Source organism: Equus asinus, chromosome 13 (genome assembly GCF_041296235.1).
Source record: "Equus asinus isolate D_3611 breed Donkey chromosome 13, EquAss-T2T_v2, whole genome shotgun sequence".
NCBI classification, from domain to species: domain Eukaryota; kingdom Metazoa; phylum Chordata; class Mammalia; order Perissodactyla; family Equidae; genus Equus; species Equus asinus.
This window is the reverse complement of record NC_091802.1, coordinates 36,720,738-36,864,916: the sequence shown is the minus strand read 5'-3', so window position 1 is coordinate 36,864,916 and position 144,179 is coordinate 36,720,738. Positions and strand designations below refer to the sequence as shown.

At 46.5% G+C, this 144,179-nt stretch overlaps 3 protein-coding genes across 7 annotated transcripts in view; 2 read left to right on the top strand and 1 right to left on the bottom strand.

Moving 5' to 3' along the window:
• NGFR (nerve growth factor receptor) overlaps positions 1-6,640 on the top strand; it is a 19,023-nt gene extending 12,383 nt beyond the window's left edge. The window contains exons 4-6 of the mRNA XM_044745657.2: positions 2,165-2,417; positions 3,581-3,741; positions 4,403-6,640. Of these exons, the coding sequence (XP_044601592.2) occupies positions 2,165-2,417; positions 3,581-3,741; positions 4,403-4,704 (716 nt within the window). The 3' untranslated portion in view covers positions 4,705-6,640. The remainder of the gene's footprint in view (positions 1-2,164; positions 2,418-3,580; positions 3,742-4,402) is intronic.
• Positions 6,641-49,715: 43,075 nt separating this feature from the next.
• NXPH3 (neurexophilin 3) lies at positions 49,716-54,337 on the top strand. The gene is made up of 2 exons (XM_014833940.3): positions 49,716-50,179; positions 52,540-54,337. Exons 1-2 carry the CDS (start codon positions 50,126-50,128, stop codon positions 53,242-53,244), a joined length of 759 nt encoding a protein of 252 aa, XP_014689426.1. The 5' UTR covers positions 49,716-50,125; the 3' UTR covers positions 53,245-54,337.
• A 15,608-nt stretch (positions 54,338-69,945) lies between these two features.
• SPOP (speckle type BTB/POZ protein) lies at positions 69,946-131,336 on the bottom strand. Of its 5 annotated transcripts, none has more exons than XM_044744574.2 (12): positions 131,117-131,285; positions 99,614-99,670; positions 99,439-99,472; positions 89,584-89,727; positions 88,815-88,936; positions 86,721-86,872; positions 86,460-86,587; positions 80,032-80,209; positions 77,270-77,325; positions 76,203-76,325; positions 72,498-72,640; positions 69,946-71,216 (listed from the first exon to the last, which is right to left on the bottom strand). In XM_044744574.2, exons 4-12 carry the CDS (start codon positions 89,659-89,661, stop codon positions 71,072-71,074), a joined length of 1,125 nt encoding a protein of 374 aa, XP_044600509.1. In that variant the 5' UTR covers positions 89,662-89,727; positions 99,439-99,472; positions 99,614-99,670; positions 131,117-131,285; the 3' UTR covers positions 69,946-71,071. The 5 variants fall into 5 exon arrangements, with proteins under 5 accessions (XP_044600509.1, XP_070339153.1, XP_070339154.1 ...); XM_070483052.1 differs by lacking the exon at positions 131,117-131,285 and adding an exon at positions 123,801-123,856; XM_070483053.1 differs by lacking the exon at positions 131,117-131,285 and adding an exon at positions 123,699-123,728.
• Positions 131,337-144,179: the final 12,843 nt, after the last annotated feature.

Below are 144,179 nucleotides of genomic sequence, written 5' to 3'. Positions count from 1 at the left end.
CATGGTTAGAGCAACGAGAGGTGGTGGCTGGGGGAGGGGTGCGCTCCGCCTTTTGGGGCGTTGGCAGATTCCTCCAGATACCACCCCGCTTTTCCAGCCACCCTGAAGGAGGAGGGTACCCTTGAGGGGTGTGTTGATCCCTGCCCCTCTTCCCCGCTTCACTCTTGCCTGGGAAGGGTTAAATGTCAGCAGGGGCAGAGGGAACATTTCAGGAAATGGAATTTGATTGGCCTTTGGTGGCTCCCCTCCCCTCCAGTGCTTGGTACTTTCTTCCATGTACATTTCAGGTGTCAACATGGTGACTCACCCACCCTTGGGACAGACCAACCCGCCCTGGCCCCCAGTGAAATTTGGGTTTAGGAGGAGTAACCTGGTCCCTCCTTTCATCCCCACATCTGACAGCTCCCATTCCGGAAATGGCTGTCAAGACCCACCAAGGGCTTAGTGGGTTGGAATGCTAGTGGACATGGCCACATCTGGATCTCATCCCCCTTCCCCCCATCAGAGGGGATTGGAGAGACGAAACGAGGGGAAAGCGCCCTGGACAGCACTGTCTTCAGCCTGATCTGTCCCTTACTGCTGTCTCAGCCCTTCCCCACTGCTCCTGAATCTCTGGTAGCCTGACACCCCGCCCCCCTATACCTTCAGCCTCTGGGTTGGGGTCTGTCCCAGCAGAGCTGCATCTCAGCCTCAGGGCTCAGGCTGCCCCTCCAGCTTGCCCAGTCCCCTAGCAGGGCAAGAGAAGACTCTCCCCAGTCCAACGCCTTGTCTGGGGCTCCCAAAACACAGGACTGTATCTCCGCCGCTGCCCACCCCCGCCACCGCCCTGGCCCCCCCGCAGGACTGAGATGGGGGAGGGGTGGCTGGGGCAGCAGATGGCAGCCCCCTTCCCATGCAAACCAGATGGATTCCAGATTCACTTCTGGGGGCCTTACCCCTCAGAAGGTGCTGAAAATGGGGGCCTTTGAACCATCTTTGTCTTGAGCTGAGGAGGCCCAGGAGACGGGTGGGCAGCTTCAACTCCAAATTGGGTGGGCAAATTGGGGGCTTGGTGAGGCAGAAGTGGGGGGCAAAGTGTCCTCCCCTTCACCCCTTTGGCATGTCCCGTCTTCTTTCCCTTCCTGCCCCAGGCCTGGGAAGTGAGGACAGATGGGGTAGACATCTTTGCCCAGACAGGTACCCCCAGGCCATGCAGAGCCCACAACCTCCCCTACTGCTCCTGGCTGGATGGCAGAATGGAAAATACCACCCACTGGTGCCAGGAGGTGCTGGGTCCCCTGCCAGGGAGGCTAGCAATGCCCAGCTGGCATGAGAGGGCCTAGGTAGGTGGCAAGGCACAGGCTTCCTCCCTTGAGGCTGTGGGCAGTCCCTGCTTTGTAAGCCCTCTCTCTGCCAGCAGTCTGCTTCCTGTCCAAGTCGGGTTCGGGCTACCTGACACTGTCTTCTCTGGGTGGCAAGATCAGATGGTGTGGGGGACATGCAGGGCAGGAAACAGAGGCGAGCCACTGTCCAAGGACTGGCTGGAGGGAAACAAGCCAGCTGGGCCTCCCCACTCCCTGTCTGAGCCTAGAGCTGGGACGTCAGAGACCGGAAAGGAGGCTGAGTATCAGCTCTCGGGGAGGTGGTGTGGGAGAAGGTATGTCTCTGTGCAGACCTGAGTACCCAGGTCCCTCCTCAGGACAGGGGTGACTGGGGCCACTGGGGCAACCTGGAGCCAGATAAGTTGCAACATTTCCCCAGAATGACTCCAGCTGGAGGCTCCCTGGGCTCCCTCTCTCCTTTGTGTATTTACCTCCATGGGGTAGAGTAGAATTCGAGGGCCACAGCTATACCCAAGATGGGAGAGAGCTTAAACACCATCTCTCCTAATATCCCCATTTCGCAGATGGGGAAATTGAGGTCCTGAGAGTTGAAGGGACTGGTCCAGAGTCACACAGCAAGTCAGTGACAGAGCCGAAGGGGACCTGGGTGGCCTGATTCTTAGGCCCTTGCTCTTCTCCACCATCATGACATCATACACGCAGTCCCAGCCCTCACCCCTATGTGTAACAGCTGGCGCACAAGCACCTGGAACCGGACCCAGGGAACCGCCTGGGAGTGGGTCAGAACATGGGGAAGGGGCTGGGGGGGAATGGGCCCTCACTCCTGCAGCTCTTTCTCCCAGAGATCCCCAGCCGTTGGATTACACGGGCCACGCCGCCGGAGGGCTCAGACAGCACTGCCCCCAGCACCCAGGAGCCCGAGGGACCTCCAGAGAAAGACCTTGTAGCCAGCACGGTGGCGGATGTGGTGACCACAGTGATGGGCAGCTCTCAGCCCGTGGTGACCCGAGGCACCACGGACAACCTCATCCCCGTCTATTGCTCCATCCTGGCCGCTGTGGTTGTGGGCCTTGTGGCCTACATCGCCTTCAAGAGGTGAGAGGGGCACGGGGAACAGAGGGCGGGACCTTTGCCCTCAGGGTGGGCTCTGCTGTGACCTTGACCTGAAAATTCACACACTCTTTTAAGGCAACCCCAAGCCAAGCTCATCCTCACTTACCATCAGCTGCCCCACTCTGGGGTGTGGCAGGTCAGCAATAGGTAGGGGAGGGGATTGTCCCTGTCCTGTCCTGGCACCAGCACCTCCCCACTCACAGGCTGCTCCCCTCCCGGACTCCCGGAGCCCCCAACTGTGCACAGAGCTTTCTTTACCACTGCCTGTGCTCATCTCCTGAGCCCCATTTACCACACGGTTACCTGTGTATGCATGTGTCTCTTCCTTCCCATGTCACATTTGGGATCCTGTGGCACCCACATCCAGAAATCCAGGATGTGCAAGAACATTCAGAAAGCACTTGAAATGTTTAAGTGCTTTTTCCATTTAATGCAAACAAGACCAACGTCTTATAAAGCGAAAAGTAAAAGCCCCTTTCTCTCTCGCCAAATCCTACCCCCTTCCTCATTGGACTCTGTTTGGAATGGATCCTTTCCAGCCCTTTTCTGTTCGTTTATAAATATGTGTATATAAAACTTTTATAGTTATTCATAAACAGGCAGGGTTTTTTAAAGCATCAACAGCATCACACCATACACATCCTACAACTTACTTTTTTATTTAATCTCCCTCGGGAGAGCTTTCCTCAGGACGTATAGATTATCTGATCATTCGTAACCATCATTCAATAATATGAATGGATCATGATTTATGTACCCCGTCTCCTATGGGTGGACATAGGGTTTTTGTTCAGTTTTATTGCTTATAATAGCAGAGGAAATCCTTGTATGAATCCCTGTATACATGTGGGAGTATTTTAGAAGGTAGACTGGGCAAAGTGGAATTCCTGGAAGTCATTTATTTACACGCCATTCATTCTGTGAACATTTAGTGAACATTTGCTGTGTGCACCAGGCCCTGAGCGCTTTCAGGGTAGGCCAGGGCAGGTATGTAGTGAAACAAGGATGCAGGTACTGGGGTGGGGGGGGTGGTATAGTCGGGACCTACCATCCCTCTGGCCCCCACACGTCAGAGTGCAGACACCTTAGCGCATGGCCAATGTGGCCCCTCACCCCCTGGGACCCGGCCTGTCCTCCGGCTCCAGGTGGAACAGCTGCAAGCAGAACAAGCAAGGAGCCAACAGCCGACCCGTGAACCAGACACCACCACCCGAGGGAGAAAAACTCCACAGCGACAGCGGCATCTCTGTGGACAGCCAGAGCCTGCATGACCAGCAGCCTCACACACAGACAGCCGCAGGCCAGGGTGAGCAGCAAGGCCGGGCAGGGGGGCTGAGGCAGCGAGAACAGGAGTGATTGAGATTAGACTGCAGGAAGGACTGCCAGAGGGGCTGGCTCCCGGTGCCTCTGTGTAGAAGGATGGGAGAGGCAAGGGGAGGGAGGGGAGGAGAGGTCCTTTCCAGTGGAATGACTTGGGAAATGGAGGCTTTGACAAATTGGAGCATCCAGACTCATCAGACTAATTGTCCCCCCTAGGGCTAATTACTCCCCAAAGTGGCTGCAATTAGCCTCCTGCCCTGGACTTCTGGGGAACAAGTAGTAATTATGTACCCTAATTAGTGGCCTGTAGCCCAGCTCCAGGACACTTGCTGCAGCTGAGTCTGGGACTGAGAAGTCCTGTCTCCTCTTCTGCTTTGATTGACGGCTGGGGGGCGGGGAGGAGGGTTAGGCGGTGGGATAGGCTGGAGCTATGGCGAGGAGGGGACATGAGTCAGCATCCTCCAGGCCCCTGCACAGCCCTGCCCCACATCCAGGACCTCATCTTGGCCACCCTCTGCCTCTAAGCCCTCGGGGCCTCCCAAGATTGGGAGGACAAATGCCCTGGCCCTTCTTGGGGCTGACCCATGCTCACTGGGGGGAAAGGGGGTCCAGTGGGCAGTACCTGACTCCCCCTGGGTTCTTGGCAGCCCTCAAGGGAGATGGAGGCCTCTACAGCAGCCTGCCACTGGCCAAGAGGGAAGAGGTGGAGAAGCTACTCAATGGCTCCGCAGGGGACACCTGGCGGCACCTGGCGGGTGAGCTGGGCTACCAGCCCGAGCACATAGACTCCTTCACCCACGAGGCCTGCCCCGTCCGCGCCCTGCTTGCCAGCTGGGCCGCCCAGGACAGTGCGACATTCGATGCCCTTCTGACCGCCCTGCGCCGCATCCAGCGAGCCGACATTGTCGAGAGCCTGTGCAGCGAGTCCACCGCCACATCCCCGGTGTGAGCCAACCCGGGAGCCTCTCCCCTGCCCCCACATTCCGATGACTGATGCTCCAGCCAACCCCTATGGGCCAGCGTCAGAGCTGAGCTCCTCTGGGCAGGGCCTCAGAGCCCGGGCCCCTAAACCACAGCCCTGTCACTGCTCCCGTGTGGCCCCATTGCTTCTGATCATACTCCCTTTCCAGCGCTGAAAGAGCCTCTGCTGCCTTTCCCATCCCACCCCTGCCTCATCACCATCTCAGACTTTCTGCTCCTTCTCCCCACACTTCTCAGTGGGCCAGCTCCTCCCACCTTAGCAGGTGTCATATTTGGGGGGCTGACACCAGGGATGGTGTTGGGGGCGATGACAAGGCCCCAGAGACTCAGAGAGAGAGACTGAGGAACCAGAGCCATGGACTCTGCACTGTGAACTTGGGGAACGCGGGGGCATCAGAGTGGCCCACACCCTCCCTCAGCCAGCCTCACCCCTCCCCTCTGGCCTAAGATGAAGAGGATCAAAGGCTTGTCAGAGCTGGAAGGGGGTTTTGAAATCTAGTTCACCCCCTTTGTTTTACATACAGGACAGTGAGGCCCAAAGAGAGGCAGTGACTTACCCAAAGCCACCCAGCAATGGAAGGCCAAATATGGACTGGCCCCTCCTCTCTGAATGAGGGGCATAGGCCTCAGGTTTGCTTAATGACTGGGAGAGGAGGGCCAGGTGACCCTCTGGGAAATGTCTCAAAGTCAAATCCTGTCTGCCCTCCACCATTTCTAGGCCTGTCCAACCCCTGTGAAGATGGGACACTTTGTCCGAGGTCTGGTTCCTTGATCCATCATGACCCCTAGTCAGGTTTGGGGTTTGAGGGTGCTGCCTCCCTCTGCCTGTCCCCTCAGGCATGTCAGTGTGGCATCCGTGGTGTGGCCCAGTCTGTAGGGGCCCACCATCCTGGCACAGACCCACAGCGAGCACAGGCAGCATCTTCCCCTAGAGTCAACCCTGGGGGTTCAGGAACTAAGGACCCCCCAGCAGCGGCACACAGACTCACAGACACGCACATGCAAGATGAGGAACCTTGCTTTTCTCCGGGAGTTCTTTCTCCTGGGCTGCGACCGGATCCTGCCTGGGGCAGTTGCCAGAGAAGCATCGAAGGGAATGCTGTGCTCGCTGTCTTCCCTCGCCCCCAGGTTTGGTGGGCCAAGGACTGCTGAGACTTGAGCTGGTGTCTGTCTTCCAAGGGCCTGCACGCGGAGGAATGCTCCCCCCATCTACCCCTTCCCTGCAAGCTCGGGTTTGGCTGGGCCCCGAAGGCTGCAGTGAAAAGTGGGACCAGCGTGGGAACGCAGCGAGAAGAGACGGCCTTAGACTGTGGCCCATGGAGGGTCTCTCCCAGGTTTAGCGGACCCTACAGAGGACTATTTTTTCCCTAGCTTGGTGCCAGAAAGGGGCCAGGAGGTCTCCTGAGGTCCTTCCCTGGCCTGTTGTGTTTTGCTTGATGTTGGAATGAGTGTGGCTCCCCTTCTATTTAGCATGAACGTGTGTACTGACAGCCACCCCTCCCCTGCCCAGGGTTCTCCACCCTGTATAAGGGACTGGGAACACTGTATGTACATGGCATTTCTTTGACCTCAAGCTGTGACGGGTGGAGGAAACTCACCTGCTGACCCCTCACCTGTGCACCTGGGGAGTGGGACAGAGTCTGAGTGTATTTATTTTCCTCCCCAGCAGCTGGGGAGGGGGCTGGGGGTTGCAAGTATGTTTTAGCATGTGTTTGGTTCTGGGGCCCCTCCTGCCTCCCTTTGGGCCGAGATGGAACCCTTTTGGCCCCCCAGCTGGGGGCTATGAGCTCCAGACTCCCTGTCGCCTCCCCCTTGCATCCTGTGTAATCATTTCTTGGGCCCTCCTGAAACCTACACATAAAACATAAATGATGAACATTAAATAGCAAAGAAAGAGAAATAGTCCAAAGAGATTTTTCTGGAAATACACATAGTTTGAGTTGGTGGGGCTTGTGTGTGTGTGTCAGGGACCCAGGTATAGTTTCCAACTCACTGAGAGCCTGTCCTATTTTTCCCTCCCACAAAATGGGGAAGTTTTCACAGAAATCCAGCAAATTCACATGTGTAGCCATGGAGTTGATTTAAGTGGGATAGGGAAGGAGTGGGGGCCCTTTGCCCCAGATCTTGGACAGGGAAAGTGAAAATGGCCATGCAGGAAGTCGGCCAGCTGTGAACTTGACCACATGTCAGAAGTAAAGCTGACCACAGGGGAGTCAGAGGCTTGCTAGGAAGGCCAGGTCACAACCCTGCAGCTCCCAGCCACCCACATGGCCTGGGAGACACGTACACCCCACCCACACACATGCACATGCACAGTGTCTGGCTCCAGATGGCCTGGTGGGAGCCTGGCTGCCCCAGCCTGGAGTTAGCCAGGCCCCTCCCTCGTGGCTCTCCCTGGCAGGTTCTGACCCCGGCTCCCGCCAGCTTGGCTTTGAGCTCTGCCTAGCCCAGGCCTGGAAGCTCCTGGAGCTGCAGAGTTCCCAGGCCCAGGCCTGTGCCCCTCTCTGAGGCTGGCAGGGCAGCTGGTCAGGCTGCTTAGCCTCTGCTGGTCGCTGGGCCAGGTCTTCTGGTGGGGCTGGCTTGTGATTGCTGGGGAAGGTCACAGGAGGCTTGCTCTTCCCAGAAAGAACAGCAAACAAGCCTTCCTGGTCTCAAGACCCTGGGACGGGCCAGCTGGGCCCCGGCCAGGAGTTAGGCATGAGGTGGAGGGGAGGCTGTCTTCCATCTCCCACCCCAAGTCTGTGAGGGTTGTGAGGAAGGCGGTGGTGGGGGTGATCCAGAGTAGGTAAGGGAAATGGTCCTGGTACTTGGGTAACCCCAAGCCTGATGGGAGAGACAGTCTTGAGGAAGCCTCCCTTCTGATGTGGAGACACAGTCCCAGACTTCAGGATACTCTCATCTGATAAGGGAGGCACAATTCCTGTTCTAAGGGAGTTCCCATCCTGATGGGGAAAATGCCTCTAATTTGGTGGGAAGAGCCAGATGCCGCCTGTGGGAATAAGGGCGACACAAATCCGTGCCTTCAGTGGTCTTGCATTCTTGAGAGGGAGACAGCAGACGGGCCCTATGTGGTGTGCAGTGCCATGCTAGGGATAAGTGGGGTCCCAGCCCAGGCGCACCCCTCCCAGGGGTTAGGGAAGATTGGTGGGAGAAGGGACTTGGAAGCTGAGCCTGTAAGGATGAGTGGAGTTAACAAGCCGGGGGAGGAGAGTGCTCCTGGCAGAGGAATCAGCTCAGCAAGGCCCCGAGGAGAGAGAACAGAGCCCAGGGGCTGGGGAGGCTCCTGTGCCTGGAGCCCAGAGAGTGAGCGCGAGGTCAGTGGGGCCAGATGGGGAAGAGCTTATGAAGAGACACGCAAGGCATCTGGACAACACTCTGAGAACACTGGGGAGCCAGCGAGGGGTTTCAGCAGGGGAGTAACACAGACAGATCTGCACTGAGAAAGTTCAGGCTCTGGCTGAAGTGTGGAGGGTGGGGGTGGGGGCGGCCCGAAGTGAAGGAGGGGCCACAGCAATGGTGAGAAGAGGGCATTCTGAAGTAGGGGGCAGAGCTTTCAAAACAATGTACCAGAGATTCTCACGTCCTCTCTCTGCCACATTGTGGAGAAACCCTCTTTGTTTCTCCTCCATCCCTCCTTCTTTAATTCCCCTCAAGGATGAAAATGCTTCATTACTTCCCATCTTTAATGTGGCCTCGGAGGGTGTGAGGCCCTGCCAACTCCTCCAGACTCACTGCCTTGCTCCAGCCATCCTCTCCCTCACTCTCTGTGCTTCCCCAAATCAGCGTTCTTACAATTCTTCAACCTTCAATGGTCCATCTAGCCACAGGGACTTTGCACATGCTGACCCTCTGCAACACTCTTTCCCCTTCTTTCCCAAATTAACTCCCAGTTCAGTGCTTCTTTGGGGAAGCCCTTGCCATACTCTGAACACAAATCAAGTTTCTTGATCCCAGGTTCAGAGAACATCATGTTCCACTCCTTTTCTTTAAACCACTTATCTCTCTTTGCAATTAGGCACCCGTCTGAGTGATTATTTGATTACTGTAAACTTCAGGAAACCAGAGACAGGGTCTGGTTTTGCTCACTTTCTAATCCTCAGCACGCTGTCTGGCTTACAGCTAGCGACCAATAAAAATTTGTTGAAGAAATGAATGAATGTGCTCTAAAGCCGCACAGTCCCACAGAAATATAACACCAGTGACAGATGTGATTTTTTATTTTTTAGTAGCCACATTACAAAAGTAAAAAGAAGCAGGAGAGATGAACTTAATAATCTATTTTATTTAGCCCAATATATCCAAAGTATTATTTCAACATAGAATCAATATCTTTAAATTATTAATGAAATATGTTACATTTTTTTCCTACTAAGTTTTTGAAATCCAGTGTGCATTTTCTTCTTACAGCACATCTCAGTTTGGACTAGCCCCATTTCAAGTGTTCAACAGCCGCACATGGCTAGTGGTTATCACAGGGGGCAGCTCACCGCTAGGGATTCACATCTCCAGAGTAGGGCTCATTCGGAGACATAGAGATGCTCTCTTGCTACTTCCTGTGCCATCAGTCTCCTTGGTCCTGAGGCCCATGGTTCTCCCCTCCCACCCCCACCCCCAAGGCCTCTCTCCCCTCCGCTCAGGCTCAGGAGCCTCTGTCTCTTTCACTCTCTGGGCCAGAGCATGAGATCTTTCATCTTTGCCGGCCCATCAGGACCCCTTCCCTCCCCAAGTGCCTGCCTCCCGGCTTTCATCCAGTGCGATCAAGTGAGCTGAGACTTGGAACAAGAAAGGCCTCTTCATCCAGAGGGGAGGGGTATGGTGGGGGCCACTGAGCCTGCAGCCTGGTGTTCCCCAGGAAGAAGGGGCTGGGCCAGAGCTGGGGTCAGGAGAAGACATTTCCCATGATGCTCCGGGCTGTGAGGTCTGCCGACCATATGCCTGGGGGAGGTGGCTCCTCTGATAATGCAAAGCAGGTTCCTCCCTAGCTTTGTGGCAGCTGGTGGGCAGAAGGCTAGGGGACAAGACTGAGCCCCCAGGCATCTGGGTACCAAAGAGCTGAGGCGAGGAGGACTCCTTCAGCCTCCTGCCCCTCCTCTCTGACTACCCCCAACACCCTGCCCTCATGCTGACTCCTCCCAGCTAGAATAGGCTCCCTTCAGGGGTCTGCCTGCCCTGGGCCCCGCCCCAGGCTCCAGATCACCTCTAGCTCCATCAAAGACCCCCAGTTCTCAGTGCACATCCTTAGGGGTCTCTGATGCAACACCCTTCTTCAGACAAGCACCCAGTATTCCTCCCAAGGCAGACGCTGAGCAGCCCTCCTCCTCCCCACACACAGGGCAGTTCCTCCCAGACCTGACAGAAAGTTCGAATTTTCCACAACGGTCCCATTTCCACCCCAGTTCTACCTATTCCCGTCCCCCAACCACATCAGAGGAGAGGCCAGGAACATTTCCCTAAGGCTCTGTCATGGAAGAACATTCAGGAGCATTCCAGCTCTCACCCCTCCATCCCTCCCAGGGCACTCAGTCCTGCCCTCTTCCCACAGCATCCGGGCACTTCCCAATCCCTGTGCTCCCTTCCCAGCAATCCCTGCTCCAGCTATTTCCAACAACATTCCCAAAGGGCTCCAGGGAAAGGTGGGATTGGGTCTCCTCCCTGGGCTGGGACTGCTCCCTTGGGAAAAGTCTGGGAATGCTCCCATCTCCTCCCATATGCTAGTGACTCATAGAATCTGGGGTCCTTCTGCCTCACCCAGTTGGAGGCTGACGCCCCCTGAGAAGCCTCAACACTCCCTGGCCTGGGCCTGGGGCTCAGCATCCACATTCCAGGCGCCCAGCCCTACCCCAGGGCATAAGGCTTCACTCCGCAGTCCAGATGGTTCTCATTCTGCTCCCACGCACCTTGGGATGACAGCCGTCCACAGGGGATGAGCAGGTCAGGGGCACGGAGCAGCCAGGCTTCCACCCGTCAACCTTGGAGCCAAGGGAGGTCACATCATGACCTCTCAGAAGACGATGTCGAGATCCCAGAAAGCAGCCACCTGGGAGCTCCCCTCCCTCATCCGGCGAACCAGTTCCGATTCTTTGTGGTGCAAGAGTGAGAAAACCCAACCCAGGCTGGTTTACGGGAATTTACTGTCCGGCCGAAGTGAAAGGCCCAGGGGTAGGCTCCAGACACAGGCTGATTGAGCGGCTCAAACAACACCCCAGGACCCAGTGTCTCCCTCTCCATCTCTTGCCTCCATTTCCTCCCGTAGACTCTTCCCTTATGGTAGCAAGATGGCTGCACAGCTTCAAGTTCAAGCCAGTAGGAAAGACGGCGCCTCAGTCCTAGAATCCCAGCCAGAGTCTCCAGGCGTCCTGGGTTCTGATTGGCCCATCCCGGGGAATGGCGATCACTGATTGGCTAAGGTGGAGGTCACATGCTCCATACCCGGGGCAGGGATGTCTCTCCACCTGAAGCATGGGGGCCGAAACCAGGAAACTGAGATACAGTTTCCAAAAGAGGGCCCCCAAGAACAAATGTAGTCCTCATTCCACATCAACACTTGGGCTCCTTCCTCCTCACCAGGCAACCTGCGCGTGACTCCGCGCCCAGACCCAAGTGCATCTTTCTAGTAAGAATCTTCGTGAAACAACGCGGCCATCGTGGTACAAGAGCGTCCAGGAGGCACTGGGGTTCCGAAGAGGGAGGACATCCTCGTGGCTGCAGGGACCCAGGGAGGGTCCTGGCGGGGAGGCCTTGCCCTGAGCCTTGAAGGATGGACAGGATTTGGATTGTGGGGATGGAAAATAGGTGGGGAGAATATTTCAGGCAGAGGAAACACTGGAGCAAAGGCACAAGAATGGGGAGCAGGAGGAGTTAACTCTGACTGGAATCCATAGTAATGGGGAGGAGATGAAAATCTGGCCAGGTCTAGCAGGGATTCGAACGCCCCACTGAGGAATTTGGACTAAACGGGGAGCTACTGAGGTTGTCTGAACAGGAGAGTGTTCTGGAAGGAGAGGCAGGAAGACCAGCTGGGAGATTGGTGCTTCAGGCACAGGAACTAGCAGTGGGGAGGAAAAGAGGGAAGCAATTCAGGAAATATTAAGAAGAAAAAACGAAGTCGCCTCGGCACCAGATCAGATGGGAAATAGTAAGGCAGAGAGGGGTCTATGTGACTCCCAGTCTCCTGGCAGCTGAGGGGATGGTGGTGCCGCTCATAGAGATGGGAGCCCTGGCAGAGGAGCAGGCTTCAGTGGAAGATCAAGAATGCCGTGTTGAGGGGGCTGGCCCCGTGGCCGAGTGGTTAAGTTCGCGCGCTCTGCTGCAGGCGGCCCAGTGTTTCGTTGGTTTGAGTCCTGGGCGCGGACATGGCACTGCTCATCAGACCACGCTGAGGCAGTGTCCCACATGCCACAACTAGAAGAACCCACAACGAAGAATACACAACTATGTACTGGGGGGCTTTGGGGAGAAAAAGGAAAAAATAAAATCTTTAAAAAAAAAAAAAAAGAAGGAAACCAAAAAAAAAAAAGAATGCCGTGTTGAGTTTGAGAAGCCTGTGGGACATCCGGAGAAAGTCAGGATGCATTTGGTTGTACATGTCAGGAGCAGGAAAATTCCAGGGCTACAGTGGAACGTTTTTAATCATCTGCCAGCCACTGGGGGAAGTCCCTGTGGGACAGAGGGAAAGAGAGCCCTTGGACTGGTCCTGCTAAGGTGACCAAGACAAATGAGGGCGCAGAGATGATCAAGAAGGGCTGGTCAGTGAGTTGGGAGGCATGGATCTTGCAGCATCAGGGAAGCCTAAGAAAGGAGCAAGTTTCCAGGAGGAGGCAGCAGGTGATCCCCAATGCAGGTACTGCAGAAAGGCCTGAGAGGGAGAGGGCTGGGAGGAGCCACTGGATCCAGGTGTGGAGAGTACAGGAGACGGATGGCAGTGGTGGGAGGAGAGGGAGGTAGATGAGACAGTGGAGCCCCTGTATAACTCTCCTAGAAGCTTTGCTGAGAGGGGGAGGAGATAGGGCTTGCCCTGGGACCAGAAGGGACTTTGATGGGGGGCGGAGGCAGGATGTGAGCATCGTGGTCAGGAGCCTTGAGGTTCACAACCAGCTACCTTGAGTCATCCTTCTCCCCTTGGAAAGCTCCGCAGTCTGGTTCCACCAGCCTTGCTCCTCTGTGTGACATTCCACAGCCTCAAGGGTCCAGGCCAGCAGAAGGAGGTCAGCCTGGTCCTCAGGGTCCCCCTGCCCCAACCGTCTTGCCCTCTACTTCCCACCCATTCTTCAGCCCCCTCACATCCATCTCCCTGCCGCTGATGCAGGATTAATTAGCGAGAACCAGTGCCTTATTCTCCAAGAACGCAAAGTGCAGTTAGAACAAAAAGGGAGATTGTCTGAAATCTAAATGGGATTGGATTCTGCCAGGAGAACCACGACCTAGATCCCATGTCAAAATGTCACCTCTTTGAGACTTTAATAAGCAGCCATTAGGCTCTGTGAGTGAGCTCCTCACTCCGTCCCTTCCAGGAGAGTGATTGGCTGAAAGCCAGGGTAGGACCGAAGAAGCTGCCAGAATCACATGAGGTTCATGCAGAAGCCACCTGGGCAGCTTTGGGCAGCAAGTCCTGTCTCTTCCTGGGGTAACACATGGGCTGGGCACGTGCCCAGAGAGAGCCACATGCCTGTCAGGCTGGGGCCTGCCTCACGCCTCTCCAGGGAGGCTGCTGGAAGCCCTGGGGCAAGGCAAACCCAGAACAGTGACTCAGGTGAGGGGTGGGGGCTGGGGACGGAAGGCTGCAGTCCAGGCCAGACTGTGCCCCACCCCCACCAGGTGCTAGGCTAGTCAAGGGACAAGAGAGGGAGCTTGGGTGCCAGGGGCAGGGGCTTGGCTCGCCCATCTGGGAGCATGGCAATGCCTCCCTTGGCAGGAGGGAGGTCTGCTTGGCAGACCAGGATAGAGGCTGTCGCAGGCAGACCCAAACTCAGAGTTGATGCCCCGACGCCAGGCAACCCTCCATTGATGGAGAGCCTCCATTGAGGACAAAGGGGCAGCTGCAGTCCAGGCCTGGGGGGACATGTCCCTAAGGCCTGCACTGAGGACAGGGGTAGGGGTAGGAGGTGTCAGTGGGAGCCATAGCCTGATTCCTTGGACTCTAGGCCCCGATTCTGGCCTCAAGGTGGGGGAGAGGCCCTGGAGAACCTTGGGGACCCTGGGGAACTAGGGGCTAACCAGAGCCACTGAAGTGACTGAACCAAGTAACACAGCCGCCTGTTAACCGGGGCCTCTGGAGACACTGCTTAATGATAACAGATGACATTTGTCTAGCATTTTAGAGTTTACAAAGCACTTTCACAGCCGTAATTTCATGTGATCATCTCATTAATCCTGGCAGAGAGGTATTATTGGACCCACTTTATAGATGAGACAACGGAAACGCAGAGATTTGCCCAAGGCCACGTGATGGTAAGTGGCAGAGCCAACCTGGGAGCTATGTCTGCCCCCTGCGCCCTCATTTCCTGTTCTTTCCCCATGCTAGGCTGACTGCTGCCAACGGGCTGGGCTGCGGGTGGAGGCGGTTGTGCTGGGGGTGGGTAAGGATGAAGGGCAGGCGCAAGGGGTTGGTCTGGGGAGACAGCAAGGCTGGAGATGGGGCTGGAATTCAGACAGGGGGATGGAGGGTGAAGATAAGCTGACCCCACTCAAATATTTCCAAAGTCTCATTCCCCTTCCAGAACCGCCTGCCCCCTCCCACAGAGAGTGGCAGGGACAGCTGGAGCCCACTATGGGAAGAAGAAAGGGAATCCCAGTTCAGAGCCTGCTGTCTTAACCTTGATGCTGTCAGCATCCCCTCCCCTCTGTTCCCAGCCCCCCACTCAGGCTGCAAGAGGCTCGCGCCACCGGGAGCCTGGCACAGAGCCACACAGGCCAGTCCTGGTGGAAGGAGCAGAAGACCAGCATGGCCACACTGCACCCCGAGTCCCACCTTGGGGGTCCTCTGCCTGGACCCCTCTGCCCATCCCCAATCGCCCACCACTCTGCCAGTCCAAGAGATTCCTCAGGGCCTGAGACCTCAGTGTGGGACTCAGACAAGTCTGCTGTTTCAAGACACCACCCCCCTACCCTGGGCTCTGCTGGGTCCCACTGGGTAGCCCCCCTCCCTGGGTCCCTGAAATGAAGGCTCCAAGGCCCTGCCAGAACACTCTACCCATCCTTGCTCTGGTTATTTTGGCTCCATCACCCAAGGGACACAAGTGGAAAGAATGTGAAGGTGAGAGTCACACAGTCCTGGGTTCAAACCCCAGCCTTGCCACTTACTGGCTCTGGGATTTGGCGCAAGGTAGTCACATATCCTGGCTGAGCCTTTGTTTCTCAGCTGTAAAATGGGAATAAATAGCAGCTACCTTGGAGATTAGCTGTAAAACTTAAAGTTAACAGGCTAGATCTAGCACAACCCTGGGTCAGAGTGGCTATTTGGGTCATCATCACCCCCACCCTGGCATTAGAGGCCCCACAGGAACCCCACCCTGCCCTTCCAAACTATGTCCCACCCTGCGGACAGACTGGGTGACTTGTGTTCCCTGAATACGGCCCAGACTTCCCATTTGGGGCCTGTATTGCTGCGCCTGCTGCCTGGGCGGCCCTCTCCCCACCCTAGCTGCAGCCACGTCCCTTTCCGGGCTCCTCCCAGAAGCCCTCCTGGATCTCCCTCACGTATGGCCTCTGGGGTCTCCTCAGCGCTACGCATAGAAAGGACTCTACTCCATTTTGGGTCCTTGCTTTACATCTTTGATTAAAGTTATATCTTCATTAAATCTTTGTTAAATTGTAAGCTGATTCATCTCTGCAACCCTCCCCATCCCCACTGTGCCCCCCACCTCCAGCACCCTGTGCACAGTAGGTGCTCAAAAGCCCGTGAAATGCTGATTGCGTTCCTCTTCCTGGAGCAAGTCCAGCCCGTCTCCCTCCAACCTGCTTGGACCCACTTGCACACGGAGCCTTCACACCATGCATCGAGGACATTGCCGTTCAAGGAGAGTCTGAATGGTCCCCGGATAGAACGAGAAAGAGAGCTGGAGAGCAGAGAGAGAGGAGCACACTAACCAGGGCCAGCCCTGTGACTTAATCCAGCTTGACATGGTTTGGCAAAAACCATTCACCATTGTCCCTCTGGACCCAGCCAGACCAGCAGCTCGCGCCTTCTCCCCTTCTTAGCCTTCCCCCCTTCTTAGCCAAGGATGTGGAGAAGGAGAAGCCACCCACAGACATCAATTTGCAAGACAGACATAGCCTGGGCCTCCAGGCAGGAGCTGGAGGAAGGTTATGGGCTGGAGGGAAGTAAAGTCAGGGAGGATCGCTGAGCCTGGCTGCAGCCGACACAAGCCTGGAGACCAGTGCATCAGTGTCTGCCTTCTGGGCTGCTGTCCTCCGGCCGCTCCCCCTCTAAACCCTTTTAGATTTTTAGTAAAGTCCCTTCTTCATTTCACCTGAACTGTAAGCTCCTTGAAAACTAGGAAAAGGCTCTTACTAATTATCCCCAAACCCAGCGCTGTACCTCATGAGCAACTATTAGTACAATCACCCCCTTGTACAGGCGAGGAAATTGAGGCTCAGGCATAGTGACTTCTGCAGGATCACACCATGGATGCACAGCAGTGATGGGAACCCATTTGAGACCTTGAGCCTCCAAATACCCTTGTCTCTTCTCACAACCCCCTTGGGGGCGTGGGTCACAAGGGCAAGATATTCTCTGCAAACAAACTGCCAAAGCTCAGCAAGTTCTGGAAGAGTCAGGAGCAGAAAGCAGGCTCCTTCCTCCCCACCCCCATGCACTCCCAGGTCTCCCAAAGTGACCTCCGAGCTTCGAAGGCCCTGAGCAGGGTCACCGGGCCCTGACCAGAGGAGCCTCTCTCCAGGTTTTAGGGCGCAGCCTTCGCTCTCACCGTCCCTTGCTGCCTCGGTTCTATGGGGGAGGATCCAAGGCCCTTGGGGGCAGTGAGCCAGCCAGTGATGCTGCTGGAAGGCGGCTCAGGGGTCTGGCTCCCAGCTGCCAGTCTTTCTCGAACTCTGAGCCTTCCCTGTATAAATAACAAAGCTCTGCACTCTCCCTTCTGCCTGACTTAAGTCTAAGCTGGGGGTGTCTTCTGCTATTTTGAGCAGAAAACAGCTGCTTGGAGCAAGCTTAAGAAGCACCCAGAGGGATGGGAAAGCATGATTCTTGTCTCTCTGATCAACTCCCAGTCTGATGGTGGAAACGGGTCACATTGGAGGATGGCAGAGGGATAAAGAGCAGGGGGCATCTGCAGGGGATTGGGACAGGCAGATGAAGGCGATATGTATGGACGGGGCAGGCAGGCAGAAGGGCTGGGTTGGGGGGAGAGTTTTTGGCCGGAGGAAAGGCCTAGGGGAGAAGGGGGCTGGCGTGGGTGGGGGCAGAGGCCGCCTGCCAGGACTAGCAGAGGGAGCCGAGGGGGCTGCGCGGGTGGGGGGCGTGGGGGGGGCAGGACCCTGGCGCTGGAGGCCCCAGATCCTGGACCCGGCTGCAGCAGAGAAACCTAAGCCTCCGGACCCTACCCCCTCCCAATCCTCCGGTGCTAAAAAGCCCACGACATTTACGACTTCAGGAGGGTAAAGAGCCTGAGAAACGAATCGGAGACCATATGGATTTGTTTCCTGGGTTTAAAAAAAAAAAAAATCCCTCTAATTAGGCCGGGAAAAACCATTGGCCTCTGTCTCGAGGCCCCTGGATTCAATTACCGGCCCGCCTCCCCCACTCGCGCGGCGGCCCTCCCCGCCCCCTCCACGCGCGGGATCGGGGCTGGGTGCCCTGCGCGGGGTGGGCCGGGGAAGGAGGAGAGGGCCGGGCAGGGGCCAGGGGCCGGGGAGGGAGCCGGGAGAGGGACAGTGTTTTTAGTCATTTCTGCTGGATTCGATGTTAAATCCCCTCGAGGGTGCTGTGAGTCCTCAGCGCCCAGCCCCCTCGCCCCCACCCAGCCCCCTCGTCCACTCCTCTCTGGGAAGGCCGGGGTCTTGGGACAGGACCTGCTTGAATTCACTTCCTCTCTCTGCCAGGAAAAACTTCCTGACATCAGGAGAAAATGAAATCGTTGAGCAAGTTGAGAGGTGAAATGGTGGAATTATGGATGTCAAAAAAGATTTTTTTTTTTTGGTTGGCGTAGTACTTTTTCTACAATAAATGGAAACAAGCCATGAAAAAGTCCCTTACTCCTCCACCTGTGCTCTGGATTCCCTTGGAGGAACTCTGTCCCCTCAGTCTATAAACACGCTGCCACTCCCCTCATCCTATAAACACCTTCTCTGAGCCCGGCCACCTTCTCAAACCTCTGTCCTCTCGCCATCCCTGTCTAAGTCCCGATTCTGAGAGAAAGAAGCTCACTGCCTCCTCCCCCCCGCCCTCAAGCAACAGCTCCTTGCACTCCTCCAGCCCCTCACCCCTCTCCCACCCCCGCTGGCCTCCCTCCTTGTGGGATGCCTTGCTGGCCCCCCACCCTCACCCTCCCAGCCTCCCGGCGCCTGCCCTGAAGGCCTCATCGTCGCTCCCTGAGCCATGAGGACGCCGCTGTTTCTCCACTGGCTCCTCTGCCTAGTGCCCCGAGGCCAGACCTTCTGAGTCCCCTTCTTGGCCTTTTCCTCTCTCTCGGCCATACCGTCTTCCTGGCTCACGGGCCGACTCCCACACTGTGGCCCCCATCCCCACTCTAAATGGCTCCCACGTCTGTTGTTACCTCAGCACCACCTCTCTCCTAGGCCCCATTTTCTGGATGCCTGTAAATACTGTCTTTTATGTGTTCTACCAACACCTCACATTCAACAAATGCCACAAAATGCTCAAAATGCAACAAGAATTGGCTCTTCGTCTGCACTGCCCTTTCAAAAACAAAACAATAATAACAAAAGTTCCTCCCTCAGTGCTGTTTTTTTTTTTTTAATTTATAAACTATTTTTTTAGAGCAGTTTTAGGTCCACAGAAAAACTGAGTGGAAAGGACTGAGAGTTCCCATATACCCTCTGTCTCCCCAGCGCATGTCCTCCCCCACCGCCTACACCCCTCACCACAGGGGTACATTTGCTACAACTGATGAACCACACTGACACATGATTATCACCTGAGGTCCATCGTTACAGGAGAGTTCATTTTTAGCATTGTACACACTATGGTTTTGGGCAAATGTGTGATGACCTGTATCCATCATTGTAGCATCATACAGAACCATTTCTGTGCCCTAAAAATCCTCTGTGCTCCTCCTGTTGACCCCTCCTTCCCCCAACCCCAGGCAACCACTCATCCTTCTCCTGTCTGTATAATTTTGCCTTTTCCAGAATGTCATATAATTGGAATCATACAGAATGTAGCCTTTTCACATTGGCTTCTTTCACTTGGTAATATGCATTTAAGTTTCCTCCACATCTTTTCATGGCTTGACAGCTCATTTCTCTTTTGTGCTGAGTGATACTCCATTGTCTGGATGTACCACAGTTTATCAGTTCACCTATTGAAGGACATCTTGGTTGTTTCCAAGTTTTTGACAATTATGATCAAAGCTGCTGTAACATCAATGTGCAGGTTTTTGTGCGGATATAAGTTTTCAATTCATTTGGATAAATACCAGAGAGCACAATTGCTGGATCGTATGATAAGAGTATGTTTAGCTTTGTAAGAAACTGCCAAACTGTCTTCCAACGTGACTGTACCATTTTGCATTCCCACCAGCAATGAATGAGAGTTCCCCTTGCTCCACGTCCTTGCCACCGACTGATGTATCAGTGTTTTGGATTTTGGCCATTCTAATAGGTATGTAGTGGTATCTCGCTGTTGTTTTCACTTACAATTCCCTCATGACATATGATGTTGAACATCTTTTCCTATGCTTACTTACCATCTGTATGTCTTCTTTGGTGAGGTGTCTGTTCAGGTCTTTTGCCCATTTTTTAATCAGGTTGTTAGTTTTCTTATTGTTGAGTTTTAAGAGGTTTTTGTATATTTTGGGTAACAGTCCTTTCTCAGATATGTGTTTTGCCAATATTTTCTCCCAGTCAGTGACTTGTCTTCTGAATCTCTTGACGTTTCCTTTTTACAGAGCAGAAGTTTTTAATTTTAATGGAGTCCAGCTTATCAATGATTTCTTTCTCAGATTGTGACTTTGCTGTTACATCTAAAAAGTCATTGCCATACCCAAGGTCAGTTAGGTTTTCTCTTGTTATCTTCTGGGAGTTTTATAGTTTTGCATTTTACTTTTAAGTCTATGATCCATTTTAAGTTAATTTTTTGTGAAGAGTGCAAAGTCTGCCTAGATTCATATTTTTGCGTGTGGATGCCCAGTTGTTCCAACACCATTTGTTGAAAAAACTATCTTTTCTCCATGGTATTGCCTTTGCTCGTTTGTGAAAGGTCAATTGACTGAATTTATGTGGGTCTGTTTCTGGGCTCTCTATTCTGTGCTTTGATCTGTTTGTCTATTCTCTCATCCATACCACACTGTTTTGATTACTGTAACCTTATAGTAAGTCTTGACGTTGAGTATTATCAGTCTTCTGACTTTGTTTTTCTTCTTCAATATTGAGTTGGCTATTTTGGGTCTTTTGCCTCTCCATATAAATTTTATAATGAGTTTGTTGATATCCACAAAGCAATTTGCTGGTATATTGATTAGGATTTCATTGAATCTATAGATGAAGTTGGGAAGAATTGAGAACTTGACAAAATTGTCTTCCTATCTATGAACATGGAATATCTCTCCATATGTTTAGTTCTTCTTTGATATCTTTCATCAGAGTTTTGTAATCTTCCTCATATAGAACTTGTACGTATTTTGTTAGATTTATATCTAAGTATTTCATTTTGGGGATGATAATGTGTTTTAATTTCAAATTCCACTTGTTCATTGCTGGTATATAGGAAAGCAATTGCCTTTTGGATATTAGCCTTGTATCCTGCAACCTTGCTATAATCACTTAGTTCTAGGAGGTTTTGTGGATTCTTTCAGATTTTCTTTATAGATAATCATGTCATCTATGAACAAAGACAGCTTGATTTCTTCCTCCTCGATACCTTTTATTTCCTTCTCTTGTCTTACTGCATTAGCTAGAACTTCCAGTGCAATGTTGAAAAGCAGTGGCAAGAGGGGCATCCTTGCCTTATTCCTGATCTTGGCGGGAAAGCTTCAAGTTTCTCCTCATTATGTATGAGGTTAGCTATAGGTTTTTCATTGATATTCTTTATCAAGTTGAGGAAGTTCTCCTCTATTCCTAATTTACTGAGAATTTTTATCATGAATGGGTGTTGAATTTTCTGTACCTGTTGATGCGATCATGTGATTTTTCTTCTTTAGCCTATTGATGTGATGGATTACATTAATTGATTTTCAATCTAACCAGCCTTGCATACCTAAGATAAACCCCACTTGGTTATGGTGTGTAACTCTTTTTATACATTGTTGGATTTGATTTGCTAATATTTTGTTGAGGATTTTTGCATCTATGTTCGTGAGAAATATTAGTCTGTAGTTTTCTTTTCTTGTAATGTCTTTTTCGGGTTTCAGTATTTGGATAATGCTGGTCTCATAGAATGAGTTAAAAAGTATTCCCTCATCTCCTGTCTTCTGGAAGAGATTATAGAGAATTGGTATAATTTCTTCCTTAAATATTTGGTAAAATTCACCAGTTCACCAGTGAACCCCTCTGGGCCTGGTGCTTTCTGTTTTGAAAGGTTATTAATTATTGATTCAATTTATTCAATGGATACAGGCCTATTCAGATTGTCTGTTAGTGCTCTGTTCTTAATTAATGATACTTCTACCCGCATAGGTTGTCTATCTCACTCCAATTTCTAACTGCAAACCAAATGGCAACTACTTTGGTTCGGGTCTCCCTCCCTCCAGACTAACCAAGGGTTTGGAAGCTGGGTTCCAGGAGACTAAAAGCGTTGTTCCAATGCTACCACTCATAAGCTCTGTGACCTTCAACAAGACTGTGAACTCTCTGACCTCAATTTTCCCATCTGTAGAATTGTCGAATGATGAGGGTTGACTGTCACAGTCACATTGTATCATAACACACCACTCAGTTCTGCAGTCAACAATATTTACATGGTCAAATGCTGTTTTTTTGGTTCCGTGCTTTTTTTTTTTAAACAAGGATCAACTTTTAGGCAAATCACAGAAGACTTGTCTAAGGTTACAGCCTAGAAGATAAACGTTAATGATTTGAGGTCAGAAGAATAGCTCACAGTGGCTGGGAGGTGGAAAGGAGAGAAGAGAGATGGGGCTCAATGTCCTCACCTTCAAAGTGGAGAATCAAGTCATGCCATCTACAGCGGGCTGAACAAGAAATGGAGGTCCTGATGTGTGATGTTTGATGTTGCAGGGGTGAGGAGTGGAGGGCCTGAGAACAGTGGCGTGCACCATTTGGGAGGACAAGAGGAACTGGGAGGTTGAGAGCCAAATTCTCCTCAATCCTAAAAGGCAATCAATCATTACTGTCTAAAGTTGTCAAGTAAATGAAGAGAAGTAAACAAAATCTTTAAAATAACAGTATAAAAAGTAGAGATAAGGAGACCATCACTAGAATATCTAAAAAATAAAGAAGGTTAAAAATTTTCCCTGGGGAGCAGGACCCCAGACAGAACAGAGAGTAGTTGCTCTCCACTTTAATGCCTTCTGTGCTATTTAATTTTTTAACTATACGCAAATACTATTTAGTTAAAATTAAAATGTTTAAATAAATTATTTTAATTGGAAATTTCAACTGAAGGACTCTTTTAGTTTCCTTTTAAGACTTTTTTCTTTATAGAGGTGTAATTGACATGTAATAAACTGCACATATTTAAAATGTCAAGTTTGATAGCTGTGACATCTGCATACATCTAGGAAGCTCTCGCCACAACCAGGATAAGAGCTTCCTTGTCTTTTGTAACCCCTCCTTCCCCTTGCCTCTCTCATCCTCACTCCCAATGCAACCACTGACCTGCTTTCTGTTGCTAGAGGTTAGCTTCTATTTTCTAGAGTTTTATATAAATGGAATCATGTAGCATGTAATTCTTTTTTTTTCTTTTTCTTTTTTTGGTCTGGATTCTTTCACTCAGCGTAATGGTTTTGAGATTCACCCATGGTGTTGTCAGTATCAATAGTTTATTCCTTTTTATTCCTGCATAGTATTCCATTTTATGGATCTGCCACAGTTTATCCATTCACTTGTGATGAATGAAACATTTGTGTTGTCTCCAGATTATGTGTATGTGTGTGTGTTTGCTTTTCTCTTAGAGAAATATGATTAGAATGACTAGATGAATGCCTAGATCATATGGTAGGTATATGTTTAACTTTAAAGAAACTGTCAAACTGTTTTCCAAAGTGATCATACCATTTTACATTCCCTTAAACAGTGTATGAGAATTTTAATCCCTCCACACCCTTGCCAACAGTTAGTAAAATCAGTTTCTTTTTTTTTTTAATTTTAGCTATTAATAGGTGTGTAGTGGTATCTCATTGTAGTTTTAATTTGCATTTCCCTGATGACTAATGGTGTTGAGCATCTTTTCATGTACTTATTTGCCATCCATATATCTTCCTTAGCAAAATGTCTCTTCAAATCTTTTGCCCACATTTTATTGGGTTGTTTGTTTTCTTGTTGTTGATGTTTGAGTTCTTAGCATATTTCTGGATACAAGTCTTTTATGATATATTCTTTATAAATAGTTTTTCTTGGCTTTTCTTAAAATAAGCTTTTTATTTTAGAATAGTGTTGGATTTACAGAACAATAGTACAGAGAGTTCCCACATATTCCACACCCGGTTTCCCCTATTATTAACATCTTACATTAGGATGGTACATTTGTTACAATTAATAAATCAATATGCAAACATTAATATTAATTAAAGACCAGACTTTATTCAGATTTCCTTAGTTTTTCCTAACATCCCTTTTCTATTCCAAGATCCCGTCCAGGACCCCACATCTAGCAGCCATGTCGCCTTAGGCTCCTGGGGTGGTAACAATTTCTCAGACTTTTCTTGTATTGATGGCCTTGACAGTCTTGAGGAGTATTGCTCAAGTATTTTGTAGAATGTCCCTCCGTTGTGATTTGTCTGATGCTTTCCTCATGATTAGACTGGGGTTATGCATTTGGGGGAGGAAGTGCCATTTTTATCACATCATATCAATGGTACATAGTATTAACATTACTTATCACTGTTGATGTTACCCTGATCACCCAGCTGAGGTCACGTTTGTCAGGTGTTCCCACTGTAAAATGCCTCCTTCCCCCCACTTTCCATACTGTGCTCCTTGGAAGGGGCCCACACTCAAGGAATGGGAAGCTATGCTCCGCCTCAGGAGTGGGGTATCTGCATAAATTGTTTGGACTTCTTCTGCAACGGAGATTTGTCCCTGCTCACTTGTTTATTTACTTACTCAATAATTTATTTATATCAGTATAGATTCACGGATATTCATTTTATACTTTGAGTTATAATCCAATACCACTTTATTTATTTTCTTGCTCAAATTATTCCAGCTTTGGCCATTGGGAGCTCTTTCCATTAGGTCCTGTGTTCTTTGACATATCTCCATGATTATAGGGTTTTTTGTTTATTTATTTGGTTTGTTTCATTTAAGCACCTTCTTACCTCTGGCACTACAAGATTCTCCAGGCTAAGCTTGTGTATTTCCTGCCCAGGTCCTAAAATCAGCCATTTTTCCAAGAATTCCTGGTTCCTTTTGTTGGAGAATGGTATTAGAAACCAAGATCTGGGCGCTAAGTGTGCTCATTTCTAATGGGATGTGGTTGCTTCTAGGCTCTCTCAGTTGACGGAGCAAGGAATTATATGTATACTAGCCCAGGTCTACAGGTATATCTATAAGTATTTCTATATGTAACCATCTGCATCTGTGTTAAGCTAAACATGAGTTTGTACTAATGTCTCCAACTCGAATTCATAAATCATTCTATCATTCTAGCCTCTTCTCCTTGCTTACCTAGATCACTACACAGTGAGAAACCTGGCTCCTACAGTCCATTTACTTAGCTGTTCAGTTCCAGGATATGTATATACCAGTATCAGAATTGTTAACCTGTACCTCTGAAAGAAATAACTTTATCAACTAGAGTACAGTGCTGATGTACAGTTTGTTTTGCCTTTAGTTTTACAGATGCTACTTATTACCAGTTACTTAGAACAGCACCTTTTCTCCCCATCTCCTTTAGTGAGGTTGTTTCATACAGTTGTGATCGTTGTATTATTTTGTCATGTTCTGCATTCTTTCCTGAGATCTCCCAACCTCCTAAATGATTGTTAAAATTTGCCTACATTATTATTCAGTCTGTGCTGTAAAGTTCTATGGGTTTGACAAATGCAGTGTCATGTGTCCACCATCACATTAGCATACGGAATAGTTCCATCATCCTAAACCAAAATCCCCTCTGCTTCATCTAGTCAGTCTTTCCTTCTCCCCACAACCTTCTGACCAACACTGACTTTTTTTACCATCGCTATAATTTTGGCTTTTCCAGAATCACATAATTGGAATCACACCGTATGTAGCCTTTTCAGACTGGCTTCTTTGACTTAGAAATATGCATTTAAAATTCATCCATGTCTTTTCTTTTATCGATGAATAATAATCCACTGGGTAGATCTACACAGTTTGTTTATCCATTCACCCATTGAAGCATCTTAATCACTTCCAGTATTTGGCAATTATAAATAACGCTGCTAAAAACATCTGCACGTAGGTCTTTGTGTAGGCATAAAGTTTTCACCTCAATTGGGTAAATACTTAAGAGTGTGGGTGCTGGATCACATACTATTTAGGTCTGCGGGAAACTGCCAAATTGACTTCCAAAGTGGCTGTCCCACTTTGCAGTCCCACCAGCAATGAATAAGAGTTCCTGTTGCTCTGTACCCTTGCCAGCAGTTGGTGGTGTCAGGGTTTTTGTTTTAAATTTTAGCCAAAAATGAGGCATCTCATTTTTGTTTTGAATTTGTAATTCCCTCATGGCAAATGATGTTGAGTATCTTTTCATATGCTTATTTGCCATCTGTATTTTTCTTTGGGGCGGTGTCTGTCCAGATCTTTTGCCCATTTTTTAATTAGTATGTTTGTTTTCTTACTGTTGAATTTTAAGGGTTCTTTGTATATTTTGGATACAGTCCTTTTTCAGAAACGTATTTTGCAAATACTTTTTCCCAATCTGTGGTTTGTCTTTTCATTCTCTTAACAGCGTCTTTTGAAAAGAAGATTTTTATTTTGATGAAGTCCAGTTTATTGACTTGTTCTTTTATAGACCTTGGTTTTGGCGTCACATCTAAGAAATCTTTGTCTAACCCAAAGTTATAAAATAAATAACATTTTATTAATATTAATAATCAATATTTTATTAATAAAATTAAAGATATTTTCTCTTCTATTTTCTTCTAGAAGTTTTATCCTTTTAAGCTTTGCATTTAGGTCTATGGCAAATTTTGAGTTTATTTTTGCATATGATGTGATATATAGGTCAAACATTGGTTTTTTGGTTTTTGGTTTTTTGCACACACATACGCAGTTGTTCCAGCACGATTTGTTGAGAAGACTCTCCTTTCTCCACTGAGTTGCCTCTGTATCTTTGTCAAGAATCAATTGCTCATCTACGTGTGGGTTATTTCTGGACTGTATTCCATTCCATTGATCTGTTTGTCTATCTTTACACCAATATCATATTGTCTAGATTACTGTAGTGTTATAATGAGTCTTGAAATCAGGTAGTGTCCGCTCTCCAGATTTGTTCTGCTTTTTAAGAAGCAAGTCCAGAGCAGAACTCAGTCCAGGGCTAATTATTTCTCATTACTCGAGTAAGACCTTCCTGAGTATCGACCCAACGCTGCGTGAGTCTGAGTTTTTCCAGTCTGGCTGGTGAGAACAGGCACCATTCTCAGGTGGGAATTTTTCTCTAATCCTTTCAGGTCATCTTTCCTGGGCTTAGAGGGGGTGGTTCCTCACCCACATGTGCTGACCACTAGTGTACCTAACACTCAAGGGGGCCCCTCTTCAGATCTGGGGATGCCCTCTGTGCAGATCTCTCCTGCTAACTCTAGATGCCTTGGTCTCCCTGAACCCTCATCTCCACTCCTCCCCTCTGGGAGCCCCCCAGGCTCTGCCTCAGTCTTTCTCCCCAAGACACAGCCTGAAAACCCTCTCTGGGCAGGAAGCTGGGGAATCTTGGGGTCCAGCTCCTTGTTTGCTCTCTCTCGGGAATTACTGTCCTTCGTTGCCTGAAGTCCAGTGCCTTGATACCCGTTTCAGAATCCTGGCTGGTTGTTTGGTTTGTTTTGAGAGGGAAGGCAAATACAATCCCTGTTACTCCCTCCTGGGCAGAAGCTAAAGGATTTTAAAGTTTCTTCCAGCTTTAAATCTTGCAATTAATTAAGACTTCTGGCTGATCTTCCTTCTCCACACACATCTCCTTGCTAAGTCCAAGGTGACCCTGCCAGGGTGCAGGAAGGCAAGAACGTGTCAGGCAGAGTGAGATGCACAGAGTGTGGAGTGGCGAATGCAGGGCAGGGTGTTTTGGGCGACTCGAGAGTCAGAAATAGAAGAGAAAAGTAAGTGAACTCGAAGGAGAGAAAGTCACATGGCTAGAGGGAGAAGAGCAGATGGAAGAGGTATGGGACCCCGGGAGGAGCTGAGGACAGGAGATCCACAGAGGCCAAGGGAGGCCCAGGGAATCACCCCAGGGCACAAGCTGATGTGTGTGGTGAAGCCAGGGCTGAACCCGGCTCTGTCTGACCCAGGAGCTCAAACCCTGAACTGCTTGCAACCCTGCCTGCTCTGAGAGTCTGGCAAGAAAGATAAAGGAGGAAGAGACGGGCTTCCATGCGGCGCAGGCCAAGGGACCCTGCCTGAGGTTTGCAGACCCCAAGAGGAGCAGAAAGGGAGGGCAGAACTGGGTTTCTGTGGGCCAAGAGGGGCCACTTCCCTCCAAGAGGCTGAGGGACAGCCCCTGTTGTGTGCAAGGCTCAGCCCTGGAGGTCTCACAGGAGTCCAGAGCTCCGACCCAGTGCCCCACATGGTGCTGAGGGCTGGGGGGCAGGGGGCTGCTCACGGTAGATACGTTATTGGGCCCCTGAAGATTCTGGGAGTGGGGAGCTGTGTGGCCCTATAGTGTCAACCTGGCAACTTGCTGAATGTGCAGATGCCCAGGTGCCCCCTGAAGATTTGGGTTCAGTGGGGCTGGGCCTCTGAGCCCAGGCGATTCTGGTGCAGCAGGTGGTCTGGGGTTCTATTCTGAGAGGTACTGCTCCATGCAATGGACATCTTTCACTCAAAGGGTTGCCGAGAAGGTGGCAGGCCCAGCCGTCTCCGTGCTCTGAGAATCTCCGGTCAGCGGCCCGATGTGGAGTCAAGGCCTGCGGAGAACACTGGCCGACGTGGAGGGAAGGAGCCCAGGTGGGCAGGCAGAGGTGAGCTTGTGGGGGGCTGTCAGCACCACTTTAATTTCCTTTGTGCCCTGGGCTCCCTCCTGTCCCAGATCTTATCTCTGGGTGCCTGTCCCTGGATGGAGCTTCCTCCGGGGCACCTCAGGACCCCCCGGGGCCAGAGGAGGGGGCAGATCAAAGGGCAGACACCCCGACAAAGGAACCTGAGATGCCTTCTTTGTCCACATCCTGGAGAGGCCCAGCCTGAGACAGGACGGCGGGGAGTCCTGGGCCAGGGGCTGGGGAGGGGGATGTGAATAGAGAAACCAAATCCTGGTGTATTCACTGTGGACAAAAGGAAGGGCTTGGAGAGGGGACAGGCTCCTCTCACCAGCTGCTGCAGCTGGAGGCTTCCGGCAAGGTCTCGGGCCATCTGGGTCAGGTTCTCTTCAGGGGCAGAAAAGACCCAAAGGGGGTGGCAGTTTGCACCCCTATTGGTTGGGCACCCAGGGGCACTCACCAAGCCCTGCTTTTAGCTGACTCTAAGTCACCCACACCCAGGAGGGAGCCTAGGAGCAGAGCTGGGGGAGGAAGTGGGCTAGGAAGTAGCCCCTCCCAGATTCTCTAATCCCAGCCACCCCCGACCTCCCCATCCCTCCTGGGAAAGCAGAGCAGCCACTGGGGTGTAACAGTATCCCCAGGCTCTGGGTTCCCCCACATCTGGAGCCCCAGCTGCCAACCCACAATGGAGGCTGTGAACTCTTCGCTGAAGCCTGCCTGGTCCCAACAACAGGAGGAGAGCCGAGGGGAGCAGCAGCTGTCTGCAGGGGCTGTCTGGGCCACAGGCGGGCGCCGGGGCTCTGTAAGGGGGCGGCAAGCAGGGGGATCCGTGTTTCACCTGTCTCTATGGTAATTTGGGGTCTCACAGTTGGAGTTAGGGTTGGGGGAGGGTGTTTGGGACACAGTTAGCCTTATTCCAACTTTGGCTTGAATTCAAGGAGACCCAGAGACCAGGACCGCCAAACCATGTACCCGCCAAGTCCCCTACTGAGACCAAATGAATTCCACATAGACTCATGGGACCCAGCAGCCAGTACGGCCAAGCCAGGTCTGGAGGTGGAGATGGGCAGGGGCTGGGGCAGGGGAAGCCCAGCAGTAGGTGGGCAATGAAGGCGGGAATTCAGCCTCCTCTCTCCAGGCTCTCCCGCACCCCATGACCTGACCCCCAGCAGTGCTCTCAGAGGCTGGCTATTCTCAAGCCCACCTGATTGGTTGCTGAGTAACAAATTACAAGTAAGTTACAAATTAGTAACAAACTAGTTACAAATTTGTGGTAACAAATCAGCACAAATTCAGCAGTTTAAAATAACACACATCTATTATCTCACAGTTTCCATGGGTCAGGGTCTGGGTCCAGCTTAACTGAGTGCTCTACTCAGGTCTCACAAGCCTGCACTCAAGGTGTTGGCTGGGCTGCACTCCTTCCTGAGTTCAGGGTCCTCTATGGTTATTGGAAGAGTTTAGTTCCTGAGGCTAGAGGACTGAGGGTCTGGTTTTCTTGCTGGCTGCCAATGGGAGGCTGCTCTCAGCTCCTGAACGCTGCCCACGGTTCCTTGCCACGTGGCCCTCTCCCAGGCCCTCTCACTAGAGGGCAGGTTACTTCTTCAAGGCGAAGAAGAGGATCTCTCTGACCTCAGGGAGGGCCTTACTCTGCCTTTTAAGAGGTTTCACCTGATTAAGCCAGGCCCACCCAGGATCAACTCCCTTTTGATAACCAAAAAGCAACTGATTAGGAACCTTAATTACATCTGCAAACCCCTTCACCTTTGTCATATTCTGTTGGCTAGAAGCAAGTCACAGTTTCTGTCCACGCTCAAGGGGAGGGTATTATATGAGGATGTGGATTGTTGGGCATCACCATAGCCTTGCCTCTGCCACACCATCCGCTGAGGGTCTTTGTCACACCGCTGTGCAGACCCCTGCCATCTCTGAACCATGTGACTGCGAGTGTGCCCATAGCCCGGGCAGGGGGCCAGGTGTGGACCCTGTTTTCAACTTCTACTCAACAAAGGGCTGTTGCATGTACACAAAGCATGCTGGGGATGTGCAGGATGGTGAGCTGTGACCCTGGCCACTGGGACCTCCACCCTCAAGGGAGAGGCCAACCCCACATAAAGAAGTCACTTTAGACCTTTCAGGGAGTCCAGGAAAGCTCCTGAGAGGAGGAACACTCTGAGCTGGCTCTGGGAGGATTTCAAAGGCAACCAAGGTTGGGAGCGGGTGGTGGGGGAAGGGCTATTCCGGCTAAGGGGCAACTTGACGGAAGTGAATCTGGGGAACCATGGGTCTGTTGACCACAGGGCTTTCAATTAAGAGATCAGACTAGAAAGCAGGCAAGGGAGGGCTGAGAACAGGAGGCTGAGGAGGCAACGGGGAGCCGTGAACATGGACTTCTGTGAGCAGGGGAAGGACATGATGACATCTTGTCACAGACACCTCCTGAGAGCCTCGTCTCCCTCTCTATATTGAGCCCCCGCTCCGAGCCAGACGCTGAGTCTGGTGCCGTGAAGGCAACATTGAACCAGCAGAGTGGGGACCCCAGGGGTCTCAGAGACGAGTCCGGGACACCGACGTTAACCAAATCTTCGACTACATCTGGGATATGGGCGAGGAGGGAAGAACGGGGTATTGGAAGAGCGAAGACCTGGGCCCTCACCTAGTCTGGTGAGTCCACGTTCGCCCGGGGTGGGGTGAGGGTGACGCCAACGGAGAAAAGTGAAAGCACAGGAGGGCACCTCGCCTGCTCTCACACGCATGTGCAGTCGGAAAGCAGCCTCACTTCCCTGATTCTCATTCTCACAGCAGAGGCCACCAACACGTCCTCCCGGGAGGCCAGCTCTGGGCCAGCACACTCCCTCTGCCTCCCATGCTGTGTGAAGGGAAAGCTCGTGTGCCGACCCTCTTACACAGCACAGAGACCACAGCCAGCCTGGGGGGCACAAGTCTGTGTCTCCAGGCTGTGGGAGCCCCTCTGTGTGACCACAACAGGCCCAGGGGGCCCAGCCCCACTGCCTCACTGCTCTGCACTCCCCAGGCCCAGATGTTCTCACGCCCCGTCGCCCCAGACATAGCCCCAGACAGCTGCACAGCTGGCCGGCTGGCCTGTGGGACAGTGGGCCTGCCAATAGCCCTGGGAAGGAGGGCAAATAGGGGACACCTCAGACAAACAGAGCTGGCTCTCTGAGCCAAAGCATACACCGGTCAGAGGCCTGAGCAGGCCGGCTGGCCAGGGGGTGGGCTTAACTGTCTCTCTCCCAGCATGGCTGCAGGGAGCCCCTCTGCACTCATCTCTGCCATTCCCCTGCCCCCAGCCAGATGTCCCCACCCCTTCACCATCCTAGCAGACTCTTCTGGCTGGACAAGGAGAGTCCTTCCTTGCTTCCCAGGAACAGGTTCATTCATTCATTCCTTTTTACAGAAATAAGACACAGCTCTTGTCCCTAAGGAATGAAGACCTGGAAGTTCCTTCTGTTGTCTGACCTTGCTCCCACTCTCTGGCTGGGTCACTGCCATCCATCTGCTATGGAACCCACTGACTGCCACCCTGTGATCTCCAGGTTTCCTCAGCCTCCAAGCGGAGAAACAGGAAGTGGGTTTAGGAGTGTCCCAAGGGTGTTGCCTTGCTCTGGAAGCAGCACAGTGAGGCGGGTGAAGCCTGGGCTCCCATCGCAACCCCCCACCCACTAACAGCGCATGTCCCTGGACAGGTTACTGCGGTCTCTGTTGATGCTATGATGGCTCCAGGTGCGGTGCTGACCCCGCTCACAGGGATACAGCGCTCCAGGCACACAGAGCAGGCGTCCTTCAATCCCGGCAGGCAGAGGGAGGAGGGAGGCTCAGGCTGTTGGAGAGAACACTGGAGGTTTGATGAGTGGGGGAGCCCTGGGAGGCCAGGCGTGAAAGGCTCTGAATGCCAGACAAGGAGCTGGGACACTCTCCTCGGGCAATGGGGAGCCATGGAAGGTTTGAGGCCTGGAAGTGACTGTTCAGATGCAGGTTTTGGAAGGACCGCTCTGGCTGCAGTGTGGGGAAGAGATCGGAAGGGTGGGCCTGCAGGAAGGCAGGGAGCCCAGGCAGGGCCAAGTCTGCGTTTAGGAGGAAAATCAGGAGCCCCTGGCAGCTGACGGGACTGCAGAGGAGACAAGAACTGGGTTGTCTCTGGGAGCCGGACTGTGACTCTCCCCCCACCGTTCGATTCAGCACATCTCCATGAGCACCTGCTGGGGGCCAGGCGTTGCGCTAGGAGCAAGAGTCAGCCACGAAAAAGCCAGATAGCAGTCGCACAGAGGCCCCAGCTTGTGGGAGAACATGTTACACAAACCGCACTGGGAGGGGTGGCTTATGAATGAATAAAGGAAAGTGGGAAGGGCTGTCTGCTTTAGACCTGAGCTCCCTGAGGAGGGGCCATGTCTCCCCCTCACATGGGAGACACCTGAGGTCAAGACAAGTTTTCCTCCACAAGGCTGGAGGCTCCTGCCCATGCTGGGGCTGTGGTCCCCACCAGGCGCCTGCCTGCTCCCCACACCTCTCGAGGGGCCAGGAACAGAGGGGAGCGGGTCGTGTCATCCTGAAACACTTGCCAGCCACCCACCATTTCCTGAACTGAGCCCTCTGCTCCCTGGGCTCTAGCTCAGAAGCACCTCTCAGGGATGAGGCTGGACCCGTGGAAGATCAACTCCCCACGGAAGATCTCGCTGGGGCTCAGGCCCTGCTGCTCGCTGCCCTCCCCCAGTTCCAGCCTTAACCACCTGCTTCCCCAGCTGTAGACTGACCCCGCTGCTGATGTCAGAGGTAAGTGCTGAATGGGGTAGAGGGACACTGGGCAGCGGCCAAAGGTCCACACTCACCCTCAGGAGGGGCCTGAGGGCAGGACCAGGGTTGGAAGAAGACACAGGAGAGGTCACTAGAACAAAGAGGGCCTAGGAAGAGCCAGGAGACACAGCCCCCAGCCTCTGCCCTCAATTCCTGAGGGCCTTGAGTGAGCCCCTTCCGTTCTATTGGCCTGTTTTCCCATGAGACAGTGGGCCTGGGATGGTCAGGGCAGTCCCTTCTGGCCCTCACTTTTTTTTTTTAATTTCAACAGAGATAATACATCTTGGAAAATGGAAAGGTCAGGAGTCACCTCATGTGAGAGTTCCTGAAGCCAAAAGAGAGGAAATACCACAGCATGAGAGATTTGAGGCAGACATGAAGAAGGACTTCCTGGAAGGAAGACGTATGACCCCTGGTCAGGCCCTGTGTCAGTGCTTTCCAGGGCTCCATCTGGCTGGGTGGCAGGAGGGACCTGTGGTCAAGGCAGCATTGGGGATACCTCCTCCCTTGTGACCGGGGTGGCAGGAATTTGTCCTGGTCAGGCTGGATTTCTCTTCCTGGCATTCATGAGGTTTGACCTTTGATCTTTGGCTTAGTCATGGGGCAAGGCTGTTTGTCTGTCCACTCACCCTCCACCGTTAGAATTGTGTGGAGCCCAGTGCTGGCTCTGAGAGGGGCTGGCAGTCTCTCCCATGGGGCAGACACAGCGCCCACCTTCAGGGGCACCATGGAAGCAAGGACTCCCAATCTCTGCCTCGGGGATGAGACCTGTCACATGGAGAAATGACCCAGGAGTCAGGCAAACACCAACCCCCCAAACCCCTCTGGAGGCAGCTGGACCCCCAACTGCGTGTGAATCTGAAACAGGATCAGGACCCAGAGATGGCAGCACGCCCAGCAGCGAGTGTAGTATGTTGGGGAGTTCGTGGGGGCGAGGAAACCGTGCACCCCTGCCCCCACCCATCTGTAGACATGTGCATGGGCGTGAGGGAAGAGGGGTGGGGGTGAAGGCCCTGCTGGAGGCTGTGTGCACATCTGTGCTCAGGCCTGGGGGATGCGTGTACCCTGGCGCGCGGTCCTCGGTGCTGGCCGGCTCCCTGCATGCAGAGGCTGTGCAGAGGGTCTGCAGGGGCGTGAGGTGCAGGCGTGTGCACGAGTCAGGATGTGGACCCCAGTGGAGTGGGGAGCCTGGGCCTGGTCTCAGCCCCATGAAATCATGCTGGGTGATCTGCGTGTCCTCCCTGGACCTCAGGTCCCCTGCAGACAGGGAGGAGGTCGAAGGGCTGTGTGAGGCTTCCCCAGCACCATGGGTCTGTGCACTGAGCCCCAGGGAGAGCCCCAGGGGCCCTGCACACCCACTTCTAGGCCTTCTGTCTGCCCTTGAGCCCTTGCCCTGGCGCCTGAACAACTGCACCAGACCAGTGAATGCAGGCGGGCCAGCTGTCACTGTGACATCCATTCTCCGCAGTGGTCTGGGAGTGTGCACCCAGCTCCCCCAGGGCTCTCACCCGTCTCCCTCCCCACTGCATCCACAACTGTGAATTAGGTTGGTGGCACCTAGAAGCCTCCTGTGGTCATGGGGTCTTGTGGGGTTTTGAACCTTAACCCATGAGCTGGGGAAGGGACCAAGCTGACAAGGAGCTCTGCTCCCAGCACCTCCAGAGCCCCACTTTCCACTGCCCTTGCCCCCTGAGCTCTAGGAGGTGTCCTGGGGCCCCAGCCCAGAACAGGAAAGAGAAGCCTGCTCATTTGCATACCACTTACATCTGATTTGCATGTACCTCCTGGTTGGTCATTTCTAAGCAACCCTGGAATTCTGATCTTCCAGGATGCTGAGGCTTTTCTACGCCCAGCTTCTCTTCATCCCAGGCTTGACCCAGTTGCCTCCTAAGGGACAGTCACACACACACACACACACAGTCCCATCCCTACAAACACCTGCACTTAGGAACATGCACAAGAGTCCACCAGCTTCCACCTACGTGCAAAAAGAGAGTCCTGGGTCCTCCCCTGTGCACTCTCCTCCCAACCCCGTGGGATACGCACTGGGGATACACTCACACGTGCAACTGCACGGGTGCCTGTGGTTCTGCATCTTCACACACACTCAAAATTCACACACATTTGTCTACACTTGTATACACACGCCCCCAGAGCCCCAGCGCATTTTACACATGTGGATTGGTGCACTTGCACTCACAGCTCAGCTTCACATCCGGGCCCTGGGCCTGCACCTGGTCCATGTGCCAGGGCGGGCTGCCAGTGAAGTGCCCTAAGCAGCAGACCCTGCCAGACCCCCAAATGGGCAGGACTGTCAGGGGTCCCCATGTGTGACTCGCTGGGAGGAGACAGTGCTGATCATGTGGCTGTTTTTAGTGGCTTTACCCCCAGTGGGTCTCTGGGAGACCACGGTCGGAGTAGCAGCCCTTCAGTCAGAGCTCTGTCTCTCTGAAATAAGGCTCAAACCTGCATTTTCTGTCTCATCTCTGGTGCCCCCCTCCCGGTCCCCCTGCCCTTATTATTCCCAAACACAGCTTTCTTCAGTCGCCCTGATTTCTGACTTTACTCACCTTGCTCCCCACCAAGAACACCTCCCTGCCTTCCTCCACCATAAACACTCACACCTCTTTGCCTTTGCTCATGCTGTTCCCTCTTCCTGGATGGGCTTCCCTCCTATCCAGCTGGCACACTCCTATGCATCCTTCAAGTCCCACCTCAGATGTAACCTCCTGGATGAATCCTTCTCTAGTCTTGCCAGGCAGAAGTAACTGCTCCTCACTCCGCACATCCAGAGCAGAGCAGGGGGTGGAAAGGCAGAGCTGGCTCTGAATATCTGTATAGGGGATGTCTAGGGGTTGGGGCCACAATCCTCCACCTGTAAGGAGGGGCCGGGGGACTCTTCTGAAAACTGCAGTTATATGGCAAGCACTTTTGTTTAAATTATATTCTATGTTTATTTTGGGGGAAAGAGCATGGGCACCAGAATCAGACAATGCTGCTCCCACCCTTTCTGCTGTGTGCCTTTGGGCAAGTGTCTCAACCTCTCAAAGCCTCACTTCCTTGTCTGTAATGTGGGCTCACCATGAGGGCCTATGAAGACCCAATTAGAGCTTGAACATTTATGGCCTGAACTCTCATTTCATCGAACAGTACAGACTAATTTGGCTCAAAGGATTTTTGCTAATGTCTCTGTCTCTCCACTGGACTGGAAGTTCCTTGGGAACAAGGGCTATGTCTCTGTCTACTAAAGTGAGGCTCATAATGGGACAGACCCCATGTGCTTAGAGTGAGGATTCAATGAGTCAATCCATGTGATGCGCTTAGAAGAGCCCAGCATCACTCCGGCTTTGCTGTTATAGTCACCCTACACACTCTATCGTTTAATCCTCTCAGCAACCTTGTGTTGTTGGACATGTTGTTATCCCACTTTATGGGTGGGGAAAGCAAGACTCAGAACCTTGGGGGCCTCCTTGCCAAGGTCGCACAGTGATAGAGCATCAGATTTGAACCTGGATTTGGCTGTCTTAACCACTCTGCCCTCCTGCCGCCCAGTCAGGGGTCAAGATGTGACAGTTCTGGGCAAACTGATCTAATGTCCGGCCTGGGACTTCCTGGGACAGCTTATTTGCGTGTGTCCACACCCCTCACTGTGTCCTTAGGCCTGTCTCCATCTGGACTCAGCAACTAATGACAGCATAGGACATCCTGAAAAGGAGCTGCCTATTGGCCTGATCCTCACAGCCAACGGAGGTTCATCAGTGCCACCCCGAGAACAGGATTCCACACCGGGAGGGGGAGACAGGGTGCGGACGGGGGTGCGGGGTCTTTCTCCACACTGGCCCAAGGTGCTGGTCATTCACCCCTCCCCACATACCCATTTAGCATCCCAGCCCGGAGCACCTGGGAGGAGGCACGCTCCACTCCACACTTTGTATGGTGAGAACCATGAGTGCCAGGACGCTCCTCCTGGGAAGCTCGCTCTGGAATGTGTTTCCCTGTGGCAGCCTTCATTCACACCCCCCCCACCCCCCCACTACAGACCCAGCGAAGAGCCTAATGGAGGGCCTCAGCGCTGCTGGGGAGCGCCCTGGGGGCAGCAGAGCGGCAGCAGAGGGCCAGGGAGGCCCTGCGGCAGCTGAGCAACAGCCAGGCCAGAGAGTGATTCCTCCACATCACACAGACAGTCTGTGCCCGCCCAGCTCCCGAATCAGGGGGAGCCCCCTTTCCCTCTCCCTACTGGGGGCCTGGCCAATAGGCAGCCCGAGTCCTCTATATTCTGCTGGGGGCCTGCTGACAGCTGTGTGCCCAGTCAGCCCCAAGGAGGGTAACCCGGATGGCCAGTATTCCAGAAGGGACAAACTAGCCATCTGAGAGGCAGCGGCGCTTCCTCTGATGCTGGGACCAAATGCCCGCCCAGGAGCCTGCCAGGCCTGGACCGGCAGAGCCAACGAGGCATGAAACAGGGAAGGAGGAACTTCCTTGGGACAAGATGAAGCGAGACACGGCAGTGAGAGGCCCGCAGCTCGGAGCCGATCCTGCCCACAGAAGTCCCCGGCTGGGCCCAGGCGGCTCTGGGCTTGGGGTGGGGGGCACGGAGGGAGAGGGGAGGCGGAGATTAGACGCAGGAGCATGGAAGGAATGACTTCTTGAGCCCCTTCAGGCTCCCGATCCAGCCTCCCTTCTTCTCTGGACCTTCGCAGGTCCAGAGGAGCGGACACCTGAGTCCTGTGGACACTCTGGCGTGACCAGGGCTGTAGAGAGAAGGACCGGTGGACCGGGAGGCGGAGGACGCGGGGGCTCCCCCGGGACCTCATCTGCAGCGAACGGCTCCGGGACGCGCGGAGCCCGGCCGGGTGCGGCGGCGGCGCAGCGCCCTCTGTTGGCCGGAGGCGGAGGCTGCCTGCTCGGGGCTCTGTAACGGGTGGGGGACCGGGACAGCCTGCAGAACTGTGCCGGAAGGCAAGGTCCCTAGGGTCCCAGGAGTCAGCCCCATTGAGGCGGTCATCCGAGCTGGGAGAACCCTGGAGACTCCTGTGTCAGTCCCTGTTTTATTGCTGGGAAGACTGAAGCCAAGAGAGGGGAGATGACTAGCCCCAAAAGGGGCTGGGACCAGGTACTGGGCTCTGGGGCTAAGTCACAGGGATGGCGCCCTGGGATGGCCCGGATTCCCTAGTCATACACACACCCCACCTCCAGCCATGCTGATACCAGCCACCCCAAATCAACCCACAGGCAGCCGACTCCAGACTGGTCTCCCAGCCCCACCTCTGCTCACCCCTACCACCCGGACCCCTCCTATAACAATTCTAGAAACTCCCTGGCTCCCCACCCAGCCCCTCCTCTGCCGCCATACCCCCAGTCCTCTTCAGCCTGCCCCCAACCCCCCAGCTTCCTGAGACTGCCTGTGCCCCCGACAAACCAAACAATTCCCCATGTGAAGCCTTCTGTTTTTTTCTTATATTTTCCCCAGGAAATGAAAAGTTTAATTTATTTCTTTTCTTTTTTTTTATTAACTTTATTGGATTTTTCTTTTTAATTACAAACCATAGTACGACATGTTCTTTGTAACAGCTTAAACAAACCAGAGATAGCTAAAGAAAAGGTGATGACTCCTCTCTCCCCTTCCAGCCCCACACCCCTGAGGTCACTAACGTGGCAGGAGTGTCATCTTTCCTTATGTTTCTCTAAGGCCATTCACTCAACAAGTAGGAAGTATCGAGACTGTCTACACATCAGGCCCTGTGCTAAGCCTGGACTATCGGGGTAAATGAGAACAGCCACGATGCCCACTCCCCTCATGGGGCTTACATCCTAGCGGAGGGAGAGGAGGCAATAGGGAGTAAGTAAGAATATTTCAAATAGTCATGAATCCTCTGGGGGAAAAATGGTGGGTGACGGGCCGGAGTGATGGGGCCTGGGGCAGGGACCAGGCTGCTTCAGATGGAATGGCCAGAAGAGAGCTCTCTGAGGAGGGCCGTTTGCGTCAAGGCCCAATAGAGGGCACTGCAGGCCACTGTGAGGGGTCTGAATGTTATTCTAAAGGCACCAGAAAGCCGCTGAGAGCGGGGAGCCCTTGCACTAGGACCCCGGGGGTGTCCATTGGGTGGGGAACGGATTGCATGTAGCATGGCTGCCAGGAGACAACTGGAGGCAGATAGATGGATGGATAGATAGATAGATACTCCTTTTAAATATTCCTTCTTTTTATATAAAAAGGGCTCAGACAACACACACTGCTCTGTTTTTCCCTTCCAGGTGAGAATGTGCAGCTCCAATCCCAGAGGGCAGCAGGTCCCCTCCTGGGCAGCCGGCACCCACAGCTGCCGCAGCCCTGGCTCTTAGCCAATCTTTTATTTATGTTTGTTTGTTTATTTGTTCTTATTTTTGTGTGTATGTGAGGAAGATTGGCCCTGAGCTGACATATGTTGCCAATCTTCCTTTTGCTTGAGGAAGATCTCTGCCAATCTTGCTCTATTTTATGTGAGATGTACCACAGTGTGGCTTGATGAGCAGCACTAGCTCTGCCCCTGGGATCCGAACCTGTGGACCACGGGCTGCCGAAGTGGAGAGGGTGAACTCAACCACTATGACACCGGCCTGGCCCCACGATCTTTTGATTGTTCCAATCTGACAGGTAAAGAATACATCACCACAGTTTGAGGAACAAAGTAAATAAGTAGTATTGGATTATAACCCATGGATAAAATAAATCTCCATGTGTCCATACTCATTTAAATAAATATTTTAAAATATTAATAAATGGAGGGAGAAGAGATGAACCTCCCATGCAGAAGAATTCCAAACAAATAATGGAGATACTTAATCCTAAAAGTGGACGCACATAACCCGCACTCCTTAACCGTGGGATGCACATAGTGACTTCTTTCTAAGAGTCCAGTATGGAAAGAGGTGGGCTGTGGGGTGGGGGATAGTTTTACAGCCAAGAAGCCTGACAAACACAGCTGCAGCCAGGTGACCAAGGTCAACATCAAGAGTCACAAATCATGTTGATATGATGTGGTGAAAATGAAACTTTATCTCTGGGGCTGTCCTCCCCCAAACCCATAGCCCCAGTCTATGAGAAAGACATCAGGCAAATTCCAGAAGAGGGGTATTTGATAAAATACCTCAGCAGTGATGCTCAACTTGTCAAGGTCATCGAAAACTAGCAAAGTCACAGCCAAGAGGAGCCAGAAGAGACTAAACATAATGGGGCATCCTGTCTGGGATCCTGGGACAGAAAAAGGACGTTAGGGAAAAGCTAAGAAAATCTGAATAAACTATGGACTTTAGTGAATAATAACATATCAATATTGGTTCTTCAGTTGTAACAAACACACCACGCTAATATTAGTTGTTAATAATAGGAGAAACTGTGTATGGGGACACTGTCTGTGGGAACTCTCTGTACTATCTGCTCCATTTTTTCTGTAAGTCTAAGACCGTTATAAAAAAATAAGGTCTATCGATTTAAAAAAATACACATCTCATTGTTATTTTAATCTGTGTTTTCCTGACTTTTATTGAGGCTGAGTCTCTTTTAACATATATGTTCTGTCAACTGTTTTTTCTACTTCTGCACATTCTTTATTTTTTTGTCTTTTTCTTTTTGGTTTACAGAAATTTCTTCCTAGTAAGGATATTAACCCTTTGTTATATGTGTTGCAAATATTTTTTCAGTCTATTGTTGGCCTCCTTATTTTGCTTAGGGAACCTTGCGTCACTCAGAAATACTTTTTTTCCATCACCAATTCTTTCCTTCTCTTTTATTGCTGCTGGGTTTCCTGTCCCTTCAAGGTTAAAGAATTAGTCTTCTAAATTTTCTTCTAGTATTTCTGTGCTTATTTTTCGCTTTACATCTTTAATCCATCCGGGGTCGGCTCTGTAGGTGGTGTCAGGCGGGAAGGAAGGATTTGGTTCTATTTTCTTCCAGATGGATCACCAACATGGCAGCATCGTTTATTAAATAAATCGACTTTCCTCCTAAATTGACATTTCTCCTTGACAGATAAGTTCCAGTACAGATCCTTGGATCTGCTTCCGGGAGACCATCTTTCCCAGTTCTCCACGCTGTCATCAGCATCCAGCTCAGAAGTCCACACTGACCTTCTCCTCGAACACTATAACCACCCGCCCATTCCTCCCAGCTGGACCAGCCTTTTCCCCACATGGAATGCCTTCATTGCACACACGTGTATTGAGCTCCTCCTGGGTGTCAGGCGCTGGACCAGAGAAGACTGTCCCTGTCTTCTGGGGAGGGATGGGGGAAGAACAAAGTGCAGTAATGCTGTGAGGCCAGGGGACCCTGGGGGTCCAAGGCTGGGAGAGGTCAAGCCCAGAAAAGTGTCAAGAAGGAAATGATGGCTGAGCTGGGTGAAGCCTCCACTGGCAAGCAGATGTTTGCCAGACAGCCCAGAAGGAAGGAGAGGTCGGGTGGAGGCTACAGCATGTTCAAAGGCAGGGGCAAGGCAAAGCCTGGTGAGTTTGGGGAGCTGCAAATGGTTGAGAGGCCACAGCAGGCGAGGGCGAGGAGGGAAGGGAAAGCGAGAGACAGGCTGGCGAGGTAAGCAGGGCCAGAGCGACTTTGAACTTTCTCCTGAGAAGCAGCATGTTGCAACAAGTCTGCCAGCATTCATTTCTGGATATCCACATTCCACCTGTGCTATCATATACCTAGTACTTTTCTTTTAAATCTCTACTTTTTTTCCTAAAGTAACTCATTTTAAAGGGACACTTTGTATTCCTTCCATCAATGGGAAACCAGTATCCCTTGCTATAAATAGAAGAAAATCCCTAAAAGAAACATATTTCTATGAAAATTTAAGTTGTTTTAGTTGTTCATCTGTACTATTTTTAAAAAAGAATCTCTCAGACAACACAATGAATAACTCGCTTCAGGACACACTGGGGCGGGGGGTAAAAGGGTGGGCTCTGGCAGCCTGGGCTCCTGGGTTCAAATCCTGGCTCTGAAGAGTACTAGCTGTTGGTCCCTGGGGAAGTGGCCTTATCCCTCCAAGCCTCAGTTTTATCACCCGTAAAATGTGGCAAGAAAAGGACCTACTCATTGGGTTGTGTGATTAAATGTGAGAATTTGGGTAATGCTTGGTGAGCGCTCTCACTACACCTTAGCTAGTTTGGGGCCATGGGAAGTCTTTGAAGGATTTGAAACAGGAGAGTGACACGGTTAGTTTGCATCATAGAAATCAATCTCCCTCTGGCAGCGGGGTGGGCAAGGAAAGGCTGGGAGAGACCAGTCCGGGGCTGCCATGGTCCCAGTGAGCAGTGATGGGGTCCTGAAGCCTGCTGTGGGATGGAGGAGATGCAATGGGGTATTTGGCAGAGAGGCCCGAGGCAAGGCTGGCATGGAGATTCTGATGAGGTTGGGTCCCTCGTTCACTGGAGAACACAAGCGGCTCCAGGGTTGTGGGTCAGAATGTAATTAGTATGATTTCATACATCTCAAGGTGGCCGAGTTCGTGGAATCCCAGGTCCAGAGGTGGCTGACTTAAGGCCTGGCCTTCAGGAGTGAGTCAGTTATGCCCTTGGGCTGAGGTCAGGCCCCCAGCCCCCTGCAAGGCCCCGGAGCAGGCCAGTGCTGAGTTTGCATGAAGAGGGGATGGGTAGCCACATTCCCCTGATGGTCTGGGGCACAACAGGGGTCAGACAAGCATTTCCAGGTGGCAACTGTTCTGCGGCCTCTCCAAGTCTTCTGCTGGTCTTAGGCCTCCCTGGCTGCAGCTGGCCCCTCCCGGGAGCCACCAGATTGAGGCCCCTTTCAGGCTCGCTTCTCCCGTGTACTGCCCTACATCGTCCCATTGAAACCTCAGACGGGCTGGGACACCAAAGGGGAACAATGATGACCCCCCAAATCGCTGGAGAGAGAAAACGAGGGAAGTCCTCTTGAACTCCCTGGTGGCCCATCTGGCTGCCACCCTGCCCTGCCCCTTCCTCAGGGCCCCTGACTCCCCCTGCCCCACCTCTGATCTGAATTGGAATCAGAAGACTCGAGATTCCATCTCCCCCACAGAAGCCCTGGTCAAGGCTGCTATGGGAAGCCCTTCTACCTCCGGGATGCCTGAGCTGACAGTGTCTGCTCCCCACCCCTCCCCAGCGGTGCCCAGCGGTCCCCTGCTGAGAAGAGCTTCTCAGGAGGGTTTCCTTGTGGCATAGAGGTCGCTGTTGTCCTTCCCTCCGCCGCCAGGTGGCACCACCGACCTGGAAATAGAAGTCGCAGCCAGGCCGGTCTGCACGCCCGGGCGACAGTCGGTGGCGAGGGGCTGAAGCGCCTAGGCAGCTGTGTGCAGGCGGGCGGGGCCACTCCGGGAGCGCAACCTGGACCTCGGGACCTGCTCTGGCCCCAGTGTCCATCGGGGGTCCAGAGGGCGCGCGCCCCTGAATTCGGGCCGCTGCGGCCAGGACTCACGAGGGCCCGGAGGGCGAGAAGGCGTGCAGCCCCTGCCTCCACGCGCACCCGACGCTCCGTTTCCACGCCCCAAGTTACGCGAGGTTCCCCCCCGCTCCCGCCCCCAGTCCAGGCTGTTTCTACTACAGAGCTGCCCCCCACCCCCCACACAAAATCCTAGCACGACAGCGACATTTGAAAACCTGTGGTTGAATGAGTAACTGAATGCGAACATAGCAGAAGCCAGCATTTATTGAGCACTTTCTATGTGCCAGACGCTGTTCTCCACACCCTTTACACGGAGACTATTATCCCCAAGAAGAAACTGAGGCACAGAGAGGTGAAGTGATTTGCCCAAGCCACGGCGGCAAATCCAGGATTGGGACGCAGGCGATCTGGCCCAGAACTCGGGGCGTAACAAAGCCTCTGCGCAGCCCACGCCGGTCGTGGTTTTCAGGCATCTTTAGGAAGCGCTGGCGAGGAGCGGGTCCGGGTACCGGCGGGCGGGCGGGTTCGCCTTCCTCGCCCCGGGCCCAGCGCCCACAGGAGGTGCCGCAAGTGCCCACCAGGCGGCGCGCTGACCCCACTCGCCTCCGACGCGACACGCCCGCGCGGTCTCTCCATCGCCCCCTGCGGGAGTTGGCGTTGACCACAGCGACCAGGGTCCAGCCGACAGGTGGCGGACAGGTGACCTGGTGCCAGGTGTGGGCTCCCCGCCAGGTGCCCTGCAGTCCAGCTGCTGAGTTCAGGCCCTGTTTTCTCCCCTTTGCTTCTCACCCGCGAAGATAGTGAGATGCAGCAGGAAGGAGCGTGGCCAGATCCCGTTTGTTCGGTGATTCACTGTTCACACAGCACTTTCCATCCGTTCAGTTCAGACAACAAACCAGGGGTCACTCTGCGCCCAAGAGAGAGCTAGAAGCTCTCATGCTCACCGAGTCCTCACCCCATGACATGGGCAGTATGATCCCCCTCTACACACTGGGAAACTGAAGCCCAAAGAAGATGAGAGATTCGTCCAAGATCACCCAAACAACAGATCTCAGAGCCAGACCTTTAACCCAGGGCTGCTGGACCCCACGCTCTTCCCTTTTCCATGCTACAAGAGCACATGCAGTAGCCTTTACAGGCAGGAGAAGGACCCTCCTGACTGGTGGGGTCCACTGAGGGGTAGGGGATCGACAGATGGACCTCTCAAAGCCCAGAGCATGCACCATTTGGGATGTTAATGGGCAGCTTCCCTCAGGGCCTTGGGGGCCAGGGGGCTCCCAGCTGCTTGCCTGGCTCCCCTCCACCTCCCCTGCCTCCTGCCCCCTCTCTTCCTTCATTCCTTCCTGCAGGACTGGCCCTGGCAGCCCCGTTTTGCACCCTCCTGTGCTCTGTCCTTTCCAAGCTCCTCACACCCTCACCTCTGATGATTCTCGAGGCTCACACACCTCCCAGGCTTGTCCCTCTAGTCGGACCTCCACTCTGTACCCAGCTGTTCGCTGAGCCTGACACCCTGAAGCACCCACACTCTCCCATCCAGGACAGGGCTCTGCATTTCCTCCTGCAAACTGCTCTTTGTCCTGTGTCCCCAGGCCAGAAAGCTGGGGGTCATCTTTTGTCCTCAACCCCATGTCCTGCAGTCTAACTCCACTTGATTCTACCCTGTAAACGTCTTTCAAGGCCCATCCTGTGGTTTCTGCCCTAATTCAGGCCACCATCACCTCCCAGCCTCCGGTTTCACCCACCCTCTCAAATCCACCCTCCACACTGCTGTCAGAGTGTGCTCCTAGTGATCTGTCTAAAGTGCAAATCTGACCCCTGCTTAAAACGTGTCATTAAAAAACAAAAACATCTTAATCACAGGATGAAACCCAAAACCTTTAACTAAACCCGTAAAGCCCTGGGCCATCTAGCCCGGGCCCACCTCTCTGGCTCTCTCTCCCTCACCTCCTTCACTACACTCAAGTCCTTCAGCTCCTCCAAAGCATTAACCTCTTCCTCTCTCAGAGTCTTAGCATGCACTGTTCCCTCTGCCCAGAAGGGCCCTCCCTGAGCTCTGGGGCTGGCTAAGGCCTCCTCACCCCTCAGATGCCAGCCAAATTGTCCCATCTCAGTTTTCCCTGGCCCCTTCCGGGTCAAGGGGCACCCTCCTTAGTTTCTCGGGCTTGGAACTTACTGTTCTCCCTTCACACCACTTGCCAACATCTCAGAGCTGTGTTTCCGTGTGCTCACCTATTTAATCTGTCTCCCTCATTGCCCAAATTCTCTGTGCCACAAAGACCGCCGTCTCCTGATCACAGCTGTACCCCCACACCCAGCCCAGGACCCGACATAAAAGTGTTCACTCAATAACGATTTGTGGAACAAATGATTCTTTCATCTCGTCCTCCTCAGAACCCCATTTCCAGGCTTGCTTTCATCTCTGGCCTTTGCATGAGTTGCTTCCTCCGCCTGGAAGGTTCTCTCCTTCCCCTCCCACCTGGGCTGATCCACATATCACAAGACTAATTTCTCTGGGATTTGCCCTCGGCCCCCTCATTTGAATTAGGGTTTCCCTCTGGGCTCCCCTAGTCCCCTCGACACAGCACTCTATAACACTTTAAAACTGCCACTTGCCAGGTAAACATGACAGATTATTAACAGTAATGATCTCCTCCCGCCTCTCCTCCTGGACCTCTCCACTCCAGCTGGCTCAAGGGCATCTGCTTTCTGTCTTTCAAACCATCAGGAACCCCATTTCCCATTCATCCGATAAGCACTGATCAGGTGCCCACTGCGTTGTTTTCTTTCCTGCAGCCCCGGGGAGGCAGAGAGGAGGGAAGGGATACAGGCGGGATCCTTCCAAGGGTGAGACTGAAGCAGGTGAGAGGATCGGAGGTGCTGAGCAAACGCCCAGCCAGCCCACAGCCAGGGCACGAGTGGGCGCCAAGGAGGCTGGGGGCTGGCAGGGGGGACTAGTGCGTTGAGGTTTGTCCCCTTCATTGAGCATCTGCCTGTGCGGGGTGGGGGGGGGTGTCGGGGAGGGGGCGGGGGGACATGGAGAGCCTGAACGGCAGGCAGCCTGGGATTGCCTCCAGCACAGCTGTGCAGAGTTCACCGAGTCTGTGGTCTGTCTCCCACCCTGCAAGCAGTTCAAGGGACCAAGGTTGGGTACAGTTGCTGGAGGAATCTTGGCTAAAGCCAAGGATCACTGTTCAGTCTCTACTTGGCCAGGCCGCTCTGCTCCTTTGAGCGGCTGCTCATCCCTCTTTCCTGATGCACCTCACACATCAGAGTTTATCAAAGAGAGATCCAGAGGCCACTTCCATCAGCATCACCTGGGATGGGGGCAAAAATGTGTGGTCCTGGGCTCCCATCTACCCACTAAGCCTCCCTGGGGTGGGACCTTCGAACAGCCTGTGCACAGTACGCTGCTGTGCTCGGCTCGCTAGAGGGCGCGAGCCCCACTGCTCCCGCGCTTCCAGGATCAGCCTGCCTGCCTCCTTGGCCCTGGCTGCTGGGGCCTGCCGGGACCCCTTGGGGGCTGCTCTGCCTCTGCAACCCTTAAATACCAGGGTGCCCAGGGCTCCCCTGTCCAAGCCTCTTGCTCCTCTTGCACACTCACACCTCCAGCACCCAAAGCCAGACTTTCTTCTGCCCTTGGGTGGCCAATGGCACCCAGACTTGACATGACCAAAGCTGACTCCACCACCCTCTCCCCAAAACCCACCTTCCTCCCTGACCTGTGGCACCCACCTCGGTGAGCATCCCGCCTTGTCGAAGCCAGAAACTCAGGATCATACTTGACTCCCTGTCTCCCTTCCCTTCCTCCCTCATCTCAGGAATAATCAAATCTGGATTATTTTACCTCCTAAAGATGTCTTTCGTCTCCCTGTCTCTCTCCCCCAAGACTATTGCATTTATCTCCTAACTGGTTTCCTCCCTCTAGTCTCTCCTCTTTCCAGTGAATTCTCCAAAAGAATTCTAAAATGCAAATCTGACTACAATCACTAGTACCCTTCAAAGAATTCTCAAGTCTTAGCCCCTTCACCGACACCTAAGACCCTCCATCAGCTGGTCCCAACCTCCGCCGGCTTCCTCTCCTCTCCTCTGTGCTCCAGGAACAGCAAGCAGCTTCCGTTCTAGCCTCCAGACCTTGGACCAGTCAGTGCCCCCTGCCAGGAATAGCCCTTGCCTGGCTGACTCCTCCTCACAACTTCAGCATCACCTCCTCCAGTAAGCCATCCCTGACTCTCCCTGCCCCCAGGGTCCTTGGTGCATCCATAACAGGGATCTGTTATTCCACTCACCACACTGAAAGGAAATCATCGATTTCCATGTCTCAGTTCCCCACTAGCCAGTGAGATGCTTGAGGGCAGGGACGGTGTCCTATTCATCTCTGTAGCCCAGCCCATGGCCCAGTGCCTGGCACCAAGGACAGGCTCGGCCAGTGGTTGACGGATGAATGCGGAGGGGAAGCTTGAAGGAAGTGAGAGCCAAGAATGGCCACGAGGGCAGTGAGGGCAAGCCTGGCAGGAGGTGCAGCCAGAGCCACTGTGTGGGAAGCAGAAACTCGAGAACTTCCCTTTATGGCACTCCCACGGCTGCCCGCAGCCATCGTGCCTGCGCTGTTAGCACATTTTGTCTCATTGAGTTCTTGAAACAACAGATCAGGAAACTGGCATCAGAGAACCAAAGCAACCTGCCCAAGGTCACAGGCCTGGAGTGGAATCCACGACTGTCTGATCTGAAAACCTGTGCTCTTTCTGCTGGGCCACACTGCTCTCCTGGGGTCAGGACCTTCTCGAGATGGACAAGGAGTGGGCCCAGCTACGCTTCTGCCGAGCTGAGCACTGGAACCAGCTGCCCACGCTCAGGCCGACAGCTTCTTCCTCCCAGCCGGACCAGAGGCTCAGAGGCCAGACAAGGATTTATCTGTTTCTTCCTTCCCTGGCTTTGGGGGTCTTTGACAAGACATGCATGCCCATGCTCCCCCCGGCCCCAACCACTAGGGAAGGGCTGCTGTATCCTGGTACCGCCCAGGGTGCCTGGGGAACGCAGGGGGTTCTGTGATGCTGTCTGGGTTCTGCAGAATCTGTCTCCCTCATCGCACTTGGCCCAGGCTGATATTAAGATTCATCTGCATTCCCCGTGCACCCGCCTGGCAGATGGTGGGGGAGGAGGCTGGGTGCGTGCTGGGGGCTGCAGCCAGAGACCGAGCTGGGCCTCAAGGGCCACAGAGCAGAGTGCCCACCCATCGTGCCCCAAAGGCCCAGCCCAGGCTGGGGCTACTCTGAATGCTGGGGTGCCTCCTCACCCTCACAGCCTCCAAGGGCTGTTCGGACCTGACCTTTGCTTCTCCTAAGGACTAAAGGAGCCCCGACCTTCCAGGAAGGAAATGTGGATGCGAGTGGAGGGGATGGAGGATGGGTCCCCACCTTTCGGAATCTCAGATCAGAGTCTTGTTCGTCCTCCTTGCCTGGGAGGTCTGCAGAGACCAGAGAGAACCAGGGACCCGGCTGGGGTAGGAATCCAGTTCAGTGACTCCTGGGGTCACAGGGAGGGTAAGCAGTGAAGGATGGAGGTGTAGCTGCAGGGAGGGCTTGCCCACCTCACTCCCCAGCTTCTCAGGAGGCTCACCCCTGACCCCAGACCCAGAATCCACCCTGGCCTCTAGCTGCCTTTTCAGCCCAGGGCTCCAGTCAAGTTTCTTGTCACAGTGGTTGGATTCGGGGGTGGGGCTGGGGGAGTTGTCCCAGCCCCTCTGAGTAAAGTAGAAGAGAAGAACTGACATTACAACAAAAGGAGTACAGGCTAGACACCTAGAAGAACTTCCCTCAGCACAGAAGCAAATCTTGCAGAGACAAAGTGGACTTTGGGCTGTGGAGACAAGCTACATTATTGACGTTCTTTTTTGGCTGTTGGAATAGGTTTGGAAAAAATGATCTTACAAATTCCAGGTCTCCTGGGGTTGACGGCAAGGCTGCGGATGCCCGCTACGGGGAAACAGACCCCCTGCCAGAGGGGTTAGAAAAGGTGGTGTCCCCATCCCCGGGCCACCACCGGCTCCCTTCCTTGCCAAGAGTTACTCCGCCCCCGCATCCTGCCCCTTCGTCCTGGGTCCCCCGGCTGCGGGCCGGCAGGGGAGGAGTTAACTCCGGAGGTACCGGCTGGGCTCACTGTACCTGCCGCCGCCGTCGCCGCCGCCGCCGCGGGTGGGAGGGACGAGGAAGCGGGAGCCGCCTGGGCGCCAGAAGCGCTCCAGTCTGGCGGGGTGCTGCGCGGGGAGCGGCGGCCGGGGCTCGGCGCGGCCAGGGGCGTCCGCCAGGGGGCGCGCCGCGACGGGGCGGGAGGGGCCGTCTGGTGTGGGGAATTAGCACCAGGGACGAGCGCGCGCGCGGGTCCCCAGCACATCTGGGCGAGAGCGGCGCCGCTGGAACCGAGGGGGGCGCCGAGCGCAGATCGGCGGAGCGGCAAAGCCGCCGCGCAGCTGGGGCCCATCGAGGCGCTCGGGGCGCACATCTGGGACCTCGAGAGGGGGTCGCGCCGCGCGCAGCTGGACCGGGGGAGGGGGCGGCGGCTGCACTGCTGGACCGAAGGGGGCGGGGTCGGTCCTGGGCGGCTGGCAGAGGGGAGGGCCGCGAGTCGCCGGGGACCGGAGCATGGGACGGCGCGCCTGAAAAAGCAGGGGTGAGGAAGGGGCCTGGGACCCCACAAGGAAAAGAGGAGAGAGAGGGGCCCAAGAGCAAAGGAGGAAGATGCAACTGACCCGCTGCTGCTTCGTGTTCCTAGTGCAGGGCAGCCTCTATCTGGTGAGTGGTCTGGGGAGCTGCGCGGAGGGGCGGGGGCCCCGAGGATTGCGGGAGAGCGCGGGAAGCTTCCGAGCCCGGAAACTTTCTCCCTTCCCCCCCACATCGCCAGGATGGAGGGGAAGCCTGGAGGCTTGGGGAGAGGGCGGGTCCGAGGCCGGAGACTGTACAGAAAGGGTTAATAGGGGCGGGGAGAGGGTGCTTGGCTGGCCCACCCACTCGGCTGGAGTGGCGGGAGGTGCGACCAGCACTAGGGAAAAGGCCGGCAGCTGGGTCGCCAAGGGTTATTCGACCCCTTCCCGGCGCCCCGAGACGCGCAGAAGGGGAGTGGGGTGGGTTGTGGAGCAGACGACCTGCCAGGTCAGGGGGCGTGGGCTTTTCCCTGACCTCGGAGACCCGGAGGGCCCCGGGCTCTGGGGCCCCCAGCGCGCGGAGCCGGTGCAGGCGGGGGGCGGCCCCTGCGTCCCTCGCTCCCGCCGGCCCTCCCGCTCCCTCCCTCCTCGCCTGTTGTTTTCCTCTCCTCTCCCGACTGCGCGCAACCCAAGCCCCACAGGACCTGGGCAGGCGGCTCCCGCCCCGGGCGCTCGGCGGCTGAGTGGAGCGCCCAGAGCCCGCTCCCCGTGCGCTCGCTCGCGGCTTCCCGGCTGCCCAGGAATCCACCCCAGACCCCAGCCCGGGGCTCAATTCCCCTCCGACCTAGCGCCCGCCCCGCCCCCGCAATCCTGTCGAGGAGAAGCCTCAGCCCCACATCTGGATTTGCCCCTTTCTTCAAAACAATAATCCCCTTTGCCACTGTATGGACGAACCCCTCCCTTCTCGCATCTCCACTTGCAGCCCTTCTCCCCATCCTCCAGCCATTCAGCTGTGACCCCCAGGACCAAATACACACAGGTCTGCAGCCTTGAACCAAACCCCCAGGAGCCTCCCCTCCTGGCTGTCCCTCTACCCTACCCCTTGGGGCCTGGCAGGCGGGGCCACTGCATGTATCCATGGGCATGGCCAGGGCCAGAACAGGGGGCATGAAAACCCCAAACCTCTTTGGAACTCTCTAGACCCCAGGTATCCTCCACCTTCACCCCAGGGTCACCAGCAAATCCAGATGCTGCCCAGCTGTGAGCTGGTGCCCCTGGTGCTGGTAACACAGACGCATAGGCTGAGTACTCTCTTCAAAGACTGAGCAAACGCACGCCAGCCAGCTGCCCTCAGGAAACCTTGTCCACTCCCGATGCCCTCCAGAGCTGTCCTGTGTTTGAGCTCTGTCAGCCTGTCCCTCTGGCCCTCCTCACAGCAACTCCAGGAAGCCTCCCAAGGTGTCGCCTGTCACCAGAGCTGATCTCGCCAAGGCTGGCCAAGAGCCTCGGCAGAGCTTTCCAGGAGATTCCGGGTGGGGTTGGGGCTTGGATAAAACCCCTAGAAAAGGACACCTCTGGTCTGTGAGGCTGGGCATGTGTGGTGGAGTGGGAAGGCTGACCCTGTGTGACTTGACCTTGTGGCAATGTAAGCTTGAGTCCTGGTGTCCTCATCTGTGAAATGGGAATGATCAGAACTCCTACCTCCTAGAGCAAGTGATGTCCTGGCATGTCATCATCCATGGTTCCCAGGGGAGGGTTTGGCTCCCCACACTCTGGCCTTCACTCCAGGTCTCGCCCAAGTCCTCCTGCCAAAATCTAAACTGTATTTGTGCTGGAGAGAGAATTTCACTGGGTTCCGTTTTCTTATTCCATTGTCTGTTGGTTTTGCCTCTGAAAATAGAAACTATCCTAGAGTAGGATGGTGTCTCACCCATCAGACTAGGAAATCCCATAAAGCAGGGGCTGTCCCTCTCCTGTCAAACTGGGGCTCTCCCAGCCTACGGATGGAGCTCTCCTATCTGACTTGGGGATCTTCGAGGGCAGAGACCAGGCCTCCCCCATCAGCCTGGGACTTTCCCAGAGGCAGGGACTCTACCTCTCCTGTAAGATGGGAGCTCTGTCAGCACAGGGATATGCTTTTCTGCCATCAGATGGGGACCTTCCCAAGATCAGGCTGACAACTCCTTAGGGGTAGGGGCCGTGTATCTCTGCCACGGTCCCGTAGAGAGAATTCTCGACCAGCCTTCCAGACTTTGCATACTGGCAAGAGGCAGGACAGTGGGGAGAGAAGTAGGGGTGACCTGAGTGTCAAAACACGAGATGGGACCACAACACAAGCCAGATTGCACATCTACCTCCCAGCTGTAAGTGGGCAATGTGCAGGGGCCCCTCAGTCTGAAGTCAGTGAAAGGGACAGGCAGAGAAACAATGTGGGTGGTGAGAAGTGGGGAACCAGAGCTCCTGGGTGCCCTGGGGACAGGGCTCTCACTCTCCTCCCAACTCCCTCCACAGGTCATCTGTGGCCAGGATGATGGTCCCCCAGGCTCAGAGGACCCTGAGCACGATGACCATGAGAGCCAGCCCCGGCCCCGGATGCCTCGGAAGCGGGGCCATATCTCACCTAGGTCCCGCCCCATGGCCAACTCCACTCTCCTAGGGCTGCTGGCTCCCCCTGGGGAGGCATGGGGGGTCCTTGGGCAGCCCCTCAACCGCCCAAACCACAGCCCCCCACCCTCGGCCAAGGTGAAGAAAATCTTTGGCTGGGGCGACTTCTACTCCAACATCAAGACGGTGGCGCTGAACCTGCTCGTCACAGGGAAGATCGTGGACCACGGCAACGGAACCTTCAGTGTCCACTTCCGGCACAATGCCACGGGCCAGGGCAACATCTCCATCAGCCTCGTGCCCCCCAGTAAAGCTGTAGAGTTCCACCAGGAGCAGCAGATCTTCATCGAAGCCAAGGCCTCCAAAATCTTCAACTGCCGCATGGAGTGGGAGAAGGTGGAACGGGGCCGCCGGACCTCGCTCTGCACCCACGACCCAGCCAAGACCTGCTCCCGAGACCACGCTCAGAGCTCAGCCACCTGGAGCTGCTCTCAGCCCTTCAAAGTTGTCTGTGTCTACATCGCCTTCTACAGCACAGACTATAGGCTGGTCCAGAAGGTGTGCCCAGATTACAACTACCACAGTGATACCCCCTACTACCCCTCTGGGTGACCCTGGGCAGGCCACAGAGGCCAGGCCAGGGCTGGAAGGACAGGTCTGCCCACGAAGGAGGCCATCTGTCTGGACACTGGGCAGGGAAGGGGATGGGCCTCAGGCAGGGATGGGGGTGGAGAGGAGGAGATGCCAAGTGGGGCCAAGGCCAAGTCTCAAGTGGCGGGGAAGGGGTCCCACATGCTGGCCCCAACCTGAGGTTGTTGAGTGGCTAAGACACAGGAGAAGTGGAGGAGGGGAGGAGTGAGTTCTCAGCGCAGCCTCACAGGGTTCCCCACTGAGCAACAGGCGGATGTTGGGTCCAGGATGCCCCTGGGGCAGGCAGACCAGTGGGGCCCCAATAAAGTCATGGAGAGGGTCCTAAAACCTTGGCTCCCTCCCTGCCATCCTGAGGAAGGACAGCAACAAGGAGAGGGGTATTTCATCAGCGTGGCCACCAAGTAGGCAATGAAGAATGGCTGAGATGGGGCTTCCTAGGAGCCAGCCCTGGGGGGCCGGGGCAGGAGGAACTCTCCAGCCCCATCCAGTGGGCAGCCCTAAGCCCCTTGTCCTGGACTGTGACTGAGCTTGGCTTGAGGCTGAAGTGGTGACCTTTGGAGTCTGATGTCTTGACAAATAGACCATCTGCCCCCAGCCCGGCCACCCCTTTCCAAAATCCCCTCTCCTTCCATTGCTCCCCACCCCTACCCACCCTCGTGCTGACGGGACGCCCATCCTTAACCTGAGACAGAGGGCGATCGTGGTTCTCCCAGCACCAAGGCCACAGGTGGAAGCCCACCCGTGCACTGTGTGTCCCTCCTCCACCCCACCCCTGCTGGCTCCTTGAGAGTGTCCTTGTCCAGCGAGCAATCCTTCAATAGCCAGCCTTGCCTGTCAGACTGGGGCTCACCCAGATGGAGATGGTACCTCCCCTCTTGGCCCATGGGGCCATCAGCAGCTTGGGGCTGGACTGTGGAGCGTGTGCTGGACCTGTTCCATAGTGTCTGTCCATGGGGGGGAGGGGAGGGAAGTCTTGTGAAATCACCTGATTGTCAACTTCTGTGTGCGGAATCTTGTTCCTGGAGCAGGAAATAAAGCTTTCCTGAGGCATTGGATTCCGAGTTGTCCAGGGGGGAACGGCCCCGGGTACCTCATGGTCCAGCCAGCATTTCTCAGATGGCAACAAGACATTTCCTGGAGACCAGAGCTGCAGGGCTCCAGCAGCTGTCGGAGCTGGTGCTCACCAAAGGCTTCAGGGCTTCCATCTCCGGCCCCCTTTCCAAGCTATGGGGAAAGCTGAATGAACACAGCGCCTGGTGCTGGCAGGAGGTGGGGCTGGCATCTGCAAAGCAGCTCAGGAGGAAGAGCTGGTAGGTGGGATGGGTCACATAAGGGTGTTCCTTGTTGCCTCCCTGGATTGCCATCTGGGTGGGCCTAGCAGGGGTCCTAGCTCTGTCAGTATTTTGCTCTGTGGTCTTGGGCAAGTCCATTCTCCTCTCTGGGTCTCTTTCTGTTCCTTTTTCTGTATAAAACGAGGAGCTCACCCAGCCCAGAGGTTCTCAAATGTGAGTGGGCATCTGAATTACCAACAGGGTTCATTGACACACAGATTTCTGGGTCCCACCCCATAGTTTCTAACTCGGTAGTTTTGGGGTGAGGCCTAAAGAATTTGCCTTTCTAACACATGCCCAGGTAGACGCTGATGGTCCTGGGCCAGGGACCACACTTTGGGGACTGCTCAAATGACCTCTAAGTTAGTCTCTGGCTCTGGCTCCCCGGGATGAGGAGACCCCTCTGATGCTCTCTCCCGATCCTGGTTTCCATCTGCTTCTCCTGGGGAGGTCTCCTGGGAAGGGTCCCAGCAGACAATCAGGGGTGTCGAGTTTTCAATCTGATGACATGCTAGTGGGGGAACAGGCGAGGGTGGGGTGGGGACAGAAGGGGGGTTGAAAGTAGCCATTCCCTGCCCCAGCCAATAGGAGGGCCTCGGAACAGATGGCTGCTGGTGGCACCTCGTCTGGGAGTTGTTGGGCCCTTCAGGGCTCATGAGGGGAAGGTTGGGGCCCCACTACTAAGACCACAGCGCCCTCTCTGGAGGTCATTCCAGGTCTGCTCTGAGAGGGCAGCACTCAGGTCCCTGGGTCCCCTTTGGCCATGTAGCCACAGTGAAGAGAGTCCTAGCATGAGGAGAAGATGGTCTGCCACCCCCAGCCTGTCTCCCCTGCCCCCAGGACTCAGCACGGACCAGTGCCCCTCACAGTGCAAAGCAGAGCTGGGCCAGGCCTTAGAAGCCACTCGGTGCAGGCCCACGTTGTATGAAGTGACCCAGAAAGGGCATGTGACTTCAGCTCACACTGCTATTCCAGCTTCTGTCCCCTGCACCATGCTTCCTGGGGCCACCTCTCCTGAGCAGAGATTTGAGACCCCCGCCCCCATGCCAACACTCCTCCCTGCCACTCTCTCCCTTCCCACTCTGGGGACGAGTGCTTAGTTTGGAGATACCCAGGGGCTTGGGACTTGCCATGGGCCTGGGGTTGCTGGAATCTGGTGCATTGTCCCACCTGCAGACACCCACTGGACACCAACCAGGAGCACCTCCCACAGCCCTGTGGGCACTAGAGGAAGAGGGGGCTGGTGGTGGCTCTGGGCCCCTCCTCCGTCTGGCCTGGCGGAACTATCAGCAGACTTGGGGGCACTCCGACCCACCGCCTCTGGCTCCTCTCCTCCTGTGGAGAGCCAGATGCTGCCGACAGCTGGAGGGCTGGCCTGCCTGGCATGCAGTTCTGCCTGCGCAGGGGGTGGGTTCATTTTAATAACTTCATCTCGCCCGCGTGCACACTCCGCTGCCTCAACCCTCCTCTTCTGTCTTGCCCAGTAACCCGGCTGCCCTTTGCAGCTAGGATCTTGCTAACAGATTTCCTCCCAATCATAATTCTTCTGGAATAGCCCTCTGGGCCCTACTCCTCTTGCACAGATACTTCCTGTGCCCCTTGGTCCTCACAAGCGTAAGGGGTCTATCAACTGCCTCTGGCTATCGACTGACCTCTTCCGCCTTGGTGAGCAACGTCTAGGGCATCCCCCGGGGTATGGACCCCCAGTCACTGCCAAGTGCTCGGACCTCCCACTCTTGCCATCTGAACACTCCCAGGAGAGCAGATTCCTCGGGAAGGAGCCTGTCTCCTCTCCCAGAGAGAAGCTCTAGGTCCACCCTCGCCCCACCCTTTGGCCTCCCCCACCACTGCCCCTCAGTGGTGCTGGCCCATGGTCCTCCTCCCCTGTCAGCTCAGCCCTGCTGGGGAGCTGCCCTGGGGCAGGGGCCTTGTCCTCTCCATGCAAGTGGAGCCTCTGGGACAAGCCTACCAGACTGGGGGCTCTTTGAGGACACAGTCTGGTATCTCCCCATCAGACTGGAGATCCCCTGGGCCAGGGTCTGTATCTCCCCCATCAGACTGGAGTCTCCCTGAGGCCAAGAACTGCACTATGACACCGGGAAAGCTTGTTCTTTTCTAAGCATCGGAACAGCTGCCTCTGCCCTTCAGCTTTGTGCAGAGGTGCTATCTGGACCTCAGCATTCCCATGTCTAATGGGGGGAATCTCCCCAGCAGTCTGTGAAGCTAATAAGAGGGCACACATGTTAGGTCAACAAGGCTGAGTCTTCCTCTTGATGAAGCTTAAGGCAAAAGCAAATGGGTGTCTGGGTCCCTCCTCCCTCCTCCCTCATACTTCTTCCCTGGGATGAGCAATCGGGAACTGAGTCACCCCCTTCCCCATCCTTGGCAGGAATGCTGATGACCTTGCATGTGGCAGACTCCCGTGGCGAGGCCCATTGCTCAGAGATGCACGAGGTGGTGGGTGGGTAGGGAAGCTGGGGGAAGGGTGTGGATGGGGTGGAGACAGCTGAAGGTCATAGGGTGACCAGGGACCTGGATTATCCAGTGGGTATGTGTAGGGGGTTGTAGGAGATACAAAGAACCAGTTGACCTGTGGCAGAAGTGATCCAATGTCATGGCTGGGAGTGGGAAAGAGAAATGTTACTTCTGAAGACTTTGAGTCCTGGGGTATAGCCAGGAGAACCGGGGGCTGGGATGAGGGGCGAGGAGAGGCACCACCAGCCCCACCAGGTGGAGGCACGATCGAGTGGGGTGGCACCTGCCGATTATGCCAAAGTCCTGGAGTGGCAGCTGCCCCCATCACCAAGACACAAATGCCAAAGGAAACCTGGCACTCAGTAGCTGGGAGCTGGATTCTGGTTCCACAGGGGACCCTGTTTCCTGTTGGTCTGCCAAGCTCAAAGGCCGATCTGGTGATAATCCAAGTGAAGGATGCCCAGTTCAAAGTCTGCCAGTCCATCATCTCAGGGCCACCTGGCCAGACGGTCCCAGGAACAAGCTGGCGCCTCCTGAACCACAGAGACTGCCAGTGAGCTGGCAACGTGAATGTTACAGGAAGGTAGTTCTGGGTCCCAGTCCTGGTCTGTAATTTATTAGCTGGGGGCCTTGGACAAATGACACGATCTCCCAGAGCCTCCTTATGTGAAAAACTAAGGATCTGCCTCCCTTGGAGCATTGTTAGGAAAATCAAATGAGTTGAGCCACGAATGTTACTTCCTCCTCCTTGTTTCTGGAGATGGGTGTGTTGACTTCAGCCTTGCTCCTGGTGCGGAGAGATGAAAGGGCCGCAGGCTGGAGGAAGGAGACCTGGGTTCCTGTCTTGGTTCTGCCCCATAATGCATGTGGCAGAGACCGCTAATAGTCCCATAATCTCCATTTCCCCTTTCTCCATTGTAATGGAATTCTCAGTTTTTAGCTGGGCACATGGCTGCCTGAAGTAAACCCTACATTTCTCTGCCTCCCTGCATCTAAGATCTAGCCAGTGACATGTAAAACAAAGGGATATTTGTCAACTTCCAGAAATGTTAAAACAGTTAATATACATTCTTTGCCTCTTCTTCTTCGTTCCAACCGCCATCCTGCTGCCTGGAATATGTATGTGATTGCTGGAGCTCTAGCTGCCATCTTAGACCATGAGGGATGAGAGCTACACCATAGAAGTAACAAAGCAACAAGTTGGAAGAAGTCTCAGTCCCTGAAAATTTTGCCAAGCTCCAGACTTTTATGTGAGAGAAAAATCAAATTTCTATCTTATTTCCATCCAATTTCTATTTCATTCAACCTCCGTTTCTTTCAGTTACATCTGGCTCTACCTGATTCCATAGATGAGTTTGAGCACTTCACTTCTATGGGCCTCAGTTTCCTCATCTTTAGAAATGAGATAATGCTCACATATCTCGTCACACTTCAGAGAGGTTTTATAGACTCACAGACAAGAACGAACCTGGGAAAGCTCCAGTCTTCCTCCCCTCCTCTGGCATCAAGGCACACGGCCTCCATTTTTGGAGGTGGAACAAGTTGCTTCTGCATTGCAGGGAGCCCCTGAGAGGCCAAGAAGGATTCTCTACCCCTGTCTGAAAGGCCTCCAGTCCCCAAATCAGCCCCCACACGTCTGAGTCCCCATCCACATTCTGATGTTGGTGACACACAATCCTCGTTAAGGGCCTGACTGATCCCAGCCAGATGGGATCCTAATTTAATTAAAACCCTTTAATTACCTGCAACAACACAGCTTTGGAAGTCCAGGCAGAAGGGGCCTGTGATGGGAGGGGAATGGTTGACAGGGCAGAGTAGTGTCTGCCCTTTCATCACTCAGGGAACCCAGGGTCGCAAGGCGTTTCTCCCACCCAGGTGGGCACAAGCTGCGTGGAACAACCAGTTCCGCCCACGCTTCTGGCTCGGTCGACAGCCAGGCAGGGGAGGGGGGCAAACCAGGCTCTTGGGAGCAGAGGACCAGGCTCTTGAATCTGAAGTTGTCGCTGTTGGTTTTGTGCATACACTGAGACTGTTTAAGCTCAGGTCCGAGCCCTCCCGAGACCCCGGCCCTGCGCGGGACACTCTGGGTAGGAGCAGGCATGATTCTAATTCCTTCCGAATTGGCCTGGTTTAGGAAACAGAGGGACCTCTGCATCCTCCAAGGGAAAGCCATGCCCGCAAACAAGGTCTTTCCTGAAGATGTCACCCACCTGGGGAGCGGGGATGAAATGGAGTAACGTAGGTGAGCTGCAGAAGGACCATGTGGTTCTGAGGGATGAGTAAGGACCCCTCCCATGGTGCTGGGCCTCAACTGGCTCCTCCCTGTGAAGGCAGAAGGAAGGAGCCCTCTGGCTCTCAGGCCAGGCCAGAGCCTGCCAAGCCCTGGCGGGGGCAGACTCAGAAATCCAGACTCTGAGCTGGGCTATTTTTAAGCCTTGTGGACATCATACGTTAATACCCTTCTGTTCTCCCTTAGTACTTATTCATTCAACAAATATTGCTTAATAAAGCCTCTGGAAGTTCCAGCTGCTCCCCATGGTGCCTGGAGATCCAGGGAAGAGGTCTTGGTTCACACTTGAGCCACAGCCTTAAAGGAAATGTTCTATTGGGGTCAATTTGATGTCAGTGGCTGGAATTGAATCAAGAAACCCCAAGAGGAAGGAGAAACTCAAGGGGGAAGAGTGGCAGCCAGTAGGCCCACCACTCCACACTCCAAGTTCTTCCAAAGCTGGAGCCCGAGGCTCTGCAGTTTACTCAGTGCAACACGCTCTCCTGAACTGAGGCCTTGTTGCTCCCACCCTTCCCACTCTGTCCTCTCTTCCAGCATCCGGACTCAATTCCCTACTCCATCTTACTTCCCTTGTTATCCTCCAACATCCACAGCATCTCTAAAGAGCCTGCTCCTCTCTGACTCAGGTTGAGTCTGGAATGCTGTGTACCTGCCAACTTGGGGGCTCTCACAGCAGGAAACATGGATGTCCCCCCAGACCAACTAATGCCCGGACACAGGAGCTTCTTCCCGTCAGCTTGGAGACTCCATGAGGGTGGGGGCTAGGCACTCCTGTCCAGCTGGCCTGGAGACTCCCCAGTGGCAGGATGCCCTTTGTCTGAGGTGTATCTAAAGAGCTACCTGAACCCAGGTGTCCCACACTAAACTCTCCACGGGGGCGTCATCCGTGACAGGCCTCGGTGGACGGTGCGCTGAGGCGTGAGCACAGCCTTCGCTCTGCCAGCTTGGGAGAGGAAGTGACCACAGGAGGACCAACTGCTACACCGTTTGCACTCCAACATGCCCAGGTCCTCCTGGTTGGAGAGGGTGGGCAGGAAGCGTGGCGGCAGGAGAGGAGGATGGCGGCATGTTGCTATTGGCACCCCTCCTCCCACCTCTCCCTGATATTGCATGCTGTCTCTTCTAGAAAGGTCTTCGGAGACCCAGGTTAGCTCCTGAGAGTCACAGGAAAGCCAGGGCCTTCTGGCTCCTAACCCAGCAACCGCTCTCTGTTATAGCTGGCTTCCTTGTCCAGATCCCCTTCACGGCTTGCCGGGGCCCCACCTGGGAAGGACTGGCCTGCTCAGTCCCAGGGAGCCTGGGCTCCCTGACCTTTGGTGAGAGTAGGGCCATGCCCGGCTCCGATGGGTGTGGAGGGAGCTGGGTTCACGTGTCAGTTGCCACGTGATCTCGGTCCACTCACCTCGCCTCCTGGGCCTTGGAGGGCAGTGCTCCCCGACCTGCTCGCTTGGTTACTGAGAGGAATGAGCTGGCTCTGTGAGCTCTGGGCGATGGCCATCCTGCTCCCATCCCCCTGGGCTCCTGGGCCTCCCAGAGCCTCACGGGTGGGGAGAGGGCTGGTCTCTCTTTCCCTGGAAGGCTGCGTCGTGTGGTGGTTGAGAGCACAGACTCTGGAGCTGGGTTGCCTGGATTCATCTCCTTGCTCTGCCACTTCCTAATAGTAGACCTCGGGCAAGTCACTGACATCTTTGTGTCTCAACTTTCCCATCTGTAAAATGGGGATGATCTTTCCCTGTCAGAGGGCTGTTGGGAGTTGGCACGTGTAAGGCAGTTGGAACTGTGTTTGGTGCAGAGACAGTGCTTGAGGCGAGCAGCTCTGGGAGTCCCACACTACAGCGCCCCCACCCCCTGGCCGCCGATCCTGGCCAAGCCCTGTGGGAGGAGGGAGAAGATGGGCCATGGGCACTCTCACTGCTCGCTGCAGGAAGAATGTGCAGGGAAGAACCTCACAGAGGAGGTCAGACGTCTGTCATGTCTACGAAAGATGACACTTATACAAAGGAGTCTACTTTTGTTTTCCTTGATTCTAGCCAAGAAATGGGGCCCTTGGTTGCATTCCTACTATTCCTTGGGCCCAGAATCCCACTTCTGCATCCCACAAGTCCCTGTGATGCACTGGGGGGGTTCATCTGTGTACTGCCTCCTGGGACCCTTACGCATAAACATAACACAAGGCTCAGAGAATGCAGGTGGCTAAAGGGGCTTTATTTAGAAGCACAGACTTAAACACCCAGAGCAGTCAGCCAAGCGTACTCCCCAGGGGGAGGCGGTCTGCCCAGAGCCCCTCCTGCCTTTCCTTTCCCTGAGTCCTGGCCTCACCCTCCACCCCTGACCCTCTGCACTGATCTCTCTCCCCATCCCGTCTTCATCACCTCCACCTGACGACGGATCAGTTTCTCATCAGTCCGGATGGCCCATGGTCCCTTGCTGGTACCCCCGGGAACCGGGTGTGTGAAATGTGCCTGGCTGGGACTGTACTCCTAAGGGTGAGTCAGTCCCTGAGGACTGGGCCTCGCATGATCCATTTCTTCCACACTTTGAGAAGGACCAAATGCATGGGATGCACACAGGGCCCAGCCAGTAAATCTTATTGACTCACGGATCGACTCTGAATTCAATTTCTGTCGTGGGAGTCTTTCACAGGGACAGGGAGGAGGAGAAGGGAGTAGGCACAGGTCAAGAGGCAGCTAAACCCTCCCGGGTGGCATCTGCAATGGACGAGAACGACACTGGTTTGGAGGGATAGGGGGCAGGTGGGGTATACAAGAGTGTGGAAAGGTATATAAATGCCCCATTTACCAGTCTTGGCAGCTCCCAGGCCTGGCCTAGGAGGGAGCTGCTGCTGCTCAGTCAGGCTCTGCCATCTGCCACATCTCAGCGGAGATCAGCACTGGAGGGTTGGTTGTAGGCAGAGTTTTTTTTTTTTTAATGCGACAGGATCAGGCTCAAGATGTCACTCTAGTGAGCAGGACTGGAGACGGGGGAGAGAAATGTCTAGGAAAACGAGAGAGAAATAAATGGAAGCTTCCATGCTCCAAGGAGGAGGGAGGGGCAGGGAGCAGAAGAGGAAGGAAAAAAGAGAAGCAAAACAAGAACTGTGTGGGAAAGATGGGTTCACATTGTCCACCTTCCGGGCCCCTCGGACGCAGCAACAGCCCAGGAAACAGGGCTCCTGGGTCTCAAGTGCCCTCCGTCCTCTCCCCAAGCCCTATTTCACACCTACCAGCCTAACCTCCTCTCTGACCCTCCTCTCTGGGATGCCTCATGACAAGCACTCCTAGCTTTCGGCCATTTGAACAGTGATGACAGTGGTGATCATACATGAAGAATGAAAGAGCTATTGCAGTGACTGACGGGCTCGGGGCAGGCTGACCCTTCCTGGGACCTCTGTGGATGCCCCTCCGCACATGACAGCAGGTGAGCCCCTCAGAGCTCGCAGGACCCTGGGGCCAGCCGTCTGCTGGGGATCCTCTCTCCAGGGTAACCCTGCTTCACAAGGTCCCCAAACTCCCAAAGGTGCCCAACTCAGTGTTTCACTGCAGATTTATATTCCATTCCAAAAAACCCTAAAAGGAAGTGGACTCAAAAGGCTACATCCAGCTTAGGTTCGAACCAACGAGAACTATGTAGCAGTAACAGCAACATTAGCAGCAGTTTCCCTTTCTGGAGGTCTTGTTCAATGGCAGGAACTGTCTTAAGGACTTGACGTGTATTTTCGCATTAATTTCCCGGAGAACTCTATGAGATACACTCATTTTACAGATGAGAAAACTAAGGCGTGTATAGGCAAGCTCTTTCGGCAGATGGCGTGGGATCAGAGCCAGGCTCCTGGACTGTGGTTGCCGTGCTCTCCAAACACCACCCTTGGCTGGACCCTCAGTGCTGCCTGTGCTCTTACCAACCCCTCCCCAACAGCTAGTTCAGATCACGCCTCCAACCCCCCACCCTTTCCCAGGAATTCTCAGCCACTGACCTTATTTTCTTCTTAACACTGAAAAACATGAAGGTCACCAGATATAAACTTGCTCAACTTCCCAGTAGCAGACAAACCCACTTCTTTCTGCAGGACTCTCCTAATTCCCAGACAGAGCGCTGCCTGCCTCTTCCTAACCTCCCCTCTCCCCCATGCACAGGTTATCCCCTCCTCTACTGGGCCCTGGAGCTTTAACCGCTTCCTAGCCACTGGATCCTTCCCATCAGCTTTAAACATGCTCATGTCTCTTTCAATCCTGTGGGAAAAAAATAAAACACCCTCCTCTACTCATTTCCCTCCTCCAGACACTGCCCAAACTTTTCCTTCCCTTCACAGCCATACTTCAAAGCCGTGCCTGTACCCCCTTGGCTCCCACCCACTCACCTTACCCGGATGGCGGTCCCTTCCCTGAAATGGCCCTGGCTAAGGTCACCAGTGATTTCCATTTTGCTAGCTCCAATGGACATTTTTTAATTCTTTCTCTTATTTGACGGAACTTGACACTTTTAACAGTTTTGTATTGGTTCTCTTGAGTGTATTGTATTCCTGTCTATCTCTGGTCACTTCTCCTCCTTTGTGGCTTGTCTTCCTTTACCAGCCTTTAAATACGAATTCCTTCAGGTTTAGTCCTGGGCGCCCTTCTCTCCCTACTCTGTATTCCTCCTCGGTGACCCAATACACCCCAGGGCTTCAATTACACCTATAAACCACTATCTCCCGAACCTTCTCTCCTGTCCTGATCTCTCCTCTGAGTTCCAGGTTCAGAAATTCAACAGCCCATGTGATACCTCCCTTTGGATTTCTCAAGGCATCTCATAATCAACAAGTAAAACAAAATTAATGATCTAATTTCCCTCCAGCCTGTTTATCTTCCCAGTGGTCTCTATTTTGGTGAATCCCTCTTAGTCACCTCTCTGTCCTTACTCTATCCAATCCATCCTCAAGTTCTGCCAAATTTGCCCCCTAAACCTCTCTCAAATATATTTACTCTTCTCCAGCTCTGCCACCTCCCTAGTTCAAGTTCTATCATCTCTTGCCTTCCTCCATCCCTACTCCCGATGTTAACTTTCCTATACTCTAGTCAAAGAGCTTATAAAATGAAAATCTTGTCACCTCTCCTGCTTACAACTCTTCAATGGTTTTCCCACAGTTCTTAGTATAAGTATTTAAGTTCTCATATGACCTATGAAGGTCCTGCCACATCTGGCTCCTAACTTGCTGGGATGCCTTTCCACACTCCAGCTACCCAGCCTTCTCTGGGCTCCTGGGACACACCGAGCTCCCTCTTGACTCAGGGCTTTACGTATGCGATTTCTTCTGTGTGGAATGAGCCTCTCCTACTTTACCAAGCTGACAGCTCTTCATCCCTCAGCTCTCTCTTCAAAAGCTGCTTTCTTAGGGAAGCCTTTCTGGATCCCCCAGCTGAGATTAAATCCCCTCCCAGGCTCTCACGGTGCCCTATACGTTTCTTTCAGAGCACTCACCATGGTTGACATATGTATTCGTGGGATTATTAAGGACACTCTCTCCCCATTAGATTCTAAACCCTAATGAGGGCAGGGAGCAGTTAGTCCTACTCGTTGCTTATCCCTAGAAACTAGCGCAGGCCCTGGCACACTGTATATCCAACGTGTAAACGAATGATTAGCAAAGAAAACAGAAGGGGCTCTAAAAATTCATTCTGAAAAGGCCAAACCAAGGCAGAGGTTCTTAAACGTTGATGAGTGTAGAAGACCCTGGGGACCACCCACTGGCACGCTGACCACTCTCAGATGCCCTTTTCAACGTTTGTTCAGAGGTGATGGGGGCAGGAAGTTATACCCTACGGAAACCACACCCCCCTGGAATGACTGAAGATTATATTGGATAACATGTCAGGGGATATGCCTGTTTTTCATTAGTGTTTGAATACAATACACACTTCCAATACTGGTAAGAGATAGAAATAAAAATGTTTTATCTACCCAGAGAGATTCAAATGTGTAATATGACTATTGATTATGAATCAATGTATCTACAGATTTCTAAAAAGGCGGTACTTCATTTTACCACTAAACTAGGTAACTGCATTTTAAAGTGCTGTGGGCTAACAGGAAGTAATCAGTAACAGATGTTGGAGGAGAAATTTGAAACCACACCAGTGGTGTGATGGAATTGTTTCACACTGGCTCTCTAGAGTGAAGTGTTAAATTTTCAGGAATTTTGAGAGCTGGCTCTTAAATGGCCAGTTAAAAATTAAATTATATTAACGTATAATTAAGAGCAAAGGTAATAAAAACTCAATTCATCTCTTCCTGTTTTACACTTTACTGTTATCTGTGCTCCTGAGGTTATTTGCATCTATCGTTTCTGTATGGTGGAAATACATGACGAGCTGCACACCCCTTTCCACTTAGTAACGTCACCGTGGAAGTGTGAAATGGGCCATGGTGGGAGTACTTACACCGTGGAAACTGGCAAATGCTACCACTCAGGGCCTACATTTTTGGAAACTGCATGTTACACCTGTAATAGCACACCACTGAACCAAAGCGCTGGCCCATGAGAACATTTGAAGGGTCTCTAGCAAGTGTGAAGCAAACTTTCACTTGGAAGATGGATAGGTTGAGGAAGTAGAGAAACACGTGCCTGTCTTTAGAAAATCATTCTCAAAATTGCGTTAAACATTGAAGGTGATTGTTTTCTTTCTCAACTTAGAGCTATAATTATTCTACAAACATGACTTTTACTACAATTATCAGTTACTAAAGTGTAATTTTATGGAACAACCTGTACATCATTCTAGACATAAAATGTGTTGACTAGATTGAGATGTAAGTTCTTAAGAGTGGGTGGGAGAGGTTCCCTTCCTCTCTCCCTGCCAAACTTCTGGAAAGAGGAGCATACACGCAGTCTACGTCTGCTTACCTTCTCATCAGTCTTGCCTTTTTCCTCCACCATTTGACAGAAACTGCTCTAAGGTACCCACTGACCTCCTGATTGCTAAATTCAATAGCTTCTTTTCAGTCCTCAAAGCCACGGCCTCTCTGCTTTGTTACTGTGGGGCAGTCCCCTGCCTCCTCCATTGGACTGAATTAGCAAAGCAGAAATCCTACCCTCCACCCCAATCCTAGCCTGGCACAATGTCTGGCACTGTCTAGATGCTCAGCATTGCTTGCTCAATCAGTGGCCTGAGTCTTAATCTATGACCTTGAGCATGTCATCTCACTTCCCTGGATGTCTGTTTTCTCAGATGTGAAAAGAAGGTGAAATATGTGAGGGACCCCGTTTTCCTTCCATTGGTTAAGAGCTCACCTTCAAGGGTCTTGAGAGGGCTAAAGCTCTCTCCATTTCAACTGAGTGTTATGAGACGGTGCGTCTACTTTACTGCCAGCCAGGCAAACTCCTGGATTTTTACTTTCTCTTTGGTCCCTGGGCCTAAGCCCCAAAGCTATTCCTTTGCCTTCTGTTGCTTCTTGGCTCAGAACCAGGTTGCATGACCTTGAGGAAGTTACATTATCACCTTCCCCAGCTATATAATCGGGATGAATGGGAGCTGTACAAGCCAAGCCAGAAGCGTGCAGAACTCCTGTGAGGTCTGTAAACTACAGGTCCCGGTGCTGTATTCCCATACTTGAGTTACGCATATTTTATCTTCATCATGTTTTCCCCTAGAGGTGATCCCCTTCAACTCCTTAATCATTTCTGTTGCTTGAATTCCCACAACTCTAAAATTCTTTTTTCCTAGAGCTGCAGGAATCAGAACCAAACAGTAGTCCAGATGCCACTTTCCGCTCCAGCATTACAGGATTTACAGAGGGGGAGCGATCATCTTGCTAATGGCTTAGAGGCAAAAAGATCCCATCAGTCAACACATTCAGGTTTCCGCTCTCATCTGGAGGTCAAAGCTTCTGGTTCCCCCAGCTCATTATCCCAAATACTGATCATCCTACATTTGCTTTCTTGTGCAATGTCTCCGTGAGGTGTCCACCTATTGGGTCAAAGGCCCCAATGTGGTGTGGTCACCTCTGAAATTAAAAGGGGGAAAACACATCCACCTCGTGCATACACATACATAAAGAGCAGTCCAATGATACTCACCTGAATGTGAGATTAGTCAGCAAGCCTTTAGAAATGAATCTAAATGATGTAGGGCAGAGTTCAGTGAAAAGTCATGAGACAAAGGAAACACACGGGGCCCAGGCTGATTAAAAAGATAATTAGTTGTGGAAAATAAGGTTGGGCTCTAACCAAGAACATCTTTGACAAAGATAAACCAAAGGATCCAATTCCACCACGCTGGGGGGATTTAGTTGCTCTTCTTTTATAGGAGTTGAAGAGCCAGAACAAAGCAAGTCAGTTTCAAAGTACAGCTCAACTCCCCCTCTGTTTATTGTTCTGTTCACATAAACATACAAGCTGTTTCTTTGCATCTGCACAGACTCACACAACATGGAGAAGCAACAATAGGTTTAAGCCAGATTTATAAATGAACGCACAGAGTGGTGGTCAAGCAGGAGATCTTTTGGCCTAAGAGAGGATCTTGATACGCCCGGCTACAATTAAAAAAAAGAAGAGGAGTCAAACACCTAAAAGGCCAGCAGACTTACCAGTGATAAGGAAAAAAGGGGAATCTCTTACCTAAATTGTTAAAATCTGTAAAGGTGTTCCAATAACACCTAATGTCTATTAACAACACAGAGAGGTTTAACTCTACATAGGGAATGGGAAAATTTTCCGTGGATGGCCAGATATAGGGGGGCTGACAATAGGGAAGGAGGGGAGCTGGGGAATGATGCCAGATACTCTATTTGGACCAGAAACTACAACTCCAAAGGTTCTATGAAACTACTTGCCTGAAATACTGTTTTGATAAATAAGCCATATCCTTGTGGAATTGAAATCTCCAACTGTTCCACTGGCACGGACATCTCTGCAGTGACAGCACATGCCCCAGATTGTGGAGTTAACTTGAATTAAATTTCAGATGTGGGGGAGCTAAGGGAGGGGGAGGTGGCAGTGGGAGGTTTATGAACAGTATGCTGGGGCTCTGATGTTGTCATAACCAGATGGCTTCAACTGTATCATTTAAACAAAAACAAACACGTCCAGAAATAATATAATAATGACAGGAGAAGCATCGAACAGCTTTACCTGTACCTGAAATCCTAACAGCTTTGTACCCACAGTAAAGCCCACATTGGAAACTCCATAAATACTGGAAAATCCCAGAAGAGACCTTCCTCCTGCCAGAAGCGTGGTGCCAGGACAGCTACCCTCCTGAGGACATATTCCCTGAAATCACCAGCCCCCAATGCACAGCTTTCTGTGAATGAGGAAGAAAGCAAATATGAAGCCTGGTTTATCCTCCAGGAACCTCTGAAGAAGAGGCCAGCAGAGGTACCTTTCCAGAGCTTTGCTTCTGCTATTCCCACAGGAAGAAAGCTTTACCTCAGATTTCATACCTAAACATTTCGGAAAAGGAACTTCTTCCAGTAACTTACGTCTTTCCAGGTACTACATTAGAAGACCTGTCACTCAACAGTTGCGTGGTCTTGGTCATGTCACTTGACTTCTCTGGGTTTTAACCTCTCTCATCTATAAAATCGGAAGATGCTATCTATCACTTGTCCTACCAAACTCATCAAGTTGTTGGCAGGTTCAAATGAGATACTGTATACGGAATGTTCGCTGAAAAGCGCGAACTGCTGAGCAAATGCAGTGACCTGAGAGACAAGATGGGTAGAGGAGACTGTGTATGCCCTGATCCCTGGATCTGTGTGCTGAGCTGGAAGCAAGGACTGAGGCGGCACAGGACAGCAGCCAGAACACGGAGAACTGGGCACTTCCTCACACGGTGCCATTTAGGAGGAAACTGAAAGTGAATGGAGTGGTTTCTAATAAGTAAATCCTTTGATTATACTGCTAACAGATCACATCCACTCCATTCCAGGGATAGCAATATAAATGAAAACTGGAAAATTTGCAAAGCCTAAGATCTTTGAAGGGAAATGGAAGGTGGAATATAGCCTCCATCTAAGGTCAGATAATACACACCTTGGCCAGATGGCCAGCACATTTTCCAGTGTGTCCCATTGTCCTGTCCTGTCCAGCACTGCTATGAGAAAGGCAGAACACCCCAGAGCATTCTTGTGAACTCACTGGGAATTCAGAGATTAACTTTTCTGCAAACATATAAAGTCAGTGACAGAAGCAGTCAGAGATAATAATTTCCCTTTATTTAATCAGTCTCCACATTCATGTCCCCTTGATCTTTGTATATTTAGCTAGGAGAAGGGAGATTGGGAGTTAGGTCTTAAAACACGTAGGGTACAGAAAACCACACTTCCGTTACTTGCCTTGGCAGAGGTAGGAGCCCGATCCCTCATTAGGATGTGGACGGTGAGATACTCAAGGACAAGAGACTGGCAGATGCTGGTAGTTCATAAAGGAAACTCGAGATTAGGGAGATGCAGTAAGTCCCTACTGCTTAGACATTTCAAACATCATCTCTGTAAGCTGAAGGATCAAACTAGGCCTTCAAAATCCCTTAAGGATCTCAGACTCAAAGACAAGCCAGGTGAGTGAAACAAAAGACCAGAGATACCACACAGTACAAAATAGTAATTATTTATATTTTCAAAAAGAAAAAAATTAACATTTGGAAGTTCTCCCCTGTAGGAAGAGGGGCAAATTGGAAGGAATGGGACTGGCTCCTATGCAGGCGGCAAGTCAGGTACGAACAGCTGAGCAATCTGGGCTGGGATTTTTTTTCACACAGCATTAATAATAAAATTTCCTTTTCTTTCTCTTCTTTTTAGTTCTCTTTTTGTTTTGTGTTGTGTTTTTTTGCTTTTTTGCTTTTTTTTAGAAAAGGGATGGGGGAGGAAGGAGAAATAAAATCAGAGAAAAATGCCAAAAAACATTTTCCACAATATCTAAAAACAGGGAACCATAGTTCTCGTCAAGACAGTATGAATTCTGGATGAATTATTTTTTCCAGTTTTCAACACCAATAAAGATTTTTTGCAAAAGTCACCACATCAGAACACTCATCTTCCAGATCCGATACCTCCTTCTCCTTCAACTTGTCATTTTTCATAAACGGACAAAAGGATGTATTCTGTTCTTGCAAACAATAAGTGCTAACAACAAGAGAGCTCTTCTGGTGCTTGTACGGTGGTGAGGAGTTTTCACAAATATCCAAGTTTTAGCACAGCTGGATGGGCTAAAATTTCTCTCAACATAAATAATACTTGGAATTCACAAACTGATTTTTGAGAAATTCTGCAAAAATCCTTTTTTCTTTCCTTTCCTTTTCCCTTCTTTTAAAACTAAATGTCCTTTTTTTTCTCCTTTTTGCTCCAGGCACCTGACGATTTGTTCTGCTCAGTCAGATGCAGACAGGTTTCTCCGAAGTACCACCGCTGGGATGTCCTCAGGGCCAGCGCCTAAACTCTGTCCCCACAGTACCAAACTTGGCCAGACCAAGGGGAACACAGTGACGCAGCAACAGGGTTTTCATTAGGTTGAACAGCCCCGAGTCCCGGGCCCTTCCCTCCCCCCCGTTTTCCCCCAGTTGATTTAGTGCTGTTTTAAAAGTCTGGGGCCACAATGCAGTCTCTTCCCCCCACAACAGAGTAAAAACTCCACAGATTGCGCTGTCTACCTGGTGGTCAGTGGCAGCAACAGTGGCTGCTGCTTCTGGAAAATAAACGGAGTCTTACAACAGGCAGGATCTTAGGATTGCTTCAGGCGCTTGCGTGGGGGTCCCAGAAAAGGGCACTGTGCTGAAGCCAGAGAGCGGTATGCCTCGGCCACCAAGTGGGGATGTGACACCACCATTGACTTCCACCCGGAGGTCTCCAAGACATCTGAAGCATGACTAGGAGAAATGTGGAGAGACGGGTTACCAAAGGAGCGAGCGAAGGATGGACTCAACAGCCACCTAGATGGCCTAATTTCCCAGAGTTTGCTGTAAACGGTGTCAATGTAAGAAACAGACAGAACCCTTAATATGCATGAGGATTTGCTTGTTAGACAATGTGGAGACAGCTGACTAGGTTGTGGCTGTTGTAACTCTGAAAACCAGGACTTTGAGCCACTATATTCTCAAAAACAAAAGGTGAAATGTTGCTCAGGCCCTTCTCTACATTGTCAATGCTCTCTGTACTTACTGAAGATGCTAATAAAGAGAAAGAGCACAGGTTCTCTTGGTCAGACAGCTCTGAGCTTCCATCTGGCTTTGTCATTTACTAGTCCCGTATCCACAGAGCAGATTCTAGCCTGGGGCCTATCTGATTACGGAAAAGGAGTGGGTAATAACCACACTTCGTGAAATGGTTACATCTAAAAGCACCAAACAAGTGTCCAGCACAGAGTGAGCACTCATCAGAATGCACATTTAGTGCTCTCTTCCCTCCCTCTTTTGCCTCAACTGGTAACTTTGAAATAATCTTACAAACAGATTTAGGGGCCATTGTTTCCTGTCTTCAGGCACATTCTGTGTTGAATAACGTTCACTCGTCTACCTGGTGACCTCTTAGACCCACCCCCGCAGAACTGCTGCTGTGTGGGCTTCATAAGGCCCGCTTCTCTCCCTTGGGTTTTTTCTAACTTTTGCTCCCCATGAGGCAAGGGAGTAGAACGTGCCCTGAGAGTTATTTCAAAAGTAATACGGCCAGGTCATTAGGATGAAGGGACAGCTCTACTGGAGAGAACGTCTTCCTCAAAACAGTACTTAATCTCATCTACCGCTCACCCCTTCTCTTTTCCCCACTCCACAATCGGCCATTAGACACATTTTACTAACTCCCAAAAAGCATACTTCTGTTCTCCCAGAGATCTCCATGTCCTTATTAAGCCAGTGAGTGTGAAGTAAAGATACTATCATCTGGGGCACACAGCTTTTTCAGGCCAGCCAGTTATCATTTTCATCAATTCCGATTACTACAAGGAAGTAAAACACCTCATTCACCAATAGGGTTAGACCCATGAAAGCAACATCATCTTCCATACTGTCAAGCTGAAGGAAAAATGAAAACTCTCTACTTCCTACTAAAAGGTTAATGAAGCTACTTGTCTATTTTATTCACTAATTCAAAGTCTTTCTCATTTCTCTAGCTGTCCCAACCATCCTGAAAGAACTTTGAAGATGCCAACTCACTAGTTGATGAAATCCACTGCCTGAGTTTTCAACTGATCTGCGCTGTGAAGGTCAGCCAGGATGAGAATTTCTGCGGCGTTCTCCACGGAGAGGTTACTGCAGAGGGCATCCTCGCACATGACCTTTAAGCGCTCCAGGGCGTACTGTAAAACACAAGCACTGCTGTCGTCAGAGCAGGGACAGCTCCGGGCGGACTGCTGCTTAAGTGGTTTTCTTCAGCTGTACACCATGTAACCGGATACCTGAATGGAACTGCACAGGCCATGAGAAGGGTACTACTGCAAGGATAAAACATAACCATACTCCCGAGGCTAAATGAAGACAGCTAAATAAATTGCACAGCTGCCATTCAAGCTCTAAACTCTACCTGTTAGAAAAGTAGCAATTATGAAGTAGATGCACATTCTCAAGTTTACCCTGCCCCAGCTATGATTAGAGTGTGTCTTAAACCATCACCACCCATCCTTACAATGAGGCATTACTGTGCTTCAAGTCAACAGGGGCATTACATTTCGAATTTCTACAATCCTTTTATTTACAGCCAGCCCAGGGTGAAGCACAGTTCTTTCTACTTAAGCATTGTCACCAGCCCGGCAGGGTATCCCAACTGGCCCATCAGGCTGTGAAAAGGAGCCCTGTGGTGACTTTCACCAGCATCTCTGCCACTAGTTGTTCCTGAATGAGGGTCAACCAAAGGTCTCCTTTTAAATAGAAAAGGATAAACGGAGTCCTATTTTATTGGGGTTGAGGTTAAGATGCTCAGAACAGAAGAACAAAGCAACAGAGACCCTGGATCTAGTTTCAGTCTAAAAACTTCCTATTTTCCAACTAAAGGGTATAAACATTTTGGAAATGAAGGTTAATATTGGGCAGATCTGATCTAGCTCATTTGTTTTGATGTAACTATACTACTTGTTCTCAAATATGAGATTATGAACTTAGTAAGGAACTTGAGGGATAAGGAGGAGGAACGGATAAAAGGAGGCACAACATAAAATGTCATTAATTAGTTCACAGGAGAATGGTTTGCTTGGAGGGTATCCACAGTCTCCGAATAGGTCCCATCTTGGGGGCCTCAGAACTCAATGACATAAGACCCCTCCAGGCTGAATCATGGCAATCAAACCAGGACAATTTTATTTTTATGAATTCTGGGGAGGCATATCTACTGGCATTGTGATCTCCTGCAGCAAAAAGAGAGTTTTATTGGTTTTGGTGCAGCTTTAATTTTTTACATTTGAGTAACTGGAAAACAGTTTCCATGGAAAACAGGAATGACACTAGGCAAGCAAGACATCGGGTTGCCGGTTTTGTTTTAAAAGGCTGGGAAAGGTTGAGTAAATGTTCAGTCTTTATACAGTTCTGCACGGAACAATCCTCTTATCCTTTCTCAATATATTCTTTTAAAAGGATTTTTTTCTGTGAATAGCTCCGATCCCTACTGCATAATTAGACAAAAGTAGCCATTCTTGTCCCTTGGGGGACAAAGTTTTTTTTCCCTTAATTATGCTTCTGAAAAACCTGCCTAATGGCAGTATTTACCCGAGAGATTGAAATTGTGTCTCCTAGGCCTGGCCGATGTGTTTTGTTTTGTTTTTGGTCTAATTACACGTGTCCCCAGGAGACTGGAAAAGCTCAGAAGAAGCTGTTTCAACCTCTTGGGTAAATTCTAGATGTTTAGAACCTTCCATGAAAGATTTCTTATTCTGCTTTCCTTAAGCTCAAAAAAAGGGGTAAAGGTAAAAATGTTTCCATATAAGATTGGAGCAAAGACTGTCTAACTGGAAATTCTGAATGGAATTTGGAAACACACCCTTCAGTTACTTCTCATTCATAAAGTTGAAGCACTGCCGTGATTCAACTGCTTTATCTTTTCAAAATGTAAGTTAACACATTGTACTGAAAATACCATTCTTGGAATGTCAATTCAGGCTGATCCCAAGTTCTGTGCACTTACTGGAGGATCCTAGTAGTTCTCTGGCTGAAGAGCAGGAAGGAAAACCCAGGGAACACAGATGTCTACCCCTGGCTCTGGGGATATACCACTCTGAGCCTCAGTATTTCTGTCTAAAAAGTGGGCCCTGTGTTACTACTCATCCTTATGGGAGTAGGAGGATGAGGGGGATAATAAACATCTGGTGTGCCTAAGCACAAGAGACTGCTGAAAAATCAGAGAGATGAGGTACAATCACTATAAACTCAAGTTTACGAAAAGCAGGCATTGGGCTGTGTCTTCTACCTCCCCAGAGCTCACAGTGAATCTTCCTACTGTCTCCACTGAAAGCAACATTCCTCCGGTAAGGACTAAGCCAGAATGGAAGGGTATGGAATGTTCACTTTGCTTAATTGTACTAATAGTCTTGAAAGGTGCTAAGAATACAGCTATTATTCAATCCTTTTCATCAGCAGCATTGATGGGGTTTACATGCCTCACTCCCTACAAACACTCCAAAAAGCTGATCATAAAGATCAAGCCTGCACTATAAACACAGGCCCTTCCCGCTGTCCTCGGGTGCAGAGGGAGGTAGAAGGGGCCCACTCCCACAGCAGCCCGGGAAGGCTCTAGCGCCCTCGGTCAGAGCCCGCGCTGCCCTGAGAGGGGTGCTGCAGCGGCACGGCAGGAAGAGAACCATCTTTCCCACAGGCTCTGTTGCTGGCTGGGTTTAAGCCCTTTTAACGCCCTTGCCTCAACCACCCTCAACACAAGAAAAGCTCCCGCAGGACAGACAGCAATCCTTTCACCCCCACACAGTTGTGTTTCCTCAGACCACAGGGCTCTCTCTGCTATATCTACACAATGAAAGTCAGTTTCCCAAAGTTTGTTTTGGGGAGCACTAATCCCCAGAGGCAGTCCTTGAGGAAAAGCATTCCAGAGTTAACTAAACTGAAGAAATGCTGACCATCACATTCCCTTACAGGAAACTCATAGGGCACACGAGTATAGTAAATGATCTGAGAAATCCTGCAGTGAAACAGAGACACACAACTCCCTGATTGGACTCAGTTAAAAGCAGTGTTTCATTAACCTTCCCCCCATCCCCACCTTATTTTGGGAAGCACTGGCCTGCTGTTTTAGGTAATCCCCAATATTTTCTTGACTCTAAGATCCACATTTTTATTTTCACACTTTAACATCTCTCAAACCAAAACGTGTCTTACAATCAAAGTATACATTTACTATAGCAGTATCTCTTTTTTCCCCAAAGAGCTATTAATCACCTTATAATTTTCAATATGGTATATTTCAATAACTACTTAGGTAAAAGTTGAAAATGATAACCATGACACTGGATAAAAGATTATTCTCTTATTGACAAAGTTTACATAAAAGCTAATGAACTCAAGAACATTTTTAAAATTATAAAGCCAAATTATAAACTATAACTCCAAATGTGAGTATTATCTGAATCTTTAATATCACTGTGGTTAAGTTTGAGATGGGGAAGTAAAGAGAGAAAAACATCAAACTTATCCTTCTTTTCCATAGTTTGCGTGACCATATAATTTACCATTCAAAGCAAGACACTTCTGAAATCAAAAGGGTGCTATCAATACTTGTGCTGGAGAACAAGTGTAACCAGGACCATCCTGGCCAGATTAAGACGCGGCTCCTCTTACCCACAAAGCAACACAGAAGCCCCATCATGACACTCAAGAAGTCACAGAAACTCCTCATCTTGGGATATTTTTCTGTTCTTATCTCACCTTATCAGCAGCTGCCAGTAAATCATCAGCCATTTTGTCGAGGTTCGGAGCCTTCCCCGTGTAAATGAAGCACATCATTTCCTTAAAAACTTCAGGCTCCACATCATTGATTTCAACCCGATTCTATGCCAGAAAAACTGAAAATGAGAAACGTTCCAACAGAACAAAATCCCTAAACAATTTTCATGATTTTAAGCTCTGGTGAGGAGAAAAGCTGATATCATTTAAAATCTAACACGAATGGGGGCCAGCCTGGTAGCGTGGTGGTGAAGTTCGTGTGTTCCACTTTGGCGGCCTAGGGTTCGCAGGTTTGAATCCTGGGCACAGACCTATACACTGGTCATCAAGCCATGCTGTGGTGGCATCCCACATACAAAATAGAGGAAGACTGGCAAGAGATGTTCAGGGACAATATTCCTCACCAAAAAAAAAGAAAGAAAAAAGAAATGTTAAAATCTAACATGAATGGAAAATTTCTCTTTGCCCTGTTTGATTATAACAGCCTTTTCTCCCATCATACATACCACCTTTGTTTTCTTATATACAACAATAAGACAACTATGTTTTTGATTTGTCACCTTTTTTTGTTTTTCTCCTGAGGAGGATTCGCCTGAGCTAACATCCATTGCCAATCTTCCTCCTTTTGTATGTGAGCTGCCACCACAGCACAGCCACTGACAGAAGAGTGGTGTAGGTCTGTGCCTGGGAACTGAACCCTGGCTGCTGAAGCAGAAGCATGCCAAACTTAACCACTAGGCCTCCAGGGCTGGTCCTTGTCACTTTTCCTGCCCTGAGTAGAAACACATATCTAATACTCTCACCCAAAGCTCTGTGCCTGGGACAGAGTGAGACTGCTTTATCTAGAATGCTTCCTAGATATCTAGATAGATAGATATCTAGAATGGACCACCTCTCTGCTCTCAGAAAGTGTCTGTTCAGGGAATCATACTCCATTTTAACAACACATAAGAAAAAAATCATTAGGAAAATAAACCTGCTGCCAAACTAGGAAATCATCTGAATCTAGCCATCTAGCTAAAAAGACATATCTCCCTCCTGTTACATACCTTTTTGCTCTCCTCCATTTCATGCTCAAACATGGCACTAAAAACTGGAGAACGAGCTACAAAGTGAGAGGGAAACAGAGGCAGATACGGTTATCACACTGAAATCTCCTGGTTCTTCTGTTATGAAGAAGAGAGCATTCTCCTTCTGTCCTGTTGCTACAGGAAAGGGTCTTAGCCTCAAATTACACCAGAATTATAAAATTCTTTTCTTCTTATAATACATCAAAATCTGAATAATTACAACACATAGGGGGAAAAAATCACTACTTTCAAAATAATTTCTTATTAGCTCCATCCCAACCATTTATATTTCAAGGAAATTACTCAAATTGCCTATGTTGGATGACAATGATATCCTCTGGGTAGATATGGGGGTTCAAACGGAAAGCCCTTCATGGTGTAAGCAGGGTGTCTTAACAGCTGGACTTTTGCCTGGAACAACGACACCTACTTTCTCCATCTCCAGGGACCACACAGCAACGAGGTCAAGAACAGGGCTCAGTGGCATCCACTAACTAGAGGGAGCGCGTGCTTGTTTTCAGCTGGTTGTCTGTTCCTCCAAGCCAGGCGTTCTCAACAGAGATGAGAGGCCCAAAGAGGCGAAAAAATCTTAGCTATCACAATCGCTGGCAGCCCTTCAAAGCTCAATCCTACCTCAAAAAATCTCAATCCTTAGTATTTAATGTCTCTCATTAGGTATAATTTAATTTTTTCCCTTAGGGGTGGGGATAATAAGAACAGGTTGAGATACAGCATTCTAATCCATGCCCATTCTAGTCTAATAGAGACTATGAAAAATAAGTAAGCCTAATTTCAACCACGAAAGTAATAAAATGGCTAAGAACTCAAATTTTATCATGTTGTCCAATAAATCAAGGGTTTTGGTGAAAGTTGAGACTACCAATCTCTACCTAAGAGAGGAGGAACAGATGGAATACATAGTAGGACTTTGATCTATAGTTTATATCAGAAAGGACTAGTTTTAGATCTGCCATTTTCTAACCACATAATCTTGGGCAAATCACTTAACCCTCTGAGCCTCAATATTTTAATCTATCCCAAAAGGATATTAATTCTCACTGTTCTTATCTCAGAAGGGTTATAGAGTATAAGGTACTAAATAAATACCTTACAGCAGTTGACTACTAAAGTGCTGGTGCTTTTAATAAAGAGAGAAGGATCCAAAGCAGCGATACGCTGAGAGGGCCTTCAGCAGATAGACAGAAGCTGATGCTATGAGAACAAACAAAATCACCTGGGGAAATAAGGAGAGTGAAAAGGGAACTGAGGCAGACCCTCAGGGAACACCAATGTTTGAAGGGATGGGAGAAGAAGAGTGAGGCTATTACTATTAGAAGTAGCCAGAGAACCAGGAGAAAACCAGGAGAAAGGAGTCAAATAATATATGAATTAAAGAGTCCCTCAAATTTAGGAACTAGCAGGTCATATAACGTTAGAAAACTGCTTTCACAGCATGGAGGTAAACTGAGGATAAGTGGGAGGAAAGGAGGAGAGACAGTGAATGTGCTAACTCAAGAAACTTAGCTCTGGAAAAAAAAGAAAAAGAGAGAGAGAGAGAAGAACTAGAGGGAGAGGCCTGAGCCTGTTTCCAGGCTGACGGTAAACAGGCAATAGGAGAGAGAGATGGGGAAGACACCAGACAACAAGGTATAACTGGCAGAGCACAGCTTCTGAGAAGGCAGCAGGGGGTATGAAGCAGAAGTAGAAAACACAGTCTGCTTTGGACATGAGGAAGAACAGCTCCTCCACTGAGAACGCAGGGAAAATGCCGTTAAGGTGAGAAGCAAGAGCTAAGGGAGAAGGACCTCAATCTTCTCGTGGAAGAAGTAGCAGGGTCATCTTCCAGTAGTTGGAGATTAAAGGAGAGTGGTAAAGGTCTGAAGTACCTATTACTGAGAAAACGAAAGGGAGTGGACTACGTTTCTGTAGAAAGAGTCCTGGCAGGGCTGAGGGCCCAGCTGAGCGTGGAGACACTAACCGAGGACTTAGCGACTTCCTATAGCAATACACAGTAACACCTAGTTGCGAGAGGGGGCGGGAAGAGGGCCACATTGAGCCAGGCTGACGTTTTGCTAGGTGCATATTTTAGAATGACAGAGCTGAGGGTCTTGTAATACATCTGTTGCCTGAAGCTTCCTGTGATTTCCTCTTACAGACTCTATGGTCTGAAAAGAAGTTTGTGTCTGATTGCTATACTTTCATGTGAGGTAAATTCAGTCCTGACTTATCAGTTCCTCTTCCGTCAGTATTTCTGGTCTTAAAGACCAAGGGCCTATAATTGGAGCAAGCGGATCCTCCATATCACTGGCAACATTCTCATTCTTCTAGTATCAAAGAGAGAGCCAAGACCTCCAGGATTGGGGACGTAGCTAGATGGCGGTTTGGTCCTGAGTCCAGAATCCTCTCCATTACATCCTAAGCCCCTGTTTAGAGGCTGACACCTGCTCTTAACCACTGTTTGGACATCTACTCTCTAGGTGCAAAGGCATTCAATACACATCATCATCCACTCCTTGAAAATCATGGCCTAAGTCCACTACAGACAGGAAAAACAGAAATACCATTTTTACAGAGCAGCCTTTTTGGTTATGACAACTCATGTTGCCACAATATAAAAATATTATTTAGTTGCACCTTTTTTACACTAGTTCAAAAAGCTCGAGTTACTCAAAAGACAATTACGCAGCCACTGTTTTTCCTTGTTTCACCAAAACTAAATTTCCCCATGAATAAATACCAACCTGCTAAGATAGCTTTGTGAGCCTGGAACTCCTGGCCAGCAACACACAAACAACAGTCTGTGAACCGGGAGTTCTCCCACAGTCCTCCTAACTCATCTGCCAACCGGCACTCAGGAACCTTCACCATATTCATGGTATTCTGGCCAGAAATGTTGACAGAATCTTGCACCACACTCACCTGTAAAAGACAAGGAAACACAGTCCAAAGCTTCTGTTACCAAGAATTTTTTTCCCAGCAGGAGAGATCACTTTTACCTTAATGCTATAGTATACTCGATACTAACGTTAGTCATGCTCCCTTAAAACCAGCTGCACAAATCAAGGCTTTATCCTCTGGATCAAGTAATGTCCAATCTATGACAATCATACTCATTCCACACCATCTCAGGACAACGCGGAGAGGGCCCCACAAATCTCCTTCTCCTCCAACTTCTAATAAGCTCTGCCTCTCCTGCCCTGAAAAGCCGGGCAAAGCCACCAGAGGAAAAAGATGTACAGAAACAAATGATAAACCTCAAGTATTTACTTTATCCTGTCTTAAGCAAAAGGTTAAATACAAAGAACTCCTATAGAAACTACCATTTAAGTTAAACTCTCTAGAGAAAAGAATCTAATAAGCCTAAAGCACTTCAGTTATTTTAGTCTGGAACATGAAAATAAAATACAGCTTCTACAGGGCCTGGGAAATAATTGGCACCTCCTCACAAATGTTAGTTTAATGAACAGAACTGGGCTTGGAAGATCCTTCTGGTCATGATAACTGGATGAATATCCCACACCATTTACACTCTTACTTAGTCATTTGTGACAACGACATACAAGATGGCCAGCTCTAGCTAGACATGCATTTAGAATTTTGGAACAGAATGACGGCAACAGGTTTATAGAGGGATCCAACATGCCACTGTGGCTTCAGCAGCAGCATGTTTTAACCAGCTGAATTTACTGAACTATTCAGCTTAGATAAAAACCCAGGTAACTTCTAGATGGATCAGTGAAACTCAGAAAAATCTGTTAGGACACCAGATACAAGAATTTATAAATCATATAACATTATATAATAAGAGTAAGCTACCACACTGAAGATAAGACCTAGCAGATAAGCCTTCTGCCTAACAACCATTGCTGCGCTTCATCTCCTACGTCACATTAGGTTAGAAATGTTATAATCAAAGGAGAATCCACAAACCTTGAGAATCAGCTCCCCACTCTTGCTCGATGAGAAAGACAGCTTAGGAACATCTTAAATGACCCTTTTAACCTTCGGGATGCAAGTCATCCCTTAAATGCAGTCATAAACCCCGAGGCAAAGTTAATGCCCCATCCAAATGACCCATAGTCCCTTCTGTGCAGGAGTGAGATATTTACTATCAGGTCAAGAAATTTATTTATTTGTTTAAAACTAGCCATTATGGTCTTGAGCAATGAAGGAGCCAAGTTAATCAATTATGAATGTGCTTAGCATTAGTAGCACATTTATCAGAGTCAGATTACAACATTATTTTAATAACCCAGGACCCAGCACAAACCACCCTACAGAGATTCTCTCTTGTCCTGCGTAAGATCTCTAATTTGGTTCAGCCACTTTCTCACATTAACACCCTCACTTCTTTGACAATATTAACACCGAAAGTAGAAGTTGCCTGTTTCTAGTTATAGCTTCAAAATACTGTTGATTAAAAAAAGGGAAAAGATCAATTAAATCCAACTTCCTCATAGGGAATGGCAGGAATCTCTTGGGATGGCCAATGAAGGGAATGGAAAATGCTTTTGGCACTGGGTTCCTAAGCTTGAATTAAACCAGGTTGACAGGAGCCCAAAGTCATTAACACTTGATGGCAATTTACTACACTGAGTAAAATGAATTGGCAAGAGCTAAGCTGAATTTCAAACTACAGTTACCAGTGGACCCTCTGCCGGTTAAAGGTATGCTTGGTAATGAGTAGAGCCCAAGGACCATGACTCCTCTCACTGGGGCAGTTTCTCTCTCTAGACAGACAGGAACACAGCAAGAAGGAGAATGTACCTTCACTGTCTGAGCCAGACTCGTTCTGCAGATATATGGATGCCTGGAGTCTCCAGAGCTCTGAATGTCTGGCACCTCTTACCAACATTAAATACGCTTAATTAAAAATAAATTTTAAATGGCATTCACAAATGAGTCTTCAGAGCCCAAACTTTTAACTTAGAAAGGGATTGTTTTCCTCTGCAAATGATGATGCTAAAATGAGACCATTTTGAGAAAAACTAAAGATTTTTTTAATGCCTATAAAGTTGACTATGGAGACTCATTCAGAATTGCAGCTGTGAAGATGACGTGACTGTGACATTTATGTCGTCTTATAAATGACTGCATGAAAATGTCTCAGGAAGGCTGTATAATCCCCTAAATTTCAAGCTGTAAAAGGGTCTTACTTTGAGTCTATTCCTTTTCTTAAAAAAGAAAATTCCATAAAAGACTATAAAGATTGTGCCAATTCTTGTACATTTTACCTAAACATAAAAAGTCTAAGTAAAACCAATGGAAATATATTTTTAAAATTCTATATAATTAAAACAATCAAGAAAAAAATAGACTGCACGTGGATTGTTTATAGAGCAGCACTATTTCTAATCAAAAGACTAGCAACAATCTAAATGTCCATCAACAAGAGAATGAATTAAACTGTTGTATATTCACACAACAGACTATTAAACAGCACTAAAAATGAATGAACTATAGAACTATAGTTACATCCACAATAATAATGTAAAAAAAGCAAGTCCTGGATGACTATATACAATCTGACACCTTTTTATAAAGCTGAAAACCAGACCAAACCTAAATAATAAAGTATTGTTCAGGCATACAAATAATTAAGAAGGGAATGATAACATACAATTCAAAATAGCTATTAATTATCATCCTCTGAGTAGGGAGATAACAGGTCTAAGGAATAAAGGAGAAGCACACACAGGTTAGTTCCAAGTTACTGCTGGTGTTGGGTTGGGTGGTAGGTTTACATTATCATGTTTTATAACCTGTTATACTGTTACACATTAAATCATCATTTTTGTAGGTCAAGAACAATCAAATAGTAGCTTTTTCATACAGTTCAACTAATATATCCAAACAACCCATTGATAAAATGATAAAAAGGAAAAAAAATAAATGGACCCACATATTTAAAATTTGGCAAAAATACATATTCCCAAGCTATGTTTGAGAAAGAAAGAAAGATGTTTTAAGAGTTAACTATTGATTAGCTATTTCATATTTCAACTTTAATTACAACAACACAAAGAGGCACTAGAATCTTCCACCTGTCAAAGCATATACAGTGAAGACAGTGAAGGCGGAATACATGCATCTTTATTACTAACAGCTACTCGTTTTCAATATAAATAAATGGAGAGAAGGGTCAACACAACTGAAACATTTTTCATGTAGATTTTCTGTGGTCCAAATTATTAAAGAGAAAATCAAAAGTGTAATACAGCTTTCCTGATTCTTTGATTACCAAAATAAATACTCTCTTTTAAGAAAACTTCGTAGAGTTGATGTTTCCTTGGGTGAATGGCATTCAGCTCCGCTTAGTGTAGCACAGCAGACTAAAGACGGAAAACAGAGAGCTGACATGGCCCTGACGCTAGTTTGCTGCACAATGTTAGGAAAAATTACCTGACCTCCTTAGGCACTGCTTCTCTCCCCAGTAACAGGAAACGAAGATAACAGAACTAACCTAGCTGAAAGAATTGTGATAAGACACAATTCAGGGAATGCTTTGAAAATGCTCCAAATACATTAACGAAGCAATATCAACTTGGAAGAGTCACCACATTTCCTAACAGTCAGACAAACACATCACTGAGAAATGAAAGTGAACCCAGTACGGCACTTTACAAACAAGACCATCCATTTGGCATTTTCAGAGTTTGCAATCTAATTTCATTTAAATATTCATTAACAGAAATACCACTGAAATAAAGCCCAAACACACGAAGGTATGATTCTCAGTCTTTCACCTTAGGATTCCCTCTCATGGCCTCCGGGAAGAGCCCCCAAAATCCATGAAATGACTGCACTTATTGAGTCAGGATAGCACAGAAGTGCCTAGGCCAAAGGCTGAGTGAGGAATGGAGTAGTGGAGTACTCATAACCTAAATTTGTATGTGGACATCAACCTCATAAAAGCCTCTAAATAATATGAAACTACTAACCAATAATTAATAAAATATAAACATGACCTAAGATAAACTTGTTTATAAATATTCCATTGATAGAAGGGAGCAACAGGTCAAAGGGATAGAATTTGCACCAGAGGATGATCCAGCTTTGAAAAGCGCTAGGAACTTGGACGAGCTGCAGACATTTTTAAAACCCACGCATCCAACACACACCCCCACGCAACCGTCTTGCAATGCTGAATGCTACTAAGTCCACAGAGAGCCTTGGAACAGAAACGAGTCTCACTAGGCACAAGCCCAAGGATGAGAAGCAACACGCAGCACCTGTGGCTGACAGAGAAGTGTGAAGGGAACAGATGGCACACCTGGTCCGATGGTAAGAAACCGATGGCATCAGCAGAACCCAGCAGACGCTTCCCTGTTCAACATCTCCTCATTTCCAAAGTGTCATCTCACTTCCCTTCTAAGTCAGTAAGGCAAATCTAAACTTAACCACAGGATTTCTCCTAAGAGAATTTCATATGCGGAAGCGAAGGGAGAGCGAGCCTTAGACTTAACCACAAGACGAGAGACTGCCAAGTGAGGGCAGGCTAAATGGTTTCCAAATCAACGTCAATACAAGGGTTGGAGCAGCTGGAATGGATTTTCTGGGGAGGAGGAGAGGAAAGCACATGAGCGAGGCTGGACCCACTGTGGACTTGAAAATGCTGCAATAAAGGTTATGGCATTGCCTAAAACACCAGATGCAATATTTAGAGGCGATGTCTCTTCCTTCAGAGAACAGTTCAAAGTTGGCTTTCATTTCCAACAGAAATTAGAATTTTCCATTATTTTTACATTTTTCTGAAATATAGGTCTCTAGGATAGGCAAAAATTAAATGACAGCCTGTTCATATAACATCTAACCTCATACAAAATCACCTAATTGTTCTCATTTCTTCACTTGGGCAACTGAGTGTGATATGGAATTCAAATTTTAGTTTCATACAAAAAAACAACTACAACATTTTATGTACTTATATATATAGAAGGCATAACTTTAGTATTTCCTTCTTTTACTTAGCAATTACCAAGGAGAAGGAAGTAACTATTAAGCAAACTGTATTTTTTATATTCAGCGTGGTATTTTAATAAACTACACCTCCAAAGTTTTCTAATCACCAGCAACTACTCTGTGGAAATACTCAATGAGCTGTGACTCAGAAAAAAAGCTGGCCACTGCTGGCCAGGCCTCTTCTGCAAAAAGGCAAGATTCCTAAGGGACACCCTTCCCAGCCGCACAGGTGGTGATATGCCTTTGGAACTGTCATTAACTCACAGTGTGAGCCTATTATTTGATAGAGCACACTGGCAGTTGGGGAATTTGCCTGCATCCTCCCCATGAAAATACAATGGTCATCTCATCAAGTGCTGCTGCTCAGGAGTGGTTCCTTGATCATGCAATGTATAGGGAACACTACCATCCCAGCTGACTGAAGGTTTTATTCAATTATTACGCTGTAAGCTTATGAGTATTTATAAATGTACTGATAACAGCATGAAACAACTAATTGGCATATATTCATTAAAGAAACCACTTTCCAACTCACTCTCAGTTTGGGAATTGTACTTCGAGGCTTCCCTGTAAACATGAGAAAGGCTCGTAGGTCGTTTGTGAGAGAAGGATTCCCTTAGCTAACTAGAGATAATTCTCCTGGCAAACAAGTTAGAGAGCTTTACACAGCCTTCACTCTAGAAAAAATGGTTCCCACCTTCCTATTTCACAATTACTCCAGTAAGACAAACCAGAGCCACTCAACTCCTGATGTGAGTCATCTAGTTCAAAGAGCAGAAAAGGCAAATGCTCTGTAGTCAAACACGCGTGGACTTCATACTCAAGGAGAAGTCAGAAAGTTTAAGGAACAGATATACATATCTGTTTGCTGGCCATTCTCCTCAGCTTGAAGTGACAGTCCTTCTAAATGTTATCTGAAAAAACCCGCAATGAAAAAGCCAGAATCTTGACCTAAGCAACTCAAAAATCACACATACCAAGATAGTGCACAATCTTTGTTTGTAAGAACAGTAACAAATGGAAAGCTGAGGTGCCCAACAACCTTGAAATCATGACAATTTTCAATCAGTCACATAAATGACGTGCGTGCGGTGCCACTCCACTTGGGGATTTTTCTCACTTTCTATCCCTGATACAATACAACTAAGCCTACCAAACCCACCAGGTCTGGGAATTGCTAGTCTCACAGTGGGGTAAAAGGACTCACCTCACAGAAGAGGGTAAGCTTGTCATCAGGGAGAAGCCCGTTGGCCTCATCCAAGAGAAAATCTCTACGGATGAATTTTTTGAATCCCCAGTCTTTGCCTTGCACAAACCTATATGCCCGTTGACTCTCTGAGGTAAAAAAAAAAAAAAAAAAAGTTATATTTAGGGTTACTCATAAAAAACCGATCAGATCCGCAACTTGTCAGTGTATATAGTTGTTGTACGTGAAAATAAGCTGTTGAACAAAGAGGAGAACGTTTACCCATAGCTTTGGTTTCTTCTCCCTTGGCATTCAGGATAGAGAATTTGAATTTTGCCCGAACTTCACTCTTCGGACAGCTGACCAGTAACAGGTAAAGTGACAGGTAATCTTTACTTTCTTCATCTAGCCCTTTTGGGTTTACTCGCAAACACCTGTCCAAAACAGATAGGAAAAAAAAAATGTCGAAAGCATCCATGTTTATAGGCTTGTGAAGTGATAGGAGGGAACTAGAATCAAAATCAAGAGAGGGAGATACTAAAAAAACAAGAACAAAAACCCAGGCCCTATACCAGGAGATTCTGATTCAGTAGAATAACTACTTGGGAACCACTTTCCTAGAGCAACCCGAGTCACCTTTTAAAAAGGAACAATCAAAATAAAGGGGCATTCTTTAATGAATGATGCACACCATAATAAAAAAAGAACTTTTGAAAAATAAAGGGGCACCCTAGAATCTGACAACACATCCTGCCTTTTCCTCATAATCTCCCAAATCACTCTTTTCTCCCCCTAAAATATTTTAAAACTCAGCCTAGTCTCACTCTATTCTTACGCTCAATTTCAGGAAAGGCGGCCCCTTATTTTGTCAGGACTTTGGCAAAACCATGAAAATAAATGTCAGTGAGTCCTTTAATATCACCTTGAGAGAGAAAAAGTATTCTAGAGAAATACGTGAATAGTACATAATCCTTTACAGATACTTTATCAATCTAGCAATAATATTCTAAGATTAAAATAAAGGAGGCAGTACGAAGGAAGCACAAAAGGAAACTCCTATTACCCAGGGTAGAGTTCCAAGCTAGGCTTCTCCATAGTGTCAAAGATGCCAATCTGTTACCAATGAATCAAAACAAAATATAGACAGAATTTAACCGTTCGACTGAGTTAAGCTGCAAATGTCATTAGCTGAAGGGCATGTGGTTCAGACACTGCTTCTACCGCATATAATACATAGGCCATATGTATCCTTAGGCCTTGCCAATGTTATGGCACCTCTCTCAGACAGGTGGCCCAATCCAGTGCCTCTCTAGGGAGTGCATATGCCACATACATCACTATACATTGTGCTAAAGATGTAGATTTAAACATAATGCCTAAGAATAGTATTCTCTCCGCACCTAGGAGTACACTGCTTAACGTACATAGCTAAAAAATACTAAATGATGGAGACTTGTTTAACTCCTCAGAGGGTTATCAGAGGTCAAAAGTGGTGGTTCGCAGACATGTGTTCTGGTCTTTGCAGTAAGCACTCGGTTGTATCCTTAACTGCCTACTCCTGGTCAAGAGGACACACGGTTTGGATGGGACTGACCCCCACTCCCAGATCCTATTCCCTTTGCCACAGGACTAACCGAGAGAACCCAGATTTAAACCAGTCAGTGCCTGTATGACGTATTCTTGGCCACAGTTAGTTCACCGAAAGTTCAAAGACTTTTGTTGGATGGTGGTGGGTTATGCCCATTGCTACTGCCAGTCATCCTTCAACCATAAGGGAAGGGAGACCTGAGATGTCCAACAGTGTGAAGAGCACAGCAGAGAGAAATGGAGTCCTTAATCTAACCAGTGGGCTGCTGGATCAAACTACTTTTGAACCCATCCGACACCCTGGGCACTCCAGTTACATAAGCAAATAAACCTCCTTTATTGTTTAAAAACAGGCAATTTAAAAGTCAGCAGATATTGTGTTAAAATCTAGATTTTTTGCTTTTCTTGAAAACTCAGAAAATTTGGTAGCCCTTATTCACACATAGCTATAGTCAGCTGGAGCTGAGCAGCCACCATCCCTTTTAGAAGGACACTCACTCGTTTGCCAAGTGGTCAACACTCATACCGTGGATGGATATCACTTGCAAACACTGGCCCTCTTCAGTCTTTTACATTACCCTACAGCCGTTTGAGTTTGCTGATCCCTGATACACTCACTGAATTAATTCAACAAATATCAGTGAGCATCTGTTATGTGCCAGGCACTGGGGAATACATTCAGAACAAATTCCCAGCCTTCAAAGATCTTACATTCTAGTCAGTCTCCCATAAAACCAAGCAAAGCAGGCAACTTTCAGAAAAATTTTTACAGCTACATATATTCCTCACCATTTCAGTTTATCATTGGCTCCTGATGAAAAGGTTGAACTTTTAATGACTTCACCCATTTCCTCCCGGCAAAAGCTAAAGTTATTGATGGTCCACATGTAGGAGAATTTCACTACTTTGATCTGTTGATAGAAAACCAGAAAGCAATTAAATAGGAAGTGGGCAAACTGACAAACAGGCTGACGATCGGATCGTTGTTTCCCCTCCCTCCCTCTGCATGATCTCCATAGGAAGATAGCACTGTGCGGCCAAAAGGGCGCCTCAGCTTTTTCCATCCCTCATCCACATTTTAAGAAATCGCACAGTGACCAACTGCTTTCATAACTTTTCTCAGCTTCTGAGAAACACTGGATGAGTGAGAAAAACACAGACAGGGTTGGGAAAGCAGATGATAAAGCCATACCTAAAATCAGCCTCTGCTCAGAGCAACATCGGACAATTAGATGTTGATGCCACTGCCTGGGGTTGCAAATCTCAAGCCTGGTTTCCCCCTGAGCTGCACACAGAGGAACACATTTCCATCAAGGGGGATGTAAGTGGATCTAGTTTCAAAGAGTCCCCCTTTATCCTCCAGTAAAAGACACTGGCCTAGGACATTCAGATTCCAAGAGGGAAAACAAGGAATGGAAAGCTGACAAGTACTTTATCTGCTATGGCAGTTATGTCCCAGAGAAAGCAGGAAACTCAACGTAGAAAAGAAATCTTATTCCTTTCATCCCCCCAAATCCTCCCAAGATGCAAGATTTCCAGGGTGAAAACATGAACTTACCTGTGTGTAGCACCAGCTCTCAGCTACAGGGCCACTCGACATTTCTGCCGGAGGTGGAGGACTTGGAACTCTTGACATCGCCAGTTTGAAGGTTAAACAAGATTTCCAAAGTCAGGGGACAAAGATTTCTCTGCTCTCTTCACCCTAAAACCCACCCAAGAAGCAAGAGGATGTTATTAGATTAATGGTCTACTATCCTACTATCTGTCAGACCTTCCAGAGACTGGAAACTTTGTCTCCTGCCTAGAAAGCTCTCCCCTTATCATTCAAATGGCTCCTTAGCATGAAATGTTAACCTCAGAGAAGATTATCTAATCTAAAGTAGTCTCTTAGTCACAATTTTAATCTTCTGCATAATACTTAACACTATCTTACCAAATGAATTTACTCAAAAGACACATAAAGTACATCCTTAAAAAGGCTGCATAAAGAGGAGAAAGCACAGTGAACACCAACACAACTTTGCGACTGGCTCCTTCCCTTGTGGTACAAACACTCTACTCCAAAGGAAATGACCTATTACCTCTCTAACTGCTGTCTCATCTTCTCCTACGCTTCTCTGCAGACTTCAGGGCAGTCTTCTATTCCTCAACCCATTGCTAGCTGCTCTCCTCCAGGGGAACATTTACCCCTTTCCCAGATGTGTTCCTTTCTCTGCAGCACTAGAGATCTCTCCCCACTTACACTCCGTCACTATGCTATTTTCCAGATGCTTCTTGCTCTCTGTTTCATGCTCATTCCTCAGTCTCTTTTATTGGATTCTCTTCCTCCTCTATTGTTCCCATGGTTTCATCCTCATTTTTCCAATCTACATTCTCTTTCATGGCAATTTTATCCCCCCCAACATTGTCAAATTTCTACCTCCATACAAATGTTTCCCAAATCTCTCTAACCATGACCTCTCTCATAAGCCTCAGACCATTTCAAATAACTACTATACATCTCAACAGGGTGTCCCAGTAGCAAATCAAAATCCAACTCCAAATTCTCCCCTCCCGGGCCTTTCTAAACGCAAAAGCCATTAAAAAATTAGTGAATTTGGTTACAATTTTTAAGTACCATAAACAAAACTGAAAAAAAAAAGTTGGCAACCCATGACAAAGGGATTATTTTATTAATACATGAATTGATAAAATATTTCTACAAAATCAGTAAGAAAAAAGCCAACTACCTTATAAAAATATTGTTCACAGAAATAAGATGGCTCAAACATTTTACACCTATCAGACCAGCAAGAAAAAAAATCAACCATACCACATATGGGGATATGGGAACTCTCATATACTGCTGGTGAGACTATAAACTACCCAAGGGAGAAAATTCTTTCCTGAACACCTGGTTTGTTTTCAGCATGATCATGTTGCCCTCTTTGCTTGGCTACTAGGAAGCCCTGAGACAAATTTGTAACCCACCTCTTGAAAGCATAGGTTGATAGGCTTGTTCTATATGCTATATTCTATATAAGATCATATGTTCATTCTATAATAGTTTTATTATTTTCTTAATGTTATTCACTTTGCTCTAATTCCCTCAACTGTTTATTTTACTCTTTTAAATGTTAAGTATTTCTGGAAACTGCCTCAAACCCTTTGTAGAAAGAAGTATAAATGAATAACAAAAAAAACCCACTCAACTCACACATTCTGGCCACTTAAGTAATAAGCATGGAGGGGGATTAATAAGATATAGTCACACCCTCACTTCGTAATGCCATTGGCATTACCAGAGTCCTCATTAGTTGTAAATACCATCCTAAAGGCATTTACAACTGAAGTATTCCATGTAATCACAGATGGAGTTAACAATCTTATACACATGATGTGCTATTTCACTTAAGCTAGCAAACGAAGCATGGCAGTGGCATTTAGGCCTCCATGGTTCGTGCACTTCATGACTCCAGGGTAACACCAAGAAAACAGACCAGATGCTACAATTGATCACCTGTGATCAAGGTAGGCTTGCATCTGATGGAAAACACATTCTTACAGAACAGTTTGTCTAGTAACGAGTAAATACGTCTAAGGCAGTTTTACAAACCCTAGTTACCATTAATGCCAGGAGGAGCCCGAATGAAATCTCAAAATTCTTACTTAAAATTATCTTTTTGGGCGGGTTGACAATGAACATGTGAATTTTACACGTTAGTTAAAAGCATAAAAGTTGGCTCTGGAGGTGTGGGGTACAGGCTCAGCTCTACACTGAGTGATCATAAAACACTAACTTGAGTTTATTTTGAAGTTTAAAAAAATACTTCAAATTTGTCTAACAATTAACAATTTAAGAATTCTCTAAACCTAAGAAAAGGACAAATTTAAAACGAGTTTATTTTAATGGCTTGTTACTACTGAACCATGGTCCATTATAACCACCAGAAAAAAAACCAAAAAAACAAAAGAACTTTGGTCTTGGCCATTTTTTCTTCTTTTTTAGCTTTTCACTTATTTTGTAGCCAAGTCATTTTTTTTTAAACAGTATCACCTCTCTTCCCATTTTTAAAAAATGTCCAACCCAGCAGCTAGTAGAACTGGAGAATCAGCCTTAGACTCTGAGGAGCTCTAACCACACAACCTGCTGAGAGGGAAATTGACCAGGAGAGCACAAGTCTAATTAATTTCACTCATGGCAGGCACCATGGGCAAAGTGTTCAGCAGCAAAGTAGCCTGGTGTCACATGAACTCTCCAGCACTTCGTGCCAACTGCCATAGATGCCTAGCAGAAAAACAATTTTAGAAAAGAGGAGGCCCATTTGAGGGTCATGGTTTAAGAACCTTTGTAGGAGACAACTAGCACCAAAATATACTGTTCCTGGATGCAAACAGGTTAACACAAGACCGTCCAAGTTCTCCAATGAGAAATTTATTTTCCAAAGCTTAGCAATTCCCCAGTATGCCGACAGTTCTGACGTTGAATGCATCTGTTATATACCACCATTTATTTTCCTGTACACTCTACTAAGTCCTAACCTGTGAGGCTACACCAAGAAATATACTTTTAAATATCTCTGTCAACTCTGCTACTGCTCAAATTCCAAGGAAGGTAGTATCAATAGCAAGTAGCAGCAATCTCTAACAGAATGCTTCCGAGCAGGTATTATGAGACCACGAAGTTGTTAATCATTTTTGACAAGAGATTAAAGTCAATCAATATACATGATTTCTAACTAAAACATTAAACTTTGGAGAGTAGACAGAAGTAAAAAAGAAAATGTAGGGGCCGGCCTGGTGGCGCAGCGGTTAAGTGCGCACGTTCTGCTTTGGTGGCCCAGGGTTCGCCAGTTCGGATCCCAGGTGCAGACATGGCACCGCTTGGCAAGCCACGCTGTGGTAGGCGTCCCACATGTAAAGTAGAGGAAGATGGGTACGGATGTTAGCTCAGGGCCAGTCTTCCTCAGCAAAAAGAGGAAGATTGGCAAATGTTAGCCTCAGGGCTAATCTTTCTAAAAAAAAACAAAAACGTATTAATACTGTCATGATACACAGATAATGCTTTCAATGGAACCTACACAGAGCACTCTTTGCTGCCTTCTTTTACACTTATGAACACTTCTGTTGCCTCCAGTAGACTTAAAACTCCTTCAAAGGAACTCGCAACTATTCTTCGCTGTATCCCCTTATCACCTAGCACAGCCTGCCTGCAACAAGGCATTCAGCACAAATACTTTGATGACTGAAACATTTATCCAGTTGCGTTCAAGTTCATTAACTTTTCTGCTTGTTTCTTTAACATATTTATAAAAGAATCCTTCCAATAATGCTGAGTATATTAGATTTGCAATGCAATGAGAATCATTAATTTCTTCTTTTGGATGAGTTACACACAAAGCCGAAAACTCCCAGCCTGGCACCTCAAGTTATCAGCCCTGGTAAAAGTAACTTTTTCATCCAGTATCAAGTATATCTTCATTCTACAAAAGGAGAAAGGCTTGTTATAATTTCATTTATTTTGAAAACAGAAATCAGTAATTCGAACTAAACTCTTACATAATCAGGATTCTTTCAGAATAGAAGATGAATTCCCTGTACAATAGAGGGAACTGTCTCCATAGTTTAACCTGAAACATATGCAGAGCTGGGCTAGAACACTCTCTGAAAAGTGTTACATAGACAGCTTGTGCAGTTATTTTTTATCTTTCTCTTATTCCCTGTAAGCATTCCTCAATTTTCAACCTAATCCAGTCACCCAGAGAATTAAAAAAAAAATCAGCTAACACAGGTATATCACATGCATGATATCCATGAGTTAGCCTTATATCTATCAGTCTTAAAATACAGAAATAAGATTGTGGTGCTATTAGATTGAATCATGAAATTGCTTTGTAGGCCAAAAATAGTCGAATATCGCCAATTTCATGTGGTTCAACATAACACAAACATGAACAAGCTAGATGGCTGGGAACATAGCTTCTTGCCAAAAAATGGTTAGGGACTTTTCACTTTTTTTTCTTTTGGTTTAAAGCCTTGTACAGTTTCCAAGTAAGGAAAAAATCCCAATGTCATAACTATTTTAAACCTGAGAGACGTCTGCATTTTCAAAAACAGAAGAAGCCAAAAAGATTGTTGACCAAAAAAAAAAAAAAAACACAACTATAGCAAGACTTGAGTATACTCTTTTTGAGAAACTGATGTGACCTCAAAGGGACATTTGTGTTTCTTCTGTTCCAGCGTCTGCAATCATATACAGCGCAGGAGGTAATAACTTCTTTTTCATTACCCCAAGGACAGATTATTACAGGTCATACTGACGTTTTCTGTTGCAAGGTATGAACGACTTTTGATATTTGTTATGGGTAAACTTCTGCAGTTCAATCTAGTCTGACAAAATACTAAATGCACTTTTATTTTTTTAAATTTAGAGACACTTCTTAAAATGAAACTAAGGGCAATCAAGAGATCTCAATCAGCAAAGGAAAGATTGGGATTTTTTTTTTATGTCTCTTATCAGGTTCATGCTTTGTAAAATTCACAAGTTAAAGATGACTGCTTTTTTTATTATTGAGATAAAACTGACACATAACATTGTATTTGTTTTTGTTTAATTCTTTAACAGAGGGATTTAGTATTAGGTGAATCTAAAGATCAAGAAGTCATCAAAAGCCTAACAGAAAAATGGGCAAAGAACACTCAATGGTTTCCAGAAATGTAAATAAGCAATGGTTCTTAACTATGTGAAAACATGTTCAATTCTCTCTCATTCATAATAAGAGAAATGCAATTAAATTGCACATGGATTCACCCAGTGAATTGGCAAAGATCAAAATGTTTGATAACACTTGCCCAGGGTAAGGAGAACATTTCTGGTTAGAGTATAAATTGTTACAATCTCCATGAAGGGAAACGTATATCAGAATGCATAAGAAATGCATATCCCCTTTGATCCAGTAATTCCATTTCTAGAAATTTACCCTGCCGATATATTTAATATGACAAACAAAAGGTTTTTCACTGTCGCATTATTTGTAATCATGAAAGAATGGAAATAACCTAAAAATCCATCAACAAGGAATTGATTAAATAAATTCTGATACACAGTGTAATAATAGTATCTGCAAAAAAAAAAAAAAGGAATGGGGAAGCTCTTTCCATTTAAATAGGCAAAAATATTTCTTTGTTTTAATATATATAACATCTCTGGTAAAACTACACAAGACTCTGGGGATACTAGTTACTTCCAAGGAAGGAAATTGGGTACTTGGGTGGGAAGGAGAATTTCCATTGTATTCCCTTTTGTACTTTATGAATCGTGAACCATGTGAATATATTACCTTTTCAAATAATAAATTAAAAATTTAGAAAGGAATTAGCAGCCTTTACCCTTCTCAGGCACCATGCTTTAGTCATTCAGGCCTTTAACTCTATTTGGTAAACACATCGGGCTCTTTCCTCAGCCTGGAGAGCCCTTCCTTCCCCAGATCTTTTCACAGCTGGCTCCTTCTTGTGATTTAGGAAGCCTGTCAAATGTAATATCCTCAGAGAGGTCTTTCCCAACCCCCTGATCTGAAGTAGCCCACGTCTAGCCTGCCCCTCTCATCACATTACCCTATTTTATTTTCTTCTTTATTACCACTGTCTGAAACTATCTTGCTTTTATTTTTTCACTTATCTATTGTCTTCCCCACTAGAAGTTAATAAGCTCAATGCGAGAAGAGCATCCCTCTGTGCCTAAAATGGTATCATAACTGGCACTCAACAAATATTTGTTCAATGAAACTATTGTTGAATAACTAAACTCACTGTCTTTTGGGATCATATTTTTCCTTAATGAGCTCTAGTTAAAAGGTTAAATTTTGAGAGTGGCTGAATGAATAACAGCCATAGGAATCTAGGCATACTTTTTAAAAAAATTAAACAAAAAAGAAAACTATCAGTTCATCTCACTCCAATTTTAAAGAATTCATTCAATACATTTCCAACACTACACTCTTCTTTGATTAAAAAAAATTCCAAGAAAACTTGGGAGAAAAGGGAAGCCTGTAAGGTTAAATGGAAGTTCCTGAACCCACAAGACCACAGTAATATAAGCACATTTTCCAGAACAAGTCAATCCTGGTTATAGAAAGTACCATTACAGCAGCTGTCAGGAACTCAGGCTAGACCACTATGTTATTTCAAATTAAATTCTATACAATAAAATTCCAATACATAAAATTGAGGCAGATCTTTAGCATTTTCTTAGATTTGACCCATAATTTTCCTATCTGCACAGGGTTTGATTCCCTTAAAAATGACATGTAGAGAAAAGATAACATTAAATATATACATGTGTAAACTTGTATATATATTTATATATATATATATGTTTGGAGAGAGAGAGAGAGATGTTTATAACATGTCTAGATATACAACTAAGTTTTTTCTATACCAGGCTAACATGGGGAACATATTTTCTGCCATACCCAAATATTTATCTAATTAAGAATTGAATTGTTCTTGCAACAGTTGTATATAAGGAAAACTCAGAAACCAGTATAGTATTACATATGTAATGTCAGTACCTTTAAGATTTTCCCAGTCTACAGATATCTCAGGCAAGTATAGACTCTGAAATAATTCTGAGGATTAGATACGTTTTCATACATAAAAAGCCTATCTTTCCCTCTTCTCCTCAATCTAAGTGTTATAAGAGAGAGTTTTATAGAAACAGCCTGGCTAGTAAGGCTCATCCAGACAAAGTCAAGCTAAAGATGAACAAGGAGGTACATGAAAGAATCACAAGGCAGGGAAAGCCGTGGGATAACCAACAGAACACTCCCACTGACTGCCAAACCTCAATGTGTGCCAGCTGTTTACAGCCTTACTGCCCTTCTCTACAGGTTATAAATAACTACAAAGTGTCCTTGTCCCCAAGGAGACCTTAGCAGCCAGCTCAAAGGTTAAAATATGGAATAATTCTCACCTTGGAAGCAACTTTTCCAGTTAAGAAAAAAATCAAAGAGCAGAAAAATTTATTGCCAATTTAAGGGCCACGGAATCACTCCCTCCCCTAAAAACTATCCATTATGTAAGAGCTGTTGAAACAGACATGTTAGCATAATTCCCTACCCCAAAAATATGTCCAGGGAGAATGCAATGCATGTTCTGCTCTAAATGCAGAGGTCCGTCCTGGAAAGGGGCAGATGCCACTTAATAGCCTTGTAAGACTGCATCTCCTTAGACCCTAAAAAGACTTCTGAGTTTTTGTTTTCTTTTTAATTTAGGGCCAAATGACTATTGAGCTAAATAAATCTACATAACAACATTGGAGGAAAAAAATTCTTCACTTGGATGGAGGATCCAGCGGAATAAACCACGGCTGCAACAACCACAGGTTTCACAAGGTCTGTACTAATGCCATCAGGTGATGTGCTGCTGTTGTTAATTACTGAACCCCTGCAGGGGGAAAAAACAACTCCTCCAACTGCTTTTTAAGAAAAGGTAGACACGGTTCATCAGATTAGACTTTTCCATATATCACTTTCAAAATCATCCTTTGGGAGAGGTTGGAGATGGAACAACATGAATCCAAATCAGCACACAAACCTGATTATAAAGGGGCTATTTCACTTCAAAGAGGATCTCAGTTCCAAAGGAAAGCCCCTTTAGAAATGAAGTTAGACAGGCAGAACCAAACAAACAACAACTGCTCTCTCACCACAAACTATAATAAGGTGTTGATTCCACTGACTGGCTTGGGCAAAAATCTCCAGGGCCACAAAGAGCAAACTTAAGAAAGATGAAGATTTTAACACATCCCACGTGTTATCAAAGATTTCTCCTCTAGGTTGAGAAGATTTATTCTTAATCAAGAGCTGGGACAGAATTTTAAAGAGGAGGAGAAGGAAGAAGAGGACAAAAATCTTATGGCTAAGAAGATTCTATTTATTACATAATTATATTCCCAAAGCAGTTTGAAAATTTGAGAGGTTACAGTTTTTCACCCTCTCCCTTCAACTGCAACTATGATGAACCTTATAAAATCCACATAGTAAACAGAGGAAAGGCTTGGTCCTAATGCAACTTAAGCGTGTCCAATCTGCAAGGAATTCAAAAACAGAAGAGTCATTTCATGGAACAAATAGGCAGAGGTTGCATAACCCTGCAGGGTCCTCTGGTCTTTATAGAAGCCAAATTCAACATGCAATTCTCTTTAGCCATCTATACTTTAGTCAAGCCATTTAAAAAGATTTCTTGCTAACACAATTCGGCTCCAGAACGGGCCCAAGGAATGCATACCAAAGAACAAATTCTAAATTAGTCTTAGGGTATGCAATTGAAATAAATTCATTAACTTAGAAGCTGAAAAGGCCCACCTGCTCCAGAGGATTTGGTAATAACACAAGGGCAACCAATTCTCTTCAGCACTAACTACTACTATCTAGCAGTACAGAAATGAGTATTCTCTCAAGACACTTTTCTTTATGAGAGACACCTAGACCTCCCTCCAACTACGAATGGGAGATGGAAGTAAATGTACGCTTTAATCGCCTCCTTTAACTATGGTCTTAACTGAAGTAACCTGACGACTATTTACATGGACCCGTGCTCCTCACCTAGAAACCATCTGCAAAAAATAAATTCTCTCTCCTCCTGAAGTTATTAAAAATAAGCCAATTTCTATGTTAATGTTAAGGTTCTAATGAAACTAAATGGAACAAAGGACTGGCAGAAAGTTCTCAGTTTGAAATGTTCATTCCAAAATTCATGACGCAAGGAAAAAGTAAGACCATACAGACAGACAAAACAGGGGAAAATCAGACAGAACGTCTGTCTTAACAGAATTTCTTGGCTCCTGATGATTTGTGTCAGAATTTAAAAGATTAAAATGCAGTAACACCTATTTTACCCAATAAAACTCTGTAAAAACATATATAAGCATTTGAGGCAAGAGTCTCATGCCACAAAGCAAAAATTTTCAGATGCCAGCCGCAATGGTAGAAAGATTTTTTTAAGTTACTCATAGAAAGATGAGCTCTAAGGTACATAACACAAAGGCAGTCGGCTCAGAATCAAACTCCTTTTCCAGAGTAAAATGAAGCCCATGAATTGCTTTAAGGCATCTCCTTGTATAAAATGTAATTCTAATTTCCCTGAAGATCTTTTCTAGGGAGAAAAATAATCTTACTCTAAGGTCTCCATATCATGTATTATCAACCATTGATTAAAAATTTAAATCCAAACATCTTTTCTCCCCTCCACCATTGGTGTAAAGTCATCCTATGCACAGCAGTCACCAGAGGAGACCTGAATAAATAGCTCTGCTTTAAGCCAGGAAAGAATATTTAGAATAAATATTCTTTTGAAGCCACTTATGAAATATGTTTAACACTGTTTGTAAGGCTCATTATTAAAAAAAAAAAAAAGACAACACTTAGATGCTTACCTTATATGACTTCTAACTTTACATGCCACTTGCACTGAAATGAAATAGTAGATTGCACTCAAGATGTGAAGATGTGCATTTTTTAAAGTCATAGTAAATCTTTCTACACATTTCATTCCGCTTTTTGCCTCATGATCTTAAACTATGTTTAAAATAAAACTATGTAAAAACTCACCAAGTTAAGTCAAAGTCAGTAGGAAGACTCTAATTTGTCTTGTCTAACAGGAAATCACTGTTGGAAATAAAGATGATGAATCAGACAACTAGATTCTCAATCTCATAAATCTTTACTTTGGCTATTCTGAAAAGTGGAACTCTTACAAAAGTAGGTGATACATTTGTTAGCATTTACTAGTCAAAATTACCATTCTTATATCTCAACACTAGTTCTGAGTGCTCTATTTATTAGTCATCTCTCAAAAAGATTATACTTTGAAATTAGTCAGAAAAATCCAAGCTAATTTTTCTAATAAATTGGCCTAATTTGTTAGTACAAAGAAAATGAAATAAATGGCTTGCTCATGTGAACATTTAAAAGAGGGGAGTGATCACTTTTGCCAGCTACTTCACAAAATGTTGAAAGAACTACTAAGTTTTTATGTAAAATACCCCTTTGTAATTATCAAGTGCTCTGTTGGTCAGTTACACCAAAGCAAGATACATTTAAACAAAGCCATGTATCCTATGGTTTCAATAAACAGCTGTCACACTGAAGTTCTTGTTGAAGACTGGGGAAATACCTTGGGTAACCACCACTACCACCACCGCCCTAATGGTCTACCATACCCTACAAAGTGACTCAAAACAAAAACAGGGATAAATGTGGTTGCAAGGCTTCCAGGAGCCTCACCTGGGCAGAAAATTCTGGCCCTATCTTCTCTTTTAGTACTGCATACACCGTGGGTGATTCTTTAAAAACAGAATCTTTTCCTGAAAAATTTAAACACTATTTTTAACTGGTACAAATGAGCTGCTCTTATTTTGGTAAACCAAGTCTGGTTACTATCAGTAATGGAATGAGCCCTCACCAAAAACTGTCCTAAACTACTGACACTAAAACAAGACAGTCTTGCAGAAGATTCAGCAGTAATAAGAGTCCGGTCAAATTCATTTAACACATATTTACTGAACACCAAGTGGGCAACACATTCTTTGAGACACGGTAGTAAAAAAAGACAGACAAGGTCCCTAACCCTCTGAGGGTAGACAGATAAATGCCTTTAAAACTTTATAAGTAACTACTCTGGCAGAAGATATCAACTATAACAAATGAAAATGCTCTGAATATCTGTGATTCTTAAAGTAGAAACCAGTACCTTTAATCTTTTACTCTAATTTTTTTTTTTAAGTTTAAGGCTTTGGCTTCTCAGTTAATTCGCTAGAATGAACATTTTTAGTCCTAAAGAATTGGTAACATTTTTAAAGAGTCTGAAAACACTGGTAAAAAATAGGAGGAACAGGGACACTCTCACACTGTTAGTAGGAGGACAAATTAGCATACCCACTTTGGAGAAAGTTTATTATTATCTAATAAAACTAAAGATCCAGCAATTCCACTCCCAAAATATGGACCAGAGAAGGCCCAGCACATGTCTGTCAGCATACATAAATAAGAATGTTCACAGCAACACTGTTCATAACAGCCAAAAACAGCATCCATAGTAGAATGAATATATAAGTTGTGGTACGTTCATATAACAGGATGCTATATGGCAACGAAATTAAATTACAGTTCTACAATAACAACATAGATGAAAGTTAAAAACATAGTGTTAGGTTCTGAAAGAAGACACAAAAAACCACACATAGTATCATTCCACTTATATAAAGTTCAAAAACAGACAAAAGTAAACTATATTGGTTTGCAATGAATCCTAGGTGGTAAAAATCACAAGGAAAAGTAAAGACATGATTATCAAACACGTCAGACTAGTGATACCTCTGAGCCACGGTTTGGGTTACGATGTAGAAGAGACACAGAGCACGATTCTTCTGGGTGCTGGCAGTGGTATATTTCTAGGTCTAATTGGTGGTTATGTAGGTACTTGCTTTTTATAATTAATCTTTAAACTATACAGTTACGTTTTGTGTATTTTTCTATGTTTCATAATAAAAAGGTTCAAAACAAATTAAAATAATCCAGTAGAGTAGCTGTGTGTGTGTGTGTGTGTGTGTGTGTGTGTGTGTGTGTATCCTCCCATGTCTACGGGTGAATACAATGTCTTGCACAGAATATACCCCTGATTTTTTTTTCCCCAAGACAATTCAGGATGGAGAACTCAGTAATGAAGCAGGGCCCCCCAGGAATGGACACCTATAGACAGGCTTTCCTACTGTACTTCCTTTCTTTGAATTTAAATGCAAATACCTGAGATCTGTTTTTCAGGGAAATTTTCAGTACTGACACAAATGTTTAAATCTATGTATGACTCACCAGTAGCCATTAGTTAATACCAAAATTATTTGCAAGAAATAAACAAAAGCTGTTGAAAAAGGAAAGTCAGAATACCAGTACTTTTTGGCTTTACCTTTTTAGTTTAATCGTGGCCCCTGATAGAACCTCCAGTGACTTCCCGTCTCACTCCCAGTAAAAGCCAAAGTCCTTACAATGGCCAGAAAGGCCCTGCACAGTCTGGACCTTATCACCTCTGCGGCCACATACATTCTCCTGAGCTCACAGTGCTCTGGCCACACTGCCCTTCTTTGCTGTTATGTTCCTCAGACAGAATGGGCTCATTCCTGCCTCAGGCCGTGTGCTCGCCCTTTTCTCTTCCTGGATACCTCTCCCCCTAGATCTTCTCCTGGCACACTCCTCCCCACCGCTGCGTCTTTCTCTAACAGTCACCATCTCTGTGACGCCTTCCCCGATACCCTTCAAAATGCAAACCTCCCCTCACAGCCACAATCCTATTCCTTCTTCATTCCTTAATTTTTTTCTATAGCATATAAAGTCTTTCTACCATAGTGCATCTGGAATTAAGAAGGCAGATCCTTGTCTGTTTTATTGCTGCACCCAGACAGTGTCTAGCACATGGAAAGCGAGAAAAAAATACTTCTTTAATAAATGATTGAATGAATCTCCTTCTCTTTTGCGAAGATTAGACAGTAACTCTATACATTCAACAAACAGAATGTTTCCCCTCTCTGTATGTCAAATTCATTAACAAAGTTTGTTTCGCTAACATGTTTCAGGTTTATGCTCTTGTTAACATTAATGAGTTACAGGTAAGATGTACATAAAGTTGATACAAACTAAATTGTATTTTCCCCTAACAAATGTGTGGTGCCCATTTTCATGATAACAATGCTGGGAGAGCCCAGGGAGACAAGGCCTCTCCTGTACTGGGGGTGCGGGTGTGTACTGGCATACCCACTATGGGAACTACCTGATAGCCACCACGAAGACTGAGTGATTGCCTCCTTTAGCTATACTTTTCGTTTTTAAAAAAATGAGCATGTTTTACTTTTGTAGTAAAAAGAAAACAAAACGTAAAGAAAGAATTACACAAACAAAATACAATTTCACGAAGAAAATTCTTTATATTTTGACTCCCACAGAAACAACAAAGGCTTCTGTTATGTATCAGATGAAATAACCCAAGGTGACTACAGTTGGAAAAAAAATTGCTTTTTACTTAGGAACTAAAAATTTTATAGCAGAGTTTTCAGAATGGAAGGGAAAACAAAACTCCGTGGTGTTAGTGTTCCATATAAGAACATAATTTTATTCTAAAGAAAGACTTAAAATAGGAACATTTCTTTGCAGCATAAAATGTGAGATTGAAGTGACAAAGCGCAGGGAACAAATTCCACTCAAACTTAGTGATTACAACAGCATAAGGAAGATAAATCACTACACAAAACTGCCTCCTGGGTGACATGACCAATACTCCTGAGCACACAGAGAGCTTACACTCCACCCAAGTTAAAGTCAGAGCAAGCCTAAGTCCACAGGTTACTGTCCAACCATAATACTTGTGACCTGAACCATATCCCAAGACATGATAAATCGGAGAGCAAATGCCCAGGCATCTGATATTCCACAGTTATATTTATTACCAAGATTTCCATCTTAAGGTCTTATCAATTGTTTTTAAAAAACACTCAGCAAATAAATCCTTCTCAAATTTTTAAAGATAGTTGATATATTCATGAAGTGAATACATATTCATAGATGAGGCGGCTGCCCAAACTAGTTAAGAAAGGAAGTACTACTCAAACACACGCAGCAGGCAGTGTACCATTAGAGAAGAGTAACAGTTTTCATTTGTAACACTTCAGCATTCCAAGTGCTCAAAGCTCTGAATAAGATGCACATTTAAAGGAGGAGAAAACATGGAACATAAAAATTTAAAATATATTCAACCCCACAATAAGGAATAAAGCATAGGAGATTAAAAACTCCACGAAAAAAAATTATAAATGAGAACCACTGGTCATTGAAATATATGGTCCCTGAACAAAGCTTATCTGTAATAATTCTAATCTAAATCTAAATAATTTTAATCTAATCTGAAGGCTGACATTTTTAAAATGTTTAATTTGGCTAAGAATGCTCCAAGACACTCTTTCATAAATACCAGCTATGTTTGGGTCATGCTGAACTTACAAGGTAACACCCGAACTGCATAAACTGTATTGGAGATCACTAAATAGTCCAACATCTACTAGGTGAGAAGTATTCTAGGAGTTAAAAAGTAGGTTAAAAAAAAAAAACTTAGAAGGGAGAAGGATCCCACAACTAGAAGGACCTGCAACTAAGATATACAACTGTGCATTGGGGGGGGGGGGGTTGGGGTTGGGGAAATAAAGCAGAAAAAAAAAAGAAGGGAGAAGGAGAAAAGGTGAATAATTACTAACATTTATGAAAAACAGCTATTAAATATGACACAATAAAAATACACAATATTAAAATGCAAAGGCTGAGAAATTTATCAGACTCCAAAAAGAATCCATAGGAAAAGAAAATTTCAGAGCCTCTGGCCCTAGTAAAAGAAGACTGGCATTCCAAGTAACGGAAGATGCTCCTCATCCTCCACTCTCCCTCAAACAATGATTGTGAATACCAAACTGGTGGACCAAGTGGGAGAATCAAACCACCAAAACAACAAAAACAACAACAACAACAAAACAAAAAAAGGAGGAAGGAGGAGAAGAAAACCATAAAAGGTATGTAGGAGGTTGTTGTTCACTGGAGTTTTGTCTGTAATGGTAAAAAACAGAAACAATTTAAGTATCTGTCAAAGCGGTTTGGAAAATTGAAATACTCAGACCATGAAATAGAAATGAAACAGCTAAAATGTGGGACCTAGATCTATATGTACCCAGATGAACAGATGTTGAAAAAGAGGAAGAACTGAAAACGATGACTGCCATGGAATCTGTTTAGATATTCATATGCACACTCTCTCTCTCTGCACTGGAAGGATGCACACTAAATTCAGGGACTAGGTCGTCCCAGGGGAGGGAGGGAGGGAAAGGCACTGAGAAAGTGCATAAAGAGGACTTCAGCTGAAGGTGTCTGTCACAGTCTCTCTACTTCTTGTTTGACTTTATTTTTTTTAACTTTTCAAAAACAATGAATTCAGAAGGAAAACTAAATTAGAAAAGCTTTAAAGAAAATCAACGTCAGAGCAATATTTTAAATAGACAATAATGTAGTCTGAATCAAACTAAAAAAGCCAACGACTTCAGTACAGATCTTCTCAATAATTAAAAATCTAGCTCTTCTCGGTAAAATATTTTCCCCAGTTGATGGGAGTTACTGGGGTTACTTAAGCAGAGGGACCAGAGAGACTGACTTCATATACTTCAGTAAGAAAGCACATTTTAAATAAAAAATAATACTCATAGTAAGCCAGCATGTCTTCAGAGAGACTGAATCCTCTTAAGGAACCATGTTTCCACAGAACACCTTCTCTTTCCTGTCCACGATTCTACCTTCTGACCTGAAGACTTGTCCTCCACCTTGCCCTCATTTTACTCATTCCCCTTGAAGGACCATCTCCCCCTTCTTTAAACGCCTCAAATTTTAGTACCTGTACTCAAAGACAGATTTTTTTTAAAAAGAGACTTTTTGAAATGATTTAAGCTTTTCCTCCTCTTTCAAATATGTTTTTCTTCCCTCTTTACTTTTTCCATCCCCAGCCTGGTTTTTTCCCTTCCACTCTCCTGCTGACCAACAGTTGCTTTCAACTGCTAGCAAGCCTCGAGCATGTTTATATTTTTCACTTCTTAAGGAAAAGATACTCCCAAGTAAACTGAACAAATTCCCACTCCACAGCCCAAAGGTCAAATAAGGGAAAAAAACTAAAGCTAAAAAATACTACAAACTAAAAAAATTTTGCTGCCTTTCATTTTGGCATTACCGCTAGGAATAAAGTTCTAACTACCAAATAAGACGGCAAAATCAAACTTGCTTGTACATTTTATCATCTCTATAGCATTTAAATTGATCTGGAGTCCTCTGTTTCACAAGTCACTCTGGCTAAGGATCATAAGGCAACTTACAACAGGTCTGTACAGTTGAGTACCATAGCCTAGCGGAAACCAGAGCATCAAGAGTCACAGTAGAGGGACAACCCGTGCACTTCCACCCCCATCCTCCTGGTCTTCTTTAAACGGTCTTCCAAAGATCTTTTGTGTTCAGTACTTTAAGCCATATTCCCTCACAAGTGGTATTCAGTGCTCCACAGTCTTCAAAGTACTTTGACATTCATGATCTTATTTGAAATTTTTAACAGCTCTGTGAAGCATGCAGGGCAAGTATTTTACAAATAAGGAAACAAAAGCTCAGAGGTTACAGTCTGTCTTGGTCACATGGCTATCAGCAGGTTTGAGTTCAGAGCTCAAGTCTTTCAACTTCTAATCCTATACTTTATAATTCCTGTGACTAGGTGATTCTTAGACCAGGCATGGTCTTTCACTGAACTTGTAAAAACTGGAAAAATATCTGATAGAAGACACATTGCTATATCCCAGCTTTCAACTCCAATTTCATTTTCAAGTGGTAACTCTTTTGAAAAGTATGCTCTTTTGTTCTTACGAATTCTGAGCACAATTACTAATGGGGACCTGGGAAAATTACTGATAGGCTCATGCCTACTTTCACAACTGCCCCCAGGGAACAAATCGTATGTCCTAATACTTTTAGAATGACTTTCTATGCTTTAGTACCTAATCATCATTAATTTTTAAAAAATAAAATGTCTACGGTTCTAACACGCCAGAGTAATTTTCTAGTCTGAGTTTCTGAGAAACCAGTGTCTTTTCCTCTGGAGATCTCTCTCTCTCCTTTGCCACAAGATTACAGAACTAAAAAGCACAATTTCTATCATTCCTTAATTATATTCGAGATGTCTAACATGACCATCTTCTACCCAGTTGCTCAAGCCCAAACCCCTATCTTTTCCTATCCCATCTATCAGCAAGTCCTGTCAGCTGTCCTGCTTCCTAATGTATCCCACATTTACCCAGTTCTGTCTAATTTTATCCATTTCTGTGCAGCTTTCTCTCACCTGAACCAGAGTTAACTGGATTCTTACTGCTCTCCTAGCTTCCTCTGAAGCACAATCTATTCTCCACATAGTAGCCACAATAAACTTGAAAAAAGTAAATGAGAACATGTCACTCTTCCATTTAACCACACTTGGAATACAATTCAATCTCTTTATCTGACCCTATAGGGTTCCATAAGAGCTGGCCCATTATATCAAATTCATCACCTACCCCTCTCCTGCATTACTAATTTCTCTGCAAACACACTGGCCTTCTTTTTACAGATAAGCCAAGTCTGTTTCCACCACAGGGCCTTTGCATTGTTGTCCCTCAGCCTGGAAGACCCTTCTAGATATTCACATTACTCGCTTGCTCGTTATTTGGGTTTAGCTCAAAAGTCACCTCTTTAATAAAAGGCCTTCTCTGACCACAGTCAAAAGTAGCAGGCCCACCCCTACCTTCTATAAATTTGATTTATGTGAATTAATCCCTTACACTGTCTGTGGTCTATAGCCTGATCATCTTCTGAGTGCACCTACAATACTGCCATTCTGGTCCTGTAAAGCTAAAACCAGAACCCAGACAGAGGGGGCTCTGCTAAGATAACGCCCAGTTCGCAGTCAGAAGCAGCCCCCTGGTCTTTTTCTTTTCAGCATCCAAAAGAAACTTTATTAAATGTTCTTTTTTCTTTTGGGTGTAAAATGTTTAAACAAAGCCATCATTAACCTTTGAAAATGTTCCTATTATATCGATTTAGGCTTGTCTTTTTAAAAATTATAATAGCAAGCTCTAGACTCTATATTTTTTGTTTTAAAGAAATCACTAGTTTTTCATAACAGGGACTGGGGATCTGGGATCTGTTTTCCAAAATGGTAAATTGGCTTACAAATAGAAAAATAAAAGGTAGAAATAACAGCATTTTGAGAGACAGAGATATAAATAATACCAACAATTTTAACAAATGCCTTATAGAGTGACAGTAAAAGTGAGAAAACTTGCTAACACTGCTTAATTCTTCGAGAGTAAAAGATCTGGATAAAGTGAAGAAAGTTCTGGGGCCGGCCCCGTGGCTGGGTGGTTGGGTTTGCACGCTCCACTCAACGGTCCAGGGTTTCACTGGTTCGGATCCTGAGTGCAGACATGGCACTGCTCGTTGTGCCACCCTGCGGCAGCGTCCCACATGGCACAACTAGAAGGACCTACAACTGGAATATACAACTATGTACTGGGGGGCTTTGTGGGGAAGAAGAAGAAGAAAAAAAAAAGTAAAGAAAGTTCTTTTACTTGCCTGAATATTCTTCGAGGGCAAGGGGCTTGCACTCAGAGCAGCCTGTATTGTGCCTGGCACACAGAAGCTGCTTCATAAACGTCTGGTGAATAAAGGAATTAGTAAAATAATTCTGGAGATATAAAGGACTTAATGAACATCCACTCAAATGATTTTGTTTTACAGATCAGGAAACTGAACCCTAAAGCAGCTTAGTGGCTTGCCTAATGTGATACATTACACACAGGACACTAGGAGCAGAGCTGAGACCAGAGCCCAGGCTATTATACTATCTCCCCATAGTTATGTTGGAAAAAGCTGGTGTTGGGCTCAAGAATTTCAATGTGGGTAAATGAAAGATAATGTATTGGTGAAAAACAATCAAACTGTAATTAACTGTTCAATTGTGATTTCAAGCAAAAAAGACCTTGGTGAAGCACTATAGTTACCCCTTATGTAGAATCCAAATGGACCAACCAAATTCTCTTCATTATCAGAAAGCATACTGGAAACAAACCAGAAAACACATGCAACATTGACATCCCCCAACCTAGCTGTCCAGTCTTACCTAATGCAACTGTTCAAATTAAGTCAACTGTCAGACAACCCAATTCCACTGCTCAGTCTACATTCACAACAGAATTAAAGTGGCTATACAAACTGGATTCCTCCCTAAGGAGGTAGGGTTACAAAGATAAATTTGCAACTCTATTTGTTCTTGGCCCTCTATAACCTTTTCTCCCTTTCAATTCAACCAAACCTTTACTGATTAAAACTGGACAGACATGATTTGACTCTGATCCTCAAGATGTGAAAAGGCTCCTTTACCCTATTTCCTGAAAACCCCTTCCCATGAAGCAAAGATTCATCTGATCAGCTTAATCAAACTTACTGGAGTGCCCATTTTGAGAGTTGCCTATGGATTATTTACATTTTGGGAGAGTAAGTTTTCCCCACCTATACAAGCAGCAGAGTTACAAGCAAAGACAGATTTTTATCCTAAGTCCAACAAAATCTTAACATTGATAAATGTGTTTCTATTGCTTGAGCCCTAAAGTGAATCAACTATAAAAAATATTCATTGAATGCAGTTTGGATGTCCAGTCCCATGCTGAACCAGCAGCCTCACCAATACCAATTTCCTTGCTTGGTTTGAATAAAAAGAAAACGTTTCTGGCCTCGAGGAGTCAGGAAAACACTCAACATATAGTTAAAAGAAGAAATGCTCACATTTTCGAGAACTGGGAACTCTTCCTCAAAATATAAATTTTATTCCATTAAACAATTTTTCTACCATCTTTTACAGTACACTTTGCCTTTAAATAGTAAGCCACTTAGAAGTCACAAAAATTACTTCTCCATCTATTCACTGGATAGAATAAAAACTAGATGGAACAAAACTCTAGATGGAACAAAAACTCATTAAAAGCAATTTTAAAATCTAGACTAGTCAGCTAGGTATTCAAATCCAAAAGAGAAGCTTTGGACTCTAGACACAAACTTACTTCAAATATTAAATACTTGCAGAACTCATAAGTAAATTCACTTTTAAAGGACTGGGTCTCCAAAGTTACAAAATGCGGATAAGAGTTACCACTAGCACTTTATCCTTATTGCCAGAGATAGTTACTCTAAGAACTGTCTTACAAAGGTCAACATTTTATTGGGTCTTCCAAAATCAATCCTTCACAATGAGAAACGGACATCAGTTAAACAAACTGTTAGAATAAGAATAGAATGAGTCAGTATATTCATAAGCCTTTGCTGTCCTTGGGACCTGAATCCTACTGCAGGCTTTGTAGATACTTTCCTAAATCTGAGTTTTCTCATCTTTAAGTTGGGAGTGACTGTCCAAGAATCTCTAAGGTCCCTTCCAAAGGTAAAGTTCTATGCCCCTTTGGAAATATTGTTAAAATTATTTCTGCCTCTCTTCACGTATGCTTTTTGAAAACTAAAAGTAATACATAGACATCATAAATAATTCAAAAGTTATAGAAAGCTATAATACAAAAGAAAGTACAAGTTTCCTTCCAGACACGCAAATCCATCTTCTAAAGGCTAAAGCCAATCACTGTTTTCTTCGGTATCCTCAGAAACAGACAAAAAAACTCACAAAGCCAAAAAAGGGCATGTACATACAAGCATACAGACAGAGACACACACACACACACTCTCCTATTCCCCAGAAGCACACATATAACTCATTCATTCCAAAGGTGCAAAGAACTCCACTGTACCCTGATGTGTGGTTTCCAAGTTTTTGCTACTGCAAAAATTGTAGCAAATAGGTCTATCTGAAGATAAGTGCAAGCAAGCCCAAGAGCCTGTGCATTGTTGTGACAGATATTGTCAACTGCCCTAAAAAATGTTGTATCAATATATACTCCCTGCGTGACTGCCTGATTCTCCGCACCTTTGAGCATCCACTCTCCTGATACACTATTCATCCAGGATGGCCAGAGACAGAGAGACATAAACAAATTTTTAAGCATGAGAGCCAGTGAGACTCATACCAAAAAAAAAAGGCCAGAAATGTCTTTTATGAATTAAGTGGACAAACTCCTGCCAAAAATACAGCAGACACGATGTGTGGTACCTGTTTGTTTACAAGATTTAAGCGTTGCTGTTTCCTTGAGGTGTTTGTAAGATAGTGACAGAAAATAAATTGCGTAGGGGGGACCACACACAAGGAGAGTAGGTGAGCTACTTGTATGGCAGATTCTATGAATTCCAAGGAGACCCAGTTTTGTCTTAGATCACAATGTGCATTTAATAACACATATGGCTAAATTCCTTCACATATAATTTTGCCACTTTCACCCAGAGATGGTTATCAGCACAGTGAGAGTCAATCTAGTTCCTTAGCTTTACCACTGGCAAAGAATCCCTATTAATTGAGCTGCTTATCCCCAAATTAAATGGGATGGTACGTGATTCCAGAGGTATAAAATTGTTAATAAAGCACATAAAAGGTAACACTTGGTGTATTTTAAAAGTGTTTTTTATTAAATAATTGGTATAATGTCTAGCATGTAGCCGATACTCAATAAGCGGCTGTTCATTAAGTTAATCACATCATCCACTTGGAAAATTATCATGGTTTAATAGGAAGTACTTGCAAAGGACCACGTAAATATCAGGCAACTCTAGGAGTGTGTGTGCGCACACGTGTGTGTAGGGAGGAGCACACGAGTTTCTAAAACAAAATAAATACATACAAAAGTTCTCATTTTACTGTCATAATTTCTTATTATAAGTATTCATTACATCAGTAACAGTATGCTATCACATTTTGGGGGGAAAAAGAAAAAACCATACCTTAGTCTTACAATGAAATGTGAAAAAAAATTTTTTTATTTTAGAATCAGGGAAATGCAATACATCTAATGTTATGTTTGTCTTCAGCAGAAGCTCCCTCTAATTTTATAAGAAAAGTAGGAAAACACAATTTGGGAACAACCACTATGAGATTATTCCCAACACATTCTTTTCTCTCCTCACCCAAGTAAACCAACCACACTCAACACTAAATCTCTCAAGAAAATTGCCCCCAGTTTCTTCTATTATCAAAGGATCACTAAAAAACCCACAATTTTAAGCATCAATCAGAAGCACTCAGAATCAAGGCCAACCTTATATACACCCACACGTGAAACTAACCAAGCACAGCAAGTCCTATGCTGAGCATCTCTTCAAAATGAGGATGGGCTTCTCAGCCCTCGCTCTAACTAAACCGCAAATGATCAATGGGGCCCAACTCCAGACACTGGACTCAGAGCAGACAGTTCCAGGTACCCAACAAGGCACCAGCTGGGAAAGGAAGGGGGAGCTGAACTAAACGGGACACAAAGTCAAAGATAAGAGTTACTTGGCAAAGGTCCTGCCCATGATATTATCAAAAAATCATGTGGGAGGTCCCCAAATTCTACCACTAATAAAGAAACCCTTACCTGTAGGCCTATGAATTGGGTAGATCCTTTAAGATTGGCTGCAGCTCAAGAAAAATTAAAGTCTTCTAGGTGCTGGCAAACACTACCTTATGGAGTTCAACGTCCCATCTACCAAACTGAATTCCGCAGATTAGTAGACAAAAATTTTAGGTTAAGAGTTTTCAAATAAAAACTATAAACCAAAGAAAAACAAATACTACAATCACATTATTAAAGAGGCAGGCCTCAGACTGGAATGAAATAATCACCTCCTTCAATACAATCTACTGTTTCCAAGATACACAAGAATTTGTTTCTTGGACTTGAGATTGGTATTAAGTGGCAACGGATCAAGGAGAAAAAAATAAATACTGGAAACTAAATCAAAAATCAAATCTAAAGACATTCGATTTAACACTGAGCTTGCAAATACTGTTAAAAACAGACTAAAGCCATATTTGGTTGGGTTCTTATGTTAAATGGCAAACTATTATGACATAAAAGAAGATAATGGCTCATGATTGGCTGTAGACAGTTACTACCCGTACTTGCCACAAAAGTTTATCCAATCAGATCATGTAATACAAATAACTTCCAAAATTAAGTAGGTTTTTTTTCCATTGTATCTGTTTTTAATGAGCATGTACTCTATACCAGGCACAGTAGTCAAGACACAGTCTAACAGAGGAAGGGAGGTGTCTTAGTTTTCCATTGCTGCATAACAAATTACCAAAAACCATTGTCCAACGTCTTTGAGACTTCCATATAATTTATAATTAACCCAATCACTTCTATAAATATCTCATGTCAATAAACTTCGACTTTCACAACTGATATAAATTTAGCTAATTCAAAATATCTTTATATTATAGTTAGTAATAAAGATGATAGTTATACTCATTCTTTATTCTAGAATAAAATTATGACCTTTATTTCAATTTCTACCATACTTGAAACAGATGAAAGAAAAACTTTTTTAAATGCTTAAAAGCACTGTAGATATCTATAGTGAAATCATTCACAATTTACTGAGGAAATAAGACTGAATTCAGTACAGTGGTCACTATCCAATTTGTAGACTTTTCAGATCCTGATTCTTGTCCCTCTATCTTCCAGCAGTGATAATCAAGTAGGAGGAGAATGGATAAATTTAAAACCACCCATTTTCTTATGTGTGAGCCTGGTCAAAGAATGGGTGAGAAAGTTTAGAGAAATTCGTTAAAATGAAGTTTTGGTATTATAGTATGGTATTTGGTATTATATTTGGTATTATATGTCTTTTTCTCCTGATCCCCACAACCAAAACCCAACTTAATTAGTGCAGGACATTAATAAACTACAGTATCACCTTAATTAATGCAATACTTTCTTGTTTCATTCCTGCAGAATAAGCTGGTTTTTTGTCAAGGCATCTTTGCATATGTTTTCTCCACCCAGAATGCCTTTCCTTCATCTTTGTAAACATCTACTCTAATCTCTCCAAGTAGAATTAAATGCTTCCTCCTCCTCTATATGTAGATCTCTTGCTGTTGTAATTATTTGTCTTTCCCACTAGACTGAGAATCCCAGGAGGGCACTTAACTGAGGGTTATATTCACCTTGGTAAGCCTGGTGTCTAGGCAGTGCCCAGCAAATACTAGGTGCTTAATACATGTTTGAAAAAGGAATGAGTGAATATATCATGATCCAAATTAAATGGCCTCAAGGATTTTTACTTCCCTTTATTAAGATTCTATACTTACCAAGTCATCTTTTGCCAGCACAACACAGTAGTTACTAGTTGTATGATTTCCAGGCAAGTTACTAAAAAAACCTCTCTGTGCCATGGGCTCCTCAACTATAAAATACAGACAAGAACATCTCCCTTGTAAGGTTATCGTGAAGACTTAGTGAGTTGAACACATGAAAAATGCTTAGAGCAGTGCCTGACACACACATACTACGTGCTCAGCAATCAGGAGTCACTATTATCAGTTTTTTAATAATATCCTAACACGAGGAGGGGAATGGACTGAGAAGACACATGCTGGGTAGCTCATGGGAAAGACTACCTACCCCTCAATGTTCATTAATAAAAGGGCATTCTAGCTTATCTGTCAGCCCCTTTTGAGTTTGGTTAGCCATTTTTTCCCTAAAACCAATCAACAACTCTGGTGACACTGAAGAAACAGAGTTTACTCGCAAAATTGCGGAATGCATCCTGAATCTTAAAGATTCCATCAAGTTAACAGCATCCTGAGAGGGCTTGTCAGAAGAGCTAGTCGGTCACCTTATGACACCTCACCTTGATTCTCTCTAAAAGGCAACATTTTGGTCAAAGATAGTACAATTTAGTGAAAAGAATGTGATGCTAGGAGGGAGAGACTCAAAGAATGCCGCTAATTAGCTTTGAACATGATTGTATATTTTAAAGAGAAAGTCTCTGAGTTTAAAAAAGTACTAGTCAGTTCTCGATTATTCATAATAAAGGAGGTAAAAAGTGGTATAAATAATTCAAAAGAGATAGTAAAAAAGATATACTTAACATTTTACTTTGGAATGTATTATGTAATTTTTCCTACAGATTTATACCCAAAATTTCATCTGGGCTGAACTAATAATAAAACATATTTACATAGCCTGGTCATACATTACCGACATCATGGGAGTGAATTCCAAACAAAAGAAGGATGCCAGCATGAGATAAATTCCTATGGATAATTTACACAAGGATAATTTAAAACTGACTATTAATATATAATTCCTCTCAACCTCACAGCATCCTCTTGAAGCTCAATCTTAGCCATAAAATTCTTTCAAATGAACATCTCCAAATATCATTTAGAACTAAAAGATGAGAACAACTGAGTTTCCAAAGGTGAATCAATCTAGACCTGGAAGCCATGAAAGAATCATCCAATTGTGGATTTTTGCTCCCACAGATGTGGGGGTGCATTACTGTGCCTGAGGAGCTAGAAGTGGTATCAGCCTAAAGCAGGTCAATTTATTCTACAAAATCAAGGTATTCCTGAAAAGTTATGTAACAATCTCAGTGCCAGAAAGGACTTGAGCAACCAGCTTGTCTAAACCCTTTGATTTTATAGAAGAAACTGAGATCCACAAAAACTGCAACATGTCTGTCAAACTACAAGATAAAATAAACATCTAAGTATTGGGAAGTTCATTTTTCAAAAAATATTTTCAATTGACATGTAACATTGTATTTGTTTTAGGTGTACAACATAATGATTTGATATACGTATACACTGCAAAATGATTACCACAATAAGTTTAGTTAACATCACCACACATAGTTACAAAAAAATTTTTTTCTGTGATGAGAGCTTTTAAGATAGACAGGAAGTTCATTATTTAAGTAATTCACTTATATAAATGAATTTCTTCTATATTTCTTGTAGAAAGAGACTTTAATGTATTCAGTTTGCTTAAATTGGGCCGCATCTATATATCTGCTTTTTTTTTTTAAAGATTGGCACCTGAGCTAACAACTGTTGCCAATCTTCTTCTTCTTTTTTTTTTAAATTCTTCTCCCCAAAGCCCCCGTACATAGTTGTATATTCTAGTTGTGAGTGCCTCTGGTTGTGCTATGTGGGACGCCGCCTCAGCATGGCCTAAAGAGTGGTGCCATGTCCATGCTCAGGACCCAAACTGGCAAAACCCTGGGCCACCGAAGCAGAGGGCGCGAACTTAACCACTTGGCCACGGGGCCAGCCCCTATATATCTGCTTTATCTTATAGTTCCATACTGTCCAATTTCAGATTTACTAAAAGTAAAATTGGTCCCCTGGGATATAACTTAACTCCCATAAGTGAAGTCCCACTGCACCACAACACGAGCCTTTCTCTCCAGTCAGTCTAGCGGCTAGACTCTAGCCCATTTGTCAGCTCACACAATCATGCGCCTTCCTCAAATCTGTTCACATCCTTCTGAAAGCCAGGAATGCTCTCCTACCTCCTACCTGAATATTACCCTTCTGGATCCAGGTCAAGTTCCACCTTGCCTTGAAGCATTTCCTAAACACCCCAGTTCACTCTGGATTCCTATCACACTTATTGTCACTTTCTTGGCAGTTAACAAACGTTACTTAGAATCCCTTACCTCATAACTAACAGCGGATGCCCAGAACTGCAATGTGTATGTGTCTTTCCCTACCTCCAAATTCTCTTTCGGTAAGTCTAGTGAAACGGAATAGGTACTTAAAAACAAAACAAAATAACTTACCAGATGGGAAGAGGAAAACAGCTGGTACAAGAATAAAATTGATTTTTTCCATTATTAAAATGTCCTTTAATGCTGTTTAAATATCTTTTCAACTATAAAAATATTTAAAGAATAATCAGAAAAATGGAACACTGCCTATCCTTCAGCACAGCAATTCCACTGCCACTTCCACTTTAGGAACCCATGCTAAGGAATCAATCTGATCAGTGTATAAAACACTTATGTACAAGAGTGTTCATCACAACATAATTTACAAGCAGACACTGAAGAAAAAGGAAGCTCATTAGTAAGGAATCGGCCAAATAAAATATGATACATCCATACAACAGAATTCTATGTAGTTACTTTAAAAGATTATTTTTTAGTGACATGAAATTTTTTAGGTTTTTATTTTTTCTATGTTTCTATTTTTCCATTATTTTATAATCAGAAAATCTTTTTATTCTGAAAAAAATACAGCATAGATTTTGAAATTACACACAAGCCTTTTTAAGGATATGTGCATACAGTGCATTACTCACATTTACTACTATCACCACCCCTAAAGGAGTGACACACTAGCTCATAAAGAGAAGTCCCTAACAATGTATCCAAGTCGAGGCATAATTAACTTCCCTGCTGTATTTATGTTGTTTCTTCAAGCCAGAAGTTTCTGAGATAATTTACCAATAACTTACACTGAAGGAAGTTTCTCACCTATGCAGAGGACGTTTCCTTAGGTGCTGACAGGATGGCAATGAATTGAGTCAAGTTATATTCCAAAGGTCAACCATCACCATTACCCACCGCGCCCCATCATCAGATTACCGACTGAAGGGGAACTACCACTGATTTAGCAACTCCAATCAACAGATTTGAGTACTGAAGTAGCTAAGGCTAACATGGAACTCTGTCTTTGTGTTGACGGGATTTCAACTTCAATGGCTCCCAGAGCCATTCCATTTCAGGTGCTCATCCATACTCTCATACCTTAGCAAGGATCTTTTGGAATTTTCTCTACTTCTCAGATATCGACTTCTAAGTTTTTCTCTCTGAACTCCTATTCCCTCTACCAAGAGGAAGGAAAGAGTTAAGATGAGAAAACAAAAGTATGAAAGCTCTGGAGGAGGACCTAGCTGGGTATACTGGAAGAATAGAAAGCAAGCCAGTGCAGCTTGAACATGAGACACAAAGGAAAAGACTGTACAAGAAACAGGCAGGGACCATATCGCAGAGGGCCTAACAGGTCACGATGAAGACTCTGCACGTTGTTATTTTCAGAAATGTTGCCGCTCCCATTGTGAATCAGTTTTACATAAATGAAACATAAATTTATGTTTCAAACCTCATCTGCTCTTTTAAAACCCAGTGCAAGAGATTCGACTGCCTGCCCGCTAGGCAGCCTCTCCTAAATGTCAACACATGCAAAGCCAAACACTATCTTTTTTCCCAAACCAGCTCCTCCTGACCATTTTATATCTGCTAACAGACGGATCATTCACCCAGGCTTGATATGGCAAAGCTGTCTTTCATTCCTTGCCTATTGTCCACCCCTACTACACACGGGCTCCAAAGGTCCTCAAATCTCCAACCTACTCTTTCTTTTCTACTCCCACTGCCACTATCCTATTTCACTCTAGCACCAGTTCTTGTTCACATTACTGGAACAGGCTAACCAGTTTCCACACCTCCAGTTCTTTCCCCATCAAATTTATCCTATATGTCATCTAGATACTTTTAAGACAACCAATAAGCAGCTGATGCATAAATTTATTACCTCAAGTTCTGACTTCACTTCAAGCTCCACTCCTATATCTGCCTACTTAACATATTTATACTTAGCCTCATTCCCATCTCAAATTTAACATGTCTTAAACTGAACTCCTGATTTCTGATCTTCCCTCCAAATTCCACACCTACTCCTCCCATTCCTCTCTCTCTCCCACTCCCATCTCAGTAAGTGGCACCTCTATCCATCCAATTGCTTCAGCCAGAAACCTGGGAGTCAGCCTTGACACTTTCTTCTCCCTCAACCCCCACATTCCATCTATAATTAAGTTGATTCTTTAACATACTTCTCAAATCCATCTACTTCTCTCTATCGCCTCTACCACTGAGTCCCACCTGCAAGGACTCTTACTTAAGTGGTGTGAGGTGCAGCCCAGGCATGGGGAGTTTTAAAAGCTCCCCAGGGGACTCGAACACGCAGCTAAGGGTGAGAACCGCTGCTCTGCATGGTCTGGCCGCCCACCAATCTCTCTGACCTCATTGCTACTTTCTGCCTTGCTCACTTAAATCCAGCCACACTGGCCTGGTTCCTTAAACATGCCAGACACAAATATTCCTCATGGCTTTTGTCCTTGCTATTCCCTCTCTCTGGAGTCCTGGCTCACTCCTTCACCTTATGCAGGTATTTACTCAACTATCACCTTTGTAGTGATTTAGTGAGCTGTTTCCCAGCCATTCTATCTAAAATTGCAACACCTGCCCCCACCCCAATACTCCCTCTCTCTTTCTCCAGCTTTATTTTTCTCCTTGGGACTTCCCACCTTCTCACATACCATACACCTATCTTGTTTACTGCCTGAATATGCACCTCATGAGAGCAGGGCTTCTGACCCAGCACTGAGAACAGCACCGAGCACAACGTGGGTAGTCAATTAATATTTAACTCCTCACCAAGGCCTTCCCAGCTTCCTCTAACTAAATTTAATTTCCCCATAATTCCCATAATAGTAACATTCCTTTCCTTCATAACATTTACACTAAGTTGTAGTTATATTTGTGTTTATTTGCTGAAGCTCCTTTCCTAGACTATAAATTCCATGAGAATAGGGATTTTGTTTGGTTCACCACTGTATACTGTTCCTCATGCTTAAGTAGCAGAGTAACTAATTAAAAAATAGTCGATAAATGAATTAACAAATGAAAGGGGTCAAATGTATTTTCTGAAAACACACTCTGATCATGTTATTTTTTTCAATCAAAAACTTTCAAAGTCTCTCCGTCACTTACCACATTAAACCCCAACCGCCTGGCCTTGGTAGAAGACCTTCCACGTTCTGGGCCAATTTACTTTCCTGTCTTATCTCCCACTATCCCATGAGTCTTTTGCTTCAGCTACACTACACTGTTCATTATTTCCAGTACACACCCTATACTAACAAACACTGTGTTTCCCCACCTCCACATTTTTGGTCCTGACATTCCTTCTGCCTGAATTCCCTTTCCATCTCTGCCAGTCAAAATTCTAGCCTTCAAAACACCTTCAACACCAAGTTTAAATGTAATTTTCATGAAGACAGGCCTGATTCCCCCCCCCCCCGACTTCCCCAAATGAATGATCTCTTCCTCTTCTAAACACCAAAATATATAATATTGGTTTAATTTCTCACTCATTTCAGAACATACCCCTCCTTCACCTTTTACAAAACATTTGTTTATAGTCAATAGATATTTGTTGAAGTCAGTTAATACCACTTTGTCATAAAACATATTTACATTTGGGGGGCAGGCTCTCTCTAGCAAAACCCTTTAATGATCAAATATTCCCAGCCTTTACCTTCCCTTCTTTTCCTCTTCTGAAAAGGCAAGATGTTCCCAAATACAATTTTTAGAGCTCAAATTTTTTAATGTATTCAACTGCTTGAAAAAAATGTTAAACTGTATGTGCTACTATGATGACATAAATTCCATAAGCTATATTAAAATGTGTTACCCTAGGATTATCACATACTTGAAGGAATATCTGGCTGAAAATCTGAATACCTTAAACTCTGCTGTTTGAAAACAATAATTACTAGGGAAACATTTCTGTTCAACAAGAAATCTGAAACTTTTTATGATCTTTAAAATGTCCCATTCATTTCTACATCCTAGTAAGTGACGTTAGGAAACAGCACCGGCAATCCAGTGAAACTCCACCGTGAAACAGCTGTTGTACGTCAAGTAACAGGCCTTGGTTTCCCTACCCACACCCTCTCACAATGCTGTGGTTCCCAAAGTGTAGTCCACGGATCCCTGGAGGTCCCTTTCAAGCGCTCTGTGAAGTTGAAACTATTTTTATAATACTAAGAAATTGTTTGCCTTTTTCATTTGGTTGACGTTTGCATGGTGGTATGAAAGAAATAATGGGTAAAACTGTTGCTGTCTTAGCCTAAGTCAAGGTAATGGGATCAAACTGTACTAGAAATCATGCGTCTTTCACCATCATGTATTGGTGAGTAAAAAAAAAAAGTTTCACTTAATGTTCTTGATGAGGCAATAAAAATTGTTGATTTTATTCAATCTGAACCCTTGAGTACAGGTCTTTCAAACATTCTGTGTGATGAAACGAGAAGTATGCAAAAAGCACTTCTGCAGGATACTCAAGTACAATAGCTGTCTCCAGGAAAACCACTTGTGACTATTTGAGTTGTGAGCTGAACTGTTTATTTCATCAAACACTACTTTTACTTGGAACAAAGGACAAACTGGTTATTGAGACATGAATATTTAGTATACATTTTCTTGAAAATGAAGTGAGTCTATCACTCCAAGGAAAACAACTGACACTATTTGTCGCTAAAGATAAAATCCAAGCTTTTTTTTTTTCTGCTGAGGAAGATTAGCCCTGAGCAGCTAACACTGTTGCCAATCCTCCTTTTTATTTTCCTTGAGGAAGATCAGCCTTGAGCTAACATCTGTGCCAACCTTCCTCCATTTTGTATGTGGGTCGCTGCCATAGCACTGGCTGATGAATGGTGTAGGTCTGCACCTGAGATGCAAACCTGGCCTACCAAAGTGGAGCATGCCAAACTCAATCACTACACCACAGGGCTGGACGCCCAAGCTTTTAATCAAAAATTAGAATTTTGGAAATCTTATAGCTGCTTGACAGATTCCCAGTACTTAGAGATTTTCTGATGAGATGGGTGGTGATATGAACTAATGTACTTTTTTTGATATTGCAGTATGAAATGTATCATTTGGAAGACTTGCCTAACTCAATGAACCAGTATTTCCCAAACAACCAATGCATGACATTATAAAATCATGTATGGGTAAAAGATCCATTCAAAGCGCAAGACAGCCATTGGATTTTAATGGAACAGAAATATAAATATGATTTCAGATTCCACACTGTAACTTAACTTGTAAGAAACTACCAATTAGCAAGTTTTGGTGTAGCAGCACAATTACTTGAGAATACTCCTCCCTTTTCTAACTACATGTCCTTTGAGGCCATATTTTCTTTATATACTTTAACTAAAAAATTTAGCATATCAGATTGAACATAGAGGCTGATATGAGAATCTAGCTGTCTTTTATTTAAAAAGCCAGATATTTAAGAGACTTCCAAAAATGTAAACATTGTCACTGTTCTAATTTTTTGAAAAGTTCCTTTTCATAAAGATATATTATTTATGTTAACATGATAGGTTTATTTTTCTAATAATTAATACTTAGAAAAGTATTTGTTTTAATTTCTGATTTGGTAAATATCAATAAACCATATAAACAAAAGCTCTTTGGGGTCCTCAATAATTTTTAGGAGTGTAGAGAGCCCTGAGACCAGAAAGTGTGAGAACCACTGCTCTAAGAGAATCTGCCTCTGATTCCAGCCACCCCCAAAACTGCTCTGTTTGTACCAAATCTCCTCTCCCCTATCCTCACCAGAGCTGGACCTGGGGCAGATATCTGGCCCAGAGGAAGTCAAGCCTTGGACTGACCAATCAGATCTCGCTCAGGGATCTGAATTGAACCTCATGGACACTGAGGTCCATTTATGGCAGAACACTAGAGTCCATTAACTCTTATTGCTGAAGTCCTTGGAACTGTTCTGGTTCCAGCCCTTTCTGAGGCCTGACTGTTCAGCTTTTCCTTGGATTCTATGACAGCTATTTCCTTTGACAAATCTCCTTTTATATGAGCTAGTTTTAAACACGTTTCTTTTCCTTATGATGAAGAAAATGCCATAGAATCTCAATGCCTTTACTTAAAGTGTTTTATTTGGTGTCCTTATCTGAGACACCAAATTATAACAAGGTTCCCCTCCATTTGAAGATCATATACCTATATAAAAATGAAAATCACTCCAACAAAACTAAAAATTGAATGGAAATTGTAGGCTCATTCAGAAAAAGAGACACACTTAACGATCAGCTACTAGATAAGCGAGGCTTGATTTTTTTTCTTTTTTAGAAAAGGCCTCTATATACCATGTCAATATACTCTAGGCAGCAAACGGCTTCATTAAAATATACCAATCTGACAGGGTTTTTCAGGGAGGTTGATGAACAGAAAAAGAACTAGGTAGTGAGACTTGCCCTACCAGATATGAACAATTACTACAAAGCTATGATAATTAAGGCAGTGTAGTACCAGCACAAGATATACAAACAGATCAATGGTATGAAATAGAGAATACAGATATAAACCCTCATATATTTGGAAACATATAAGTGGTATTATAAAGTAGCAGACATGACTATTCAATGATGCTGGGTTATCCTTATGGAAAGAAAATTAAATCCCTACTTCAGGATTATCCTTATGGAAAAAAAATTAGATCCCTACTTCACACCAAACATCAAAATAAGTTCTAGGTGGATTAGAGACCTAAAAGTGAAAAGCAAAACTTTAAAATTTTTAGAATATAGGATCTAACTATTACCTCAATATAGCAGACACAAAAAACACATACCATAAAGGAAAACCATAATAAATCTGACTCAAAGTTTAAAACTTAGTTTCAATAAAAGATAAAGTTAAAAAAAATTAAAACACATCCATTAAGATGGCCACTATAAAAAAAAAACCCAGAAAATAACAACTGTTGGCAAGGATGTAGAGAAATTAGAACCCTTGTGCACTATTGGTAGGAATGTAAAATGGTGCAGCCACTACATTAAACAGTATGGCAGTTCCTCAAAAAAATTAAAAATAGAATTACCATATGATTCAGCAATTCCACTTCTGCGTATATATCCAAAAGAACTGAAAGCAGGATCTCAAACAGCTATTTGTACACCCATGTTCACAGTAGCATTATTCACAATAGCCAGAAGGTGGAAGCTACCCAAGTGTCCATCAACAGATGATTGTATAAACAAAACGTGGTATACAGCAGTTCCCTCCTTATCTGTAAGGGGTATGTTCCAAGACCCCCAGTGGATGCCTGAAACCGTGGATAGCACCAAATCCTATATATATTATATATTTTTTCATATACACACATACCTGTGATAAAGTTTAATTTATAAATTAGGCACAGTAAGAAATTAACAATAACAACTAACAATAAAACAGAACAATTGTAACAATATTCTGTAATAAAAGTTATGTGACTGGTCTCTCTCAAAATGTCTTATTGTACAGTACTCACCTTTCTTCTCGTAATGATGTGAGATAACAAAAAGCCTACGGGATGAGATGAACTGAGGTGAATGACATAGGCATTGTGACGCAGCACTGGGCTACTACTGACCTTCTGACGATACATCAGGAGGAGGATCATCTGCTTCCGGACCGCGGTTGACCGTGGGTAACTGAAAGCGGGAAACCAGAACCACGGACAAGGGAGGACTACTATATACATACAATGGACTATTATTCAGCCTTAAAAAGGAAGGAAAGGGGCTGGCCCCGTGGCCAAGTGGTTAAGTTCCCGCGCTCCGCTGCAGGCGGCCCAGTGTTTCCTTGGTTCGAATCCTGGGCGTGGACATGGCACTGCTCATCAGGCCACGCTGAGGCAGCGTCCCACATGCCACAGCTAGAGGGACCCGCAACGAAGAGTATACAACTATGTACCGGGGGCTTTGGGGAGAAAAAGAAAAAAAATAAAATCTTTAAAAAAAAAAATATTAAAAAGGAAGGAAAGTCTGACACATGCTACAACATGGATGAACCTTGAGGATATCATGCTAAGTGAAATAAGCCAGATACAAAAGGACAAAAACAGATCTTCCTTGACTAACAATGGGGTTACATCCCGATAAACCCATTGTAAGTTGAAAACATGGTAAATCGAAAATACATTTAATACACCCACCCTACCCAAGACAGCTTAGCTTAGCCTACCTTACACATGCTCACAACACGTATGTTAGCCTACCATTGGGCAAAATCATCTAACACAAAGACTATTTTATAATAAATAATATCTAATAATAAATTATTATTTAAGATACCATCTCATGTAATTTATTGAACACTGTACTGAAAGTGAAAAGCAGAAGGGCGGTATGGGTACAGAACAGTTCTAAGTGTACCGGTTGTTTACCCTGGCGACCCAGTGGCTGACTGGGAGCTTCGGCTTGCTGCCATTGCCCGGCATCGCGAGAGACTATCATACCGCTGGCCCGGAAAAGACTAAAATTCAAAATTCAAAGTATGGTTTCTACTGAATGCAGATCACTGTCGCACCACTGTCTAGTTGAAAAATTAAGTTGAACCATCTTAAGTTGAGGAGTGTCTGTACCACATAATTCCACTCAGACCAAGTATCTAAAGTAGTCAAAAAATCACAGAAACAGAAAGTACTACCTGTTTCTAAATACCAAGAAAAGGATTATGTAAATCTCAAATTAAGGAGATAAATGATTACATATACATTTTTTCTTACAAATAAATAGACAGGAGGAATTAGAGGCTTTCGGAGAACTACTGCAAGCCCTTCTTTGACGTAGCTGGTGCCACAGCAAGATGATTTATGCCATTGGCTTCTTAGAAAGAAACAGTCAAGAACACACGTCTTCATGGTCAAGGAAAGGCTCCCATTCTGAAGTTTGCACCAGTTCTCCCAAAGCCGCACGACCAGCTCTGCCACACAGAGCAGCTGGGCAACTCCTGCCAGTTCTATTAGACGTGACCAGAGCTGTAAGACTGACGGCCCAAGCATCTCTAAAGAGGCCATACTTTAGAATCTTCTTTCCTATAATGAGAACTGGTCAAAAACAAAAGTAAAAGAAGCTACCAGATCTCGTAGCAAATGTGTCAGGACAGCCTTTCGGAGTGATTCACCATGCCTGAAAACGATTACAAGAAACAGGTGTGCTTCCCTGAATACACCACCAGAATTTAACATGGGGCTAGTATTGTTATGAAACCAGGGTGAAAATAACCTTATAAAGTCCGAAGTAAATACGACAAGATGATAAAAAAAAATTTCAGATAAATATCAGAATATCTTTATCGTCAAGTTTTGAGTAACTTGAAATCAGTAAGATTACTCAAAATACCACTACATGACGAGTCTAACAAAACATTTTCTGCTAAGGCAGGAATAACTCCAGCCCCTAAAACCAGCTTTAGAATGCAGTTCCACCGTATCTTTCATTTGCATTAACCTTCATTAGTGTGGTGGATTTTGAGAAAACACTGTGGATGCAGCAACAGTTCTCCTGAGTCTACAGGACACGATAAAAATCCACAAGATTCAGCACTGTTTCAGACCCTGTGTTAAAACAGCTAGATAGACGAGTTCATGGCCTATCTGAAATTTTTCCCTAATTAAGAACAAATTTGGCTCACTCCTTTTTTATGATGAAAATCTAGTAATAATGAAAAAAATATGCTATTACAGCATAATCTTACATAACACTCCAACTGTGTGGAGAAACGCATGTAAATGAGGAAAGGGGAGGCAAGACAAACACATCCTTGTGCGTATACACACAAAGATGTTTTTATATAACCGTCAAAACCTCACATCTCCAAGAAAGCTTATAAACACAATTGCAGTCTCTAAATTTCATTTTGTGTAACTTTCATCTCAGAAAAAAACCAAGGTTGCTTATGAGAGAAGACATTCCCCAGTCTCCTCTACAGCTAACCTTATATTAAGGAAGTGGGGGGAAGCAACGCTCTCTTCAGAGTACCACCTGTCTTTCACAAAGAGTATTCAAGACAAGCAATCTGTGAGGTCTAGCATCCAGCAACGCCAGTGGCACAGAAGTGAGTCAAACCCTAGTGTTGTGTTAAAATAAAGGCATCTTTAGTTTTTTAGAATTTGGTTCCAGAAGCTCCACAGGGAGATGAACATAATTTATGAAAAGGGAAGAAAATGTGATAGATATATATATCACACATACTTAAACATACAGAGGTGAGGGTTCCACATCTAGGACAGGAAAAATACAAAGTGAGCCAGAAACTTCTTGTGCAAGAGGGCAAGAAAGCACTCACACACCAAGCTTAAAGGGCTCCCAGAGGCCAAATATGGAACATTTTGAGCATCAAAAAAAATGTCTATAATTATTGGTAAAACACAGAATTAACTAAAATTCATGAGTTTATAATGATACTAAAACAGAGTGACAAAAAGAAACCATTCATTTGCTAGAGGCAATTATTATACTCTCTCTTTATTCAGAAAATTATTAAAGGGAAAATTAAGAATTTACCTGAACTTTTTGGTAGAACTTATAACTTATTCCTGACTGAGGAGAGAAATCTTTACAGAAGAGTGAAAGTTAATCAATGTAAAAGGAATGGGAAAATCAGAAAATAGCCATTTTGCAACACCCAAAGAAATAACTGATCCAGACAAGGATCATCAGCACTAGGTGAAAGGCTGCTGGAGAAGGCTAAGAGTACGATGCCCAAGTGTCACCACTCTACAGATCACTTACTAATTACGAAGAGAAAAAAAAGCTTTTACAGTGGAGAGATCTGGTATTTATCTTAAACTCAGCATCATTAATGGTGGGACATCATACGTCATTGTTTCTCTCACGGTGACGCAATATGAGGTACAGAGCAACACTTAAGAAGTATTCTTACCAAAAATCTTTAACCTGAATCTAATCAAGCCTTGAAACTGCAGTGCTAGTTTATAGGAAATACAGGGATAAAGCAACAAATTAAATGAAATTGTGAGAAAACAAGCAGAAAATTCCAGAAGTGATATATTCTACAAGACAAACAACCTGGTCTCTTCAAAACGTAATATTGTGTGGCTTCTAAATAAAGTGTTCTAGATTTAAAAAGGGACTAAAAGACATGTTTGAAGAAAAAAGTGCCAAGAGCTAAAAAGTGTCATTTTCAAGACAACTGGGAAAATCTGAATATGAACTGGGTATTAGATGGTATTAGGAAATTAATGTTAATTGCCTCAACTGTGACAATGTATTGTAAGAACAATTAAGCAAAACGTTTTTATATTAAGAAGATGCAGCTTAATAGGTGCCATGATGTCTGCAACATAAACATTTATATATTATATATAAACACATATGCACATATTTAGACGGAGCAAATACACTCATGTGTCATTTAACAACAGAGATATGCTCTGAGAAATGTACCACTAGACAATTTTGTCGTCGTGTGAACATCACAGAGTATACTTAACACACACCTAAATGGTCTAGCCTACTACACACCTAGGCTATATGGTACTAATCCTGTGAGACCACTGTCATATACTCGGTCCATCGTTGGCCAAAATGTTGTCTTGTGGTGCATCATCCCCAGGTTCTGTTTCCTAACTGTACTCTTATTATTTCATATATTCAGTAGATTTGGTTTTCCAAAAAGATTGTAAGCTCCTTCAGGCATGGATATCTTTTAATTCTTTTCTATTTCCTCACAGTTCATAGTGAAGTATACTGCAATCAGCAGACTTTTAAAAAGTACTAGTAGCAGCATTCTGTGTAGACACTCAGTAATGCACCTTAACTGGGTTAGCTTTTCGATTCCTCAAGAGAATGGCAGTTTACATGTATAAGCAATTTTGAGTCACAGCTCTCAAAAGGAGATCATAAAACATCACTTATGGGCTTACAGAATTTCACAGAGAGAAACTAGCAACTAAGAGTTAAAGGAAGAAATCAGAATATAGGTTTCACAGGTCTTCCTAACATTGTCATGGACTGGCTGTATTATCCAGGCATACGACTTTATTCTCAGGACATTATTCTCCAGTCAAACAATATCTTCCACCACCATCCCCATCTGCAAAACAGCAACGGTATTTATCCACAACTCCTGGGTGTAATGAAGCTTAACAAGCTACACTATAAACTTTAAAATCCTAGATAAAAGACTGCACAAAGATGAAAAATTTGATAATACAGTGTCGGTGAGGAAAGAGGCAGACTCATACACTGCTGGCAAGAATATAAATTTGTAGAACCTTGATGGAAAGCAATTTAGCAATATCTAACAACATCAAAAATGCATATATCCTCTGATCCAGCACTTCCACTAGGAATTTATCCAACAGACACCCAGGTACATAAAAGACACACACAAGGAATTGATTGTAGCACTGCAAACAACTTAAGTATCCAATAATAAGAGCTGGCTGAATGATGGTACATCTACACAATGGAATATTTGTCATCTTTCAAAAAGGAAGAGGTACTTTACACACTGTATGGAATAATGGCCAAGATACATTAAGTGAAAAAAGCAAAGTGCAGAATGGGTATAGTGTCTTACCATTTCTGTAAAATAAAAACTAAACACCGAAGAACATATAGTTGTATATGCTTGTAAAAGAATTGACTGTCTCTAGAAGGGTAAACAAGATACAGGGAACAACAGTCTCCTTTGGGGAGGTAAACAGATGGATGAAAGGAGGACATTAGAAGAAAGATTCTTCACTCTCCCTGCGTATCTTTCGAATTTTGTTTCATATGTATGTACATGTGTTACCCATTTTAAAGAGTTTTTTTAGCATGGCTCTGCACCAATACGAATTATTTAATGATACTCATCTTAATCCTAAAAGCATTTCATGCCTTCATACCATAAAAATTTTAAATGAGCCTTCAATAAATTCAACCAGATGAAATGTGTCCAGATCAAAACAAATCGTCCTGGATAACAGAAGCCTACTGAGAAGAGAAATGGACACTACCTCAATAGTTTTACCTCAAGATTTTACCAAAACCTGATGGAAGTCTGGACACAGGCAACATTAAACATTTCCAAGTACCAAACTAACCACTGTGAAGAGCTCTAAAAGAAGTCACCAAAGTACCAAATGGACACCAACCACCCCCACCCTAGATGCGAGGTTGTCGCAATAACATACTCCTTAGTCTTCACGCAAGGGAAAAAAAAGATGAGTCTCCAGCTCTTTCCCAGGACACAGGATGATATATGCCCCCCAAACTCCTGTGCTTCCTGTGTCATCTCTTGGCTCCAACTGTAACCATGGCAACAGAAAATAGCACAAAAGACAGCTGAACCATGCAAAGGCCAGGATTAAATGGGGAAGTGAAAAACATATATATACTTTAAGGTCCAAGAACATAAGGTCCTACAATTAAGAACGGCAGCCAAAAAAGCCTTGAGAGAATAGCAAAGAAAGAATACAATGGAAAGAGAATAAAAAATAAGGCTTACTAATATATCCCATTCCCAGATATCCAGATAGGAGACAGCGTTGGGAAAGACAACTGAAAAACACAGAAAACGCTTCCCCCACCGCCCCCCCACCCCGCCAATTTAGCTATTCATTTCAATGCTATTCAGCAAACCTTCTGTTTGTAAGCTTATCATCTCCTCATCCTGTTCTGATGGCAGAGCTAAGCAGCCTCAAAGTTTCCAAAAGAATGGCAATACAGGAGCAAATCAAAGGACCATGTATAACCTGCCAACTGAGAACTCAGGTCCTAGATCACTGAAATATTACCGTACTCTTAAAGTTCCTTATTTCAAATCGCTCTCTGTTACTGGTAAATGTGAAAGAAACTTCACTTCATTACTCAAAGTTAAAACCTCCACGGGGTAAGTTATCGTCCACCAGTGGTTTCAGATTGCTTTTGTTTTCAGGTGATGTTGACAGAGCATCAATAATGTACAGCTAAAACGAAAGCGCTAAGAAAGATCTTTTTCAAAAAAAGAGGCAAATAGGTCACACCAAGTAGGAGGGCTAGAGATGAGAATCTCGATGTCTTGATTTAGTTAGTACTCTAACGCCTATACTGTGTGCTCCTGATCTCCACCTTATCTAGTTCCGCGAAGATAACAATTTTACTAAAAGGAAACCCCCCCTTTCTTTTTTATGACCCTTAGTCCTCTTCAGAAAGGATACCAAAATCCCCTGCCAGAATAAATGAATGGGTTGGGGCACCTACTCCTAAATTTAGGGGAGGTTTGCGTTAAAGGTACAGCATGACGATGGGAGTATAGGGAAGAAAAGTATTGCGAGAACTAGAAGTTGCAGTGACAGTTTCAAAAGAAAGGTCAGCTTGGGGCACGCTGGCTGTGGGAGGCGTTTGTAGCCTGGGAGTCTCTAAGGCAACACCAGACGCCAGCAGTGCTTTATCAATAAACCCCTCAAATAATTTACATTCTCCCTTTTGGATCGGAGCTACAGAGGGTCACTATCCGGCAGCAAGTGTAGCCCACTGCCTGGGAAGAAGGCGGGCGCGTGGTCAAGGGGCTCTTTATCCCGCAGGTCCCTGCAACACAGCGATGCGCATGCGCCCCCAGGGCAGCGAACAAGCACCCCTAGCGCGTTCACACTCGCGCATGCGCAGTCACCCATCTCGCCGCAGGCGACAGCTCACTATTTGGCAAGGGGGATGGGGCTGGGAAAATGATGGGGGGGGCTGAAGGCAGGGAGCGCGTTTGTGTCTCCTGAATGCTTGGGATTGGGAGAAGGAACGGGTGATTAGGCTCTGGCAGTCACAGGCCACGTAACCCGGGATGTAGGAAATGGGACAGAGAAGAGTATATGTGTGGCGGGGGGGGCGGGGGGTGTGGGGGTCAGTCACCTCTTAGGGGAGGCGCCCCCCACACTCCGACAGGACAACCCTCTCCCTCGACTCTCCTCCCCCCACTCACCTGAGAGCGGTGGCGACAGCTGCTGGTCCCCGTCCCCCTGCGCTCGCCTCATACTGTCCGCAACATCCGGGACCTGCGAGACCGCCGATACACAAATACACACACACTCGCAGTGCGCACACTCACACACACACACACCGACACACACCGGCCGGGGCGTCATGGCGTCAGCACGTCGACGCAGCGAGCGCGTACCCGCCGGGCCCCACCCCGCGCGGCCTCCGCCCCCTCCGCGTCCCTCCCCTCCCCTTCCCTCCCCTCCCCTCCCCTTCCCTCCCCTTCCCTCCCCTCCCCTCCCTGGGTTCTCCTGCCTCTCCTCCCTCTTCCTCAAGACACCACCCACCACCCCTAGTGCGCCTGCGTCCCAGGGTCTCAGCAGGGTCCGGAAATTTGAGGGGAGGCGGGGCCTGAGGAGAAAGAGGCGGGAACTCGGAGGGAGGTGGGGGTCGCGTGCAGGGCGCGGCGGGCTGCGCCGAGGTGCGAGGACCAAAAAGAGACGCACCAAGTTGGAGTCCGGGTGGGCAGCGTAACAATAAAGGCATTTAGCAGTTGCACCTTATATTTGCAAGCAGTTTATGGGTTACCAACGACTTTTAAGTGCATTACCTGCTTTTTTTCTGACAGTAAAATATTTTCTGGACTTTATGATAATGCTAGAGACTCCTAGATAACTTTTAAAATTTAGCGTTTGGAAACAAAAATAAGAAGGACCATTCCTTGGGGGGAAGGCGGGCAAGTAGGTAGCTTAACTGAAAGGAAGCTGATTCAGTAACAATTTGTTGTCTTGGACACCTGGGTCCCCAGTCAGCCTCACATCCTAGCTTCCAAGGGCCATCAGTGATTCCTGAGTTGAGAAAAAGAAAAGTCTCAGAGCATGTTGGCCCTGGGAGAAAAGAGTCATCTCCACGTTGGAGCGATAATGTCACTGTTGGGATACTTATTATTGCTACGATTCTTTTAGCTTAAACTTTAAAAAATTATTCTTACTGAATCAAGGCAAATAATCTGGAGCAGCACTGTCTCTTTGCCATACTGAGATAGTATCATTATGCAGGCGTACACACACAAATGCCTGAGGAGGCATTGGACCCAAAAGAACAACCAGATGAACCTGTGGGTCATGGGGTGACAAAGTGTGCGCCTTGCCTTGGGAACAGCTTCCCAAAGTCCTGCTGCCGTGGGACTGTCTCCAGGAGACGGTGCTCACTGTCTCTTGCCACATGTGTCCTGGCGGCAGGTAGCTGGTGAGTCTGTTCAGCAGGGAACACTGGGAGCCATGAACAAAGCCACAGGAGTTTGGAAAGAAACCCCTGACAGTGCCAGGCTGTCTTCCACTTTCAAATACACAAGCAGACCCTACAATCCTACAGCTTAAAATGTCCTAGGAATCACAGACAAAACACTCTAAACTCCTAGTTTGCCCAACCCAAATTTCAGCCCAAATGATCAAGAAACGGAGATCTTAAATGCCACAATGACGTGGTTACTGTGCCTGCCCCACTTAAAAAGAGCTTTTGTCACCTGGTAGATGGATGCTTGAAACTTTCCAATTAGTTTTCACTCATCATCATCATTAACAAACATTCATTCTTTTGGCTGAAGCCAGCAAGGTTTTCAGTCCTTGTGAAAATTCGGAGTGCCCCACAGGTAAACCCAGTTACAAGTAACTGACTCCTGGTGTCACTGAGACTGTTCACTTCCTGTTCTCTTGACGTCAGATTTCACAGGACAGCAGGGAAGAGAGAAAAAGGATAGTCCTTGAAGGGAGGAGCATGGTGGTGGGGAAGGGGTGCAGAAAGAGGAAACTGCAGGCATGGACAACATAATTTAGCTACCTCACAATTGGAGCTAATCGTTACAGTTTAGTCAGATTCCACCTGGGACCTGGGAGGGGACTCCTCGGGGCTAGTGAGTCTGTGCCAGCAGCTTGTCCAGGCTGGCCCTGAATCCCCAGAGATCTGGAAGGATATAAGCGTCCTATCTCCATCTGTAGCCTAGCACGATGAGGCTCCCACTCTGCTGTGGGGACCATACTGCCCACCTGAGATGGGATGCCACCAGCCTCTGTACAAAGGACTTTGATTTGGTGTGGATCTGATTAAACAACTGGAGATGTCCTTGGAAGCACTGTGTGGAAGAATTTTAAACAGCTTCTCCTTTTTAATATGCACTTCCTCTTCGGTTTTAATTATTTTGTTCCTACATTTTCCCTTTCAATTTACTAAAATCTAGAAATGTAATTAGAGCAGAGGCTGGGCTCAGAGAAAGCTGCCAGGATTTCTACAGCATGATTAAATATACTAGGCATCCCTTTAGTGTGGGACTGAAAAATAGGATTCTCATTATTATCTATCCCTTATCCAGGAAAGAATCGGCATCACGTACAAATACGGATTTATTGAAAATGCACCACTAATTAAAAACTCACCCAGCCTCTTGACGAGGTTTGGGGGTGGGGGGAGTGCAATTATTTAATTATTTCTTCCATTTACTGTTTTCTTGTTGTAACCATGACAAGCAAGAAGCCCCCCTCAGTCCTCTATGCTCAAAGTAAAATTCTCTCTTCGTGAGGGACTTAATGAGGCTTTTATCTCTGTGACAACAATCAAGTTTACAATGGCACCAATTCAATTCACTGCTCCTTGTGATGGTAGGAAACATGCACAACTCATTTTCTTAATCTGAAACACAAATAACAAAGTGTTCATTGGCCATCATGAGCCAGGTCTGGGCAAGGGCTCTGTCCCAAAAGATCTCAAGACATCTACTATTTCTTCTGCCAACAAGGATCTTCGGCTCCATTTTACAGTCCAGTGAGCAAACGCATGGTTCCCCTTGAAGCTGTATGGGAGGTGGAAGCAGGCAGGAATGAATGAATAGAAGATAAGTATAAGCTCCAATTTTGGTTGTTAGCACTGTATGAAAATGAAGTCCTTCTCTTCCCTCTGTAGTTACTCAGGTGGCCTGTAAAACCCCCTGGCCCAGTGGCCTGCCATGGTAGAGCCTTGTGTGAACATGGGAGATGGATATGCAGGAAAGGAAGATCCTTAATGGGGGCATGGTCTTGTGCTCTGGACGTCCTCAGTCTAAAGGAAGAGAGAGGGACTGGCCTAGTGGTGCAGTGGTTGAGTGCACACGTTCTGCTTCAGCGGCCTGGGGTTTGCTGGTTCAGATCCCAGGTGCAGACATGGCACCGCTTGGCACGCCATGCTGTGGTAGGCGTCCCACATATAAAGTAGAGGAAGATGGGCATGGATGTTAGCTCAGGGCCAGTCTTCCTCAGCAAAAAAGAGGAGGATTGGTGGCGGATGTTAGCTCAGGGCTAATCTTCCTCAAAAAAAAAAAAAAAAAAGGCGCAGCAGTTAAAGGAAGAGAGACAGATGACACACCCTGGGACCCAGATGTAAGACGATATACACGAAGCATGCCAACAAGAACACATTGATGAGGTTGTACTGGGGCCACAATGGGGTTAATAGAAAATTGGCAGTGGAGAAATTTTTTTTGACTGATTAAATTTCATAGTGAAGCAGCTGTGGCTTAATGAAAGAGCACCAGCCTCCTTGTCTGGAGACTCAAGTTCAAACCCGGCACTAACACTAAACTTGGACAAATCTCTCTGAGCCTGTTTTTCCATCCAAATGATGGAGAAAATAATGCCCACCATATCATATTGTTGTGAGAATAACTGAAACAATATTTGAACATTGCACAGTCCCCAGCATAGAGTAGAACCTACTTGTTTACAGATGTGTTACTGAAGGTGGATTTTTGGAGTAAGTGTTCATATGCCTAGCGGTCTTCAAGCCCCACTCTGAACTGCGTTCCATGCTCCTTTTCTCTATGCCCTTTAGAATTCTTCGGGAAGTATGGAATCAAGGAAACAGCACAGACTTCTCAGCCAGAACACTGCTCTTGAACAAGCTCACTGACCTCAGAATCTGTTTCTTCAGATCACTCAGGGTTTCTGGTTGCAGGAACTACACCAAATCTGGCTATATCAACCCAAATTGGAATTTACTGAAGAAATATCTCTGGCTCTCAGAACTGACAAAGAGCTGAAGAATCAGACTTGGAAATCTGACTGGAAACCAAGGGTCAGTGGAGGAAGACCGACCTTCTTTAGCAAGACATTCTGGCCAGGAGGTCCAGTTGCTGGGTAGTGCCACAAAGTGACACCACCAGACACACGGCCACTACTGCTGTCACTGCAAAGGATGTCTAACCTTCCTTCCATTTTTGTGCCTCCTCATGCTGCAAACCCAAAGCCCAAATAGCAGCACCCTGTTGGCCAATCCTAGGCCGTATCCTGGGCCCGGACCACGATTGGGGGGCAATGAAGAAAGATCTGACTGCCACGATGTCCACAGTGTAATGTTCGGCACTCCTTCTCACTGACGCCATCCACAGCAGGGGACTCATCCCAAACAGGAAGCAGATCAGATGCTGGAAGGCCAACCCTCCTGTCTCATCCATGAAATGGGGCATTCATCATAGAGTAATAAGCAGCGTGGAATGACATGGTATTTGTTCTAAAGTGCTTGGCACATAAAAGGCATTCTGTTACTTTACTTCCCTCTTTAATAAAACAAAAGGCTTGGAATGGTGTACTTATCTGAGGCTTTGATCGATGTGCTTATAGGTATTGAAGTTCTGAGTTTTTAACCTGGAAAGAGGGCTGGGAAACACGATATCTGAAGGGTGCAGTGCCAGGGAAAGAAGCAGCGGTGGAAAAGAGAGGAGAGGAAATGGCAAGTTTGAGTGCTAGCTTTATTTTGATTTTTGTCTTGGACTGGCCACACAGCTCCATCTTCATCTCATTCATCTTTAAAACGGGTCTAAAAATTGCCAGAAGTCATTGCTTCAAAAAAAGTTTGAGAGAGTTAATATTTGTTTTCAATGAAGAGTGTGTTACCAAATATAGATTATATTCACTATTATGAATTACTTTCAGTGGCTTTTTGGTCCTATTCTGAATGAGATTGATCCACCACCTGTTGGTATTTACCCTAAAATAATATTTACCTAAACGTAGATAATTGGTTTAGCAAAAACACATTTTTCTCTACCTCGACTCAAATAGAAATTACTTCAGATATTACAATTTTAGATTATCCTATCCGTGGCTCTACTTTATCAAGGTGAACTGATTTCAATCGAAAGTTTACTCTACGTTAGAATCCTATTTTAAAAAAGAAATTTAACCTAAAATTCAATTATGGAAGGTGTGTGCCAAAGTGAACAGTCAACTAGCACTTACTGAACGCTCCCCAGATACAGAGCTTGACCAAGGTAACTCCAGGAGAAGTCAAAATACATAGAAATATTGTCCCTATTCACAAAGAGTTTTCAGTTTAGAACAAAAGAATTTCAAAACTGGAAGGGACCGTAAAGATTCTCCAACCCAGTGGTTTTCAAATGATGCTTGCTTTGCAAGCTCTGGGCTTCTGAAGATTCCCGGGCCCCCCGGGGCTCCAAGGAAAGGATGGAGGGGGGGGGGGTAGCAAATCCCGCTGGGGCAGGCCAAGCCAAGCCAGCATGGTTCTCTTTCCACCCTTTCAGGCCAGAAATTAGGCATCATCCTTGACTCTTTTTCCCCTGATACCTCATATCTAATCCATCAAGAATTCCTGTATGTTCCAGTTTCACAGTATCCCTTGAATTTGTCCACTTCTCTCCATCTCCTCAGTCCCATTGAAGTTCTAGCCAACATCCTCTTTTGCTTGCACCATGGCCAGAGGGTCCTAATTAGTCTTCCTAATTCTTTGCTTGGCCCTTAATTCATTCTTCACTCAGAAACCAGGGCAATCTAGTTAAAATTTAAGTCAGATCATGCTGTAACCCTGCTTAAAACCTTTGAATGGTTTCCCATTGTACCAAGAATAAAATGCAAACTTTGTGCAACTGCCTGGAAAAGTCTCGCATTCAACGGCATCTCATGTGGCGTTGTTTTTCTGTCTTCGCTTCAGCCACACTGGCCACCTATGAGCTCTTCACATGGCTGGTTCTGCCTCTTCTTTCAGGGCTCACTTTAATTTTCACATCCTCAAAGAACCTTCTCTGACCACCCACCCTATCCAAAATAAGGAACTTCTTGGTATCGTGGTACTCTGTTTACTTCGTTTACAACGCTAACAACAATTTGTAATTGTCTTTTTTTTTTTTTTAAAGATTTTATTTTTTCCTTTTTCTCCCCAAAGCCCCCCGGTACATAGTTGTGTATTCTTCATTGTGGGTCCTTCATAGTTGTGGCATGTGGGACGCTGCCTCAGCGTGGTTTGATGAGCAGTGCCATGTCCGCGCCCAGGATTCGAACTAACGAAACACTGGGCCGCCTGCAGCGGAGAGCGCGAACTTAACCACTCGGCCACGGGGCCAGCCCCAATTTGTAATTGTTTTGAATATTTACTTGTTTATTGTTGGTCTCCTCTACTCAACTGTCAGCTCCAAAGGGGCCTGTCTGTTTTGCTCTCCATAGTGTGCCAGTATTCAGCACAGAGCTGACACATGGACAGAAGGTGCTTAGAACATACTGCATAAATAAATGAATGAATGAATGAATGAATGTAAAACGGAAAGCCCTGGTCTTGTCTGGAATGTAAGAGAAGGCTTAAGCAGAGGTTGGAAGCATAGTTAGAAGGTTAGTAGGCAAAAGGCTGTGGAGAAGGGGAATGAGGGAAGAAAGCATTCCAGTAAGATAAAGATCCTAAGGCCAGAGAGAGCATGGAGTTTTTGAGACACTCAAGGAAAATTAATGTGGCTGGAGTCCAGAGAGCAAGTGGGAGAGCTGTGGGAGGTGGGTCAGGAGGGTTAGGCAGAGCCAGCCAGCATCTCCCCCCTAGGATCAAAACCAAAAGATTGAGAACAGGGGAGGAGCGAATTCCCCGAAGGAAACTCAGTGCGCTCTTGGCAGGAGAAGGGAGAAACAAATGCTTGAGGCCAACAACAGAAGACCCCTACTCCTGGCTTTCCTTCTACCACTCTGGCTGCTCCTTCTCAGTCTCCTGTATGGGCTCTTCCTTTAGCCATCCTTTGAATATCGCCTTTCCTTGGATTTTGTTCAGTTCCTCTCCTCTTCACACTGTCCTCACTTGCCTTGAGATGGCTCATTCACTCTCACGGCTCCACTGCCATCCATCTGCTAAAGAATATTCCAAATCTATCTTGAGCCAGGTCTTTCTCTTGAGCTCCAGATTTAAATACCCAACTACCAACCTGATATCTTTGGTTGAATGTCCCATAGGCACCAGCAGATTTAAAACTTGCTTCTTCTCCGGTGTTCTCTGTCTCACCAATTAGCTCAAGCTGACAACTGGGAAGTATCCTGGACTCCTCAAGCCCATATCTAATTCAACACCAAGTTCTGACAATTCCAACTTCAGTTTTCTCCCAGTTCTGCCTACTTCCTTCCATCTTCACTGACTCTTCCCCAATTCTTCCCTGGATCACAGCAGCCTCCTCACTGGTCTCCAGCCTCTGGTCTTCCCTCTTCCAGTTCCTTCTCCACTCTGCAGCCAGAGTGAACTTTCCCAAATGTCAATCTGATCAAGTCACTTCTTTGTATAGAACACTTCAATGGCTCCTCATTGCCCTCAAGATAAAGCCCATGCTCCTTAATAGGGGTAAAATGCTCTTTACCAGTGACCTGTGCCTTTGTCTCTGGGGCTCTTTTATGCTTCTCATTCCACTGAGCAATATGGTTCCAGTCACAGGCAGAACTACTTTCAATTCCCTGAATAAACCAAGTTCTCTCTTTTTGTGCCTGCTGTTACCTCTTCCCAGAACAGTCTTCTCCACACCTTTCCCCACCCCCACCCCCATCTTCCCCTGGTTAATTCTCTGCTGATTCTGTAGGCTTCCGTTTATCCATCTGTTCCTCCAGGAAGCTGTGTGTGTTGCCTAACCCTGAGCTACGTCTCCCATATTCTCCTTCCACTGCACTATCCCCCAGTCTCATGGTTGCCTGATTCCCTCTCTGGGTCTGTAAGCTCCTTAGGGGCAGGGATTTCCTTTTTCTTTCTATCATGTTTCCAGCACCAAGCAGCATTCCTAGTATACAATAGGCATTCAGATTAATGCTTGTGTGATGCATAAATGAATGAATGAGTGAAATAAACATTCCTCTCAGGGATGTGGTTCCTGTAGTTTCAGGCACAGAAGCTTCCAGCAGCTTCTCTTCCTGCATCCACTGTTTGGCCACAGGCTGGTCAGCAGCCTGTGAGAACCCTGAACACTGCTCCTTGACTCACACTCTTTTCTGGGAGCCCAGCCTTCCCTTAAAAGGCCACCTTATCGGAAAGTGCCTGTGATGGCATTTATGAGCTCTATTTTTATCTTTGTTGGAAAAGTCTCAAAGTTAATTCCCAAGCCAAAGACATTAAACTCAGGAACGTGGATGAGCAAGGAAGCATCTACATGATGCCTTTGAGTCACAGGTTTGTTTTCTGTGGCAAGGGCTTCTGTTCCTTTCCATCCCTGGGCCCTTGTTTTTAAGGACTGGCTGACTCTAAAAAGCTTTTGATCCCATGTTTGTTAAAACTAGATCCTGCAGTCCTTAATTGTCTATGAAATGGTGTCCTCTTCCCTAAGATTCTCTTAACTCTACTGGGGTTCTCAGAGCCGAACACAGAACGGGTTGCCAAGCATCTCCCAGTTTATTCAAGCCAGCTCTCCACCCCCACCCCAAATGGAAACGAATCGTGGGTGATAGCATTGCTAGCAGCAGGAAGGAAGGAGGCAGGGTGGCCAGAGGGGAGGGCTCCCAACTAGCCTGGCCAGAGAGATAATTGGACAGAAGCTACAGAAATGAGGAGAGTAACCCAGCAGGGCTGGCGAGCAAGTCAAGGGCCTGTGCCAGGGAAAGGATTCACTGTCAGAACCACAGAGAGAGAGAGAAGGGAGGAATATGGAGAGAGGAAAATGACAGTGAAGGACCAAAGAAGGAAGGGAGAGTGGGCAGGAGGGAAGCAGGAAGCAGCAGAGATGGAAGGAATCATAGGCAGTTTGTGGAGAAAGTGAAGGGGAGAGCAGGAACACAAATTTTCCTTTAATCCAATGGGGGTAATCTGGGGAAAGAGGATGTCGGAGAGTCAGGTGGAGACCCTAGAAAGATGGTCAGTCACATCCCCCGTGGCAGATTGAAAACAAGAGCAGGGGAACATATCAAGGAATGTTCTCACTCCCTGATTCAAGGTACTGAATTTGCCACTATCCCTGCCTCTGGGAATTCAGGAGAGATAGATTTTGTCAAAGGATGCCGGCACTTGGAGGACTCAAGCAAATATTGACTCTCCCTCCCCTTTCCCTTAGCAAAAGACTAAACAACTCAGGCTCCATGCCCCGCTATCTCTGCACCCGCCCTCCCCCCCAATTCCTCCCTCCTGGCAGCATGGGCACAGCCCAGGACCATAGCCCCTGTGCACCCCTGCCTCTGCTGGCTACTCTGGGACAGGAACCAGACTCAGAGCTTGGAGTCTGGGCTGAGTCAGCAGTGCCTGTGGGAGAGATTGCTTCCTGGAAAGTCTTGCTTCAAAGCTTCTGGCTGGCCAAGTGCTGGTAGGGAGCAAGAAGCACCCTGGAGGCTGGAGGTGGCTTTGGCTTTCAAGATACCTCCCACCAGAGAGAGATTCATGAGATAGAAATTTCCATAGTCCAGCTTAAAGAGTGACTCCAGTGTACTTCAGGCTGCCCCAATACCCTCCACCTTCTCAGATTCAGAAAATCACATTTTCCAGGCTTCACAAAGGATTTCAGGGCCAAGATGGAGGCTCTGATTCCTGAATGATTTAGTTACTTCTCTTGAAAATTAGACAAAATATACTTTCTAAGCCTCAGATGTCTATTTTCCAAAGATATGTCCTTATTCATCGGGCCAGCAAGAATGTACATGGGATGCTCCGTGTGGGCACAAGGCAGCATCCTCTTTTGCTAAAAAGGACAGCATACCATTAACAGAAATCGGCAGGCTGCTCCAGCGGTCAAGCTCCTGCTCTGTCTCTGGGGGGCCGTGATGGGGAGTCTAAGCCACCCCCGCCCCTCTCTTTAAATTGGGAGTTTTCATCCCCCAATGCAGGGTGACGGGTCATTTTGATTATCTCACTTTGGACAAGTGAGAAGAGAAAGCATTTTATTCTGACCCACAACTGCTTGCTATGCAGTGGGCACTCTAGCGGGTAGGCGGTGGGTGGCAGCAGCTGCCAGACATCTTCCCCCGAGGATGTGTCAGTTGGTGCCAAAAGCCTATATAAGCTCTTTCTGATCTCTGTGCCAGTGACTACAGGTCCTGGAAGGAAGCCAGGAAGTCCACCATGAGCCCTGCATTCTTCTCCTCCCCCTCATCCGCCGAGAATGGGGAGAGATGGCTTGGGAGTCCACCACGAAAGGAGCCTATGATTCTTAAACACATTTTCCAGCTGTCACACCTGCTAACATTGAAACTCACACTCGTGCACATGCACACTCAGCAATAAATTGTTTTAGGCTTTCTTGTTCCATCTGTCCCACCCCCAAAGCAGCAGTAATAAGAATTTCCATCCACAAACTGTTGTTTCCAGTTCGTCTCCTTCCTCCCTCCCTTCCTTCCTCCCTTCCACAAACATTTATTGATGTTTGACTGGCACCCACCATGTGTCAGTCACTATGTTAGGGGCTGAAGACGCAAGAACACAGTCTTGGGGGAGAAAATATACATAAATATTAATCTGATGCAAGACAATGATATAGTGTTGCAATATGGTAGGTGGCAAACTGGTGGCCATAGGCCATATCTGACCTGTAGGCATGTTTAGTTTAGCTGGAAAGAATTTTAAAAATTGGGAGAGTTTATGTGAAAATCAGTATTTCCATGTTTTTTTGAAATAACAGATCTGGCAACAATTGGGAGGAGGTGAAAAGCCGTTGTCCCTTTTAGATGGGACACGCACTCTCAGTTTGTCACAGGCCACACTCCCCCACCTCTCCACCCCAGCCCCTTCCCTATTAACTTCAATTGGCTCACTTCATTCATCCATGTTCCCTGCAATGGTTGTGCAGGAGTTAGATTTTGGGACCCTTAAAATGAAAATCCATCAGGGGACCCAAAGGAGGGAACCATCAACTCTGCTCGAGGAAGTCAGATCGGTTAACCCTTGAACTAAGCCTGCGTAACCCGTTGATTTGGTTACTTGTTAACTGTTTCTCCCCTCTCCCATCCTGAGATACCCAAGGGAAAGGTTCTAGTCGTCGCCTTCTCCAGCTATCTCCAGTGCACAACATAGTGCCTGGTACACGGTTGGTCTTAAGACATACTTATGAAATGTGGGTGAATGACTGGAGTCACAAGAAGCACCTAGTGGAAAAGGGAATTACCAGCAGAGGGAACTGTGGGCACAAAAGCAGGACAGTAGATAGTGTACAGAGAAACTGCAAATAGTTCGTGGTGAAGGGGGTGCCGGAAGTGCGGAGTGGGATCAGGTAGGGTGGAAGCCGCAGGAGTTGAAGCAGGGAAAATAGACGTCAGTGGATCCTGAAGCACATTTTATGCCGCATGAAGAAGGTAACTATGCAACCTTGAAAGAGATTTAAGGAATGAAGTGACGGGATCAGATTCTTGTTTCACAGAGGTAACTCTGGCAGGGTGGTGGGGTGGGGGAAGTGAGCTCCAGAGGCAATGCAGAAGCAGCAAATCAGAATTCAATGCAATGCTCCCCTTCCCCTTTGAGGCCCCTGAAACTCCACTGGGGATCTATTTTAAGAAAATGGTGCCCCCTGCTGACTACATCTGGGCTTGCACCTCCCCGGGCCAAAAGGGAAATTATAAAATGTTTGGCCCTGAAGTACCTGGAGCCCTGTGCACAGAATTGCAAGGTGGTATGTATCTGAGAGTGCCTTCCTTTTCCTAGGAAAAGAGGGGCCCATGAGAACATGTGTGATAAAGACTAATGCCACAAATAGTGTTGCCAGATAAATACAGAATGCCGGCTAAATTTGAATTTCTGACAAACACCACAATTGTTTGGTATAAGTATGTCTCAAATATTGCACAAATAATTTTTAGTATAAGTATGTCCTAAATATTGCATGGGAAATACTTATGTGTTGTCTATCTGAAATTCAAATTTAGCTGGGCATCCTGTATTTTTATTTGCTAAATCTGACAACTCTAGATAAAGAGTGTGGAGGGGCCAGGAGAGAACTAGAAATGAAATTGAATGGTTACTTTCTTTGGGTATCTCTGCAACTTTAACCTCACCCCTCATCTAAGCAGAACTGGAGATGATGCTTGCTCATATTTTGGGGTGGTGCCCAGTCATACAACTCTATATGGCCAATCTCTTTTAATTAAATGAACCCCATGATTGTGGGGGACCCTACGAATGGACCCCTTTGAGAATGTGAAGAGGACTGTGGACCATTTTCACAGAAAAATGACCCTACAAGCTTGACACACGTGTGAGCCCTTGTGCTGTTGTATACACACACACTTTTACATAAAATTTCAGGGAGTTCCCAGCCTTCATTTAGAGTGATGCATTCCCCCTAGTATGGTCTGATTGTGGCAGTTCTAGGGTCCTGAGTAGGAGGAAATGGTGTCCAGTCAGAACCTAAGTGGAAACATGGTGCTCCTGCTAGCTCTGGCCACCCACACACTATGGCAAAACACAGAAGTGGGCAGGAAGAAACGCTCCATGCCTCGGTAAACGCCTTGAACCTCTTCCTTCTTCCACCTCTCCCAGAAATGACAGAGAATCAGGCATATTCAGACAGAAAACCCAACGGCGCCCGTGGACTTGTGCCTCAGCCAGGTGGAAGGCACTGGATGAACTCTCTCCCATTCCAACACCCTCTTGGTTCCCCTTCTGACCCTTCTTGCTATGGCAGGCATAGCCACCCCGTTCCCAGGCTGAGGACTGTGCCTGTTAGAAAATGGCTTTCACCAGAAGGTGAAAACCTTCCAGAATAAATTCTGGGTGCTCTGAGCTAGGTGACCAAAGCCATGGCCCGCACATCCTGGGAGTAGATCTTGGAGCAGGGGTGCCCTTACTGGAAAGCCCTCTGGCCCCCACAGCCTGCCCTCCTTCTGGTC

Coding starts and splice junctions, on each gene's coding strand:
- SPOP (XM_044744575.2), bottom strand. CDS start 89,661: ATGTCAAGAGTTCCAAGTCCTCCACCTCCGGCAGAAATGTCGAGTGGC. Junction 88,937..89,583: donor AGAGCTGGTGCTACACACAG/GTAAGTTCATGT, acceptor TTCTATCAACAG/ATCAAAGTAGTGAAATTCTC. Junction 86,588..86,720: donor AGAAGAAACCAAAGCTATGG/GTAAACGTTCTC, acceptor TTTTTACCTCAG/AGAGTCAACGGGCATATAGG.
- NXPH3 (XM_014833940.3), top strand. CDS start 50,126: ATGCAACTGACCCGCTGCTGCTTCGTGTTCCTAGTGCAGGGCAGCCTC. Junction 50,180..52,539: donor TGCAGGGCAGCCTCTATCTG/GTGAGTGGTCTG, acceptor CTCCCTCCACAG/GTCATCTGTGGCCAGGATGA.